We start from the raw sequence: 144,179 nt of genomic DNA, 5'->3' as shown, positions 1-144,179 counted from the left end.
CGGACACGATGGGCCAAAGGGCCTCTTTCTGTGCTGTATAACTCTATGGGCTAGATTTTCAGTCGCTTGCGCCAGCAGTTAGCGCCTAAAGAGAAGTGATTTTTGGGCGCTATGCGTGTAGCGCCCGGGCGCAGCGCAGTTTGCGCCCCGCCCCAAATTAAGTTGCCCGTTAGCGCCGGCGCAAAGTTTAGCGCCCGCCCGGATGCGCGCGCAGAAAATGACGTCACATCCTCGTGCAACGCCCTTTGGCCGCCCCGATTCCAAACTTCAGTCGGACTGCCCCATTGTGCGGAGGGCGGCCGGATCGTTTGGAAAAAGGAACGCAACACAACCAGCGCGGGCCCCGGGGGGCGCTAATTAAAGGGAACGTCCTCTCCAGTATAAAGGCCAGCCTTTTTTCAGAAAACAGTCTTGTGCGACGCATTTCTGGAGACACAACAAGGAGGATAGCTAACTGGTTTCAAGCAAGAGCCAGTTACTTTTGGACTCAGGCCATAGCGCTGCAAGTGGCCATTTGGAAATTAGACTGTTTGCCAGGATTTGATGGGGCCTGCATGTGGGTGCCAACGCGGAGCTGCAGCGCCATGTCCGTAGGGCTCGCAGACGCATTGTGAGAGGGGCAGCCCTGGCTAGAGGCAGAGGGGGCTACAGGCGTCGGCCACGTAGGCCTTACCCAGTCAGGCACCGCCAGCAGCGCTCCTACCTAAACATGAGTGCCGCGCGATGTGTTAAAAGGCTCCGATTCCGAAAGGAGGTGATTGCAGAGATCTGCCACCTGCTTCGCCGAGATCTGCGGCCAAAGCTCAGGTGCAGGACGTCTCTGTCGGTGGAAGTGAAGGTGACGGTGGCATTGAACTTCTATGCCACCGGCTCCTTCCAATACGCTGCTGGGGACATAGCAAACATCTCCCAGTATGGCGCGCATCGCTGCATCCGCCAGGTGACCGAAGCACTGTTCAGAAGGAGAAGCCAATTCATCTCCTTCCCCATGGCCCTCGAGAGCCAGCATCAGCGCGCATTGGGATTTGCCAGACTCGGGGAATTCCCCTTGGTGCAGGGCGCCATTGACTGTACGCATGTGGCTTTGCGGGCCCCTCTGGAGCATGGCGAGCAGTATCGCAACAGGAAGGGCTACCATTCTCTGAATGTGCAGCTGGTATGTGACCACAAGCAGCGCATCATGGCAGTCAATGCCAGCTTCCCAGGCAGCAGCCACGATGCCTTTATCCTGCGGCAGAGTACTGTGCATGACATGTTCCAGGCACAGCCTCCCCCAAGAGGATGGCTCATCGGGGACAAAGGCTATCCTTTGTGCACCTGGCTCATGACCCCGCACCGCGCGCCCAGGACCGCTGCTGAAGAGGCCTACAACGAGAGCCATCAAACCACCCGCAACATCATCGAGCTAACTATTGGGGTCCTCAAGCAGCGGTTCCGCTGCCTTGATCGCTCCGGAGGAGCTCTCCAGTATTCGCCGGACCGGGTCTCCCAATTTGTGGTGGTTTGCTGCATGCTACACAACCTGGCTATCCGCAGGACTCAGGCACTGCCACCTGACGTTGGACCTGCACCTCAGGAGGAGGAGCAGGAGGAGCATGAGGAGGAGGAGGAGGCGGAGGAGGAGCAGGAGTACGTTCCCAGGAGGGAGCGACCAGGGCCAAGGGCCGCACGACGCCACCTTATTACACGGTACTTCTAAGCCCCCTGTCAGGGAATGGCCAGGGGCCATGAGGGAAGATGAATGCAGCCGCTCCGCAAGCCCTCAGCCGGCGAAGCCAACAAACACTAAGAAGAACAACCATGGAGACTGCATGAATAAAGATAATTTTTTATTGCACAAAAATGAAAAGCCCTTCCCACATGAATCCCCAAAAACAATAAACGGGCCCCACAAAAAGCCCAACAAACGACTCACTCCCACAAACTGGGGAGGAGTCACTCCACCTTTCTTCAAACCGGGCCTCAACGTCGGCCTAACGCAAAAAATAAGCCCTCCAACAACACAACCATGGGCAAAATAAAGATGGCCACCGCCATATTAAAGGAAAGCTGCCCACACCCTCTACTGAGTGGCCCGCGAGGGCGAGACCTTGGCCAGCCTTTTGCCTCCCCTGCCCGGCCTGCTGCTCCTTCGCAAGCTCTGCCCAGTGGCTGCTGCGAGGCTGGGGGAAGGCGCCTGAGGCTCAGATGCCCTTCCGCCAGATGCCGCTGGGGGGCGGCCTACACGGCGTTTGGGCCTCGAGGGGCCGTCTGCTGAGTGGCGCACCTGAGCCTGGCCACCATCAGCTGCAGCCGCTTGCCCTTGACGCCCCAGTGGGGGAATGGCGACGACGGATGGCGCAATGTGGGCCAGCTGGCGTCTGGGATGCGCTGGCTGGTGCTGTGGCGCGGTGGCACTCGGCCGGGCCTGCACTGCAGGATCCGCAGCAATCAGCCGAGGGGCGGCTTGCTGGGATGGTCCAGCGCGGCGGCTGCCCTGGCGATGCCTGCCTGAGACAGCGCGTGTGGCAGCAGTGAGTGCCCCTGTGGTCCTGGTGTGCGCGCGCATCACAGCCGCCAGGGTCTTGACGGCATCAGTCAGCATGCGGCCACTCGCGGCAGTTGCTGCCCCGAACTCGCGCACACTGGTCGCCAGCGACTCGATGGCCTTAGGCATGCGCCCCACCACGCTCATGAGCTCCGTGTGGCGCCGGTCCGAGTCCTCGGCCATCTTATCCAGCTTCCGCACCTCCTCCGAAGTGAAGGTGTCCGGACTGGAGTCGCGACTCTCCCGCTGGGGAGGAGGGGGCCGAACTAGGGGACCCTTGCCGCGTTGGTGGCGGCGAGTGTGCCGAGCAGCAGCACTCCCCTCTGATCCTTCCCCCCTTTGGGGGGAAGGCCGCGGGCCACGCGCACGGCTGCTGGGTGGCTGGACGCCACTGGTCCCAGAAGCTGCATTGCCCTGCGACAGTTCCTCCAGGCACTCGTCCAGTGAGGAGGTGTCAAGCATTTCCTCCTCTCCTGCGGGACGTGACTGTTCCCCCGAAGGTCCGGCTTGCTCCTCCTCCTCCTCCTGGTCGGAGGTGCTGTCACTGGCAGCTTCAGGGTCCTGGTCGTCACCAGCTGAAAGCAGGAATGCACAAGAGTAGCTTCAGAGTGAGGAGACGGCGTCAGCGAGGGAGTTAGGACTGGTGGCATTCAGCGCATTGGTGGGACAGTGGCAAAGGAGGTAGCTCGGATGGGCCAGTGCGACGCGAGAGGGCCAAAAGGCGAGGTCCTTACCATTGCCGGGCAGTGGAGGGTCGGATACACCGCACGCTGTGGGGACAATCACACGGGCTCCCATGAGCACATACACGCGCTCCTCCAGCCGAGTGAGCTTCTGCAGCTTGGCGCGGCCACCCCTGGCACGGGCCTGGTGATTAAACGCTACTTTAGCCTGCAAGAGAAAGGACGGGCTGTAAGTGCGCAGTGAAGCCCTGATGTAGTGTGCACTGCCTCCCATGGTGGAATAGCTTGGACAGAGTGAAGCCCTGATGTAGAGTGCACTGCCTCCCATGGTGGAATAGCTTGGACAGAGTGAAGCCCTGATGTAGAGTGCACTGCCTCCCATGGTGGAATAGCTTGGACAGAGTGAAGCCCTGATGTAGAGTGCACTGCCTCCCATGGTGGAATAGCTTGGACAGAGTGAAGCCCTGATGTAGAGTGCACTGCCTCCCATGGTGGAATAGCTTGGACAGAGTGAAGCCCTGATGTAGAGTGCACTGCCTCCCATGGTGGAATAGCTTGGACAGAGTGAAGCCCTGATGTAGTGTGCACTGCCTCCCATGGTGGAATAGCTTGGACAGAGTGAAGCCCTGATGTAGTGTGCACTGCCTCCCATGGTGGAATAGCTTGGCCAAAGTGTAGAGTGCCGAATGGCCATTTGATGCTCATGACTGTCCCAATGCTGCTGGCTGAGGGCTGGCCAATAGGACTTTCAGCTCCCTTTGCCCATCATGTCAGGTGTACATGCAAGAATGAGGAGGAGACTGGAAAGGCTACTCACCTTCACAATCCTGGTCAGATCGTTGTATTTTTTACGACATTGTTTGTGGGTCCTGGGGGCATCGCCAGTGAACGTCACCCTCTGGGTGATCTGCTTCCAGGCTTTGGTGTAGTCATGGTGGGTTGGATTCCTCCCACTCTCTGGAAACAAGATCTTGCGCCTCACCTCCAGAGCTGTGATCATTATGTCCAGATCACCCTCTGAGAAGCGCAGGGCACGCTGACGGGCCTTCTCTGGCGTTGCCATGACTCCCTGGGGCTGAGCAGCAGTGTTGAGGCCTCTTTGCAAGGCTGCAGTGTGCAGGGCGTGGCAGCAGACCAATTCGTCCCTTCCCCCTTTAACAGCTGGTCGGCACCACGGGGTCTGCTGTCAGTGCAAAAATGACCGCACCCGCGCTGCGCCCCGCCTGGGCGCTATCCCTCTGGACCGCCGGCTTAGCGCCTAAAGGTAGGAGTGGAGCGCCTCTTTTAGCGCTCCACCACTCTCTTAGGGCGAAGCCACTGAATTTCCGGCAACGGGGTGCTACTTTGGGGCGGGCGCTAACTTCGGGCGGGCGCTAAGGTTAGCGCCCCAAAACTGTCTGTACTGAAAATCTAGCCCTATGACTCTATGGGAACGTACTCCTGCTCCTCCTCCTCCTCCTCCTCATGCTCCTCCTGCTCCTCCTCCTGAGGTGCTGGTCCAACGTCAGGTGGCAGTGCCTGAGTCCAAAAATACCTGAGCTCTTGCTGCTTGAAACCAGTTAGCTATCCTCCTTGTTGTGTCTCCAGAAATGCGTTGCACAAGAGTGTTTTCTGAAAAAAGGCTGGCCTTTATACTGGAGAGCATGTCCCCTTTAATTTGCACCCCCCGGGGCCTGCGCTGGTTGTGTTGCGTTCCTTTTTCCAAACGCTCCGGCCGCCAGCCGCACAATGGGGCGGTCCGACTGAAGTTTGGAATCGGGGCGGCCAAAGGGCGTTGCACGAGGATGTGACGTCATTTTCTGCGCGCGCATCCGGGCCGGCGCTAAACTTTGCGCCGGCGCTAACGGGCAACTTAATTTGGGGCGGGGCGCAAACTGTGCTGCGCACGGGCGCTACACGCATAGCGCCCGAAAATCACTTCTCTTAAGGCGCTAACTGCTGGCGCTAGCAACTGAAAATCTAGCCCTATGACTCTAAAGCCTCCAACTCCCCTTCTGAGCGGAGCAATGTTGGAGGTGCCATTTTTCCAATAAGATATTAACCGAGGCCCTGTCTGCCCCCTCAGGTGGATGTAAAAGATCCCAAGGCATTATTCAAAGAAAAGCAGGGGAGTTCTCCCATGTCCTGGCCAATATTTATTACTCAATGAACCTCAATAAACCGATTATCTTGTCATTATCTCATTGCTGTTTATGGAACCTTGATGTGCGCTGGACTTTCCTACAGTACAACAGTGGCTACACTTCAACAATATGTCATTCACTGTAAAGCGCGTTGGGACATCCTGAGGATGTGAAAGGGAAGTTCTTTCGAGGTGGGGAGAGAGGAAGCAAGGAGATGAGTTTTAGACAGACAGTTCCAAGGGCTGAAGGCACTGCTGATAGTGGTGCAGTGGAGAGCAGGAGACCAGAGCCAGAACTGCAGAGCGTGCACGCTGTGATGGAGAATTGGAGAAGATTAGAAAGGTGGAGTAGAGCAATACATGATCTGTTGTACCTTCAAATTAACACACACTATTGTCATCCCCTTTCTGCCTTGAACTCTCTGGTTTTGTGCCATTGCCGGCCACAGTCTCTCCCATGGACAAATTATTGAAGCTGCTTCATTGAAGACACAAGAACTGGACAGACCACAGTACATTAAACCCGTGTACGTGATGAGTTTAACAGTGCTTGTCTGCAGGTTGTGGGTAAGTGGTATGAAAGGTTGAAATGAAATTTGATGTGAGGTAGATCACAGGACACCTCTGAAATAAATCTTTGATGGCAGCTGTCTGGAAATCGGTGATTCAGATTTTGATAAAAAGCAAGAAGTAGGCAGCAGAGAGCAGTAATGCAATTTAAAGAAATATGAAAGAACAAGCACCCGATTTAGAAACTTTGGTTGGATTTCTTGGAACGATTGGAATGTAAAATGAAGATATCTGGGACAAAACTCCATGGGGGAGAAATTCGGTTGTTAGCGCCACCGATTAACGCCTAAAGAGGCCGAGAAGTGGGGCGCTAGCCAATTTCCGGGCGGGCGCAGGGCGCCTAGCGCCTCGCCCCATACTGAGCATGCATTTAGCGCCGGCGCTAAATCTTAGCGCCCGCTCATGGGCGCAGGCTGATTATGGCGTCATTTGAGTGTGCAACGCCTTTTGGGCGCCCCGGACCGGAAATTCAGTGGCGCCCCCCTCCGTAGCACCTGGCGCTAATAGTGACAGCTTACCTGGACCTTACCAAGTCACTCTCAGGCTGGAGGAGCGTTATTTAAAGGGGTCTGGTGTGGTTTAAAAGCGGCAGCCATTTTTGGAGCACAACTTCTTCGAGAGCTACAAAGAGTTGCTGAGCTGCACACTGAGAGCCATTTGACCACTGAGCCAGCACAGGCATACGATCTTCAGCCTTCTGACCATCACCTTGCTGTTGGTGAGCCTTGACAACGGGGAACCTTCCTGTGGGCACTTATTATGGGGACTGCATTGGAGGGGAACGTCCTGCTGCTGAATCATCTGGAAAGGGCACTGAGACGCTGGGAGAGGGGGGCGGGCATGGCCAGACGGAGGAGGGCCAGCAGACGTCGCCACAGCAGACCTTACGCTGGCAGGGTTTTCCGACAGCAGTTTTCCTACATGAACATGCCGGAGGAGCAGTGTGTCAGAAGGCTGCGATTTAGAAAGGAGGTGGTAACTGAGCTGTGCCAACTGTTTCAGCCAGATCTGCAGCCTCAGATAAGGTGCAGGACATCTCTGTCGGTGGCTGAGAAGATGCCTGCTGGCCTGAACTTCTACGCGAGCGGCTCTTCTCAGGCTGCGCATCAGAGGCTGATCAGAAGTAGCTTCTAGGCCCCTCTCACGGAATGCTTGCTGCCATTCTAAGAACAGGAATGGAACCGGTCTGATACCCCCAAGCCTGTGAAGGGCAAGATGCATGTAAATAGCAGGCATGGCCATTGTAAATGAAGAAAGTGTTTCATTACACAAAATGTGGTTCCTTCAAACATGAGAAAGCTATGGCAACAGAAAGCAAAACGAATACACTGACACATAACCGACTCTCACACCCGGGAGACTGTCCAAAACATAAATCACATTCCAACCATCTTCCTTGGCCTTGATTCCACTGCGCCAACCAAAGCATCCAATGCCCCATTAGTGAGGCATTCCGCCCTCTGCCTCACCCTTTCCATGTCTTGCTAGGCTGGTGCGCCACAGGTAGGCTCCCACCGCTTTGAAGGCCTACAAGGCAGTGAGTGTGTCTGGTGATGCCAATTGACCTGCCCCTTTAAGAGCTGGCCGGCGCCAGTGCGTCTCAGGGAAAGTGATTATTAACAGCACCCTTGCTGCGCCCCGCCGCCGTGAAATTGGGTTAGCACCTTAAGAGTAGCGTGCAGCGCCTGATTTAGCACCGCAATCACCTTTAGGGGCGCTGCAACCCAATATCGCGCTAGGTGGCGCTAAATTGCGCCTGGCGCTAAACTTTGCGCATCGCCAGGACTAGCGCCCCAAACGCGGCTATACCAAATTTCTAGGCCCATATCTTTCAGGTGCAAGAATCTGACAAGGGCACGAAGTCTGCCAATCACGTGATCAAGTAGAACTTGTATGATGCTGCATCCACCTACCACAGAAATTTCAATCTGGATATGATAAATAACATGAGAGATGTGAGAGCACGCAGACACAAGGATGAAAGGGTTAGCAAACGTTTTAGGAAATGATGTCCAAAGGAAAAGAAAACAGCGCAAATTATTGGACCCACAGTTTCTCAGTGAAAGAAAGTATTGCATAATAACACAAAGTCAAAAGAAATGTTTTAGATGCTGTTAAGAATACTTTCCTTGCAAACAGTTTAAGGATCGCAAAGCTCACCCAGATGCGATTTGCGGATTGTATGAAGAAACACACAGGGAATCTGCACCACGTGAAGTTAACCAGGCAAGTTACAATCTGAAGCACATTAAAGTCCACGGTCTAGCTTCAGGTGGTCAGATAAGCTGAGGGATAGTAAGCAAACCGATGTGGTGGCCCAAAAGAGTAGAAATAAGGAGACTTCTGACCGGCAGCAAAGAAGCTAACATCTTACTACAGTTAACCGACATTACAAAAGGCACTATGCCGCAATAGTGCTTCATTGGCTGTGAAGCACTTTGGCCTCTCTTGAGGTTGCGAAAGGTGTTATATAAATGCACGCTCTTTCTTTCACTGCAGCAACCTTACTCTTAGTGAGCAGAAAAAAGTATTCTGCAGTGCACTAGACTTGGCTTACTTCTAAATGTAATGCCTATTGCTTCTTTTGATTGCTTAATAGACATAACAGCTTGGCGCTTGGCAAAGAACCCAGTAATTACATTTGATAAGAGTGCAAACACAATACTGGCAACAATCTTAACTGTGCTGATGAGATTTTTTAGTCAAGCAGAAGATAAGAAAGGTGTCAGCCAGTCAATCAAAAGTGGCTCATTCTAATATGAACTGTGTCTTGCTGCGAGATGCCGTCTGTAACATTAAAGAAACTTGCAAATGTTCTCCTGTGCGGCTCTTTGTTGTACATTCAAAGTTAAAGTTGGTTCAAGGTATCCCTAGTGGTTATCTAGATTTCATATATGGAAAAACAAGAATAGCTACTGTTCAAAGCTTCACTGTATCTTAATGCCTTGTACACAAATCACTGAAAGTTAACATGCAGGTACAGCAAGCAATTAGGAAAGCAAATGATATGTTGGCCTTTATTACAAGAGGATTTGAGTATAAGAGTAAAGACGTCTTACTGCAATTATATAGGGACCTGGTGAGACCACACCTGGAGCATTGTGTACAGTTTTGGTCTCCTTACCTAAGGAAGTATATACTTGCCTTAGAGGGAGTGCAATGAAGGTTCACCAGACTGGTTCCTGGGATGGGGGGATTGTCCTATGAGGAGAGATTGAGTAGACTAGGCCTATATTCTCTAGAGTTTAGAAGAATGAGAGGTGATCTCATTGAAACATACAAAATTCTCACAGGGCTTGACAGGGTAGATGCAGGGAGGATGTTTCCCCTGGCTGGGGAGTCGAGAACCAAGGGTCACAGTCTCAGAATAAGGGGTCGGCCATTTAGGACTGAGATGAGGAGAAATTTCTTCACTCAGAGGATGGTGAATCTTTGGAATTCTCTACCCCAGAGGGCTGTGAAGGCTCAATCGTTGAGTATATTCAAGAGAGAGCTCAATAGATTTTTGAATATTAAGGGAATCAAGGACTATGGGGATAGTGCAGGAAAGTGGAGATGAGGTAAAAGATCAGCCATGATCTTATTGAATAGCGGAGCAGGCTCGAAGGGCCAAATGGCTTATTCCTGCTCCTATTTCTTATATTTACCATTAATTTTTTAGATTTCATTTGAAAAATTAAAACTCCAAGTGACAACAAAGAAGGAGGGAGGGCAGGATGTAATGGGGTAGAGTTTCCGTTCGGTTGTGCTGGATTTTTTGCTGCAGTTCGCCCAAAATTATCGAACCCAGCACAAAAGATCACAACATTTTTAGCGCAAATTACAGCCAGCACAAATCAGGTTTCCACGATCTTTAGCACTATTGTAAAAACTTTGCGCTAGAATCCGGCTCCGCCCAATTAAAAAAAAAATTATGTTCTAACTCGCTGCCCAAATGCGCCGGTTCATGGCAGCTTTTGCTTGTGGCAATATGCAAATAAGTTTGAGAGGAAACTCGAGGGAAAAAAGCACTTCTCAAAACTAGCACAATTTTGGGCGCAATTTGCGCCCGGATTGATGATTGCGCTCAGAGCGGAAGCACTGCCCCTATGTTTTTAGTTATTAATTTTGTGAGGGGGAAATTTATTACTGAAAAAAACTTTGCTAAAATGTTTGCATATTAATTTACTTCGGGCTATTTTCATGAATTTTAGTGAAGTACAGACATGATTATATAATAGCATTCCTTCATTCATACGTATACCTGCATTTTTTTACTGGTCTCTCTTTTCTCAAAGGTACGTGTTTCTAATTTTCTTTTACAGCATCTTTGTAATAGAAATGCAAAAAGAGAGAGATAGTGCTAATCGCACCAGGTGCTATCTCCATATAGAGAGATAGTGTTGATCAAACCAGGTGTTATCTCTATGTGCACAGATCACTAAAATGTAGTTGTCAGGTACAAAAAAATAATCAAAAAGGCTAATGGAATGTTAGCCTTTATAACTAGCGGGCTAGAATATAAAGGGGAGGAAGTTTTGCTACAGCTGTACAAAGCCCTGGTTAGACCACATCTGGAGCGCTGTGTACAGTCCTGGGCACCACACCTTAAAAAGGAGATATTGTCCTTGGAAGGAGTGCAGAGCAGATTCACCAGAATGTTACTAGGGCTCCAAGGGTAAGGTTAGGAGGATATATTACAAAAACTAGGCTTGTATTCCCTCAAATATAGGTTAAAGGGAATTTGATTGAGTTTAAAAAAAAAATTGATAAGGTAGATAGAGAGAAACTTTTTCTGCTGGTGGGGGGAGTCTAGGAAAGGGAACATAACCTTAAAATCAGAGCCAGGCCATTCAGGAGTGAAGTTAGGAAACACTTCTACACGCAAAGGGTGGTCGAAGTGTGAAACTCTCTTCCACAAAGAGCAATAGATGCTAGCTCAATTAATCATTTTAAATCTGAGCTCAATAGATTTTTGCTAGTATTAAGCTAATATTTGCTAGTATGAAGCCAAGGCAGACGGATGGAGTTAGGATACTGATCAGCTATGATCTCATTGAATGGGGCAAAAGGCTCGAGGGGCTGAATGGCCTACTCCTGTTCCTATGTTTAAAATTGTCTTTGACAGTGTACTAGGAAGGCTAAGAGAGAGATAGTACTGGTCACACCAGGTGATATCTCCACCTAGGGAGAGAGTCCTTGGCCGGAATCGTTACCTGAGCATCGGGGCGGGTGCGTGCGGGCCGCGTTGCGGGTCACCATCCCAAACTTTTCAACAGTGCGTTCTGCACTACGCGTTTAATTCAATTGCATCAATTGAAACAGTCATGCGGGATTCCCGGCCCAATTAAATGGAACGGGTCAGATGAAGTCACCGATGACTCTTTTTCAGCTTGGATATTTAAAGCAGCCTTGCACACATCTCAGTTGAAGGAGAGATCAAGGTGTTTGGGAGAGCACCTTGCTTCATAATAATGAGATTTATGTGGGTCATGGAGACACACAGACAGAAGGCTGCACCAAGATTCCCTGATGCCTCCCTGGAAGTGCTGGTCTAGGGAATCAGAGCACGCAGGGAGGTCCTCTTCTCTTGGATGGCTGCAAAAGACCATCCAGAGACACTAAGAGGGCATGGCTAAAGATCACAGAGGAGGTCAGCAGCAGGGATGTCGTGAGGTGGAGGTGGATCCAGTGCCGCAAAAGATTTAATGATCTAATGAGGCCAGGAAAGGTGAGTGCAATGCCACATTCAACTACATCCTGATGTGCGTGACACCCCAACCCCATCACTCTGCCTTCCCAAGCCTACTCCTGCACATCACTCCTCACACCAACCTATCTTGCAGGTGCACCCATCCCTCTCTGTCTATGCACCTATTCACATCCCCATCTGACTAACCACCACTGACACTCACCTTCATCCAAATGCAATCATAAGAAGTAACACCACAGAAATGGCCATTTGGCAATGTCATGCCACTCCCTCATAGTCACCTTCTACAGATGTAGCCCATCCATTGCTTACACTCATTCCATCACTCTCACTCAAAGCTCTCTTCTTTCCCTCCTTGCAGAAGAAGAGAGGCAGAGAACAGGAGGTGGCTATCCAATATTCACCAATTTGACTCCAGCAGAGGAGGCACTAGAAATCTTGGAGTAGCAGAGCTGCTGGCGATGGGAGACGGAGAGAGGGGGACCTCCCAGCAACCTGGTGATAGAATTAAATCTCATACAGCCACATGGCAGACAACAGTCACTCATGGTGACTGATGTCAGCAGCCAGTGAAATGCCATCATGTGCATAATGGTAGCGTAACACATTCTTATCATAAGACTTCTAATTCATCTCTTTACTCTCCCACAGGTCCATCAAGTGCCCCCCCACCCCCCGCCCCCCCCCCCACGACCAGCCGGAGGAGGAAGATGACTCCTCACAGGAAGCTCCACTCTCTGAGGGTGCATTGTTACCAGACCCAAGCGCACCCAGCACCAACACAGATACGCGCACCTCGGTGGGACCTGTGAGAGATAGGGTAGTGTTGTCACCTGGTGTCTCTCACATCACAAGTGTTGACAAGGACAGCAGTGGAGCGTCCTCGCCGGAAGGTGCAGGGTGCCCCAAACTCTGCTCAGCTGCTGGCAGATGCTGAACCTCGCGAGAAAAAGGCTTATCTTGGAGGAGCAGCAACAAATGCGCGAGGCTCTGGCAGCTTTTGCAGCCACGATGTGCACGACTGTACAAAGAATGGAGGAGTCCATCTCCAAAATGAGCACCACCATCTCGCAGGCGATGGCGATGATGTGCTGTTCCATGGAAAGGATGGCCACCTGCATGGAGCAGCAAATGCGCTAGTCACATGAGAATATGCTTGCAGTGAACAACAGATTGAAGGCTCTCATTGACCTCATCTTGAAGAGGGATACTAACGTAGACTTGGGCGTTCATGGCCCCACTGCTGCGCAGCAAGGTGCTCTCCAGTTCCTCACTAGAAGGGATGTGTGGGTCGCCTATGAGAGGGATGATGGTGAGAGGGGACATGGAAGTGGGAGCTCCGCTCAAATCGCTCCCACTTCTCATCCATTGCCTCCCCCTCAGTCCGAGCCCCACGTGCTGCCTTGGATCCCAATGGCTGAGTTTGCCCCTGCAGAGTCGCAGGAGGAGCAGTCTTTGGCGGGGCCCTCACAGGCTCCAAAACCCAGAGGACCTCCGCCAAGTGTCAAAGCAGTCGCAGCAGGGAAGTGAGCAACCTGCCTCTACCTCTGCTGAAGCCACAGGGGTTGCAGCTTGTAGAAGCACTCGGAAATGAAAAAAGACACAATCGTTTATGCACATGGGTGTCTGACAAAATGTTAATGTTAAGTTTCAGTTATATTTATGACGCAGATAAATTTATTTATTTGCACAACTTTCCCGTCTTGTCCATTTTTGCCTGCTACCTGGGAAGTGGCTTTGTCACTTGGAGTGAATGGTGAGACATTACTTAACCTCGAGCTATGGGGGTTTGGGTGATTGTAGGACTGCTTTGTGGTGTTGTTGTGCGAGAGGGTGGGGGAAGTTAGTACAGCTTCTTGGAGCCCTATCTGGCCATTATGAGGCCATCCCGGGCCTCCCAGGCAGCAATGTATGAAGCTGCTGGTGCCATCTTCACCTCAGGTTCCTCCCTCTCCTCCTTGTGTTCCGCCAGTTCCTTGCACAGTGGCCACTGACTTCCACCTCCCCTTCACAGGCGATCTTCCCGAGGTACATGAATCCTATGCGCTACAAGTTAAAGCCAAGATCTGAGGTTAAAAAGGCAATTAAGGGTCTGTAAATGAGCAGTTAAGTACCTCAATGAGGTCACCCACCTCTCCCAAGAGGGTCCGTGGGGCGCCTCAAAGTGCGCCCAAGTTAAATGTGGAAGTCGGCGAGATGATGGCGCTGTCAATTTCCGCGCTTTTAACTGCCGACCCACCCTCAAACGTGAAAATTCCGGCCCTTATCTCACCAGGTGATAGCTCCATGGTTTAAAGTTGTCTTTGACAGTGTACAAGAAAGGCTAAGAGGGAGATAGTACTGGTCACACCAAGTGCATTAAAAAGGATGAACAGAATCATAAATGAAGCAACATTTCACAAAATTAAGCTGGTTTGCAGCCTTGACACTGTTTTGGTAAAACAAATGTGAAAACAGGTTACAAATTTTAAAGTCGGGATTTTAATCAATGAAGATCAGTAAAACCCCCAAAAAAAATGATTGGCAATAAGTTCACCTCCAGTTAAGTGGGATTCACACAAACACTGATTAAGTATTTTCTTTTGAACCAGTAATTTAGAATGTTTTCTATTTAAAACTACCAACTGCTCTGTCTGATAAACTTCATAGCAGCTTTGACTCTCCATCTTCCTCCTCCAAGGAATAATTCTCAAGATGTAAGAATGATCTGGAGATGACAGAAATTGCACAGAACAAACACCAACTAGTTTCTGGCCAGTGAATGTTACTTAGTGCTATGTTACAAGATTATTGGAACTGATCCAACTTATTACATAAGAACATAAGAAATAGGAGCAGGTGTAGGCCATTTGGCCCTTCGAGCCAGATCTGCCATTCAATAAGATCATGGCTGATCTTCTACCTCAACTCCACCTTCCCGCACTATCCCCATATTCCCTGATTCTCTTGGTATCCAAAAATCTATAGATCGCTGTCTTGAATATGCGCAACGACTAAGCATCCACAGCTCTTGAGTAGAGAATTTCAAAGATCCACAATTCTTCAGGGAAGAAATTTCTCCTTATCTCAGTTCTAAATGGCCGATCCCTTATTCTGAGACTGTGACCCCTGGTTCGAGACACCCCAGCCAGGGGAAACAACCTCCCTGCATCTACCCTGCCAAGCCCTGTAAGAATTTTGTATGTTTCAATGAGATCACCTCCCATTCTTCTAAACTCTAGAGAATATAGGCCTAGTCTACTCAATAAGCAGAGAGTAAGGGTAAAGGGTAGCTTTGCACAGTGGCAGAAGGTGGGTAGTGCTGTTCCACAAGGATCAGTGCTGGGACCACTGTTGTTCACAATTTATATTAATGATTTAGACTTTGGAATCAAAAACACAATTTCTAAATTTGCAGATGACACCAAATTGGAGGGGATAGTTAATACTGAGAAGGACTGCAACAAATTACAGGAAGACCTTAATAAACTTGCAGAATGGGCATATAATTGGCAAATGAAATTCAACACAGAAAATTGTGAGGTATTACATTTTGGTAGGAAGAATAGAGAGGTCACTTATTACTTGGAGGGTGCGAGTCTGGGTGGAGTAAAGGAGCAAAGTGATCTTGGAGTACAAATACACAAATTACTAAAAGTAGCGACACAGGTTAACATGGCCATAAAAAAAGCAAACCAGGCACTAGGGTTTATTTCTAGAGGGATAGAATTGAAAAGTACTGAAGTTATGCTAACCTTCTAGTTCTAGACTCCTCAGCCAGGGGAAACTTTTACCTATCAAGCCCCTTAAAAATCTTAAATGTTTCAATGAGATCACCTCTCCTTCTAAACTCAATTGAATATAGGCCCAGTCTACCCAATCTCTCCTCATAGGACAATCCCCCCCATCTCAGGGATCAGTCCAGTAAAAATAGATTGCATTGCCCCTAAGGCAAGTATATCCTTCCTTAGGTAAGGAGACCAAAACAGTACACAATACTCCAGGTGTGTTCTCACCAAGGCCCTATATAATAGTAGTAAGACGTGTCTACTCTTATACTCCAATCCCTTTGTAATAAAGGCTAACATTCCATTTGCTTTCCTAATTGCTTGCTGTACCTGCATGTTAACTTTCTGAGATTCATGTACAAGGACACCCAAGTCCCCTTGAATAGCAAGATTTCCCAGTCTCTCACCATTTATAAAATATTCTGCTTTTTTATTTTTCCTACCAAAGTGGATAACTTCACACTTCTCCACATTATATTCCACCTGCCACATCCTTGCCCAATCAATTAGCCTGTCTAAATCCCTTTGCAGCCTCTTTGCGTCCTCCTCACACTCACTTTCCCACCTAACTTTGTATCATCAGCAAACTTTGATACATTACACTCAGTACCCTCATTATTGTCAAGTGTAGGAGAAGACATGTATGCACTCCTATCCCATTGTCTACCTTGATACTATAGACTGTCCTATACAATAATCAAAGACATGTTTTGGTACCTTGGTACAGCTCATCAGTGATGAGCAGGATGATTAACGTTGACTTGCCCCTGTAAGGAGTTCATCTTTACCTCATTCAGTGTGTTGCTGCTTCAGGATTTGCTGAACTCGAACAATATATGTTACAAAAACATTGTTTTAGTGCAAAGGCTATTATATATGATTATCTATGAAAGATCAGAGGGAAAATAATAGACTAGCCTATTCTTAAGGATGACCATTTTGGTTGTGGATTGCCATCACTGAAGATTATGCTTTTGCAAAGTTAAAACCAGAGATCTGAACTGACCTCAGTCTGGTGCATGATGTTAATGTACTGCTAGAAATCCTACAGGTGAGTACATTTGAAGGTAAGATTCAGGCACCCCAGTTTTGTAAATATTGCATGGGGAAATGGATTTCCCTCACTCCTTCCACAGAGACTGTGAAACAAACTGCAAGGAACAGCTATTTACATCTGTGATGTAGTGCCCGCTACCTAACAGCACCATGGGAGTACCACATGGGCTGCAGCGGTTCAAGAAGAAGTCTCACCACCACCTTCTGAAGGACAACGAGGAAATAAATGCTGGCCTTGCTAGCGACACCCATATTCTCAGTATGAATTTAGAAAATTAGATTATGTAAAACAGCTACTTGCACTAACAGCAGGTGAACATAATTCTGCACACGTCTAACAAGATTTGCACACTTGTTAGACGTGCAGGGCCCACGTATCTCAGGGGCGCATGCAGTTCGCAAACGTCCCTGGGATCACGTGGGCCAGGCGAGCCAATGGGAGAAGGGAATCTCCTTTCATACTTTTGACAGATAGACCTGTCAAATATATGAATGGGTATCACTGAAAAAAGACATCAAAACATGAAATACATAAAAAAAAAAATCACATTTTTAAATGAGTTAAAATTACATTAAATTAAATATTTTAAACAAAAATTAAATTTTTTGAAAAAAATAATTAAAGATTTTTATGGGGCTAAAAATAAACTTACCTTTTTAAAAAGTATTTTAAAATTATAAATGAGTGAAAAAAAAATATTTTTTTTACTTTTTAAAACTCTTATGCTGGTAAAAGCAGGCCTTACGCTTTTACCAGGCGTAAGATTTTTACGTGTTTTCAGCGGGCGGAGGTTCTGCAGAAAGCGGAACTCTCTGCCCACAGAGGCCCTTCTCCAGCGCGCCTTCGCATGCCTGAAACCAGCATTTCCGATGTCCGTACGGGTGTGTACACAGCTCGTACACACCCGTAGGCATCGGAAAATATGGGCCATTAACTGGTCAGTCATCTCAGTTGCTGTTGTTGGGACCCTGCTGCGTACTATCTACTTTAGCTGTTGCAACTCACCAAGTTTACTTCAATAGCACCTCACAAACTCTACCACAGAGAAGCAATGTCATGGGAACACCATCACCATTAGGTACCCCACCAAGTCACACACCATCCTATCATAAACATATTGTCGCATGGTAAAAATCCTGGAATTTCCTGCCTGACTGTCAGCTGTGGCTCAGTGGATAGCACTCTCTAGGTGGGAGGGGCTAGGAGTGAGCAGGTGTTACTTGTTGCCTGATTGCAGCAGGGAGTTGGAGTGAGTTTGTAAAAGGTTGGTGGTGGGTTTTTGTTTTCAGGTTTTAGGGCCTTTTTGGCCCATAAACAACAGCCAGATGGCTGCTGAGGGGTCCGGAGTGCCGGGCCCCTCAGAGGACAGTGCTCCCAAGGTTAATTTAATCGGGGGAGAAACTGTGGTTGGAAGGGAAAGAAAAAGGCCAATGGATTTGGGCCGGGACCCCAGGAGGTTTGGAAAAGAAAACACGGTGGTGGTTCAGTGCGAGGATGAGGAGATACGAGCTTGGGATATTATCCAAGTGGTACATGAGGGCTGTGGCGAGGGAAACTGCTTTGCCTGCCGACCAAAGCCGAATATTGGGTTTGAGGTGACGGTCAGTGGCCGAGAGGAGGTGGAAAGACTTTTACTCAGTTTGAAAGTTGGCGATAAGTTCTTGGAGGTATCTCTGCTATATTCAGAAGAGGTGGTGGTCTCATTCTTAAACTTGCCAGTTTATATTGAGGACGATGTGCTAATCAAAAAGTTGGAGTCGTGGGACATTAAAATTTGCTCAGCAATAAAGAGGAGATACTATCCAGGAACACTGGTAGCAGATGGAACCTGTTATGCAAAGGTACGGTTCCCAGAGGGGGTGAAGTCATTACCATACAGCATGAAATTCGAGACAATGGAAGGAGTGCAGTACTTCCGAGTATTGCATGATAACCAAGTGAAGGTTTATTATTGTCTTGGACACAACCATCTTGTAAGAAACTGTCCAAACTTGTCCTGTTATAATTGCGGTGAGTCTAGACACATCGCTCAGAGCTTCAAGGCGGAGAGCTGTGGGGTGTGTCACAAAAGCCCCACCCGCTGTGAGTGTGAGGCAGAAGGAAGCTCTATGAGTGATGAGGAGATGGGAGAAGGAGCAGGAGGTGTGAGTGGAACGGCCGGAGGAGCGGAGCAGTCGGAGGACACAGCTGATAAATTGAAGGAGAAAAGAGCACAGGAAGAGGCAGAAAATTGCGAAGCAGAGAACAGGATGGAGATGGTGGAAAACACACCAAGTACAGTGGAAAAGAACAAAGACAGCAGCGGGCAGCAAGCGTCGAGTGCAGGCTCGAGCCTTAATACGGTTCAGCTCTCCCTAAAGAATCTGGTGTCCACGGGGGGAGAGGAGGCAGGAGCGGGGTGCATGGTAAATGTAAGTACTCCAAAGAAAGACGGGGAATCAGACATTACGGTGAGCAGGAGGGGGCAAGACAAGGAGAGGGTACAAGAGGCAGGAACCTTAAAGGGGCAGCAGGACGGGAGCGGCGAGACAAAGACGCCAGAAGGGAGCAATATAGGTGTGCCATTGTCCCAGAGAGAGAAGGATCAGGGAGCAAGGGTCAGAGGTAGAGATGAGGTCGAAGGGACCGGCACTGTTGGAGAAACCGCGATAGCAGGAAGACTCTTTATGGGAGATGATGTATCTGATGGGGAGCAGGATTATGTATCTGACGGGGAGCAGGCACAGAGGGTTACAGAAGAGCTTGAGAGGGGGACAGAGACATGGAATTGGGGGGTGGGGTGGCATCGTGTGGAAAGGGAAAGGTTAGCGAGGGGCAGAAGGAGGGAGAAAGTGCAGCACCTTGGCCCAAACTTAATGCAAGGAAGAGGCTGAAACAGCAGGGAAGGTTCAAACAGGAGGTGAAAAAGAGTCAGAGGCTGCAGGAAAAAGCAATAGCTGGCCGAAAAGTTGGGAAGGAGCACGAGAGGAGGGAAGGGCTAGAGATTAAATGACGGGGAGATTATCAGGCATACTTCCCTTCTTCGCAGCCATGATTACATTGGTCTCGATTAATGTGAATGGACTGAGGGGTGAGAAGAAATTGCAGCATTTGTTGCAGGGTTTTAAAGGCACAGACTTGTGTTTGCAAGAAACCTTTTGGGATGAGGATATCCTAGAAAGAGTTCAGAAGGTTTGGAAGGGAGAAGTGTTTGCAAGTTGTGCAAACAATAACCGTAGAGGGGTGGCTGTTTTGGTGAGTCCGTCCATAAAAGAGAATGTTGCCTTGGTGGACAAGGACACTGAGGGGAGATTTTTACGGCTAAGGGTAAAAATTGAGGAATTTAATTGCGATCTCTTTAATATCTATGCACCGAACGAACATTGCAAGCATCGCGAGTTTTTTAGGGGGTTATTCACTGAAGTGGCAGAGGTGGAAAGCCTTGTATAGTGGGGGATTTTAATGTATTTTTATCTTGGATGGACATTTCAGCCCAGTTGACCTTTAAGGATGATAACTGCAGAGGGATGATTGTAAAAATGATGGCAAATTTAAATTTGAGAGACTTATGGAGGGACTGGAACCCCATAAAAAGGGAGTTCTCCAGAACAGGTTGGGTGGGTGATGTTTTAAAACTGAGCCGAATAGATTTTGTGTTAATGTGGGAAGGGTTAAGTTCTGAGGTGATGGAGATTTATTATAAAAAAGTATTTTTTAGTGATCACTCGGCTTTGGTTCTTAGAATTAGGAACAGCAGAGTTAAGATTGGTTCAGGGGTGTGGATTTTAAACAATCAATACCTGAAAGAAATTGCTTATAAAGAAGGGATTTTAAATATAATAAAGAATGCTCGGAAGGAACCTTTGTTCTTGAAAGAAAGAAGAGTTTGGTGGGACAATTTCAAATATGAGGTAAAAAGTTTTTTTGGTACGTTATGGGAAAAAGAGAGCGGCAGCTAACTGGCGTCAAGAAGAGAATATAAACAAAAGGTTTATGGATGTCTGTAAAGCAGTTGACGGAGGGGATAAGGGAGCTGAGACTAATTTCCGGGTGCTAACGGAAGAGTGGGAATTATTGCAAGCTGAAAAATGCAAGGGGGCCATTCTCCATGCAAAGGCTAGAGATGCATTGGAGGGCGAAAGATGCACTAGATATTTTCTGGAGCAAGAGAAGCTGCGACAGAGATTATCATTAATTGAAGAGTTGAAGTTTGGGGAGAAGATCATTCATGAAAGTGGGGAGATTTTAGAGGCGGCTAGCAGCTTTTATCAAGAGTTATATACAAAAGAAGACATTTCCAATTTGGCGATGGAGAAGGTTAGTGCTTTTATTGAAGAAGGTTTAAAGGAGGATGAGAGAAGCATGTGTGACAAAGAAGTAGTATTAGTGGAAATAAAAGTAGCAATAAGTGGAATGAAGGGGGGGGGGGAAAGCCCAGGGTCCGATGGACTAAGTGCAGAATTTTATAAAGAATTTTTTGAGATTTTAACTCCATTGCTCTTAGAAGTTTTTAAGGAAATTACAATTGAGGGAAGCTTGGCCCCATCTATGAGGAGAGGTGTCATAAGCTTAGCTTATATAAAAATAAAGGGGATAAAAGGGATCTGAAGAATTGGAGGCCCATCACATTATTAAATGTGGATTATAAGATCTTGGCGAGGGTTATGGCAAATCGTATGAAGGAGGTGTTGCCGCAGATAGTTTTGCCCTCTCAATCCTATGGAGTCATAGGCCGGGACATCGCAGACTCTGTGGTCTCAATCCGAGATTCGATAGAGCTCATGGAAGAGAGTGGGAGGGAGGCTTATGTATTAAAGATAGATCAAGAGAAAGCCTTTGATAGGGTCTCTCATGAGTTTTTATTGAAGGTTTTGGAAGCATTTGGTTTTGGGGAAAATTTCATTGAGTGGATAATGATTTTTTATTCAAACATATTTAGCTGTGTTAAATGTAATGGTTTTTTTTAACCAAGTATTCTCCGATACAGAGATCAGTGAGACAGGGTTGTCCCCTGTCCCCATTGTTGTACACATTGGTAGCAGAACCAATAGGTTACATGATGCGAAAGAAACAAGGTGTAGTTGGGATTGTGGTTCCCAGTTCTGGGCTGGTGTCGGTGATACACCAATATGCAGATGACACAACCTTAACATTGAGAAATGGGGAGTCAGTGAGGAAAGCTATGGATGTAGTGGAGGAATATTGTAGAGCTTCAGGAGCCAGAGTGAATTACAGTAAGTCCCAATGCCTGGTTGCAGGAAGGGGTAGGGGGATGGTTGGGGGAATGTCCCTTTAAGGTGGTGGAGGTTTTGGAAGTTCTGGGGGTGCATATGGGGTGCAAGAAAGACATGGATGAAGTGGATCGATTAAATTGGGAACCGAAGGGTATGAAAATTAAAAAGATTTTGGGAAGATGGGAAAGAAGGTGGTTGAAAATGCAAGGAAGAGCGACAGTGGTGTCTGCTCTCCTGCTATCTAAGCTATAGTACTTATTGACGGTGGAGGATATTCCTGAGTGGGCGGAAAAGTCCATCCGAGAGGCTTGTGTGAAGGGAACCCAGCCTTGGTGGCTTACAATACCATCATTGGATGGAGACATCAAGGAGGACTCAATTTTCCAGATATTGATTTGAAGAAAAATTCCTTTAGAATCAAATGGGTGAAGAGATTTCTTCAGAAGTCAAATACAAGTTTTTTGGAAGAGTTGTTTTGAGCATTTTTTTAAATGAAGTGGGATAGGAGGGCAGGGGATATTGTATATGGAATACAAAAATATGTTTTTGAAATCGATTAAACTTCTCCCTAGGTTTTATAAGGGGGTTGTAGAGACTTGGGCCCAAATTTTAAAAAGTGTGCATTTTATGCCCAAGGGGGCTGAGGAATTTTTGAACAGCCCTTATTTTTGAGCAGGTGACTCAACATCGAAGGAGAGGTTTTATTTAATCAAGCTTTTATAAAAGCTGGGATTATATGTGTGAAAGATGTATTATACAAGGTAATTCCAGGTTGGTTGCCGGAAGCATAGAAACATAGAAGATAGGAGCAGGAGTAGCCCATTCGGGCCCTCGAGCCTGCTCCGCCATTCAATGAGATCATGGCTGATCATCCAAACTCAGTACCCTGTCCCTGCTTTCTCCCCATACCCCTTGATCCCTTTAGCCTCAAGAAATATCCAACTCCTTCTTGAATATATTTAATGTATTGGCCTCTATTGCCTTCTGTGGTAGAATCTTCGCTGAACTCCTTCCATGGCAAGAAAATCCTTCCTCAGATAAGGCGACCAAAACTGCAAACAATACTCAAGATGTGGTCTTACCAAGGCCCTGTACAACTGCAGCAAGACATCCTTGTTCCTGTACTCGAACCCTCTTGCTACGAAGGCCAACATACCATTTGCCTTCTTAACCGCCTGCTGCACCTGCATGCTTACCTTCAGCGACTGGTGCACAAGGACACCCAGGTCTCGTTGCACTTCCCCTTCTCCCAATCTATTGCCATTCAGATAATAATCTGCTTTCCTGTTTTTGCCACCAAAGTGGATAACCTCACATTTATCCACATTATATTGCATCTGCCATGCTTTTGCCCAATCACCCAACCTGTCCAAATCATCCTGGAGTTTCTCGGCATCCTCCTCACAGCACACATGCCCACCCAGTTTTGCATCGTCAGCAAATTTGGAGATATTACATCTAGTTCCCTTGTCTAGATCATTAATATATATTGTGAATAGCTGGGGTCCAAGGACCGATCCCTGCGGTACCCCACTAGTCACTGCCTGCCACTCGGAAAAAGACTTGTTTATTCCAACTCTTTGCTTTCTGTCTGCCAACCAGTTCTCTATCCAAGTCAATACCTTGCCCCCAATCCCATGTGCCTTAACTTTACATGCTAATCTCTTATGCGGGACCTTGTCGAAAGCCTTCTGAAAGTCCAAATACACCACATCCACTGGTTCTCCCTTACCTATTTTACCAGTTACATCCTCAAAAAATTCCAGTAGATTAGTCAAGCACGATTTACCTTTTGTAAATCCATGTTGACTTTGTCCGATCCTGTCACTGTTTTCCAAGTGCTCTGCCATTACATATTTTATAATGGACTCTAGCATTTTCCCCACTACTCATGTCAGGCTTACCGGTCTGTAATTCCCCATTTTCTCTACCACCTTTTTTGAATAGTGGGGTAACATTAGCTACCCTCCAATCCATGGGTACTGTTCCAGATTCCATCGAATGTTGGAAGATGATCAGCAATGCATCTAATATTTCTAGGGCCACTTCCTTAAGTACCCTAGGATGTAGATTATCAGGCCCTGGGGATTTATTGGCCTTCAATTCCATCAATTTCCCGAACACCATTTCCCTACAATTACTGATTTCTTTCAGTTCCTCCCTTTCATCAGACCCTATGTTCCCTGACATCTCTGGGAGGTTATTTGTGTCCTCCTTTGTGAAGACAGAACCAAAATATGTATTTAATTGGTCTGCCATTTCTTTGTTCTCCATTATAAATTCCCCTGATTCTGACTGTAAGGGACCTACGCTTGACTTCACCAATCATTTTCTCTTCACATATCTATAAAAGCTTTTACAGTCAGTTTTTATGTTCCCTGCAAGCTTACTCTCATATTCTATTTTCCCTTTCTTAATTAATCCCTTTGTCCTCCTTTGTTGAATCCTAAACTGCTCCCAATCCTCAGGTTTACTGCTTTTTCTGGCCAATTTATATGTCCTCTCCTTGGATCTTATGCTATCCCTAATTTCCCTTGTTTGCCACGGTTGAGTCACCTTTTTTGTTTTATTTTTATGCCAAACTGGGATGAACAAATTCTGTAGTTCATCCATGTGGTCTTTGAATGTTTGCCTATCCACCGTCAACCCTTTGAGTGACATTCCCCAATCAATCCTACCCAACTCGTGCCTCAGACCACCGTAGTTTCCTTTATTTGAATTTAGGACCCTAGTCTCGGAGTCAACTACTTCATTCTCCATCTTAATGAAGAATTTGATCATATTATGATCGCTCCGACCCAAGGGGCCTCATACAACAAGTTTGCTAATTAATATTTTCTCATTATATAATACCCAGTCTAAGATGGCCTGATCTTTGGTTGGTTCCTCGACATAATGGTCCAGGAAACCATCCTGTAAACACTCCAGGAATTCCTCCTCCACAGTATTGTTACTAATTTGGTTAGCCCAATCTATATGTAGATTAAAGTCACCCATGATGACTACTGTGCCCTTATTGCACGCTTCTCTTATTTCCCTTTTAATGCCATCCCCAACCTCCACATTACTGTTTGGAGGTCTATATACCACTCCCACTAATGTTTTCTGCCCCTTGGTGTTTCTCAGTTCTACCCATACAGATTCCAAATCATCAGAGCTAATATCCTACCTTACAATTGTGTTAATCCCTTCTTTAACCAGCAATGCTACCCCACCTCCCTTTCCTTTTTGCCTATCTTTCCTGAATATTGAATACCACTCGATGTTGAGTTCCCAGCCTTGGCCACCCTGGAGCCATGTTTCCGTAATCCCAATCAAATCATATTCATTTCCCTCTATTTGCGCAGCTAATTCATCCACCTTATTATGAATGCTTCTCACATTAAGGCACAAAGCCTTCAGGCTTGTTTTTTTAACGCTCTTGGACCTAATAGAATTATTATTTACTGTGGCCATGTTTGATTTAAAGCGTTGATTTCTCTGACTGCCAGTTTTGTTTTTCTCCTTCCTATCTTTTGCTTTTATCTTTGTTTCCCTTTCCTCTGTCCCCCTGCTCAGGTTCCCAACCCCCTGCCATTTTAGTTTAAACCCTCCCCCAGAGCACTAGCAAACACTCCCCCTAGGACATCGGTCCCAGCCCTGCCCAGGTGCAAACCGTCCAGTTTGAACTGATCCCACCTCCCCCAGAACCGGTTCCAATGTCCCAGGAATTTGAATCCCTCCCCCTCGCACCATTCCTCTAGCCACGTATTCCGCTGAAATATCCTTCTATGTCTACTCTGACTAGCACATGGCACTGGTAGCAATCCTGAGATTACTACCTTTGAGGTCCTATTTTTTAATTTACCTCCTAACTCCCAATATTCAGCTTTTAGGACCTCATCCCGCTTTTTACCTATATCGTTGGTACCTATATGCACTAAGACAACTGACTGTTCACCCTCCCCTTCCAAGATCTTCTGCAGTTGCTCTGAGACATCCTTGACCCTTTCACCAGGGAGGCAACACACCATCCTGGAGTCTCGTTTGCGGCCGCAGAAATGCCTATCTATTCCCCTTACAATAGAACCCCCTATTACTATAGCTCTCCCACTCTTTTTCCTCCCGTCCTGTGCAGCAGAGCCACCCCTGGTGCCAGGAAGTTGGCTGCTGCTGCCTTCCTCTGATAAGCCACACCCCCGAACAGTACTCAAAGTGGTGTATCTGTTTGAGAGGGGGATGTCCACAGGGGACCCCTGCACTACTGCCTGTGCCGAGAACTCTGTCTGTTGGTCACCCATTCCCTTCCTGCCTGTCCAACCTTTGCCTGCGGTGTGACCAACTGATTAAACGTGACATCCACGACGACCTCAACCTCGCGAATGGTCCAGTATGTATCCAATCGCAGCTCCAGCGCCGCAATGCGGTCTGCAAGTAGCTGCAACTGGATACACTTCCTGCACACATAGTTTTCAGGGACACAGGAAGTGTCCCTGAGTTCCCACATAGCGCAGGAGGAGCATACCACAGCACCGGGCTGTCCTGACATGACTTACCCTTTAATTAATTGCAATTAAATTAAAACAAATCTGTAATGTATATACCTTTAAGGGGGGAACTATCTTTTACAGCTCATGTATACTGCAGTACCGGCAGTGACCGCACCTGTATATAGCACTGAGTAGTAATCTGTACAGATCAGTTCCAGTGTGAGCCACATTGAGTAAACACCTGTTGTACCATTCTCCTGCAGTATGTGTCTTATTATACACGGACACAACATTAGCGACAAGGCAAGTTCGAACTTACCTGCAACTCTGCATCACCTCCCGGGGATTCGTTCCTGGAGATCAGTGGATTGGAGGTCAAGGCCAGAGACTCGGGTGTCGACCACGGGCAACCGCCCAGTCATCCAGCAGAGACTCGAGAATTGCGGGGGAGGCTGTCGAGAGCCAGGCTTGGCTTTCCAGTCGAGGTGGTCCAGCGAAACGTGCTGGCAACAGGTAGTGCGCAGAGCCTTCCCGGACAGCGGCGGGCTAAAGCCCGACCGAGCGGCACAGCAAAGAGCCGAGCAGCATCGACGGGGGAGAGAGAGGGCAGAGTGCACAGGGCGCAGCCGGTGTTCAGGGGCCGAGCAACGTCGAAGAGAGGGAGAGAGAGACGCGCAGAAACACGCGAGGCGCCGCCATTGCCACGAGGATCGCCGAGAGCGGCATTGGCAGCAGCACAGGAGAAGCACGCGAAACCTACAGGGCACCGCCATTGCCACAAGAACCGCCGGGAGTGGCGTTGGCAGCAGCGGGGGAGGAAGGAAAGCGCGGGAGACGCCATTTTAAGCCATTGGGAGACGCCATTTTAAACCACACCCAAAATGCCGAAGAGTGGCAGTATCACCGCATTTGACAATGAAGTCGAAGATTGGACGACATATGTCGAACGAATAGAGGTATACTGCAAGGCAAATGAGGTGTCAGATGACAAGAAAGCATCGGTATTGTTAAATTTAATGGGTGCAAAGACGGATGGTTTATTACAAAATCTATTAACCCCAACGAAGCCAATGGAAAAGAGTTTTGAAGACATAGTAACGATACTACAGGAACATTTAAACCCCACACCGCTGCTGATAGCAGAAAGATTCAAGTTTCACAAACGGAACCAGCATAAGGATGAAAGCAATGCTGATTATTTAACAGAACTGCGCAAACTATCGAAACACTGCCAGTTTGGAGCGGGACTGGCAGATACCTTAAGGGACAAGTTTGTGTGTGGGCTTCAAAGTGAAGGAACCCAGAAACGGCTTTTATCTGAAAAGGACCTTACGCTGGAAAAGGCTTTCAGCATTGCAGTATCATATGAAGCAGCAGCACGGGGCGCTGCAGAGATACAACAGAGACTGCAAGAATATGGCACAAACAAAATGTCATATAGAACAGAGAAGTGCTATCGCTGTGGCAGAACAACACACGACCAGAATGATTGCTGGTTCAAAGACAAAGTGTGCAGACAGTGTGGAAATGTAGGACACATAGCACAAGTCTGCAGGTCGGGAAAGAAAACCAGCAATAAGAAACCTACCAAAGAAAAGTACAAGAAGGTACATAAGATGACGGAGAATGGTTCAGATGAACAAAAGAGTGATAACGACTCCGAAAGCAGGGAACTGAGTTGTCTGAAATTACATAATGTGATCACAACGGAGGATAACTGAGCCATTTGGGTCACTCTCAAGATAGCAGGAGTCCAGGTAAAGATGGAATTGGACACAGGATCAGCCCTAACAGTCATAAACCGACGGGACTACGAGCGGCTATTCTCACACATACCCTTGAGAGACACAAAAATTATTTTGAAGACGTACACGGGGCAAAAAGTCTACCCCAAAGGAAAAATAAGGGTGACCGTTATATATAATGGTAAGGAAACACCAAAACTAGACCTGTATGTATTGCAAGATGGAGGACCACCATTACTGGGACGTGAATGGATCCGGAAAATACAACTGGATTGGCATTCCATACAGGCACTGACTGTGGCTGACAAAAAGGATGACGACGTCACACCTGGGCGACTGTCAAAGATCCTAACTGACGTGAAAGAAGTGTTCCAGCAAGGACTCGGAACACTAAAAGGCATGACAGCAACGATTAAAATTGAAGAAAACGCAAGCCCAAAATTTTTTAAGGCCAGACCGGTACCTTATGCGATCCGCCCTGCCGTCGAAGCAGAGCTGGAGAGTATGGAACATTCAGGTGTACTGTCCAAGGTGGACTGGAGCGAGTGGGCTACACCCATCGTCCCTGTGATGAAAAAGTCATTGAGCAGCGCGCCTGGGGAACCAAGGAAGGTTCGCATCTGTGGGGACTTTAAGGTAACAGTGAACCAGATCATTCACACCGTACAATATCCACTTCCGCGGATTGAAGATATTTTCACCTCGCTATCTGGAGGGAAATGCTTCACTAAGATTGATCTGGCCCAGGCGTATCTGCAAATGGAGGTAGAAGAAGCATCAAAAAAACACCTCACAACACCCATAAAGTCTCTACCAATAGAACCGGCTGGTATTTGGGGTAGCATCAGTTCCGGCTATTTGGCAGAGGGCAATGGAACAAGTCCTGCAAGGGGTCCCAGGGACCCAGTGTTATTTGGATGACATCCTGGTCACGGGCGAAAATGACAGTGATCACCTTGCCAACCTGGAGCAGGTGCTCACTAGATTGCAGGAATATGGGCTCCGAGCTAACCGCCCCAAATGCGAGTTTTTTAGAAAACAGATCTCGTATTGTGGCCACGTTATCGATAAAGAGGGGTTACATAAGTCCCTAGAGAAGATTGAGGCAGTAGTCAAGGCTCCAGCACCGGAAAATGTGTCACAACTGAGGTCGTTCCTCGGGCTGGTAAACTACTACCATAAGTTCTTGCCAAATTTGTCTACAATACTACACCCACTGAACACCCTACTGCAAACTGGGGTGCCATGGAAGTGGAGTGACGAATGTAGACGAGCTTTCCAGAAGAGCAAAACACTAATCACATCGAAAGAGGTATTGGCCCATTACAACCCAGCATTACCAATTCGGTTGGCATGTGATGCGTCACCCTACGGCATTGGAGCGGTGCTGTCGCACAAATTCTCGGACGGCTCAGAGAGGCCAATAGCCTTTGCGTCACGATCACTAACCTCAGCCGAGCGTAACCATGCCCAGATTGACAGGGAGGCCCTCAGCCTAGTGTGGGGAGTGAAAAAGTTCAATCACTATCTGCACGGGCAGAAATTCACCTTGCTGACTGACCACCAGCCTCTTGTCTCCATTTTTAATCCGAAGAAGGGCGTTCCGGTGATGACTGCGCAACGACTACAAAGATGGTCACTTTTTCTAGGGGCGCACCACTATGAGATTGAATATAAGGGCATGAAACAGCATGGAAATGCTGATGGGCTATCATGCCTGCCACTGCCTACTGTGGAGGAAGCACCAGCAGTGGATCCTGTCGAAATATTCCATTCGACTATAGTTGAATACCTACTAGTAACTAACGCTTGTATCGAAAAGGAACCCGAAATGACCCGACACTCTCTCGGGTATATGATTTGACGGTGAAGGGATGGCCAGCAGATGGCGACTCACTGTTGCCAGCATTCTCGACAAGGAGAGAACAGCTGTCAGTGTGCCGGGGGACCTTGATGTGTGGATCCCGAGTGGTAATTCCACCCAAGTTAAGGGATAGAGTGCTCAATGAGCTTCATGAGGGTCATCTGGGAGGGGTAAAAATGAAAAGCCTAGCCAGGGCTTATGTGTGGTGGCCGGGAATCGATAAACAAATCGAGGACCTGACCAAGAGCTGCTCAGGATGCCAGAAAGTCCAAAATGCACCACCACAGGCCCCTCTACACCCATGGGAGTGGCCCTCATCTCCATGGCAATGGGTGCATATTGATTTTGCTGGTCCATTCATGGACTCAATATTTTTAATAGCCGTGGATGCGCACTCGAAATGGCCTGAGGTCATCAAAATGTCCTCCACCACCACGGAGAAAACTATTGCAGTCCTACGGACCATTTTTGCCAGGAATGGCTTGCCAGAACAGATTTGCTCCGACAACGGACCACAGTTTGTGCCCAAAGAGTTCCGGAGGTTCTTGAAAAAGAATAGAATGGGGTAAGGCATTACACATCCGCTGTTCTGGACCGATGGACATTTTTACATGCAATAGCACCCTCTGGTGGCGGTTATTGTGTTCACAGTTTGTAAGCTGGAAAGGTCATCTGTTCCTTTCTTCCTTTGTGAGGTCATTTGACCTTTGTTCCTTTCTTCCTGTGAGAGGTCATTTGACCTTTGTACCTTTCTTCCTGTGAGAGGTCATTTGACCTTTGTACCTTTCTTCCTGTTGACCCCAGGAAGCAGTTTTGCCAGGAAGAACCTGACTTGAGTAATGGAGAATTTGCTATGAGAGGTTCCATTTACAATCTAATGTAATCTGACTTCATATGTTAGGCCAAACGCAATATCTGTGAGTATCTTTAGTTCTTAGCATAATAGCAATGTTGTCAGAGTAATATTTTGATAATACTATGTTTATAAAAGGTTAATATTTAATAGTTACAGAAGTTAGTTCAAATGTTAGTTAGTTATACAATTAGTCTATTCTACTGTTGTAAATATGTTTGTATCTTGTGTAATATCGAATGTGTAGTACTCAGTTTATGTACAAAACATACTTTGTCTTTGTTTACAGTTTCACAAATTTGTTCACGTAAAAGCTTCAAAACAGCAACCGCTTCAGGAAGAATTATTATGAATGAGTGTTTAACTTGCTGGATCGCTAGATAGAAGCACGTCTAGCACGGCCAGTACATCCGCCCCGTATCATCCAGCCACAAATGGATTGGCTGAGAGGTTCATACAAACCTTTAAGAAGGCAATAAAGGCTATGTACAATGACAACATTCCGCTGCAGCACAAGGTGGACAATTTCCTGTTCGCCTACCGGAATGCGACACATGCAGTCACCAACCAGGCCCCAGCCATGATGTTCTTTAACCGAAGGTTAAGATCTCGCCTGGATTTGCTCAGACCAAACGTATGAAGAGATGTTGAGAGTAAGCAATTCCAGCACATCCATGAGAAGCCAACAAGGAGCTTCAATGTAGGGCAACCAGTCTTGGCCCGCGACTACCGAACAGAAAGATGGCAGCCAGGAACGATATGCACACGGCAGGGCCCACTAATGTACACAGTGGACGTTGGGGAGAGCATCGTGAGACGCCATGCTGACCAGATCCTAGAGTCACAGGAACAAGTCAACCCCATGCCTCGCCCATACGTACCTGGTGATGAACCCGATGTACAGGTCGCATCTACCCCAGAAACAGTAGCATCGGAAGCTGATGAACCAACCGACGACAAGGGGCCAGAATCGCCTCCACACTAAGAGCAAGACACTCGGGAAAGGTGCTATCCAGAAAGGATCAGGAAGCCTCCCCAAAGACTGAATATATAAATAGACTATTTTCAGCTAATGTTGCATGTTACAAGTGTTAATTGTAATTAGTTTGATATTTAATTGTTAAATGAGTGTTGTGGTACTGTTAATCTAAAAGGGGGGGAATTGTAATGTATATACCTTTAAGGGGGGAACTATCTTTTACAGCTCATGTATACTGCAGTACCGGCAGTGACCACACCTGTATATAGCACTGAGTAGTAATCTGTACAGACCAGTTCCAGTGTGAGCCACGTTGAGTAAACAGCTGTTGTACCGTTCTCCTGCAGTCTGTGTCTTATTATACACGGACACAGCAAAATCAATCCCACCAATTACACTACAGTTAAATGGTATATTTAAGGGCCCTGGTTTATAAACAGTCCCCGCTACACCACAGAGACTTTAGAAACTATAAACCACAGAGTTAAAGTTTATAAAGAGAGAAATACTCACCAGCCAATCACTTACCTGCTTTCTGGTGATGTCACACTTCGATTACTTTTTACTTCTCTCCCTCTCTGAGATTGGAGATTAGTACGCTATGAGGCTTACCTGGTCTCTGGCGCCTTTTTATAACACCGCTCCACCACCGAGATTCCTCCCGCCACCGCCGCTGACGCTATGAGGCCTACCTGGTCTCTGGCGCCTTTTTATAACACCGCTCCGCCGCCGAAATTCCTCCCGCCGCCGGCGCTGACGCGATAGTGAGGGACATGGTGTGGGAGGAGGATCAGGAGGTAGAGGAAAAAGCAATAGGGATCATGTATGAGAAGATTGTGAGGGCACTGCCACAGGATTAGATGGAAGAAATAAATGCAGAAATCTTCAAAGGAAGTAAAATGCATCCTGCTTTTCCAAGCTTTCTGCTGTTTGACAATTTGACAACTGTAATACTCGAGATTTCTGTGAGGTATTTAGAGAATGGAGATTCAAGACACGTGCTAGTCAGGAGTTTTGGCAGAGTATATACCCACAGCTGGACTTCAACAGGATTTGGAAGGGAGTGTGGACGAATTTTAAATGTCCAGAGTAGATTGAACTGGATTTCAAATTGGCTCATAACCGGATTTTTACCATGACGGTCTTGTGCAAGATTGGGCGAGTAGAGGGGGCAACATGCCCAGTGTATGGGACACGGGATGAGACTCTGCCCCATTTACTGGTGTTATGTCTGCAGTTAAATGATTTTAAGTACTATGTTCGACAGTTGTGTGAAGTTTTTTTGCTGGGTGGGGACCGAAGAGCGAAAATGGGAATCCCGTGGGACTCAATTTTGAGATGGGGATTGCAGGAGAGTCTGCCCGAGCGGCAATTTATTTAATGTTCAGTTTGGCTAGATTTGTGATTGTGCAAAGAAGGAATGCTCTATTTTTTAAGGGGAGGAGAATCAATCTAAAAGAGTATTTTAAATATAAGCTAAAAGATCATTATAAGGCTCTGTGGATGTTTTATTCAGAAAGGAATTTGAAGATCGTATTTTACAATCAATTTTTAAAGTACAATCGATTAATTTATGTTACAGGAGACAAATTAAACTTTAGGTTTTGATGTTAAAATGTGATGGCGGAATGGCTGTGCAGAGCGGCGGAATTGATTTGTATGATACAATGAAATGATCACAATGTTGTAAGTGTTCTTAATGTCCAATAAAGTATATTAATAATTTTAAAAAATTTAAAAAGTGGGTAGCACACTCGCCTCTGATTCACAAGGTTGTGGGTTAAAGTCCTACTCCAGAGACTTGAGCACACGAAGCTAGGCTGACACTCCAGTGCAGTGCTGAGGGAGTGCTGCACTGTTGGAGGTGGCGTCTTTTGGATGAGATGTTAAACCGAGGCCCCGTCTGCTCTCTCAGGTGGACATAAACGATCCTATGGCACTATTCTGAAGAAGAGCAGGGGAGTTATCCCTGGTGTCCTGGCCAATACTTATCCCTCAACCAACATAACAAAAACAGGTTCTCTGGTCATTATCACATTGCTGTTTGTGGGAGCTTGCTGTGCACAAATTGGCTGCCGCGTTTCCCACATTACAGCAGTGACTACACTCCAAAAAGTACTTCATTGGCTGTAAAGTGCTTTGGGACGTCCGGTGGTCTTGAAAGGCGCTATATAAATGTAAGTCTTTCTTTTTTTAACACGTTCATTGGAGCACCATCACCGCCACAAGGACTACAGCAGTTCAAGGAGAAGGTCCACCTTCTCAGGAGAACTAGAAATGGACAATGAATGCAGTATCGCCAGTGTTGCCCATATTCCAAGAGCAAATAAAAAATGGCTGCCGTGTTGCCTATATAATAACAATGACGACACTTCCAAAATAATTCATTGGCGGTGAAGCACTTTGGACATCCTGAGGGTGTGATAGGTGCTATATAAATGCAAGCTCTTTTTCTTTAGTCTGGATTTTAGTTTTCTACTGATCCCTACCAACTAATGTCCTTGAAAGGACCAAATTAAATCTGACGGTTTTGCTTGTTGCTATGGCTCTCATTACTGATTGTTAGAATAATCTATCAATGGCAATTCAAACTTAGACAATAGCCTGGAAAATTCAAAGGTAAAAAATAAATCAGCAATAAAAGCAAATAAGGTTGGATGTGGAATGTAATGTTCTTCTAAAATCTAAATAGATCTTAATGCAGCATTTTTAAGTCAAAAAGGATTTGCATGCCATGTGTAATGGTTTAAAAAATCCCAACACTGTGCCGAAGAATTTTATAGGCTGGAATACAAATGCCAATTTTGGACATAGAGGTCAAAAAATGGACTTCAAAATCCAAATTAAACAATTGTGTTCAAACTAGGAAGCAGGTAGTGTAGGACTGAGAACCAACTATAACACAAGTGGTGCTTAGCTGTGTGGCAAGTGACAGACCAATTATTATTCTATAAAATGATATGGTGCTGGTTCATACCTGTAATTCTTAAATCTTGTGACTTCCTTGGGGTAGATTTTCCTGCCAGAATGACCTGGTCACCGGGTTTCCAGAGCTGCTCAAAATGCTTTCTGAAACGTGCCATTTTTTCCTTAGCAATCAAAATTTCTAATATCCAAAATAACTGTTTGAAGAAATAAAACACGTTCAACGTGTCCATCCAAATATGGGTGGGTGTATTGAATTTAAGTGCAAATGACGGGGATGTGCCATACGACCTACTTCCTGTCATTTGTGCCATAGCAACATTGGTCGCTCGGAAGGTCATGCACTCCTGGCACAAGTATTGCTATGGTGTCTGGAGGGCAATTTATATTTTAAATCATCCTTCTAACAAAGTGTAATCAATCCATGGACCATCAATTATTTATCCCTCTGGCACGATTTCTTTGAACTATTAACACAAAGACAGTTTTTTGGCAATCTCAGAGGGAATTGGCCAGTCTGTGCTGCTAGAGGCTCCTGAGGCCTTCAGCAGCCTCCCCTAATAAAGGCAGTAATCCACCCAAATGATGAAATGAGCCTGACCCTGGGAAATCAGCGGGAGTCAGGGTTGCAGGCATGGGGCGGCAGAAGGTCAGTGTTGAGCCGACAGAGGGGCTGGGGGCAAAATCAGTCCCCCTTGTTAGGCCATAAAGGGCAGACACAGGATTAAGATCAGGCATTTCATTGGAAGAAAAGAAAATCATTCGGCGAAATCAACATGGGGCGCTCTTGTGCACCACCTAGCGGTCAAGTACCAAGCAGAATTAGAAGAAATAACAGAAAACGCTGGGAAAACTCAGCAGACCAGGACAGCATCCGTGGAGATAGAAACAGAGTTAACGTTTCAGGTCGATGATCTTTCACCTAACAAAAGGTCTTCGACCTGAAACGTTAACTCTGTTTCTCTCTCCACGGATGCTGCCCTGGCCTGCTGAGTTTTTCCAGCGTTTTCTGTTGTTACTTCGGATTTCCAGCATCCGCAGTATTTTGCTATAGAATTAGAAGAAGCCTGGAAGCCGATAGCCTAGGGACTAGCATGTGGGTGAGGAGAACTAAAACATGGTAGAAAATAGCCATAAAGAATAGGCAGAGGACAAGGGAAAAATACCAAAAAATATCTGAGCGAATATCTTGGGCGCTCACTGTCTTAGGTGAGATTGTGTCTCATTTCACGTGTCATATGGTGAAACTCTAATAGACGATCCAGCTCAGGAACATCAGAAACAGCATGTGTGTTCAAGAAGCTTGATGGGATCCTGAAGGAACCCGAAACAAGTTAAACCGTTACAATCTTGTAGTTTACTCTGTAGGGTTCTCAAAATTCCCACATTCCCCAAAGTTATTAATAAAGGGACCCTGAAGGATGAAGTTATAAGGGAACCCTAAACAAAATGGCTTCTGGACCTCATGGCAGAAGCCTGCAAGAGCAGGGCCCTGCAAAAACGGCAGGTCAATTCAAAAGGGCTTTTGAAAACCCTGACACGACTGGGCCCGTGAAAGACCTGTTGGCCTAGATTTTCGGTGTGCCGTGAGGCGGGCTTTTAGGCGGGTGGGGGGCAAAAATCCCGAAATTGGGGATCCCGACACCATCCCACCCAAAACCCGCCTCCAAGTAAGTTTCAGAGGAGGCGGGTACCCGCCCTGCACTGGGACCCGCCGACCCGAGGCGGGAAGGGATTAGTGACAATTAACTGCCTGTTAACAGGTAGTTAACAGGCAGTTTTTAGCCTAATCCCTATTTTGAAGGGGGTCGTGTGGGATTCCCGACGGCTCCAAACCACGCCAGGTTAGAGCAGGTGGGCCGTCGGGTTGAAGGACTTGGAGGGGTCGCGATGTCAGTGTTCAGGTGAGTGATGGGTGCATGAGTGCAAAGGTATGTGTGTTTGGTGTGCCTAAGGTGTGTAAAGAAGTTTAAATTACCTGTACTTACCATAACAGCCTTTCTTCCTGAAGGCGTCAGGAGTCCATCACTCAGCCGGCACTGAAAGCTGAATGGCTGCGATCTGTCAAAAGTGACAGCCTGCAGCTTTTAGTGCTGGTGACAGTTCTAACTGAGTCTGTGTAGAAGGACTCAGGTTAGAAGTCAGACTGTCAGTGTTTGACAGCTTCAAACAGCTGTGAAACACCGATATTTCATCTGTCAACACCTCTTGACAGATGAAATTTCAGTCTGTGACGTCACCTGTTGCCAGGTGGTCCTTAATTGGCCTGCTGAGCCTGCTGGGCAGGCTCAACAAGGTCAATCAAGGGAAAATCGCGTGGATTGGCCGGACGTCGATGTAGGCGGGACTAAAACCCAAAAGTTGTTGTCCCACCTCCTTCCCGACAGCTTAATGAAAATCGACCCCGTTATTTCTGCAAGCCAGACAAGTAGACAATGCAGAATATGCATTCTTAATCAACTCAGGAAAGACTTAATCTTGAACCCATTAAACCTTTGCATAAATAATTGCTTACAGTTTAAACTGGCTACTGAGCCAGGAAGATACCGATTCACATTATGAATAACAATCACCGAGACATTAAAGAGCATTTAGCAAAGGGGCAACCACCCAAAAAGCAGTTAAGGTGAACAACTATAATCACTTTACTGAGCCCGCCAAAAATCGGACAAAGAACTAATCCTGACTTGGCGTGCAGATAACAACCTCCAAAGTAGTATAATTGTAGGCCCACCGGTAACCAAAGCTGATGAACGAAGCAGGGGTAGAAGAAAAGGAAGCAGACGAAGGCGGGCCGACGAAAGGCAGAGAAGGGCAGTGTGGAGAAGTGTTGGGGGACGAGCAGGCACAAGCTCAGGTACAGAGATACTCGAAACTTGAAGAAGCAGATGACCACGAGCACCGCAGTAACAAAGGACCGGGTAAACCATACCTTCGGATCATTACCACTGCACAGGTGGTGATCTAGGCCACCGCGACCAAGCCAACACCGAAGACCGCAACAAAACTTCGACGACCAGACCGCCACCAGAGGAACAAAACCCGAAGTTTTCCACTCTACAAGGTAAAGTACCCAACAAAGACTTTACTCCCTATCTCTAATGGAGGAAAAGAGGGTACTTTACTCAGACGACTCCACCGCTGCACCCTGGGACCACGTGACGACGACGAGCCCCAAAGGACACAAAGAGCGAACCCCAAAACCGCAACCGGCTTGATTGACAGGATTCGGCCTGTCCAGAAACCCTTATTGGTGAGCATAATCCCTGGCCCCTCACAGCACAATTTAGTTAGATATTGGGGGTGGGACAAGGGTAGGGGGATTATTACTGTGATTTTTCCCTCGATGTGCCGTGTGTTCCCAATTCCTAATTAAGTGTACTCTTGTAAGCCTGTAACTATTCCAGTAATTTTCAGTGTTGTAACTTTTATTGTGCCTTTTAATAAAAATACAGTTTTTTTGCACCAAACCAGTTGTCTACTCCAATTCTATATCGCCGCCTGTACCTGAGTCCGGTGTCTAGAACCCAGGGGTGTGGGAGTGATTTGAACCGCTCAAAAGCCAGTCAGGGGCAAAGCTGACGGCGCACACGCCACCCCCTACAACTCTATTACTGCAATGTGATCACGTATAAATCAATAAGGGAGCAAACACTTTTGAGTGATTTGTGGGTTGACTTCCCCCCATGCCATTTACAATCAAAATGATACTTGGAATCCCTATATAAATGCTACTGTGGAAAGCTGGTCAGGAGAACAGATTAGGTGCACAAAACCTCAGAAAAAATGGTCTGTATTAATTATACACAGCGAGCAATAATGTAGTCACATCGAGCAATCTGCGGGATCACATAGGCCATAAGTGCACTCAACGTGTGACTTTCAACATTAAGCACCCTGGCCCAATAAAGATTATCATTTTGTCTCCATTAAAGGAGGCAGAAAATATAACCTCAGCCAATGTGGAGATTTTAAAAACATTTTAAACTTCAACCATGAGCAGAAGGATATGAACAGAGAACAGTGGAGCTCCTTTGAGTAACAACTGCTGAAACACACCCAGCCTTTTAGTAACAACAGTGCACTAACCTACACCATGATGTTTTGACTGTTAGCTGAATGCTGTCCTCATGATTCAGACCTTGACCAACTAAAATGGAATTGCCTGTGCCTGAGGCTTGCACAGAAGGAGTGAGAGCTTCCTGATACCACTAGTTAATTCAGAGATATCAGGGCCGAAATTCCTGGCCATTGGGTACACCAGAGGAGGAAGCTGGGCAGGGGTTGGGGGGGGTAGAATCTGGTTCTGCTGGGTCTCCACCCCTTTTTTGGCTTGCTGGGGAATTTTGACTTGGGTGGAGGCGAAGGGGTTTCTTCAGTCTGCCCCGCCCATCTGCTGACATCAAAAGAGGAGACAGGACCAGCAGGCTGGCCAAACCTGCCAGAAACCCCACCAGTTCAAACTCCTTTGCCCCTAACGCAAAGCACGCCTGCATGATGCAAGTGCACTTGCGTTCTACTGGCAGAACTGAGGCCCACAATGCGAGTTTCTTAACGGCAATCAATCACAGAGCGATCAGCTGCTGTTAGGAAAGTGAGTGCCCACTAAATGGATACTTCCTTTTTCAAAACCTTCAACGTTTGGGCAGAATGCGAAACATTCTGTGTGTGCCTAACGTTTTCTGGCAAGGCCGCATTTATTGGCCATCCCTATTTTCTGAGAAGATGGTGGGGGCCACTTCAGAGGGCATTAAGAGTCAAAGGCATAGTGTGAGATGAGAGTCATGTGTAGCCCAGGGGTGGCAGGTTTGTGAATCACTTGTTTTGTTTTGACAGTGTGGCAGTTTCTCAGGGCCAGTTTTTCTGGTTTCAGCTTACAAATTACTAGATTTATTGAGAGCCCAATTTCACAACTTGCTATGTTGGGATTTGACCTCATGACCTCTAGGTTGCTTGTCACAGAATTATCATAGAAACGTACAACACAGACGGAGGCCAATCGGCCCGTCGTGCCTGTGCCGGCTCTTTGAAAGAGCAGTCGTGCTTAGTCCAAATCCCCCGCTATTTGTCCGTAACCCGGTAAGTTGCTCGTCCTCAAGTACCCGTCCCACTCTGTTTTAAAATTACTTATGGAATCAGCTGCCACCATCTTTTCAGGTAGAGCGTTCCAGATCCCGACAACTCACTGAGTGAAAAAAATTCTCCTCATTTCCCTTCTAGTACTTTCGCCAATGATTTTGAATCTCTGACCTCCAGTTATTGACCCACTCACAGAGGGAATAATTTTTCTCTATCTACTCTATCAAAACCTCACATAGAAACATAGAAGATAGTGTGGTGTATGTAACCTGTTCCACCTTAAGAGAACTTAAGCCTGTTCCACCTTAAGAGATGTACTACTTTCTCTGGCTGCTGTATACGTAATACTGGTGGTGACCACACCGGTATATAAGCACTGTGTAGTAATATTGTATTCAATATAGTCCCGACCTCCAACCAGTAAAGACCTGTTGAATTTACTCTCTTAGTCTGTGTAGTAATTATCACTATAACACACAGACTTAACAGATAGGAGCAGGAGTAGGCCATTCGGCCCCTCGAGCCATTCAATGCGATCATGGCTGATCATCCAAATTCAGTACCCTGTCCCTGCTTTCTCCCCATATCCCTTGATCCCTTAGCCTTAAGAAATATATCTAACTCCTTCTTGAATAATGTAATGTATACAACATTGAAGGGACTACTTTGTTTTACGGATGTACATCCTTAGTTGCGAGCGTATATAACAGACGCGTATCGATTTGTATAGTCAGTGCCGAAGTTCCAGTTAACCAGTAAAGATCACTTGAAGTTACTCTCAGTCTCTGCTGCTTTATTATTTTATGTAGTTGTGTATAGCGGTACAAACACAACAAATTGGTGACGAGAATTATGAACCTACGTCGTCCTATTCTGGCATCGCATCCAGAGGACACCGAAACTTGGAAGAAAGGAGCGAGAAGGTAGAGAAAACGGAGTATGCTTGCTCAGCTAGGCAGGGGATACGTAAGTCAAGTGAAAAGTGCACAGTGACTTGCATGACGCTAGCTAACTAGTAAAGAAATAAAAACGGGTTTGGAAAAAAAAATGACGATGATTGGCACTATTGCAGCATTTGATAGCAGCATTGAAGACTGGGCAACTTATATTGAAAGAGTAGAGTTGTACTGTGAGGCTAACGGAGTGGAGGTAGAAAAGAAAGCCACTGTTTTGCTGAGTGTTATGGGCGCAAAGACATATGGGCTGCTACGTAGTTTATTAACCCCTGAAAAGCCAGCAAACAAAACATTCAAACAAATAGTGGACACACTCCAAGACCATTTAAGCCCCAAACCACTGCTCATAGCTGAAAGATTTAAATTCTATAAACGGAACCAGAGCAAAAATGAAAGCATTTCTGAATATTTGGTAAAGTTGCGCAAATTATCAGAACATTGCCAATTTGGAGTGGGCTTATCAGACGCATTGAGGGACAGATTTGTGTGTGGCATGCAAAATGAAAGCACACAAAAGAAGCTCCTGTCTGAAAAAGACCTCACATTGGAGAAGGCTCTGAGTATCGCAATATCAATGGAAGCAGCAGCACGTGGCGCTTTAGCAATTCAACAAAAATCCCTGGAATATTCAACTAATAAAATGTCACTGAAACAAGAAAAGAAGTGTTATCGCTGTGGCAAAATGTCACATGACCACAATGACTGTTGGTTTAAAGACAAAGGCCTAGAAATTCATTGTAGCCACTTTTGGGGCGGTAAAGTCGGGCGGCCGCTAAAGTTTGCGCCCGCCGCCAAATCGAGGCCACTTCTCCGATATTCATTAGCTTCGCCCTAAGAGTTTGCTCGAGCGCTAAAACTGGCGCTGGACGCCTCTCTTTAGGCGCTAAGCCGGAGGTGCTGAGCGAGAGCGCCGAGGCCGGGCACAGCGCAGGTGCGGTCATCTCGTGATTGACAGCAGACACCCTGGCGCCGGCCAGCTCTTAAGGGGGAAGGGTGGACTTTGTCTGCTGCCACGCCCTGGATAGTGGAGCCCTCCAGCTAGGCCTGAACACTGCTGCTGGACCCAAATAGCGCCTGAAGCCATGCAGAAGGCCCGTGAACGAGCGCAGCGCTTCTCAGAGTGTGATCTGAGTGTGCTGGTTGGTGGTGTGGAGAAGAGGCGTCATATTTTGTACCCGGACAATGGCAGGAAGGCGCCGGTCCGCGCCTACCGGAGAGCCTGGGGGCATGTCGCCAGCAAGGTGTCAGCCAACAGCGAGGTCCCCAGGACCGGTGTCCAATGCCGCAAAAAGTTTAATGACCTCACGCGGATTGTCAGGGTGAGTACCCTTTCCAGTGACCTCCTCATCCTTGCATGTGCACCTCACATTATGGGCAAAGGGACCTGAAAGCCCTAATGGCCAGCCCTCATCCAGCAGCTATGGGACAGGCATGAACATCAATTGCACATTCTGCACTTAACACACTGGCCAAGCTATTCCACCATGGGAGGCAGTGCACAAAAGATCAGGGCGACACACTGGCCAGGCTATTCCACCATGGGGGGCAGTGCACACAAGATCAGGGTGACACACTGGCCAGGCTATTCCACCATGGGAGGCAGTGCACACAAGATCAGGGCGACACACTGGCCAGGCTATTCCACCATGGGAGGCACTGCACACAAGATCAGGGCTACACACTGTACTTAGAGGCCGTCCTTTCTCTTGCAGGCCAAGCTGGCCAATAATAGGAAGAGCCGGACTGCGACCGGGGGAGGCCGACCCCAGATCCAGCCGCTCACTGAGCTGCAACATCGCGTGGAGTGCATCATGGGTGGCCGGGTGATTGGCCCTGTTGCATGTGGAGATGCCGACCCTGTTCTGGGCACCAATGGTAAGGACATCAATGTTTGGACCTCTCTCGTCCCACTTGCGCATCAGATCTACATCCTTTGCCACTGTCCGACCAATGCGCTGAATGCCACCACTCATGCATCCCTCGCTGATGCCCTCTCCTCACTCTAAAGCTACTCTTGTGCCTTCCTGCTTCCAGATGGTGAGGAGGAGGTCCCTGAACTTGCCAGTGACAGCCCCTCAGAAGAGGAGGAGGAGGAGGAGCAAGAGGAAGGCGGCCCATCAGGGGAACCCTCAGCCGTGGCAACCCATGCGAATGTAGGGGACACGTCTTCCCTGGAGGGGAGCGTGGCGGAAGTGTCAGAGGGGAGGGGAGCTCATGGGACCTGCGGCCTGCAGAAATGCGGGAGGGGGGTGCCAGCTCGGCGGCCTTCTCCCCAGAGGGGGGAAGGGTCGGAGGGGAGTCCAATTGCTGGGCCCAGTGGTGTCCAGCAACGCAGGAAGGGTCGGCCAGCTCAGCGGCCTTCTCCCCAGAGGGAGAGTCCGGCCTCCAGTCCGGAGATGGTCTTCGCCGAGGAGATGGAACGCCTCGAGGACTTGTCCGCGGACTCGGAGCGCCGGCACACGGAGCTCATGGGGGTAGTGGCACGGTTGCCTGAGGCCATCGAGTCCCTCTCTCGGAGTGTCACCGACGTCGGGGCCTCACAGGCCATCAGTTTGGCGGAATTCGGGGCAGAGCAGGCAGCGAGTCAGGCAGCATTCGGGGCAGATCAGGCAGCAAGTTGGGCGGCATTCGGGGCAGCTCAGGCAGCGAGTGGGCTGCTGATCAGTGGTGCCGTGCAGTCACTGGGTGCTCTGATGAGGCCACTGAACAGGTCAACACGGGCACTCACTGCTGCCACACTCGCTGTGTCAGCCAGGCATCGCCAGGGCACCCGGCGCGCTGCAGCAGCACAGCGGTCTGTCCCTCGGCAGATTGGTGCGCATGCTGCAGTGCTGGCCCGGGCGAGTGCCAGTGTCTCAGGTGACCAGCGAGCGCCTGCCATCCGCCAGCTTGCCCCCATTCCTCCAGCCGCCACTGCCACTCCCCCAGTGGAGCTGCCAGGAGCTGCTGCAGCGACTGATGCTGGCCAGCCACAGCTGCAGCATTCAACAGCCGCCCGCTCGACGGCCAGACCTCGACTAGGCCGACCCCCAAGGGCATCTGCCGTCACGACATGTGCCCCTCTGGAGCCTGCCCCCAGCCTTGCAGCAGCCAATGGCCTTACTTTGAGGAGGAGCAGCAGGGCGGGCAGGGGCCACACAAAGATGGCCAAGGCATCGCCCTAGCGGGCCAAAAAGTCAAATGTGTGGCCAGTTGTGTTTGTTTTTTGAGGCCGAGAATAGGATGTTTGTTTTTTGAGGCCGAGAATTGGATGTTTGTTTTTTGAGGCCGAGAATTGGATGTTTGTTTTTTGAGGCCGAGGATGTGATGTTTGTTTTTTATGAAGGCCGAGGATGACGGCCATTTTAGTTGCACTGTTTTGTTAATCCTCTCCAGGTTGTGGGAGTGAGTAATGTGTTTGAGTGTTTTTTGGGGGTTTCGCCTGTTTTTGGTTTTCATGTGGGAAGGGCCCTGAGTTTGTACAATAAAGCATTTTATTTATTAACATTTTCCATGTTTGATCTTTGAAGTGTTTGTTGCCTTAACCGGCTGAGGGCTCGCGGAGCGGCTGCAATCATGTTCTATCATTGGCACAAGCCATTCCCTGACAGGGGGCCTAGAAGTGACGTTCAATAAGCCGCCGACGGGCAGCCCTTGGACCTTCTGCCTCCCTCCTGGGCTGGTACTCCTCGTCCTCCTCCTCCTCATGCTCCTCCTGCTCCTCCTCCTGAGGTGGTGGTCCAACGTGAGGTGGCAGTGCCTGAGTCCTGCGGATAGCCAGGTTGTGCAGCATGCAGCAAACGACGACGAATTGGGAGACTCGCTCCTGCGAATACTGGAGGGCTCCCCCGGAGCGATCGAGACAGCGGAACTGTTGCTTGGGGACGCCGATTGTTTGTTCTATGATGTTCCTAGTCGCTTGATGGCTCTCGTTGTATGCCTCTTCAGCAGGGGTCGTGGGCGCGCGGAGCGGGGTCATGAGCCAGGTACACAAAGGATAGCCTTTGTCCCCGATAAGCCATCCTCTTGGGGGAGGCTGTGCCTGGAACATGTCAGCCACAGTTGTCTGTCGCAGGATAAAGGCATCGTGGCTGCTGCCTGGAAAGCGGGCATTGACAGCTAGGATGCGCTGCCTGTGGTCACACACCAGCTGTACGTTGAGGGAATGGTAGCCCTTCCGGTTGCGGTAATCCTCGGCATGCTCCAGAGGTGCCCGCAAAGCCACATGCGTGCAGTCAATGGCGCCCTGCACCATGGGGAAGCCCGCTATTCTTGCAAATCCCACTGCACGCTGCTGCTGCTTGTCCAGGGTCATGGGGAAGGAGATGAATTGATGTCTCCTTCTGAAAAGGGCTTCGGTCACCTGGCGGATGCAGCAATGCACGGCGAACTGGGAGATGTTAGCGATGTCCCCAGCAGCGGATTGGAAGGAGCCGGTGGCATAGAAGTTGAGAGCCACCGTCACCTTCACTGCCACCGACAGAGACGTCCTGCGCATCAGCTGTGGCTGCAGATCTCTCTGAAGCAGCTGGCAGATGTCTGCAACCACCTCCCTTCTGAATCGCAGCCTCCTTACACACATCGCGGCAGACATGGCCAGATAGGAGGACTGCTGGCGGTATACCCTGGGTGGGTAAGGCCTCAGTTGGCGACGCCTGTTGACCCCTCTGCGTCTAGCCAGGGCTGCCACTCTCTCACGGCGTCTGTAAGCCCTTCTGGCATAAGGCTGAAAGTCAGCGTTGGCACCCAATGCAGCCCCCATTATATGCTGGCAAACACTGAGCTCTCAATGAAGGCAAAGATAATTGCTAAGCTCTGGCCTGAGCCAAAAATACCTGTCCTAGTGTTGGTCCAAACCAGTAAGCTCTCCTCCTTGGTCTCTCTCCAAAAAACCGTTGCACAAGAGTGAATGCTGCAAAATGGCTGCCCTTTATAGTGCAGGGTAAGTGCCCTTTAATTAGCGCTCCCCACGGCCTGCCTCGGCTGTGTACCGTTCCACTTCACAGTCGTTAGGGCCGCCCGGCGCACAATGGCCCGGCGCGAGTGAAGTTCCGGTTCGGGGCGCAAAAAGGGTGTTGCACTAGTAAATGACATCATGATCTGCGCGCGCAGCAGGGCACGCTCAGACTTTGCGCTGGCGCTAAATGTGTACTGAAGTTGGGGCGAGGCGCAGATCGCGCTGCGCCCGGGCGCTAAGCGCCTAGCGCTCGAGATCTACTCCTCCTAAGGCGCTAACGGCTGGCGCGCCCAACTGAATTTCTGGGCCAAAGACTGCAGACAATGTGGCAGACGAGGGCACATTGAAAGAGTCTGCAAAGCAAATAAGAAGCCAAAAACTGATACAATACAGAGTAACAAGAAGGTACATCAAGTGACTGAAAATAAGAAACCTTTCAAAGAAAGATACAAGAAGGTACACCACGTGACTGGAAACAGTTCAGATAAAAAAAAAGTGACACAGACTCAGAAGAAGAGGATTTGGCTTGTCTGAAACTACACAGTGTAAAAGAGACAGAGGATCACAGAATAATATGGATTACTCCAGAAGTGGCAGGAGTTAGGCTGAAAATGGAGTTGGACACAGCTTTAACAGTGATCTCTGTACATGACTACAAACGACTGTTTTCACACATACCGCTAAGGCCAACTAAAGTACTGTTAAAGACATACACAGGACAAAGAGTGTGCCCCAAAGGTAAAATAAAAGTGACAGTGACATACAAAGAAAAAAAAATACCGCAATTGAACCTCTATGTACTGAAAAATGGAGGACCACCATTGCTGGGACGTGAATGGCTCAGGAAAATACAGTTGGATTGGCACACCATCCAAGCACTGTTTGTGTCAGCAAAGGAGGACAGCAACGCCACTCCTGAGAGACTGTCACAAATACTGTCTGACTCTCAGGAAGTGTTCAAGAAGGGAATAGGAACACTTAAGGGCATGAAAGCAAAAATTAAGATTGAGGAGAATGCAAATCCAAAGTTCCACAAGGCCAGACCAGTGCCTTATGCAATTCGCCCTTCAGTAGAAGCAGAGCTGGAGAACTTGGAGCAGTTAGGGGTCCTGTCCAAGGTGTATTGGAGTGAATGGGCCACACCTATAGTTCCAGTGATGAAGAAAACCTCCAGCACAAAACCAGGAAAGCCAAGAAAAGTACGCATCTGCGGAGACTTTAAAGTGACTGTTAACCCAGTCCTCCACACAGTACAGTACCCATTGCCTCGCATTGAGGACATCTTTGCTTCCCTGTCAAGAGGGGAATGCTTCACAAAGATTGACTTGGCCCAGGCCTATCTCCAAATGGAAATTGATGATGCATCAAAGAAGTACCTGACAATAAATACGCACAAAGACCTTTACCAGTACAATCAGCTGGTATTCGGAATAGCTTCAGCTCCTGCAATCTGGCAAAGGGCAATGGACCAAGTCCTGCAGGGGATCCCAGGTACTCAGTGTTATCTTGATGACATCATTATTACTGGCAAGAATGACAACGACCACCTTTCCAACCTCGAACAGGTGCTCATCAGGTTATGGGAGTATGGGCTCCGAGCGAACCGAGACAAGTGTGAGTTTTTCAAAAAGGAAATCTCATACTGTGGACATGTGATTGACAAGGACGGTTTACACAAGTCTCCAGACAAGATTGAAGCTGTGATTAATGCACCAACACCTGAAAATGTGTCTCAGTTGAGATCATATCTTGGACTGGTGAACTACTATCACAAGTTATTGCCCAACCTATCCACAGTGTTACATCCACTAAATGCACTGCTACAGACGGGGTCACAATAGAAGTGGAGTGACAGCTGTGAACAAGCTTTTCAAGAGTGTAAAAGACTCATTACTTCAGAAGAGGTGCTAGCTCACTTTGACCCATCCTTACCTATTCAACTGGCATGTGATGCTTCACCCCATGGCATTGGTGCCGTGTTGTCACATAAGTTCCCAGATGGCTCAGAAAGACCAATAACCTTTGCCTCAAGATCATTGACTACAGCTGAACGCAATTATGCACAGATTGACCGAGAGGCCCTCAGCCTTGTGTGGGGAGTCAAGAAATTCAACCACTACTTGTATGGTCAACAGTTTACACCGTTAACTGACCACCAGCCTCTCGTTTCAATCTTCAACCCAAGGAAGGGCGTTCCAGTGATGACGGCACAACAGCTGCAGCGATGGTCACTCTTCCTAGGGGCTCACCTGTATGACATTGAATACAAGGGGACCAAGCAACATGGCAACGCCGATGGTTTGTCACGTTTACCACTGCCGACCTCAGAGAGAACTACAACAGTTGACTCAGCAAAGGTATTTCACACAACAATAGTTGAGCAGCTACCAGTGACAAACTCCCTCATTGAAAGAGAAACACGCAATGACCCTACATTGTCAAAAGTTTATGACATCACTGTGAAGGGATGGCCAGTGCTTGGTGACTTATTGTTTCCAGCATTCTCAGCTAGGAGGGAGCAGTTATCAGTGTGTCGGGGAACACTGATGTGCGGCTCACAAGTTGTGATTCCTCCCAAGCTTTGTAACCGAGTGCTAGATGAACTGCATGAAGGCCACTTAGGTATGGTAAAGATGAAAAGCCTTGCCCATGGATACGTGTGGTGGCCGGGAATTGACAAACAGATCGAGGACCTGACAAAGAGCTGCTCAGGATGTCAAAAGGTCCAGAACGCACCACCACAAGTCCCTCTCCATCCATGGGAATGGCCCTCATCACCATGGCAACATGTGCACATCGACTTTGCTGGACCGTTCATGGACTCCATGTTCTTGATTGCAGTCGATGCACATTCCAAATGGCCCGAGGTCATTAAAATGAAATTAACCACATCTGAAAAGACCATTTCAGTTCTGAGGACCATGTTCGCTAGAAATGGCCTACCAGCACAAATCTGCACAGACAATGGACGACAATTTGTCTCTGACGAATTCCAAGGTTTCATGAGGAAAAATGGAATCAAGTACTACACATCTGCCCTGTACCATCCAGCTACAAATGGCTTGGCAGAAAGATTCGTACAGACTTTCAAGAAGGCCATCAAAGCAATGTACAGCGAGAATCTACCACTGCAACACAAGATAGACAATTTCCTCTTTGCTTATCGGAACGCAGTACACGCAGCCACTAATCAGACTCCAGCGATGATGTTTCTGAACAGGAACCTGAGATCTCGCATGGACCTTCTTAAACCGAATGTACGTCGTGATGTAGAGAACAAACAGTTCAAACATTTGAATGCTAAGCCAACAAGAAGCTTCAGTGTGGGACAGTCAGTTCTTGCTCGTGATTTCCGGATGGAAAAGTGGCAACCAGGGACAATATCCACAAGAGAGGGACCACTGATGTATACTGTGGATGTGGGAGAGAACGTTTTGAGACATCATGTGGACCAAATTCTGGATGTTCAGGTGGAAAACACCCCTATACCTCGCCCAGACTCACCTGACATGGAAACAGACACTCCTGATTCATCAGCATCAGCACCAGCCTCATCCACAGCTAAGAGCTCTACCTGTGCTGATAGCTCACCTGATGCACCTGTACCTGTACAATCTCATTCCCCAAAGCAAAATAGTCTGGAGAGACATTACCCAGAGAGGCAGAGGAGGCCTCCCCAGAGACTTGACTTGTAAAAGGGCTGTTGAAAAAAAAAATGTTATGTTGGAATTTGAATTTTGTTACTTTTAAGAAAACAAAAAGGTTACTGTAAAGACAGGTTCTGTATGTTAATTATAGAAATTTTGCGTTAATATACTATTAAACTAAAGGGGGAGGAAGTGTAATGTATACAACATTGAAGGGAATACTTTGTTTTGCGGATGTACATCCTTAGTTACGAGCGTATATAACAGACGCGTATCGATTTGTATAGTCAGTGCCGAAGTTCCAGTTAACCAGTAAAGATCACTTGAAGTTACTCTCAGTCTCTGCTGCTTTATTATTTTATGTAGTTGTGTATAGCGGTACAAACACAACAAATATATTTAATGAATTGGCCTCAACTGCCTTCTGTGTTAGACAATTCCACAGGTTCACCACTCTCTGGGTGAAGAAATTCCTCTCATCTCAGTCTTAAATGGCTTACCCCTTATCCTTAGTGAAAAACTCTATTTGGTCACCTCTTAACCTTCTCTGTTCCAAGGTGAACAGTCCTAACTTTTCCAACCTCTACTCATAACTGAAGTCACTCATCCCTGGTAACATGTTGGTAAACCTTCTCTATAGCCTTTCCAAGACCTTTGTCGTTTCAGTATCATAACCATTAGGCTACTGTACCCACTAAGGGCTTCCTCTTAATGACAGTATGTGATCTTAATGCTAGCCTTGTGCTTCTTCTAAGTGTTACCTCAATGGCAAGAATGCACAAGGCACCTAGATTCTGAATGTGAAAAGGAGCCAATTAGCACTGATGTGGTCCATGCCATCTGGCAACTGAGTCCTGACATGTGCCCCTTCCACCACTGCAGAGGTAGACTGCACCAGTGTGCTTTGTGCCACGTGTGCAGATATCAGAGGGAACTGCTGGATATCCCCTTGGCTTTTTCTCTTGGGAACCTGGGATACTCAATGCTGAATAAGGACAGCCTCTTCTGCATCATCTCCTTGAGAAGAATCTCCATAGCCCCATTGGAGAACTGGGTGGATCAGAAACACAGCATAGATGTTGAGCCGAACGGCTGTAAAATTCTATCTAAGCTTGCTCTTTGCCAAATTGAAACGCTTGCCCCTTTAAGCCGCTGCAGACTCTTAGAGCTGGATTTTGTCAATGGGGGCACATTGGGGGCGGGTTTGCTGGTTGTCAAAAAGATTTTGACAGATGAATTGTCAGCGTTTGACAGCTTAGAGAAGCTGTCAAACACTGACAATCTCTGTTCTATGGTGAGCCCTTGTACTGAAGGCTCACCAAAACCTATTTCCTTAGCAGAAAACAGATGGCTCCTGCATCTGAGAATGCAGCAGCCATTCTGTCATCTCTGCCGTTGAGATGAGGCACCTCCGGATCCCCAAGGGTTGAAGCCTGCAGGAAGAAGAAAAGGTAGGTAAACTTTTTCTAACACTTTTCACTCACCTCTCATACTTACCTCTCCACACTTGCACGCATCACTCACCTCCACTGTGGACTTTTTGACCCCTCTCGCCCCCGCAGACCCACTGCTCACCTCGCTGACCCTGGCGGGGTATCCCGACATCGGGAAGCCCGCACTTGCAGGGGTAAAATGGGGATAAGCCTCAAAACTGCCTGTTTACTACCTGTTAACAGGCAGTTAATTGGCTGTAATCCCCTTCCCGCCTTGAGGAGACGGGTCCCTGTGCAAGTCGGGGACCTGCTTCCCAGGAAGATGGCATGGAGATGGGTTGGGAGCGGGTTTGGGTCCCGCTCCCAATTTCTGCCATTTTCCCGGCAGTCCCGCCTCCATACCCGCTTCCCCAGGGCTGGCAAAATTCCTCCTGCTAATCCTATTGCAGGACACAATTTTCTGCAACTCTCAAGGGGTGAGCTCCACACTCAATCAGGAAATCTAGGTGGCTTAGCAGGTAAGTGTCCAAAATGTGAAAAGCATGGGAATTAATTAACTTCAAACCAATTACGATTCGAAGACTGATGTTAAATGACAACATCCGATTCAGAATATCGGGTATTGGTTATCTATTACTTAACATCCGAGTTTGTTCACCCAGCTAGGTTTTAAAGTGGCAAGTGAAATAAACAACAAAGCAGCGCATGGGAACTCAGAAGAAATAACTTGTATTTATATAGCATTTCATCACGTGAAGGATGTCTCAAAGTACTATGAATTACTTTTGACACGCAGTCACTGTTGTTACATTGGAGGCGAAGTGCAATAAACTTCTTTTGAACTGTTTACAATGCACAATTATTCCTAATCAAAGCCACCACATTAGCATGATTTTATACAGTATTTTGAAAACATTTCATATATTGAGATTGAGGTGTCTGCAAATCTTGGCCAGACGTCACATAATCTACAGTCGTATTCAACTGAATGTGATTGGGGTTGCTGCAGGAACTGCCCTCGAGGTGTCGCAGAATGCTAGGGTCCATGTTTATAAAATGTTACAGTTACAGGGATTACAGCTTGATGTACATGTGGCGTCTACCTTGACAGTCTTTTGAAGGTTGTTATATCATTGAGCAGAGTGAAGGCAATAAAACAAGAGTTACATTAAAAGGCATGTTATGTCATGTAAAGGGAAGGGCCAGTGATACATTAACGCATTTATATTGCTATTATCCTGCTATAAAAAGGAACGTTTCCATACAGCTAACAGAAAGGTTGGAGTGTGCTGAAAAGTAGCAATACATTAATGGGTTGAGGTCATGTCTACAATCACAAGAGTACAGGGGAGAAATTCCCCTAGAGGGCCGTTTGGGATGTAAGGGGTTTTTGCTAGGTCTCTCTCTCTCTGGTGAGACCTCTTTCTCTTTTGCACAGTAATTTACCGAGTGGTTCGACCCACTCACCCCTTAGGTTCTGTACACTGGACTTTGAGGCAGGAACTACAATGCAGAGATTACTCTGTAGACCAAGTTTAATGAAACAAAGTGAAATTTTATTGCATAAAGGAAAAATTGAATGTAAGCCAATAAGATACATGGGAGGGAAAAACAAATCATAATACAGTACTAACCAATATAACCACAGGCATATTATACTTTACAAGGTTCACCATGAAATAGGGACAACAACTCATTGTTAATTATCCCCTAAAATGCCCACCCCCTAAACCTAGCTAAATTAGATTATGAGGGGCCAGAAACATGCTCACCAATCCCAGTTAGAAAATAGAGGTTTTGAAGTCTGCGTTTTGGTCCTCTCAGGCATCCTGTCTCCACGTGGTCAGCGGAACGCAGCGGGCTGCGACACACTCTTTTCTCCCTCGAGGTAATGGACACAGATAGGCTGGATGTTAGCAGGCCTGGACGTTGGCATGGAGAGAGTCCATCTGTTTGACCATGTTCATAAGGTTTCCTCTTGGAGGGTCGTCGTCTTCTCGTCTCGTCAATGGCCCGGGATTTGTCGATGATCTCCCGATAGCTACCCCGGGTCTGGACGCTGACTCAACCTGAACCACCAATGGCTACTCTGAGTCTTCAACATGTCTCCAATCCCAATCGTCTACCGAATCATCTTCTTCTTCCGAGTCTGAACGGCCTCTCTACCGAACCCGAACTCCTAACCGAACTGCACCTTCTTCGGACCCCCGAACGATCTCTCGAAAATTATCTCTACAATGCTCTTTCTCAATCAACTCTCTCGATCATCTCCCGTTCGCCTAATGGCTACCCCAGGTCTCCAGTTATACTTCTCATGGAGGCCCTTATCTCCCATCATATCAAGGTTAGTCTTTGTTTAAATTTTGGCGGGCTTGTAGCACAGAGGGGTAGTCATTGTGTTTAAAGTACTTTCGGGATGGCCGGTAACTGCCATCTCTGGTCTGGAATGACCTTGTATTGTCTTTAATGGGTCTTGATGTCCCACTTTGAACTTGAGGCTGTTTCCCTTTGTCTGGGTAAACATTTTGATGTCTTTATCTACAGGCCGATCTGATTGGATCTGCATCCAATCCATATGTATGGGGTTCTGTCTGGTTTTGCATTCTCCGAAATTGCATTCCAGAACTTACTGTGGGCTGAATCCACAAAAGCTGTCTGTGGACTGCAGGAACCATTTTAAAATGTCCCAAAAAGCTGGTCACGGGGTCTGGTGGCCATTTTGTGTGGCCCTTTTTCTGGGCTTCTTTTAAAACAGTCTTTAAAAATGAAGGCCTTTTCTGCCAATAGACCCTTATAGGACAATGTTCAATTTTGCGAATCCTACAGGGACGTTAAGTGAAAAATGTTTGGAAAGTTAGCGCCAGGCACTAACCTTTTCAAACATTTGTTAAATTCCCTCTTTTTGCTCCAAGAGGGAAGTGGAGCTAAATCACACGCTCTGCTTGCCTCTTGGAGGGCACGAGACGGGGAATGTCCCGATCCGGGACGATGTGTTCAGCTGCCGCGCTGCAGGGGCCCTTCCCCACATTAAAGGGAAGGGCCCCGCACTGCGAACTCTGCAGGTTCATTGTAGATTTCTGGGCTACCGAGGAGTGGGAGTGCCGGGCTGAGCGATCGCGGCACAGACGCCGCGACCAGTGGCCGAAAATAATTTTTTTTTAAATCGGCTTTTTTTTCAGCCTTGCTGTTCGCGACCCCTGCAGCAGTCAGTAACATCGTCCGGCGCTGCTGCGGGGCACCAGTGCGAATTTTCCTCCCGAGGCACTACTGGGGAGTTGTGCCCGGAGATGATGTCATGATTTCCCGGCGCAGAAGATCGGGGCGAAACCCGGTAGGGTGGCCGCTAACCTCCTGCGGAATTTCGCGGGAGGCGCGGTTATCGCCTCGGGGGGGGGGGACAAAAACCATTTGCACCAGTTAGCGCCTCCCACCGGAGGCGCAAACGAGGGGAATTTTGCCCCATCTTCAGCAACTTAGCAATGTCAACGCAAATCTGTGACCCATTATATCCTTGAAACACAAATCATGGTGTATTATTCTGTATAATCCATAGAGATAAGGTTTGTCAGGAAAGTTTTGTTCGTTTTTAAGACTTTTGTTTATCCATATAGTGACATGGCAGTATCCTGGGAGTAAAATACATGATTTGAACTGTACCATGTGACTTAAAGTGAAATACTATTAGCTGAAATGTTTTAAACTCGTGATAATTGGGTTTTATTTCTTTGCACAGTGTAGGGTAATAGTGTTTCCCTGTAAATACCCCCGTTCAATAAGTACATACAAACGCAACGGCCCGCAATTTCCTCAAATGGCATAATGTAAAGATATGCTGAAGTTTATATTGTTGGCAGGAATTTACACTGAAATTTCCTGAGAACCTCATTAGCTTATGCTGGAACTTAAAAATGGACGTAGAACAAGCAGAAATCAACTTAAACACTCGGGCCCCGAGGGAAGTGTGGAATATTTGCCATTTAAGCTCCTCTTGATCGTTAAAACTCTTCAATTTTTAATGCAAGAAATTTGGATGATATAAAAATTAAAGTTTGAAGCTATCAAAACATCTTTTGTGCACATTAAGCACGACGGGGAGGTGGGTGGGGGTAAATTCACGCTTTCGACACAATCAAGAAATTGGAGGCAAGTTAGGCTTGATATTGCACTAGTTAGGTTCCAGTTCAAGTTTCCACTCAAATTCATTTGCAAAAATCACAAACGTGAAATCTTCCATGTACCAGCGCAATCGATCAGCGTAATAGAGTGTAATCGTTTAATTTTTTTTTGCATTAAAAATTATTCCTTGATGTATTTAAAAGTGGTGAACTGGTGCAGATTTTATTAATACGTGGCTTTATCACAAAAAGTAAGCATTTTAATAAGAGTCTCTAGTCCTCCACCTGTGAGTAATTTGATTTTAAATCACTGAAAATGACTTTAAAAAACTATATAGTCAAGTCTAGAGGTGACCTTTCACCCAGATTGCGCAGATAAAACTAACACAGACTAGCGGAAACTCTACCCCAGCATGATTAAGAAAATGCAATCGTGAAAGCTCGTCAATTTTTAATGCAACAAATTCTGATGCCATACAAAAGCATTTGCAGATATAGAAGGAACAGCGCAGGTCTCAGTGAAGAGAAATAGGAATATGACTTTGGGGTCCTGCTGCGCCTCAAGTTTAGGCGTAAATTTATGCCCGTTCAGAACCGGCGCAAATGCAGGAAACTCGCGTTCTCTGGTCTTTTGCATGCGGGTAGAGCTATGTCAATGAGATAAGTGCCTTCTTGCCGTAGAGTAACTCAGAAGCAGCGCAAATGATTGAGGAAATACCACCTGTTTAGCGATACTGCCCAAGACAAAATTCTACCGCTGTCCCGTGGTAAAGGACAAGAAAGAAAGAAAGACTTTCATTTCTATAGCGCCTTTCACGACCACCGAACATCTCAAAACGCTTTGCAGACAATGAAGTATTTTTGGAGTGTAGTCACTGTTGTAATGTGGGAAACACGGCAGTCAATTTGCGCACAGCAAGCTCCCACAAACAGCAATGTGATAATGACCAGATAATCTGATTTTGTTATGTTGGTTGAGGGATAAATATTGGCCAGGACACCGGGGATAACTCCCCTGCTCTTCTTTGAAATAGTGCCATGGGATCTTTTACGTCCACCTGAGAGAGCAGATGGGGCCTCGGTTTAACGTCTCATCCGAAAGACAAAAGAGGAGCATACGGTGGGAATGAGGTAGGAGGGGTCATGAGTCTGGACCAGCAGAAGGTGCAGCATGAGACCCTGAAGCAGAATGAAAGATGCAGATTTATATTTTCGATAAACACCCTGGTACTACCAAATGCAGATTGTCACATTTCATTCTTTCTTGGTGTCAGTGATAAAACACGGCTGTCACTTTTTGTTTTGAGTGAGTGAATCGAACCTTTTCCCTACATTGACTCATGATTTATGTGCGCAGTTAGCACTCGTTTATTTTGACGGTCCCCTGACACAATGTGATGTCCTTTCCTACTTGTTTTATTTTCTCCTGAACATTCCACTGCTAAACGTCAGTCAGTTTGAAGGATCGTGAGATGTCCTCAGCACACCTGGCTCATACAACTGTGACTCAAAATGGTTCATCTCTGAAACAAGTCGGATGCTATTCGTTCTGTGCACGTACATCCACCCACTCTGTGCCACAGCATCAGGGTCCGAAGAGACAAGAGGAAATTCACTGGTCATCTCAGGACCTATGTCCATGTACCTCAGCAATCATTTGCCTATTTGTTACAGTACGTTTTGACCTTTGAGGGAACTGAACGTGCAGGATGGTATTACAGATAGCACAGGTAGACATGTAATCTTCCTTTGGCTTTTTTTCTGGACTCTCTGACTCTTTCGCCATCTCATGTTTTTCCTTTACCCTTGAAAGATCAACTGTAGTTCTGAAGATGGTTGCCATGTTGGCAGCAGCATGATGACAGATTTCCTGAGGGCAATAATGTAATCATCTCCTCCCACTGAAAGCTCGGCTTAGAAAATGCATTTTAATATCCCAAATGCGTCTTCAATTACCAGTCATGGAACCCGGTGATCTTTATTACATTTACATTTGTGCTTGAGCTGGAGGATTTGGCACCAGAGGTTTAAACCTTGCTTCAGCTGTCAACTATTCATTAATTATGAAGGAAAAAATGCCATTAACACCGCACAACACAGGCATTCACGCTTATCAAACGTCCAGGCACCAGGCCATTCCTTGCCTAGGCCTGACTGTGAGAGAATGATGACAAGCAGGTGCACACATCCACGATGATATTCTTCAACCCATTACAGGTGTAATTATGAACAAGGATACGTTCTCCAGGGCAGAAATTTGATTTAAAATAAATAATTGTGGCAGAGAATTGCTGTTTGTATGAATTAACAAGCAGGAGTTTTTTTTGAAGGACTGAAGATGAAGACTGTGATTTCATTTGTGATTCATGTTCCTTTGACAAAATAATTCTTTGTGCCTTATCTTTGAGGATTATTCTCAATCCCTTATGCTACTTATGGTACCACACTTAGGCATACACAATTTTATGTACAGCAATTTAAAAAAATTGTGTTTCCCTCCAAAATTACTCCCTCCTTCTCCTGAAGGTACTGACATGTGCAGTGTAATTTTAACTGAGGCCTGAGCAGGGAATCCACTTGGAGTTAAATTGGGTCAGTTTAAGGTGAGGAAAACCCCCAGTGATGGAAAGCTTTGAGGTCCAAAATTACCTGTTCCCCCCCAAGCATGCGACACTTACCATATGTCATGTCTCTAATTACGCACATACTGTATCCCAAAATGTTAGTTTCTGAATGAAATCTATCTAATTTGCATTTGAATGAATAATCACTAACTGCTTCCTCCGTCTCCCCAGGCAGCCTGTTCCATGGGTTTTCCACTCGCTCAAATGCAGGCCTGTCTTCTGGTTCTACTTTTCTGGACAGTGTGGAATAGCTTGTCACGGTCTACATTATCTAGTCCCTTTAGAATCCTAAAAGCAGCAATAATGTCAATGCTCAACCTTCTCTTTTCCAGTGAGAACATGTCCAATTTACACAACCGCTCCTTATAATCTGGGCCCTCCATCCCCTCAATCAACCTGGTTGCTATCTTCTCTATCCTTTCAATAGCTGCAAAATCCTTTTTGTACTGTGATGATCAGAACTATAAAAGAAAAAAAGAGAGATTTTCATTTATATAGCACCTTTCATGACCACCGGACATCCCAAAGCATTTTACAGCCAATGAAGTACTTTTTGAAGTGTAGTCACTGTTGTAATGTAGGAAACGCAGCAGCCAATTTTGCGCACAGCAAGCTCCCACAAACAGCAATGTGATAACGACCAGATAATCTGTTTTAGTGATGTTGATTGAGGGATAAATATTGGCCAGGACACCAGGGATAACTCCCCTGCTCTTCTTCGAAATAGTGCCATTGAATCTTTTACGTCCACCTGAGAGAGCAGACTGGGCTTCCGTTTAACATCGCATCCGAAAGACGGCACCTCCGACATTGCAGAACTCCCTCAGCACTGCACTGGAGTGTCAGCCTAGATTTTTGTGCTCAAGTCTCTGGAGTGGGACTTGAAACCCACAGCATTCTGACTCACTGTAGTCACTATTATAATTTAGGAAATGCCATAGCCAATTTGCACACAGCAAGGTCCCACCAACAGCAATTTCATAACAACCAGATACTCTGTTTTCTTATGATGTTGGTTGTGTGATAAATATTCCAACATCCCTAGCATCGAAGCTTTAACCGCACTCGATCAGCTCCGATGGACAGGTCACATCATCCGCATGCCCAGGTGGGCAGAGGAAACGCTTCAAGGACACCCTCAAAGCCTCCTTGAAAAAGTGTAACATCCCCACTGACACCTGGGAATACCTGGCCCAAGACCGCACAAAGTGGAGGAGAAGCAATCGGGAAGGCGCCGAACACCTCGAGTGTCTTCGCCGGGAGCAAGCGGAAGCCAAGCGCAAAGAGCGCACGTCAACCCAAGCACCCCACCCACCCACCCCTTCAACCACCGCCTGCCCCACCTGTGACTGTAGGTCCCGCACTGGACTCATCAGTCACCTGAGAACTCATATGTGGAAGCAAGTCATCCTCGGTTCCGAGGGACTGCCTAAGAAGGAGAAGGAGATTGGCCAGGACACGGGGGAGTGGTGTCGTGGGATCTTTTACATCCACCTGACGCTATATTCACAGTATTCCAAGTGCGGTCGCACCAATGATTTATAAAGTGGCTGGATAACCTCACTATTTTGGCTCAATATTGACCTTTTAATACAACCCAATATCTGGTGTGTTTCACTCGCTGCTATGGAGCATTGTTGCGATAACTTCAATTTATTGTCAGTTACGTGATGTCAAGAAACGGCTGAAGACACTGGATACTGCAAAGGCTATGGGCCCTGACAACATTCCGGCCATAGTACTGAAGACTTGTGCTCCAGAACTAGCTGCATCCCTAGCCAAGCTGTTCCAGTACAGCTAGAACACTGGCATTTACCCGGCAATGTAGAAAATTGCCCAAGTATGTCCTGTCTACAAAAAGCAGGACAAATCCAACCCAGCCAATTACCGTCCCATCAGTCTACTCTCAATCATCAGCAAAGTGATGGAAGGTGTCGTCGACAGTACTATCAAGCGGCACTTACTCAGCAATAACCTGCTAACTGACGCCCAGTTTGGGTTCCGCCAGGGCCACTCAGCTCCTGACCTCATTACAGCCTTGGTCCAAACATGGACAAAAGAGCTGAACTCAAGAGGTGAGGTGAGAGTGACTGCCCTTGACATCAAGGCAGCATTTGATCGAGTGTGGCATCAAGGAGCCAAGGAGCCCTAGCAAAACTGAAGTCAATGGGAATCAAGGGGAAAACTCTCCATTGGTTGGAATCATACCTAGCACAAAGGAAGTTGGCTGTGGTTGTTGGAGGTCATTCATCCCAATCACATGACATCACTGCAGGAGTTCCTCAGGACAGTGTCCTAGGCCCAACCATCTTCAGCTGTTTCATCAATGACCTTCCCTCCATCATAAGGTCAGAAGTATGGATGTTCGCTGATGATTGCACACTGTTCAGCACCATTCGAGACTCGTCAGATACTGACGCAGTCCGTGTCCATATGAAGCAAGACCTGGACAACATTCAGACTTGGGCTGACAAGTGGCAAGTAACATTCGCACCACACAAGTGCCAGGCAATGACCATCTCCAACAAGCGAGACTCTAACCATCTCCCCTTGACATTCAATGGCATTACCATCGCTGAATCCCCCACTATCAACATCCTGGGCGTTACCATTGATCAGAAACTGAACTGGACCAGCCATATAAATACTGTGGCTACAAGAGCAGGCCAGAGGCTGGGAATTCTGTGGCGAGTGTCTCACCTCCTGACTCCCCAAAGCCTTTCCACCATCTGCAAGGCACAAGTCAGGAGTGTGATGGAATACTCTCCACTTGCCTGGATGAGTGCAGCTCCAACAACACTCAAGAAGCTCGACACCATTCAGGATAAAGCAGCCCGCTTGATTGGCACCCATCCACCACCTTCAACATTCACTCCCTCCACCACCGGCGCACTGTGGCTGCAGTGTGTACCATCTACAAGATGCACTGCAGCAACTCGCCAAAGCTCCTTCAACAGCACCTTCCAAACCCGCGACCTCTACCACTTAGAAGGACAAGGGCAGCAGACATATGGGAACATCACCACCTACAAGTTCCCCTCCAAGCCACACACCATCCTGACTTGGACCTGTATCGCCGTTCCTTCACTGTCGCTGGGCCAAAATCCTGGAACTCCCTTCCTAACAGCATTGTGGGTGTACCTACACCATATGGACTGCAGCGGTTCAAGAAGGCGGCTCACCACCATCTTCTCGAGGGCAATTAGGGATGGGCACTAAATGCAGGCCTAGCCGGCCAGCGACGCCCACATCCCATCAATGAATAAAAAAAGTTAGGACCCCCAGATCTCTTTCATTTTCCATATACATAATTATTTTCTTCCTACTTAATAGTCCCATCCTAGATTTTTTGCATTTCCCTACATTTACTTTTATCTGTCACCTGTCTGGCGAATTCCCAAGCATATTAAAACCCTCCTGCAGCTTATCCTGTTCAGGTTTGCAGTCTACCACCTTCATTAGCTTTGTATCATCTGAAAATTTAGCCACTATGCTTGTGACTGTACAGTCATCAATTCTGCTGTGCCCACCATTGCCTGTCTGGGAGCAGCACAGACCATGACTTAGAACTTCAGTGGCGTCATGCCCATTTTCAGGCATGAAATTGGCGACTAAATGTCCAATAGGGCGGGCAAGGTGGGGGGCATGCACTAATTACACACCGGAAATGCGCCACCCATCATATTGAAACCTGCGACTGTATTGAAAGAAAAGAATGAAAGACTTGCACCTTTCACAACATCAGGATGTCCCAAAACGCTTCACAGCCAATTATGTGCTTTTTTGAAGTGTCGTCACTGTTGCAATGTAGGAAACGCAGCAGCCAATTTGCGCACAGCAAGCTCCCACAAATAGTGATGAAATAAATGTCCAGATCAGCTGCATTTTAGTGATGTTTTTGAGGGATAAACATTGGCCAGGACACCGGGGAGATCTCCCCCACTCTCCGTTGAAATAGTGCCATGAGATTTTTTTAACATCTGCCTGAGAGGACAGCCAGGGCTTCGGTTTAACGACGCATTCGAAAGATGGCACCTCCGACAATGCAGCACTCCCTCGGTACTGCACTGGGAGTGTCAGCCTAGATTCTGTGCTCAAGTCTCTGGACTTGAACCCACAACCTTCTGACTCGAAGGCGAGATTGCTACAGCTGAGCCACGGCTGACACCTTGGACTGTTTTGGTCTGTATAGTTCAGTGCACCTACCAGTTGAAATATTGAGGGGCCTTATGTAGCTTTTCTTTAAACAATTTACCACTGACACAATTGCTTTTTCCATATGACTGTCCCAGGTCCAATTAAAATAAATGCGTTTCTTTGAAAACCGACCCTTTATCGTAATGCTAGCGTTGCATTGTATGTTGGTTTTCTCGGAAGACGTTTCTTGTAGACCATTATTTCTGATGCTTCTGATCAAACAACGTGCAATTCAGTAATATATCAGAATGCAGATATAATTACATTCATTTGTCATAAATTTGGAAATTCACAGTTAATACTGGGATCCTGAAAAGTCTGAATTCTTTTTTCGCTGCAAGCAGATTAAATAAAATAACTAAGTACAGTATATTTATATTTTTTTGTGAAACATTATGCAAACGTTTTATTTATTAGCACATGACACCGCCAGAGATTTAGTGAAACAAATCATATTCTGCATCTGTTAGCATATTTGAAGGTCAGAATGACATTTAGAGAAATTTGCAATGTCATTTTTTCATGTAATTCATTGTCACTAACATACCTGAAACAATTCTTTTTTTCACATCGCTTTTAATTCCCTGCTTCTAAATGATTCCATGTCATCTGCAGCCCACAGCAGATCTTAACTGTATTACTGAGATATAAGCACATAAGACATAAGACATAAGACGTAGGAGCAGGAGGAGGTCATTTAGCCCCTCGAGCCTGCTCCGCCATTCAATAAGATCATGGCTGATCTGGTCTTGGCCTCAACTCCACTTCCCTGCCCACTCCCCATAACCCTTGACTCCCTTATCGTTCAAAAATCTGTCTATCTCCACCTTAAATATATTTAATGACCCAGCCTCCACAGCTCTCTGGGGCAGAGAATTCAACAGATTTACGATCCTCTGAGAGAAGAAATTCCTCCTCATTTCCGATTTAAAAGGGTGCCCCCTTATTCTGAAATTATGCCCCCTAGTTCTAGATTCCCCCATGAGGGGAAACATCCTCTCTGCATCTACCCTGTCAAGCCCCTTCAGAATCTTATATGTTTCAATAAGATCACCTCTCATTCTTCTAATAAGAACATATCAAACCGTGTTACATTTACAGAATGAAACAGCACTGTAAAAAAAAAAGTCTATTACAAACAGCTGTTCTCTTTGTACAGTACTTGGTGTAGTTACAATAAGTAGATTAGGAAAGAGTTTAATAAATGAGTTAACGAGCAAGGTAATATCCACTATTATTCGTTTAACAAGGATCAGGTACAAATCGAAGATATGGCCATAGGTACAGGACAGTATAAGGAGCTAATGAAATAACTGAGATGGAATAGGAACATAGGAAGATAGGAACAGGAGTAGGCCATTCAGCCCCTCGAGCCTGTTCTGCCATTCAATGAGATCATGGCTGACCTCGATCTCAACCCCATTTACCCGCCTTGGTTCTATAGAATGCGACGAAGTGTGGAAGAAAGACGTAACGACTGACCAAAAGAAGGTTCCGCAATCTGCCAGAGGTCCTTGAAACTAGAGTTCAGTAAGTGGCAAATGTACAGCCGATTTTGTTGAGCTCTCTGCTTTATTTTAGTTTCGGTTTGACTGATTTTGAAAGAATATAGTTGGGTTGCCGGGAGATCTTTTCCGTTGTTGGATGAATCGACCAGGGATGCATCCTGCATCAGTGTTCTCTTCTCCTGTTGAGAATGATGAGCACACAAGTGCACGTTCTTGTGTCCTCCTGCCTGGGGCAAGGTGTCCTTTATCCTGCTCTCCCTCTCTAATTCCAGTCAGCAGGAGTGCACGGGGGAATATATTAGCATTCCTAACATGTCAGCCAACACACTTCCATTGACTAACAAAGGCAACACATGAAAAAAGGAAAATACAGCTTGCCTTGGGCAGGATGACATTCACGTGCACACACGGCTTCTTATTAATTTTTTAAACAGCAGAAGAAAGCAACAACATGAGCTGCCTCTGCCGTAGAATCGTTGCGCTGATTGCGAGGTTGCAGAATTCAAACATTCTTCCCACTTCTGGAACCCAGAGTCTGAGACTGGAAGCTCTTCCAGTTCAGGTGTAGCATCAAACCTATCTTAACCACAGTCTCAGAAGAGTATTCCCAGTTCACCAGCGTGCGCACCCATCCCTTCAGTTTACTGAGTTAGGCCAGTTTGTGCCACATGAAGGGGTATTTGTTTTGCTGTTGACTCACACGTACTTGGAACTGAAACTGCCCAGAGTGGATTCACATTAGAGCCTTTCAGCTGGAAGAGAGAGGGATTTTTCATCCTAACAATCTGGGCTAAATACTAACCAGCGTTGAAAGACTGTAAGTTGCCTGCGACATAGGATAGTAAGAGTCAGTATAAGGAAAAGCAAAAGGACTGTTTAAATGGCTAAGGGGGAGTATGAACTTAGAACTTAGGAAATTAAGATAATTGACAATTTTTGAAAAATATCGGGGTTTGGTGGGGGGGGAGGGGGAAGAAAAAAATTACGAGAGCATAGGACCACTGACATCTGAACAAGGGTGTGAAGACCAGCGAAGGTGTGGGTGTAGTTGAAAAATTGAGTGAGTTCTTTAGTTTTATTTAAAAAGGGACAGGACAGGACAGACACTGTACCCAAGAGGGTGTTCCAAGATTGTGAACGTGAAAGTAAGGTTTTGTAGCCACACAAAGCTTGAAAAGATGGAGTGATGTTACTAAGCAGATTGTAGTTCCTAAGAGCACAAGACAATGTAAAAGTTCACAAAGTGTTAACTAAATTTTAGAGGAAAAGAAAACGAGCAGCTTTCTTGAGGAGACTAGTGTACTTCTAATAACCATTCCAGATAACAATATGGCAGACAATAATATATTGAATAGGCTATTACACAAGGCGTCCAGATAATGGAGATGCCTGTGGGGCCAAAACACTAATCAAAGATATATTGTTGATGACACTGTGACATCGGAGAGTAGTAAGCTGCAAACTCCTGATCTTGCTCCATCTTCACTATGGTGGACGCTGGGACTATGGGAAGCAAACCAACTTTACAGGGCCTGTCTTGGCAGAGTTTAATTAATAACTGCAGGACATCCTGATGGTATAATTGGATCAAGCTCTATAAAGCTCCTTGATTATTTTCCTTTGCTTTTGAACTCAGTGTTTGCAATTCACAATTTATCTCTTGCTGTTACTAATGTGGAGCCTGATGAAACAGGACTAACTATTACTGAGTTTTATTCCAGCATATTGCAGCTCGTTCTACTGATTAGTAATCTGCTTACTGTCTCTGTACATAGAATTACACAGAGGTTACAGCACAAGAACAGGCCATTCGGCCCAACAAGTCTATGCGCTACATGAGCCTCTTTCCACCTTACTTCACCTCATCCAATTCCTTCTATTTATTTCTGTCTATACTTGACAAGGGAGGGGGGGGAGGTAGAAGAAATTTGACAAGAAAAAGATATGTTGTGAGGCCACAATCTTGTTACCCAACTATCTTGTTGCATCCATATTGAATTGTAACACTACGCCTCATTCTTTAATGTTTATTTGTTTCGTTCAATATCTACATTTCTGGATGACGGGAGAAGATTTGTTCCCTTCCTTGCCTTGCTTCTCCCTGTTCCAAGACTACTGAAAACTATTTCAAGGCTGACTGAAGCTACAGATCTTTTAGAAATTGTTCACTCTTGTGCCGTAGTTAAGGAGGTCAGATGCCATCACTGTAGACGGTAGTTCTGATCAGATCTACTCTATGCATCTGAAAGGACAGTCCTTGGCAGACTGCTGGGCGGAACAGCAGTACTGATGTGAACATAAACCCATTGAATGTGGAATAAGACCACGGTCACAAACTGCCTATTCTATCGAAATCGGTTTAAACACAAAACATTTGTTCAGAACCTCAGCCGTGACAATATTTTACATAAGGAAGAGATTTCAATATAGGGAGGTGGGGTGGTGGGAGGCGGGGGTTGCAGCAAGTTCAGCTGCTGAAACAATAAGTTATTTCAATTTCAATATTTTCAATTTCAATTTTATTGGTCACATAACTAAATACAAGAAGTGTAATCTAGTCAGTGAAATGTTTTTTTCTTGACGAGCCGAGAGCACCAAGCAGCAAGAACACTGAGCTGCCTGGTACGCACGGAGCTCGCAAGGACGGCAGCCATCTTCATCGGCGCCATCACAAAAAAACACATACCGACATATACACGCATACATACTTTAAATATAAATAAAGCAGACATAAAATAAATAAAAGACATAAAAAGACAGCACATAAAATGAACAAGCAATAATGTAAAAAAAAAAGTAATTTCTACAGTAATTACATTGATATTTCTACCCAGGCTTCTATAATAATCTCTGGTTACAGGGTGGCCGCACTGGGAGAGCATCGTGAGGAACTCACAACTTATAATTAAATAAATTAAATTAATTAATTAAATTAAATAAATAAAGTGCCCCCTCAGTCTTTCTCGATGTTTCCATCTTGGTCTCTCTCGATGTTTCCCCTCTCTCTCTCTCGATGTTTCCTCTGTCTTTCTCGATGTTTCCTCTCAGTTTTTCTCGATGTTTCCCCTCGGTTTCTTCCACACACCTGGCCTGCACATTACCCCTGGCTGTCCAACTTCGCGTCCTGGTAACCGGGTTCCGCTCCAGCTCTCGTCCTTCAAACTGTCTCTCCAGCTCTCGACCTTCAAACTGTCTCTCCAGCTCTCGACCTTCAAACTGTCTCTCCAGCTCTCGTCCTTCAAACTGTCTCTCCAGCTCTGATCCTTCAAACTGTCTCTCCAGCTCTCGACCTTCAAACTGTCTCTCCAGCTCTCGACCTTCAAACTGTCTCTCCAGCTCTCGACCTTCAAACTGTCTCTCCAGCTCTCGACCTTCAAACTGTCTCTCCAGCTCTCGACCTTCAAACTGTCTCTCCAGCTCTCGACCTTCAAACTGTCACTCCGGCTCTCGACCTTCAAACTGTCACTCCGGCTCTCGACCTTCAAACTGTCTCTCCAGCTCTCGACCTTCAAACTGTCTCTCCAGCTCTCGACCTTCAAACTGTCTCTCCAGCTCTCGACCTTCAAACTGTCTCTCCAGCTCTCGACCTTCAAACTGTCTCTCCAGCTCTCGTCCTTCAAACTGTCTCTCCAGCTCTGATCCTTCAAACTGTCTCTCCAGCTCTCGACCTTCAAACTGTCTCTCCAGCTCTCGACCTTCAAACTGTCTCTCCAGCTCTCGACCTTCAAACTGTCTCTCCAGCTCTCGACCTTCAAACTGTCTCTCCAGCTCTCGACCTTCAAACTGTCACTCCGGCTCTCGACCTTCAAACTGTCACTCCAGCTCTCGCTTCTTCAGTTACATTTCTGTTCTACAAACATACAACTGCAGACTGCACGTTGGCAGCTACCAATGTGGTTCTTGTATTTGTAACTTCGTACTTACTAAAAATTCAAGGAGAATTGGCGGCTGTGGCACCTGTTCAACTGCAGGGCCTGGGTTTGAATCCAGAGCTGTGTTTGGAGGGAAATTTAAGATCAAAGTCGGCAGCGAGACAGATCTTAAACTCGGATAAAAGTACAAAGCTCTGTTTAATTTTAGGAGTGAGATACATCAAGTTAGGTGCCATACTCAAGCCAAATGACTGACAGTTGATAGATCTGTTCAATCAATCCAGACCCAGGAGGGGAAAATTTCTTCAGGCTATTAGGGTCTGACGTGAAGTGATTATGGGGTAATTTCAGTACAATTCCTTCACATTTTATATTCACATACCTCACAGTCCTGTCAATGATTTAAAGCTGATTAGCAATACATTTACAGTTTCTCTCAGATAGCTCACAATTAGAGCAGGAAATGAATAAACTGCACTAGTAAAGGAGGGAGTTCACGTTTGAGGTGAGGCTTAAGGCACATTGTTGTGATAGTGCGGAGAGAACTTTAAACTGGGGGAGAAATTCGACTTGTGCCCAAAACAGGTGCAAAGATGGCCGGAGCGACCGTTCTGTGCGGTGATCCATGCCAGCCTTAGACCCAAGCCAAGTTTGGCTTCGGAACATAGGACATAAGAACATAGGAACTGTAATAGGCCATTGAGCCCCTCGAGCCTGTTCTGCCATTCAATGAGATCATGGCTGATCTGCGACCTAACTATATATCCCGTAACACCTTTAACCAGCAAGCTGTGGGCACCAAATTAGTGCTCCTGCTTCTCCCGGACACACAAAAATAAAAACGGAACATTTCTTCGGATATTTTTTTTCAGTGGCCTCCATGGTCCTTTTAGGAAACACTGGTCAGGCTGCTCAAGACCTGGTACAACTGGGTGGAGCATGCGCCACGTAAGCTCAGCCCATTTGCACCCAAATTCCGCATTCAGGGTGCTCCAACTGGCGAGGGGCCACCAATTCGCACATTTGAGCAGCCTAACAGCCATGTCCTGGATAACTAAACGTTGCCTGAGCCAATATGGCGGCCAGCGCACGTCCGGTCCAGATCGGGCGCAATAGATCGTAATGCAAAATGTACTGGGTTAACGCCCATTTTACAGGTGCAAAAACAGATGGCCATTAATTGAATTCCTCTTCCACAGTCCCCATTACACATTATACCTGGACATAGGCTATTAGAAATAAAGATATTCTCCATTCCCCAAAATTAGAACCTCGGTGAGGACTTAAAAAAAACAAAATAAATTCATAGCATCAGATGTGCAGCCAGATGGAATGCATTTTTGCGAGGAGCTTTACCACGGGGACACTGCCCCTTTAAACAGCAGGGGCACAACACATGGTATTGCCAGCTCCCGGTGTGAAGGTGCCTCAGCTCGATTCCCACTGAAAATCTCTCTGCTTCTGCTGAATCTGCTGCCTTTCTGGCAATGGCTCCTCAGCGCGCCCCTCTCCCTGCTTTGCGCCGCGCTCTTCCATTCGCTCCTGCAGCTGCGGAAGAGCAAGACCCCAATTGCTCAGAGTGATTACAGGAGCAGCCGTGCGGTTCAGAAAGATATGTGTTCATCAAAAGACGGAGAGGTTAAACCGCCTTTCGAGTTTGCCTGCAAAACGATTCGCCAGTTGCTGCTACGACAGAGGCCGCTGATGTTTTCTTTCGCATGCTGGGATTTCCATTAGGCCGGCCTGACCTACAAGCAGCTCGGTCTCATGACTGACTTTTTGCTGTCGCCGTGAATAGCTTCAGACGATTGACAAAACTCCTTCCCCACAGTCCGCTGGGAGTACGCTCGCCTTCCAAGCTCTGCAGGGCCGTTTCAGCATGAAGAATGACATTCTGCAGGACTGGATTTTGTCAAAATTTAAAAAAAAAGTACCTGTGAATCAATAACGTTCTTCAGTTTTATACATTTCCGTTATTTCATTTTTCTTCTCATTAAAAATTTACAGAAACTTCAGCATTCAAATGAGGATCTTTTTTCCACTCAATTTTCTCCCCTCCGCTCCTGCAGACACTGGGGTCGATTTTCAGTGTGCCGTGAGGCGGGCTTTTAGGCGTGCGGGGGGCTAAAATCCCGAATTCGGGGATCCCGACACCATCCCGCCCAAAACCTACCTCCACGTAAGTTTCAAAGGAGGCGGGTACCCGCCCCGCACTGGGACCCGCCGACCCGAGACGGGAGGGGATTAGTGCCAATTAACTGCCTGTTAACAGGCAGTTTTTAGCCTAATCCCTATTTTGAAGGGTGTGGTGTGGGATTCCCGATGGCTCCAAACCACGCCAGGTTAGAGGAGTCGGGCCGTCGGGTTGAAGGACTTGGAGGGGTCGAGATGTCGGTGTTCAGGTGAGTGATCGGTGCATGAGTGCAAAGATATGTGTGTTTGGTGTGTCTAAAGTGTGTAAAGAAGTTTAAATTACCCGTACTTACCTTTAAAGCCTTCCTCTAGGCTTCGGGAGTCCATCATTCAGCCGGCACAGAAAGCAGAACGACTGCGATCTGTCAAAAGTGACAGCCTGCAGCTTTCAGTGCCGGTGAGACTTCTAACTGAGTCTGCGTTGAAGGACTCAGGTTAGAAGTAAGACTGTCAGTGTTTGACAGCTTCAAACAGCTGTGAAACACCGATATTTCATCTGTCAACACGTCCTGACAGATGAAATTTCAGTCTGTGACGTCACCTGTTGCTGGGTGGCCCTTAAATGGCCTGCTGAGCCCGCTGAGCGGGCTCAACAAGGTCAATCAAGTGAAAATCGCGTGATTGGCCGCATCTCGATGGAGGCGGGACTAAAACCTGAAAGTTGTAGTCCCACCTCCTTCCTGACTTCTGAATGAAAATCCAGCCCACTGTCTCACGTTGGGTATGCTTTAACAGGCACTTGCTGCCTTCAAGTACCTTGCACAGCTGGGCCTACAGGCTATTCGACTGTAGGGGGAGGAAGAGCATTACGATTGAGCCTTTATCCTGTCCTCACCAGTTGTGGGTTCAAGTCCCACTCCAGAGACTTGAGCACAAAATCTAGGCTGACACTCCAGTGCAGTGCTGAGAGAGTGCTGCACTGTCGGAGGTGCCATCTTTCGGATGAGACGTTAAACTGAGGCCACTTCTGCACCGTCAGGTGAATGTAAAAGATCCTATGGCAATGTTTCGAAGAAGAGCAGGGGAGTTCCCCCCAGTGCCCTTGCCAATGTTTATCTCTCAACCAACACGCTGAAGCAGATTATTTGGTCATTATTTCATTACTATTTGTGGGACCTTGCTGTGTGCAAATTGGCTGCCACGTTTCCTACAGAACAACAGTGACTACACTTCAAAAAAGTACTTCATTGGCTGTAAAGCACTTTGGGATGTCCAGAGGTCATGAAAGGCGCTATAGAAATGCTAGTTCTTTCTTTTCACTTGAAGCTTATGCACATGTACTTGCCAGCAGGGAGTTACTGGACACCAGGTTTGCTAGTACTGTTGTGGGGGGTTTAAACTAACTTGGCAGAGGGATGGGATACGGAGCGGAGCTATAGTAGGGGGTGATGCGCAGCCAGATATAGAGGAAAAAACAAGTCAGCCTGGAAGGCAGAGCAAATATATAATGGCACAAGGGAGTATGGCAAGGCTGGATGGCATTTATTTTAATGCAAGGTGTCTTGCGAGTAAGGCAGATGAATTGAAGGTGTTGATGAACACATGGGAGTATGATATTGTTGCTATCACAGAGACATGGTTGAGGGAGGGGCAGGACTGGTAGCTCAATATTCCGGGGTATAGAATCTTCAGGCGAGACAGAGGGGGGTGTAAAAGAGGAGGGGGTGTCGCAATATTAATCAAGGAGTCAATTACTGCTGTAAGGAGGGATGATATCTTAGCAGGTTCCTCTAATGAGGCCATATGGGTAGAACTTAAAAACAAAAAGGGGGCAAGCGCTTTGCTGGGAGTGTACTATAGGCCCCCAAACAGTCAGGGGGAGATAGAGGAACAGATATGTAGGCAAATCTCAGAGAAGTGTGCAAATAATAGGGTAATTATAGTGGGGGATTTCAACTTCCTCAATATCAACTGGGATAGTCAGAGTGTGAAAGGCTTAGAGGGTGCGGAATCCTTAAAGTGCATCCAGGAGAGCTTTTTGAGCCAGCATGTAGAAAGTCCTACAAGAGAGGGGGTGGTACTGGACCTAATTCTAGGGAATGTAGCCGGGCAAGTGGTAGAAGTGTCGGTAGGAGAGCATTTTGGTGACTGACCATAATTCGGTGAGATTTAAGGTAGTCATGGAAAAGGACAAAGATGGACCGGAAATAAAGGTTCTAAATTGGGAGAAGGCCGATTTTAATATGATAAGGCAGGATCTGGCCAAAGTGGACTGGGATCAGCTACTTGTAGGAAAATCCACATCAGAGCAGTGGGAGTCTTTCAGAAAGGAAATAGAGAGAGTACAAAACCAACATGTTCCCGCAAAGGTCAAAGGTGGGACCAACAAGCCCAGGGAACCCTGGATATCAAGGGATATACAAGAATGGATTAGGAAAAAAAGGGAGGCGTTTGGCAGATACAAAGGACTAAAAACAGTGGAAACCCTAGAAGAATATAGAAAGTGCAGGGGGTACTTAAAAAAGAAATTAGGAGAGCGAAGAGGGGATATGAAAAAACACTGGCGGGCAAAATAAAGGAAAATCCCAAGGTGTATATTAAGGGCAAGAGGATAATCAGGGAAAGAGTAGGGCCCATTAGGGACCAAAGTGGCAATCTGTGTATAGAGTCGGAAGATGTAGGTGAGGGTTTAAATGAATATTTTGCATCTGTGTTCATTATGGAGCAGGACGATGTAGGCATAGAAATCAGGCTGGGGGATTGTGATATACAGGAAACTCTCGATTTACCAGCACCCAAACAACCGGAAATCTCGGTTAACTGGCAAAATTCAGGAGTAGGTTCAGTTAAGTTTTTCTTCATATTGTGGCCGTTTCTTGATTCTTGGCTGTGTAACCGGGGGTTCCTGCACTTGTTGGTAAGCAACAGGGATGCTTGGTCTGTGGCCGGGCTTCTTGCCTCTGTTGCTAAGCAACAGGGAAGCCTGGATTTGTTGCTGTGTACGGAGCTCTCATACCTTTTAACTATACCTCTCTGTAATCTGGACTTTTTGATAAACCGGCACCACGCCTGTCCCGTCGGTGCCGGATAAAAAAGAGTTTCCTGTACTTGAACAAATTAGTATTGAGAGGGAGAAGGTAGTAGCAGTTTTAGCGGGCTTAAATGTGGATAAATCCCCAGGCCCTGACGAGATGTATCCCAGGCTGCTGTGTGAGGCAAGGGAGGAGATTGCAGGGGCTCTGGCACAAATTTTCAGAACCTCTCTGGCCACAGGGGAGGTGCCAGAGGACTGGAGAACAGCTAACATAGTATCATTATTCAAGAAGGGTAGTAGGGATATACCAGGGAATTACAGGCCAGTGAGCCTAACATCAGTGGTAGGGAAATTATTGAAAAAAAATTCTGAGGGACAGAATTCCTCTCCACTTGGAGAGGCAAGGATTAATCAAGGATAGTCAGCTTGGCTTTGTCGGGGGAGATCATGTCTAACCAATTTGATTGAATTTTTCAAGGGGGTGACTAGGTGTGTGGATGAGGGTAGTGCAGTTGATGTAGTCTACGTGGACTTCAGTAAGGCTTTTGACAAAGTCCCACACGGGAGACTGGTCAAGAAGGTAAGAGCCCATGGGATCCAGGCCAATTTGGCACATTGGATCCAAAATTGGCTTAGTGGCAGGAGGCAGAGGGTGATGGCTGAAGGTTGTTTTTGTGACTGGAAGCCTGTGTCCAGTGGTGTACCGCGGGGATCGGTGCTGGGTCCTTTGCTGTTTGTAGTGTACATTAATGATTTAGATATGAATGTAGGAGGTATGATCAGTAAGTTCGCAGATGACATGAAAATTGGTGCAGTGGTAAATAGCGAGGAGGAAAGCCTCAGGCTAGAGCACAATAAAACGGGTTGGTTAGATGGGCAGAACAGTGGCAAATGGAATTTAACCCTGAAAAGTGTGAGGTGATGCATTTTGGGGGGACTAACAAGGCAAGGGAATACACAATGAATGGTAGGACACTAGGAAGGACAGAGGATCAGAGGGACCTTGGTGTGCATGTACATAGATTCCTGAAGGCAGCAGGACAGGTAGATAAGGTGGTTAAGAAGGCATATGGGATACTTGCCTTCATTAGCCGAGGCATAGAATATAAGAGCAGGGAGGTTATGATGGAGCTGTACAAAATGCTAGTTAGGCCACAGCTGGAATACTGTGTGCAGTTCTGGTCGCCACACTATAGGAAGGATGTGAGGGTGCAGAGGAGATTCACCAGGATGTTACCTGGGTTGGAGCACTTCAGCTATGAGGAGAGACTGGACAGGCTGGGTTTGTTTTCCTTAGAGCAGAGAAGGCTGAGGGGGGACCTGATTGAGGTGTACAAAATTATGAGGGGCATAGATAGGGTAGATAGAAAGGAACTTTTCCCCTTAGTAGAGGGGTCAATAACCAGGGGGCATAGTTTCAAGGTAAGGGGCAGGAAGTTCAGAGGGGATTTGAGGAAAAACTTTTTCACCCAGAGGATGTTTGGAATCTGGAACTCACTGACTGAAAGGGTGGTAAAGGCAGGAACCCTCACAACATTCAAGAAGCATTTAGATGGGCCCTTGAAACGCCATAGCATACAAGGCTACGGACCAAGTGCTGGAAAATGGGATTATAATAGACAGGGCTTGATGGCCAGTGAGGACACGATGGGTCGAAGGGCCTCTTTCTGTGCTGTATAACTCTATGACTCTATGGGCTGGATTTTGATACTGGAGGCATGTAGGAGGTGGGACTACAACTTTCGGGGTTGTAGTCCTGCCTCCATCGAGTTGTGGCCAACCCACGCGATTTTCACTTGATTGACCTTGTTGAGCCCGCCCAGCAGGCTCAGCAGGCCAATTAAGGGCCACCCGGCAACAGGTGACATCACAGATTGACATTTCATCTGTCAAGAGCTTTTGACAGATGAAATATCAGCGTTTGACAGCTCTTTGAAGCTGTCAACCACTGACAATCTGTACCCCGAGTAAATTCCTTCCTCTCAGGCTGATTTAGAGATCTCTCCAGAACAGAAAGCTGAATGCTACAACTTTTGACAGCTCGTGGCCATTCTGCTTTCTATGCCGGTGAGATGAGGGACTCCCGAGACCTGAAGGAAGGAAGGCTGTAAAGGTAAGTAAAGGTAATTAAGCTTCTTTAAACACTTTACACACACCAAACATACTTACCTCTGCACTCATGCACCCATCACTCACCTGAACACCGGACATCTCGAACCCTCCAAGCCCTTCAGCCCGACGGTCCGCCTCGCTAACTTGGCGTGGTTTGGAGCTGTCGGGAATCCCACACTTCAGCAATAAAAATAGGGATTAGGCTAAAAACTGCCTGTTAACTACCTGTTAACAGGCAGTTAATTGGTACTAATCCCATTCCCGCCTCAGGGAGGCGGGTCCCAGCACAGGTCGAGTATCCACCTCCTTTGAAATTGGCATGGAGGCGGGTTGGGGGTGGGATGGGTTCGTGCCCCTTGATTTCGAGATTTTAACCCCCCACATGGCTCCAATCCCGCCTCCACGGCCCAATGGAAATCCTGCCCTATGACTCTATAACCCTGACTGATTATTCCGTCGCCCTAGCTCAGGGAAAAAGTGTTTATTTGTAGTACTGTTAACCTGGTTAAGATCAGGCAACTCAGGACCAACCAGGGATTGAATGTGGGACAGTCCTGGCTTGTGTTAATCAGTACCACACTTTATGGTGCATTTACCCACTGAGATTAGCAAGGGTAGAGGGTATATAATTTGAAAGCCCTAAAAGAGGTCATTAACCTTGAGACGAAATGGAATGAACAGCGATTTTGTTCACATTTACTTACAAGGCCAGCCAAAGCTCAGAGAACAAGAAGGCACACGTCCTGTGATATTTGGCATCATATTAGAGGTCAAATATATTCGGAGGGCAAATGCTTTATTGCAGAGGACAGGGAACGCCTGATTACCTGTCCTGTGGACCTAGGGGTTATGTGATGTTAAAGACTCTGATCAAATGCTGACTGGAGGTTGAAAGCTCAATATTTTGCTCCTTACAATCTGAATCTGAGCTTTGTATCATTTTGATTAAAAATAGCATAAAACAATTGTCCAGTCAGCACTCCATCAGGCTGCCATGAGAATATATTGGAGTAGTAGCCGGTGGCACACAATATATATTGTCTCGCAAGAGTGCAGTTGTGCCTTACGTATTACTTAATACAAAGCCTATAAAAGTAACAATACCCCCATTTGGCCTGAATTCATTGGGCACAGATTATATCCTGAAGCTACAATGTAAATTGTTTGCAATGGAAGATTTCATTTTCCTGGTTGCTTTCATCAAAGCAATAATGTATGATTGACGTCTGATGATAATCTTTGGTGGACAATTACTATCTGAGGTTCGGTTGCACAAATATGTGTGATATGACTTACCAACTGTACTAACTTGTGACCCAAATGTGCACTTTTCTCACGGGTGAACCAGAATATTCACCAATAAAGTCTTCAAAACGGATGTCGCACAGACTTACAAATGTGGCGTTGCTTGCATTTCTCGGGCATTTTAGACCATCAAACACACGTGAGTTAGAATCCTGAACATGATCGCATAAATTGTAGTTTCATGGCAGTCTTGTAAGGCTAATGCTTAAAGTAAAGCAGACAAATAGTCTGATCAATGGTGCCCAGAAAGAGCTTCCCCACAAGATCATCTAGTGATGGCTGAAATATGCAGACCAGGCAGGTCCCAGCTTTGATCCCTGAATTAACTGATTTCAACATGTACGGCTGCTACAACTGGCCTCAGTACCTCTGTGCTGTGGAGGAAAGGGTCAGCCAGGGCTACCAAGGGTCCCTACTGGAAAATGCATTTGTGGACCTCAAAGGAGAAGATGATTAGACCAAGCCTTTAGTCACCTCTCCTAATATCTCCTTCTTTAGATTGGTATCAATTTTTGTCTCGTGGAGTGTCTTGACTGAGACTCTGTCTTCGACGCGAGTGTCCTCAACTCCATCCCGCAGCATGCTCCCCGCCACCACCTCAGCACAACCCAGCCCGGCATGAGGTTGAAAAGGCCAGCCGACAACTGAAGAACAACAAGGCCTCAGGAGCAGATGGAATCCCCGCCGAGGCACTAAAGCATGGCGGAGAAGCACTATTGGCGCGAATACATGACCTCATTTCTCTTATTTGGAAGGAGGAGAGCATGCCAGGAGATCTCAGAGACATCGCAATTGTGACCATCTTCAAGAAAGGCGACAAGTCCGATTGCGGCAATTACAGAGAAGTTTCCCCGCTGTCTGCCACAGGGAAAGTCATCGCAACAATCCTCCTCAATCGCCTTCTCCCAATGGCTAAAGAGCTCCTCCCAGAGTCGCAATGCGGATTCCGCCCACTAAGGAGCACAATGGACATGATCTTCACCGCGCGTCAAATACAAGAGAAATGCAGGGAACAGCACCAACCACTGTACATGGCCTTCTTCGACACTGTCAACCGTGAGGGATTATGGAGTGTCCTCCTCAAATTTGGCTGCCCTCAAAAGTTTGTCACCATCCTCCGCCTGCTTCACGACGACATGCAAGCAATGATCCTGACCAAAGGATCCACCACAGACCCAATTCACATACGGACCGGGGTCAAGCAAGGCTGTGTCATCGCACCAACGCTCTTCTCGATCTTCCTTGCTGCAATGCTCCATCTCACCCTCAGTAAGCTCCCCGCTGGAGTGGAGCTAACCTACAGAACAAATGGGAAACTGTTCAACCTCCAGCGCCTCCAGCCCAGATCCAAGGTCGTCCCATTCTCTGTCATCGAATTACAGTATGCAGACGATGCTTGCATTTACGCACACTCGGAGGTCAAACTCCAAACCATTGGCAACACCTTCACTGAAGTGTACGAGAGCATAGGCCTTACACTAAACATCCGTAAGACAAAGGTCCTCTACCAACCAGCCCCCGCCACACAGTACTGCACTCTGATTTTCAAAATCCACGACGAGGCCTTGGACAACGTGGACCACTTTCCATACCACTGGAGCCTACTGTCAACAAGGGCAGATGTCGATAACAATGCCCAACACCGTCTTCAGTGTGCCAGTGCAGCCTTCGATCACCTGAGGAAGAGAGTGTTTGAAGACCAGGACCTCAAACCCGGCACTAAGCTCATGGTTTACAGAGCAGTAGTGATACCTGTGATGTTGGTTGCATGATAAATATTCCAACATCCCCAGCATCGAAGCTTTTGTAGGGTTCTCAAAATTCCCACATTCCCCGAAAGATATGAATAAAGGGACCCTGCATGGACAAGTTGCTAAAAAGGGGTACCCAAAATGGCTTCTGCAACCTCGTGACCAAAAGTACAGGATTTTAAAAGCAAGGCCCTGCAAACAGGCAGGCACCTTTTTCAAACCTGAAATGAAACTTAAGATGCATAAATCTGTGAAGAGACTTTGTGGAGCCAGACAGCTAAAGCAAACACAGAATATGTATTCATTCGCCTTGAAACAGATCAAGTTAGAATGGGCCTACATCGAGGCCATTAGGTTTCTGCATATTTAATCGGTAACAGCTCACAGGTAGCTGACAAGTTAGGAAACCCGATTAAGCTTCATAAATAACAAACAGCTAGGACATCGAAACCATTAAACACGGAGACACCCACTCCAGAAGTCATTAAAGTAAATGGCTGTAATCATTTTAAACGAGCCCGCCAAAAGTTAGACAAAGGACTGACCTGATTTGGCGCGCAGATAAGGAATGAAGAATCGGGTATAATTTTAGGCCCATCAGTAGTGATCGGTGTCTTATCTCTCTTACCTCTCTTGACTCTTGCTCTGGCCTGCTGCCTCTTGTTCTCATGCCCTGGTCTCGTGGCGGGCTCTCTTCTTGCTCCCCGCACCGCTAAACACCAAGGACGCCCATTACTACACCGAGGGCCCAACGCAGGAGGAGAACGAGACCCGAGTTCAAAACCACACAGGTCACACAAGCCACAAACGGGCAGACGAGACGAGACGGGATGAAGAATAAACCGGTAAAGGCAGAGAAGGGCAGCGGAAAGCCGCGTTGGGGGACAAACACCTAGTTATAAGCTGGCGTTTTGGTGAATAAGTTGGCATTACATGCATGGTCAGTGAAACCCCAATTTAGGAATATGCTGGCGTTCAAAGAATGGGTAGCAAAATCAAGGCAAACGGCCTAGTTATAAGCTGGCGTTTGTCACATGGACAGTAATAGCCCAGTTGAAGAATAAGCTAGTATTCGAAGCTTGGGTAGGAGAATCATTAAACGGTAAAGACCGCCAACCGACCCCCAACCGCAACAATACCGTCGGCGACCACCCGAGGAAGAAGAAGGCCCATCGCGACTCGACGACGACATTAGCTGAGGAAAAGGAGGGTGATTCGCACAAACAACTTCAGCGCCACGCCCTGTGACCACGTGGCGATGAGATACCCCAAAGGACAGAAAGAACGGACCTCAAAACCCCACCAGCTAAAGCAACAGGTTTTGAATTGGTGAGCATGAATTCCTGGCCCCTCATAGCTTAATCTAGTTAGGTATAGGGGGTGGGATAAGGATAAGGGGATTTTTTAATGTATTTGTTTCCCTCGCTGTGCTGTGTGTTCCCCATTCCCATATAAGTGTATTAATTGTTTATGCCTGTAACTATACCAGTAATTCTCAGTAGTATTGTGTTTTATTCAGCCTTTTAATAAAATGTTGGTTTTCTTGCACCAAACCACTTGTCTACTCGATTTTCTGTATCGCCGCCTGTACTTAAGTCCGGTGTCTAGAACCCAGGGGTGTGGGAGCGATTCGAACCGCTCAGAGACAGTCAGAGGTGAAGCTGACTGGGCACACGCCACACAGCCACCCCCTACAATTTGACCACACTCGATCAGCTCTGTTGGACAGGTCACATCATCCGCATGCCCAGGTGGGCAGAGGAAATGCTTCAAGGACACCCTCAAAGCCTCCTTGAAAAAGTGCAACATCCCCACTGATACCTGGGAATACCTGGCCCAAGACCGCACAAAGTGGAGGAGAAGCATCCGGGAAGGCACTGAACACCTCGAGTGTCTTCGCCGGGAGCAAGCTGAAGCCAAGCGCAAGGAGCGCACGTCAACTCTAGCACCCCACCCACCCGCCCCTTCAACCACCGCCTGCCCCACCTGTGACAGAGACTGTAGGTCCCGCATTGGACTTATCAGTCACCTGAGAACTAATTTCTAGTGTGGAAGCAAGTCATCCTCGTTTCCGAGTGACTGCCCAAGAAGAAGGAGAAGGGATGTTTTCCTACATTAAAGGTGCTTTATAACTGCACCAGCCATGAAGGCACCTCTACTATGAGGCCCGTCACATTGCTGATGCTGAATATAAATTCTAGCTGACAAAGTCTCGCTTGAAAAATCAAGATTCCCAACCTGGTATATCTGGGACCCACTGTTCCATCTAGGAATGCTCATTCCGACACTCATCAGTCATCAAAGAACTCACTGAGATGAGATGATATTCTGGTTGTCTTCTTCGATATTGAAGGACGAAGGAACGAACAATGTAAAGGCATGTTGTTGTAATCATTCACCAGAACCAATAGTACTGGAGCTGCTGTGCATTTCCAACATCTCTTCATATATTAGTTGATTAAAGTTACAGTAATCATTGTTTAATGGGTTTAAATAGATCAGTGTTTGGATGGTGCATGATTGCAAAGTACTGTGGACAATGGATGATGAATCACTGTGTAGTTGTTGCTCGAAGACGAATTACTCATATTACAGGCAGTACAATTTATTGTATACTTTTTAAGCTCCGGCTTTTAAATAAAGACTTTAGTACTTTAACTGTTTGAGGCCTCTCATAGCACTACTCCAAAATAAGCAAGTTAGTTAAGAACCAGTTATATAGTGAAATTGCTCATTTGAAAGGCATTGCCATAATATCATTTATTGTTGCTACCAGTTGATGACAATGTTGTTTGCTCTATGTTACTCAGAAATTATGGTACAGTAGCTCCATTCTGATTTTGTTTTTGTGTTGAATCAATAATGCCATATTACAATCTATAAATCTATTGGAGGAGAAATGCCCTAAGAATTGCCCTAAATGAATCCTCAAAATGAAGTTTTTCATCAGACTGAATACTAGGAAAGGAAAAGGCTAACGTTAATGCTAGTTAAACCACGAAGGCTTATACACATGAAACATTCCTGACCAAGGATAGCAAAAAAGCCATTGAGACCACAGGACTGGATGATCGCTTGTTAAATGGGACATAAAGGTGTTGGTTGTTTATTTGGACCTGCACGCAATCTTTTTGTTAGTAAAGACCTAAGAAGCTAGGCAGTAAACCAGTGAACTGGCATGGCTAGGTGCTGAGGCTTCATTAAGCTGGAGGTTATCAGGGTTACCAACAGGGATGTGTGAGGTGATTGACAGAAATGAAGAGCTGAACTCTTCCAACGCACACATCCCTCAGATAGATCAATATTAGAATCATAGAATAAAATAGAATCATAGAATAATTCAGTACAGAAGGAGGCCATTCGGCCCATTGTGCCTGTGCCAGCTCTTTGGTAGAGCTATCCAATTATTCCCCTGTAAATATTTTCCCTTCAAGTATTTATCCAGTTCCTTTTTGAGCCTGCTTCCACCACCCTTTCAGGCAGCGCATTCCAGATCTCAATAATTCGCTGTGTAAAAAAATGTTTCCTCATGTCGCCTCTGGTACTTTTGCCAATCACCTTAAATCTGGGTCCTCTGGTTACCAACTCTTCTGCCAACGGAAACAGTTTCTCCTTACTTACTCTGTCAAAATCATTCATGAGGGATGTATAAGCTGGTGTTTTTGAGACTACAGTCCTCAGTTTTCAGTCCTTAGTCCTTAATTTAGTTCTAGTTTTTTTAGTAGTTCTTGCACTAGTCTTTGTAATAGCAGGTGTAGGAGTTCCTTGTCTAGTACATGTAGAAGGGCGTCTCTGTAAAATTGAAAAGAGCGAGAGAGAAAGATTACAGAAGTTAAGATTGTAGAGCTGTACCAGCCAGATACAGGTAAATATAAGTGTGTCTCTTAGATGTACAACATTCCCCAAGGGAGGTGAGATTTAAACTAACTCGGCCAGATAGAGCTACCAGTGCAGAAGGTGCATTTACCCAGGAGCAAAGGATCCAGCAGGAGTGGATAGCATTTTTACAGATGGAGGTTTATCAGTCTGATGCTGTAGAAGGCGAACACCATCCTGAATTGAATGGAAGTTGTTGCATTTTTCCTGCACGTCTGCAAGTGTGTGCGGTGGCAGCTGGAGCTCAGTGATACGAACTTCACATTGTCTACTGAAACGATATAGTCGTGGCTTTGGCCTCTCTTCCAGCAAGAGACTTTATCAACACTGTCCTTTTAATTTCCATTATGGAAACAGAGTCAACTCCAGGGGTTGATTTCCCTTTAAACACTTTCACACTCTGACACTCTCAGCTCACCGTGCTCATTCACATTTACAAAGCACACTTGTAAAATCTGTATAATTTTTCAGCTTTGGAGATGTTTGACTAAAATGCAAATGTGAAACAAAATAGTTTCGTCATCGATCTGAAACGTTAACTCTGTTTCTCTCTTTACAGATGCTGCCTGACCTGCTGAGTATTTCCAGCATTTTCTGTTTTTATTTTAGTTTCCTCATTGCCTGGAAAATAAGTTTCCAAAGGCCAATCATCCTTAGTGAACAACATAAATGAACAAGAGAATGGCCCAGAAATTCCAGAACGGGGCTTGCAGCGCGTGCAAGCCCCGTATTTACACTTACCCCGCGCTACTGCCGATCAGCTACAGGGACGCCTGGAATTGGTGTTTCCAGAAGAAGAATCCCGGGCAGCGTATGACGTCACACCGCCCAGGAGTGCAGCCAGCGCGAAGCCAGGAGCGTGCAGTGCAAGTGAGACACGCCCCTTGAGGTCTCAGTTTCACTGGACACGCCCCCAATGGTTCTGTCAAGCTGCTAACCATTTTTACATGCAAAGCAGCAGTTTAAATAGGTTTTTGGAAGTTTTTTGAAGATTTTGGTCACTTTTATAAACTTTTTAAAATGTTTACATTATTTTGAGTAATCTGAAGTAGTTTTAAACAGAATTAAAGCAATTTAAAGACTTTTAAAAGCCCTAAAAGAATTTTTTAACTTCCATTTATTTATTTAGCAATGTCGTCGTCATACGTGTCTTCACACTGTTCCCTTTGGGGAACTGTATGAAGTGGTGGAAGGATTTATGGCCATGATTAACGCTCATTCCGTGACCGTAACCATCTTTGAACCAGGCATTAGGGCGGTTAGTCCTATGGCGGGAGGGTTTTACGGGCTCCCACAAGCTATACAAGGAGGGGGGGCCACCCACACCCACGGACGCAAATATCCCACTGGATGTCAACCCAGAATTTAGAGCCGGAGCTCTGACTCCACTTGCCGGGACTGTCTGGAGCAGGGTTCGAAACCCTACCCTGATCTGGCCCAGCGGCGGGGATCCTACCGCTATGACAAAGGCCCAATCCGATTAGCAACGTGAAATGGCAGCATAGGGCTCCAGTCACGGGGAGGGAAAAGGCGCAGGAAACGTATGGGTGTCACCTTTTGTGCGGAGTGGGCCTTTTGCGTAGCAGTAAGCATCCCCGCCGCTGGGCCAGAAGGAGTAGGGTTTTGAACCCCACTCCAGACAGTCCCGGCAAGTGGAGTCGGAGTTCCAACTTTAAATTCTGGGTGGACATCCAGCGGGATACTTGCGTCCGTGGGTGTTGGTGGCCCCCCCCCCTCAGATGGGTTGTGGGAGCCCGTAAAACCCTCCCGCCATAGGACTAACCACCCTAATGGCTGGTTCAAAGATGGTTACGGTCACGGAATGAGCGTTAATCACGGCCATAAATCCTTCCACCACTTCATACAGTTCCCCAAAGGGAACAGTGTGAGGATACGTACGATGATGACCTCTTGCGCAATGCACCTCCTTGGACCCTCAGTCGCAGATGCGAGGGGGCAAGTCGTGCAATTGTTAAATTTTTCATTTTATTGACATGTAAAATGTTGGCCCAGTAATTCCCTTCCAAATGCGCGAGTACGGTCGGGGTACTTACGCATCTGGCTGGATGAAATGCCGGTTTTCAGCATGCACAGTGCATGTGGGGAAAACCGGCATTTCCTGTCCTCTGAACGAAGGGGTTCAGAGGCAGAACGCGTGCGACTGCACAGGCAGCGCGTGCGCAGTATAATTCGCCGCTTTCATTAATGCTTTCAGTGAGGTCAAGTCATTACAACTTACACATGAAAAAAGCATGGGTACAGTTGCTCCAGAGGCTGCGGAGGAAGATATTTCTTATCGTGGAGCTTCTGAAAGTATGTATGTCTGTATATATTCCTTTGCGTGTTATGTATATATTCCTTTACTTATGTGTATGAATGTATTATTTAATTATGACTTTCAGAGAAAGTAACTTATTGGAAAATCATAATTAAAAACATACATTCATACACATTAGTAAAGGAATATAAAACATACATACATATACGTAAAGGAATATATGTGGACATACATACATAACTCATTCTCACATTCCATTCACACAGCCACAATTGCTCCTTCTACCTACCGTTCTGAAAACCCTTTTAAAAATTTTTTTTTTTAACTTTAAAACTTACTTAAAATTTCTTAAAATAACTTCCCTCCCTTTCCCAAACAAAAATATTGCATTTCAGAAGCTCCACGATAAAATGTTTCTTCCTCCGCAGCCAATGAACCACTTTACACTTGCTTTTTTCAAGTGTAAATTCTGAGGACTTACCCTCACGGATTTCATGAATGAAATCCACGAAGTTCACTGCGCAAGCGCTGCCTGTGCAGTCGCACATGCTCGAGGTCTGGAAATGCCGGCGTTCCCCGCATGCGCTGTTCATGCTGAACGCCGGCATTTCCAACGGCCAGATGCGTGAGTACCCCGAGCGCACTCACGCCTTTGGCCGCGAATTTCTGGCCCAATAATGGCGTTCTGACGAAGGGTCATTGACCTGAAACGTTAACTCTGTTTCTCTCTCCACTGATGCTGCCTGACCTGCTGAGTATTTCCAGCATTTTCTGTTTTCATTTCAGATTTCCAGCATCCGCAGTATTTTGCTTTTGTAAGAGAATAATGGCCCTGTTCCCTGATGCCACAATGCTAGGGCTATTTCTGCTGAAGTGACAGAAAGACTTACATTTCTATAGCACCTTTCACAACCACCAGACATCTCAAAGTGCTTTACAGCCAATGAAGTACTTTTGGTGTGTAGTCACTGTTGTAATGTGATTAAAATAATAGTTATTAATGAGCTGCCAGCTACAACACTGCTTAAATATTCACTCTAACAGTACAAAGGCATTCTGTTCTTTACTAGAACCAGTCAGCTCTGTAAACCCACAGCCATTATTGTAGTGCTGTTGTCCACAAAACAGTCACTGCTGGTAAAAAGCAAAGAAAGAAAGGACTTGCAGTCATACAGCATCTTTCACCTTTGGATGTCCCAAAGTGCTTTACAGCCAATTAAGTACTTTTGTGGTACAGTCACTGTTGTGAAATAGGAAACGTAGCTTCTGTCCATCAAAAGGTCAGAAGTGGGGATGTTCACTGATGATTGCTCAGTGTTCAGTTCCATTCGCAACTCCTCAGATAATGAAGCAGTCTGTGCCCGCATGCAGCAAGACCTGGCTTGGGGTGATATTTGGCAAGTAATATTCGCGCCACACAAGTGCCAGACATTGAGATAGAGAATCAGCCATGATCATATTGAATGGCGGAGCAGGCTCGAAGGGCTGAATGGCCTACTCCTGCTCCTATTTTTCTATGTTTCTATGACTATCTCCAACAAGCGAGAGTCTAACCACCTTCCCTTGACATTCAACGGCATTACCATTGTTGAATCCCCCACCATCAACATCCTGGGGGGGGGTGCAGTTGGGTGGGGGGCAGCTCACCATTGACTAGAAACTTAACTGGACCAGGCAAATAAATACTGTGGCTACAAGAGCAGGTCAGAGGCCGGGTATTCTGCGGCGAGTGGCTCACCTCCTGACTCCCCAAAGCCTTTCCACCATCTACAAGGCACAAGCCAGGAGTGTGATGGAATACTCTGCACTTGCCTGGATGAGTGCAGCTCCAATAACACTCAAGAAGCTTGACAGCATCTAGGACAAAGCAGCCCGCTTGATTGGCACCCCATCCACCGCCTTAATCATTCAATCCCCCCATCATCGGCGTACCGTGGCTGCAGTGTGTACCATCTACAAGATGCACTGCAGCAACTCACCAAGGCTTCTTCAGCAGCACCTCCCAAACCCGCGACCTCTAGTACCTAGAAGGACAAGGGAAGCGGGCACATGGGAACACCACCACCTCCAAGTTCCCCTCCAAGTCACACACCATCCTGACTTGGAAATATATTGCCGTTCCTTCATCGTCGCTGGGTCAAAATCCTGGAACTCCCTCCTTAACAGCACTGTGGGAGCACCTTCACCACACGGACTGCAGCGGTTCAAGAAGGCGGCTCACCCTCACCTTCTCAAGGGCAATTAGGGAAGGGCAACAAATTCTGGCTTTGCCAGCCATGCCCACATCCCATGAATGAATATAAAGAAAAAAATGTGCGCACATCAAGGTTCCACAAACAGATAATCTGTGTTAGTGATGTTGATTGAGTGATAAATATTGACCAGGACAGCAGGAGAACTTCCCTGCTCTTGTTCAAGTAGTACCATGGGATTTTTGCGTTCACTTGAGAAGGTTGACAGGTGCTCAGTTTAATATCTTATCTGAAAGACGGCAGCACTGACAGTGCAGCATTCCTTCAGTACTGCACTGAAGTGAATGCCTGTGCTCAAGTCTCTGGAGTGGGACTCGAACCCACAACCTTCTGACTCGGGGGGGCAAAAGGGTTATCAACTGAGCCACAGCTGACACTTAAAATAAGTACAGTATAAGTCTCTTTTTTTATCATCCCCAAAATATCATTCTCTGTTTAAAGAGTATAATTCCCATAGAGGCTGGGCAAAGTTGTGGAAACGTCTAAGTGGGAAAGGGCTGTGAGATTCCCTACCGAGTTACACAGCAGGTCTCAACAGGCTGGAACAGCGCAGCCAGCAGTCTGCCCAGAGACAACAGAACTCACTGCAGTTTGAACGCTGGTTACATTTTTTAATGTTGGAAGAGAGCTGATGGGAGTGGTTCGTCTGCTAACATTAAAAAACACTGAAAACGCATTTCTAAAATGTTGCTAGGCAGTCCAACAGAGCACCTGCAAACAGTTCAATGAAATGTCGGCCCCAACGTGCGTTTCAGACACACAAGATATTCTGTTCCTGTTATTTCCGTTGTTGTTTTCATTTTCATGCTTTCATTCAGTTTTGGGCTGTATCTTTGCTGATGGCAGATGTCTTGTGTTGGGACAAATGCCACTGGCCACACACAGCACCTCAGTGATGTGCGATGATGACCTGATAGCAACCCCATTGATTCCCATATCAGTCACATGCTTTCACACACACACAGGAGTTCAGGAAATATTCCAAATTCTTACACAGTATGAATTCTTGCCAAACAGTAAAAATTGTTCTTTCTCTTCTCGCAGTAATGCACTGCCATTTAAAGCAATAAACTTGTTTCAGGGTTGGCATTATAGTTGTAGTTAGGACACAGATTTAAAATAATTGGCAAACAAGCCAGGGGGCGATGAGCAATATTCCCTGTAATTTTTCTTTGGCGCCGCGCAGCCCCTTCAGAATACCGCACTTGCGCGGTTTTTGCATTGAAAAGCCGGCAAGCCGGCTGTGTGGGATCCCTGGAGTGCTGCATGGCCGCACAGCTTAAGAGGAACATTGGAGATGAGGAGATTTTTTTTTACTCAGCGAGTTGTTATGATCTTGAATGCACTGCCTGAAAGGGCGGTGGAAGCAGCTTCATTAGTAACTTTCAAAAGGGAATTAGATAAATATTTGAAAAAGGAAAAAAAAGTATTGCAGGGATATGGGGAAAGAGCAGGGGAGTGGGAGCAATTGGTAGCTTTTTTCAGCGAGCCTGCACAGGCAAGATGGACCGAATGACCTCCTTCTGTGCTGTATGAATCGGTGATTCTCTAAACTGCTCAGACTGGGTTATATCATCTCAAATTCTTGATGAGAACGCTATTTTATAACCACTCGCATTATACTCAAATTAATTATCGTCTATTTTCATTTATTTTTAATCCCCCTCGTCAGGTCTCTCTATACTGTGAGCTATTCCTTAACTGAGAGGGAAGATACAGAACCTTCTACTAATGCCCTTGCAATACCATTTTTGAGGTATGAGCAGATATGTTGAGCGCAGTCTGAAGTGAACCTATGGCCAATTTTCCTTTGTTCCCTTTGGGATTTATCCAGTCTCTTGCCTGACTCATCTAATTCTTGGTAACACAGTCAATGCATTGTGTCATTACACCCCTGTCAGGAGAACAGGGTTGCCATCATATTGCATCGCATGTCCACAACAGGACAGGGGAGAGGACAACGGTGGTAAAGACAGAATAATGGGTTCAATTCTCGGGTTACTGTTCTAATAAAAACTCACTGCAAACCACAACCGACATGAGCAATGATAAGAAGCAAAAAACAATGGGCTTTTATTTTGGAAAAACAAAATTTGAGTGTTAAATTTCTAGCTCAGACATTTCTGGACAGCCCGACAGAAAATTGGATCCCCGGTTGAAAGCTGAATGGATTGACTACTTTACAACAGAGCAATTTTTGTTCAGAAAAGAATTAGATTTGTATAGTTTGAATAAAGTGACCACAATTATTGTGCAGTGGAAAAACAGGACATTTTTAAAACCAGATGTAATTACAATCTTGAAAAAAAAAGTGTTTCTTACACAGATTTGCTGTGAGAGTATAATGAGAGAACTTGCCATGCCATTCCCGAGGGGATTTTTCCAAAGTAATGAGCATTATACTACTTAATTTCTCCTGCAAGTGCTTCCCCAGACTATTCTCAATTCTGTTTTTATGCAAATGACAACGTTAATTTTGAAATGGCAAACATTTGACTTATGTAAAAAGGGCAACAGAATTCAACTTGGTCTCACTGGAGAAGAGGGGATTTGGAAGATTAGAAGACCCTTAAAATTTCAAGGGGCCCGAGTAATGTGGAGCTGAGTAAGTTACCTGAAACTGCCTACTGCCCTTGTTCTTCTTAGTGTCAGCTGTGGCTCAGTTAATAGCACACTTGCCTCTGAGTCATGAAGGTTGTGGGTTCATAGTCCCACTCCAGGGACTTGAGCACATAAAGCTAGGCTGACACTCCCAGTGCAGTGCTGAGGGAGTGCTGCACTGTCGGAGGTGCCGTCTTTCAGATGAGACGTTAAACCGAGGCCCCGTCTGCTCTCTCAGGTGGACGTAAAAGATCCCAAGGCACTATTTCGAAGAAGAGCAGGGGAGTTATTCCTGGTATCCTGGCTGATACTTATCCCACAATCCGCATAACATAAAACAGATTATCTGGTCATTATCCCATTGCTGTTTGTGGGAGCTTGCTGTGCACTACTTGGCTGCTGCGTGTCCCACATTACAACAGTAACTGCACTTCAGAAAGTACTTCATTGGCTGTAAAGCGCTTTGAGACAGCCTCTGGTCATGAAAGGCGCTATATAAATGCAAGTCTTTCTTTCTTATCAATAGTCCAAAATGAAATACCAGGGAATGGTGGCAAGTGGTATTGTGCTTGTTGGTGAAAAATAGATTCACTTGAGTCTGTCTCAAAGTAGAAGCTCACAGTTAATTGGTCAGAGCGCTCTGGGAGAAGAGCCATAGACCCTGCGGTCTGGTGATCACCTTCTCACCATTCAGTGGTATCGAAACTTCTTTTATACAGGCAAAACACTACACACAAATGTGTTCACCCAATCATGTTCCCCCAGCAACAAGGTATTGAAACTTTACACACAAATGTGTTCATCCAAATATGTTCCCCACTGTAGGATTCCCACATTCAATAACTGTTCAACAATAATGTCAAGCACAATGGTTTTAATGGGAGCAGACACAAACAGTTAATTCCTGCCCCGCCTTAAGCTGAGTTTGTTTTGCCTTGTGCCCATGTTTCTTATTTACAAGTTCACTTCTTACAATACATTCTTTAACTCTTTATGTTGCTGCTTTAAGCTGTATAATTTTCACCCTAACAGTGCTTGATCTACCGATGACACTGAATTAATGCTGTGGGAATGCAAACCAAAAACCAGGCAATTGCCTGTAAAAAGAGAAAAAAATGGAGAGAGCACCTCTCTGGTTGGTTCTTGTGCACCTTTCAGTGGTAGAGGCTTAGGCCTATAATCACTCGCCTTCTTTGCTAGAGATGGTACATGGCAGAGGGCGACCAAGAGGGAGACCAAGATGGGGATAGAGGAAAAATAACATGAAAAAAGGGAGTCTGTAGCCCTGATTTTCACCTTACCCGCCCAGCAGGAATGGAGCAGGTTCAGTCGGATGCCCGTTTTACATTCCATTGAAGTCAATGGAGCATTAAATGGGTTGGCACGAGGTGTAAAATGGGCAACTGAACTGATTTAGTTTTCTTGTTTTGTTTTAGTTTTCCAGTATTGTGCAGGTGGTTATTGCTTTTTTCTTTATCATTTAACCTATTTCTTTATCATGGATATATGCTTGAAAAAGGGGAAAAAAATTGTCAGGCTCTGGGGAAAGAGCAAGGGAGTGGGACCACTTGGATAGCTCATTCAAACAGCCAGCACAGGCACGATGGGCAGAATGGTCTCCGTCTGTGCTGTGATTCCGATTCAGCTTTCAACTAGCTGAAAAACAGCTTTTGGAGCTAGTTTTCAGCCAGCAACTCATTTTTTTTTTTTAGAAGGGGTGCCCAACTCCATGCAGTGGGAGTCAGGAGAATTAAGGCAAGAGATAAGAAAAATGCTGGGAGCTAGGAAAACGGCTTATAAACCAATGGATTACATGAGCGAATGTTAAAGAAGCGGAATAGGACAAGGGAAGCAATGAGTTAATTCAAAGTAATAAGGGAGAAAAATTTGTTACCTTAGCGCCTCCCATTAGTGCCAGCAGATGGTGGTAACGGGGTGCTGATGCAGTAACGCTGGAGCAAGGTGAATACAGTGACGCACGGCAAATCCAGCCCCCCAATTGTGCCGCCGGTCTTCAAAGCCAGGCAGATCATGACATCATGGAGTTGGCCAAAGCAAAGGGGATGATATGTCTCATTAGCCCCAAAATCGGCCAGGCCGAATTTAACGGCAACCCAGTCAGGGCAGTCCCGCAGGCAGCCCCTAGAACTAAACGGGTTAGGGAACCTGAGGTTGCACAGCCACCACCCCTAGCCCCTAGTTTTCCAGAGGTCTGGGAACAGGAGCAGGTGGGGGATGAAGAACCCCAGGTAGACCAGGCTAGCCCAAGAGAGAGTCAGGGACCGGGACCGGTGTACCCCGTTATACAGCGGAGGTACGGACCACCCGGTAACGACGGGGAAACTGGGGACATCCAGAACCAATTCCAGATTCCACACGGTACGCAACAATTGCGTTCCATGGTGAGCTACATCCCCAAGCTCACCATGAGGGGGGACCCTTCCCTGCACTTTAGGGAGATAGAGCAGGCGGCCTGTGTGAATGACTGCGACGAGGTAGAAAAGGCCAAAATGATGCTGTTCTCCCTGGGTAGCGATCTCCTCCAGACGCTACCCGATGAGTGTAAGCGGGGTCAGGAGAATTATGGCAAGCTCAAGGAAGAGATCCTGGAGGCCATGGGGATGAACGAGGGGTGTCCGTTCTCCAGGGTAGAGAGAACAGTCCAGCTCCTCGGGGAATTCCTGCAGGCGTTCGCGGACAGGCTGTGGCCAGTCTACCAGGATGCGTGCCCGGGAATGCCGGCGCGAGCGCACCTGGACGGGGAACCGTTAGTTCACTGGCTAAGGTGCCTTATGAATAACTCCCTGCCCCGCGTTCGAATGCAGTCAATGGCTTGGTTCGACCCACGAAACCCTCTGACCACGGAGACGACGGTAATCCGTCAACTCACAGTCACTTTTAGAAATGGTAGAGATAGTGAAACCCCCCCGAAAAATGGGAAGGTTTGTGAGGTCAGGCCTGGTGACCAGCCCCGTAAGGAGTGGCGCCAGGAAGGGAGCCATCCCAACCAAAGCAGGCAAACTTGCTACGGTTGCGGAAAGGAAGGCCATTGGCGCAGGGACTGCAAAAATCCTTGGAAGGATAATAGGGAGAAGGTCCCAACAGCCCCAGCCCAAGCCCCGGCTACAACCCCGACCTCTGCCCCAGGAAAAGAAACGGAGCCAAATGCTCCTCAAGAGCTGCTGGACATGCTGCTAGCTTCAGTGAGATCATTGGTCCTCACAAAGGGTAAGATAGCAGCCACCACCGGTCCAGCGGTTCCCCCAACCCCTTCCCAAGGTGGCCCACAATGACTGGAACCTGCGCAGCCCGTCTATCTGTGTGCGCTCCGGTATGACGGATGGAAGAGACCGCTCGTGCAGATGGAGGTAGAGAAGGGTACGGGGACTTATCTGTTGGATACGGGGGCTTCCTGCACCGTGATTCATACGGAGAATCCCACCGCCTCACCTCTGTCTAGCGGGGTTCCATACGTCTTATCGGGGTTCACAGGGGCAGAGCAGATGGGTGCGTTCTCCAGGCCGCTCTCGATCCGCTTGGGCACACTACACACAAAGTGGACATGTGTCCTGGCGAGATGGGACGCGGAGGGAGGTAATGGGATCCTAGGGGCCGGCTTCATCGTGGGCCATGGGATCCTCGTAGACCTCAGGAACCATTGCCTTTGGGGGGCCAATACCGGGAAGGAAAGTAGAGTAGTAGTAATCCTGGGAAAGGATGGGAAGGGAACCCTGTGTACCATGAAGCCGAAAGGGAGTTACGACCTCGGTGAAATGATGGAGGGTATCCCGGTAGTATTTAGGGCCGAAGTGCAGGCTCAGTTAGGTGCGTTCACCACGCACAAACACGACTGTGGGAGAGTCGTCAGCTTTGAGGTCAGGGTAGATGGGGATCCCATGGCCCGGCCCCAAAAGCAGTACAACTTCCCAAAGGAGGCAGAGGCTGATATGGAGGTGGCCATATCAGCGCTGGTACAGCAGGGGGTGCTAAGGCCTATAGCCACTCATGTGAACTCTCCGCTTTGGCCAGTTAAGAAACCGGACAATTCCTGGAGAGCCACGGTGGACTATCGGGTGTTGAACAGCAACATCCCCGCATGTGCCCCTACAGTGGCAGCAGTGGCCGACCTCATTGGGAGTATTCCCGCATCCGCGACCACGTTCACGGTGCTGGATATTTCCAATGGGTTCTGGTCAATCCCTGTGCGGAGGGAGGACCAGTATAAATTTGCCTTTACTTTTAAGGGGCAACAGTATACTTGGAACTGCTTGCCACAAGGCTTCCACAATAGTCCCAGCATTTTCCACCAATGCATGGCGGACAGCCTGAAGGAGTTCAGTCAGCCCCTTCAGTTAGTGCAGTATGTGGACGACCTGCTCCTGTTTACCGACACGGTCGGAGAGCACGGCCCACTGCTGGCTGAATTGTTGGAGCTGCTGACCCGAAAGGGGTTTAAGGTTAACCCAAAGAAGGCGCAGATTGGTCAGAAGGAAGTCAACTTCCTGGGGCTGACCATCCGCGCCGGAGAAAGGGCCATCGATAGGGCTAGGAGGGAGGCGGTACAGGAGTTACCGGTCCCCGTCACTATAAAGGGTGTGAGGTCGTTTCTAGGGCTAACCGGGTATTGCCGAGACTTCATGGAGGACTATGCGGCCATGGCAGCCCCGCTACTCCGACTCCTGCATAAGAGAGTGGAGTGGTCGTGGGATGAAGGATGCCAGGCCGCGTTCGAGCTCCTAAAAAGGAAGCTGCAGACCGCACCGGCCCTGGGAGCGATAGATGGGGGAAGGGAGTTCTTCCTGGAGGTGGCGGCCAGTGGGGACAGCCTCAGCGCTGTGTTGCTCCAGGAGCGGCATGGTAGGCTGAGACCCGTGGTTTACTCCTCCAGGGTGCTCACCGATGTGGAGAGGAGCTACTCGGTCTGCGAGCGGCACCTCTTGGCCACACACTGGGCCGTGAAGAGACCCGCAATCTTCACGGGCACCTCCCCCATCACCCTCCTCACACACCACACGCCTACCAAGATGCTGTTGGATGGGAGGATCAAGGATGGGACCGCGAGCAGTGCCCACATTGCGCACTGGACCCTACTCCTCTCCCAAATGGATCTGCGGGTAAAAGGCCTGTGTGAGCCCAGATTAGCCGCCAACCTGGCTTACCCTGGGACAGCCCATCAGTGTTCTGTAGAAGGGGTATGGGAGGTCGACGTGGGTCTCCGGGCTGGGATACATCCCACCGGCCGTGAGATCTACGTGGATGGTTCCAGCATGGTATCTGCTGGAAAACGGCTCATGGGGTGTGGAGTTTATGACCCGATGGCAAACATTGCGTTGGCAATTAAACTCCCCAGCACCATGAGCGCCCAGCAGGCAGAACTGTCCGCTGTGGCGTATGTGGTCACCCACCCCGAAGTCTTCCCTACCCCGTACACGATTTGCGCGGACAGCATGTTCACATGCAATTTGTGTACTGAGTACCTGGCCATCTGGTCCCGTCGTGGATTCACTTCTGCGGATGGGAGACCCTTGGTGGTCAAGCCCCTGCTGGAAAAGATCCTGGCAGCCGTGGGGGAGAAGGGTGAGGTCTTCATCCACAAAGTGAAGGCTCACTCCTCCAAAGAACTTCGCGGTCAGGGAAACCAGCGAGCTGACGCACTGGCGAGAGAGGGTGCCATGTCCGGCATTCTCTGGGACCCCTACGGGCCTGGACCAGTGGCAGCTGTAAAAGGCACGGATGGGATTCAGAAGAGTGTAGGGGTAGCACTAGCCCCGGACCTCAAATCGGTCCAATCTCAGGACCCTGCCCTGAGAGGGGTATTTAACGCGGTTAGCGAGGGGAAGAAAATAGAAGGCCCGTATGGTGCAGCATCCCTGTCCATAAGAGAGGGAATGCTGTTTAGAGAAGAGCAGTGGGTGGTGCCTCAGCAGCACCGGAGGGAATTCCTTCAACTGGCCCATGAGGGGCCGGGAGCAGGGCACCCCGGGCCTGAGGTCACTTGGCAGCAGGTAGAGCAGGCAGGATGGTGGCCAGGACTCCGGGAGGACGTCCGGGAGTTTTGCGCGAACTGTCTTGTGTGCGCGGCAAATAACCCCGACCCTCACAGGAGGAAGGTGCCAATGGGACACGTTAGGAGGGTAGAGGGGCCATGGCAGTCAATCCAAATTGACTATATCGGACCCTTACCTGCCACCCAGGGAGGCTATAAGTATTGCCTCGTACTGGTGGACGTGTTCTCTAAATGGGTTGAAGCCTTCCCCTGCCGAACAGCCACAGCGTTAGGAACTGCAAGAATCTTGGTGCGGGAGGTGTTCTCGAGATGGGGACTGCCCCAGTTCATGGAATGCGATCAGGGAAGCCAGTTCACCGGCCAAGTCATGCAGAATACCCTGATGCTGCTGGGCATTCAAGGGAAATGGCACGTCGCCTACAATCCCCAGTCATCTGGGATTGTGGAGCGGATGAACCGCACCTTAAAAGAGAAAATAAGGAAGGAGATAATGGGTTCGCCCCAAAGGTGGGCAGAAGTCCTGCCTCTTATCCTCATGGGGGTCCGCGCCAGCCAATCAAAGAGTACGGGGTACTCTGCGCATGAGCTCATGACCGGCAGGGTCATGAGAACCCCCACTCATGTCCTGGCCCCAGTCCTAATGGAGGGGCAGCTAAGGGAGGTGAATCGGGACAAATTTGCCCGCACGCTCCTTGAACGCCTCCAAAGGATTTATGAGGGAGCCGCAGGTAACATGGGGAGGCAGCATCAGGGAAATAAAATGCTGCTCGAGCCCAGTAAAACCCATCGCTGGGAGGTAGGGGACCTAGTAATGGTAAGAAACTTCGCCCGTGTGGGGAGTTTCGAGCCACTTTACATGGGTCCCTACAGTATTGTAGATCAGGCCAGCCCCATGGTGTATGCTGTGAAACTGCCCCGGCGCACTAAATGGTTTCACATTAACCAATGTAAACTGTTTAAACCGGAGGCAGGGAAACAGGCAGCGGGGGCTGAAAAGGCCAGTAAAGAATCAAACGCTGTAGGTGAGCTGCAGCCACAGGTCACACAGGCTGGACATGCAGCCTGCATGAGGGGAGGAGTTGTCCCATCTAAGCGGGAGACTCCCCCATTGTTCTGGGACCCAGGAGGGGAGGGGCCGGAGGCCCTAGGTCCTGTCCCTGGCCAAAGTGAAGCCGAGTCGGAGGACGAAGGTCCCGCCCCCGACAGCGGTGAAGGGGAGGAGCCAGAGGTCTTAGGTCTTGCCCCTCAGTGTAGCATTGAAAAGGTCTGGTCGCCGGTTATTGTAAAAAGATACCCCCGTAGGAAAGCTGTGGGAATTTTAAACAGTTCACAGCCAGCAGCTACAGGCTGCTAGGGACCAGCAGCTGAAACTGAGGTGGGAACGCCGCAGGGGGAGGCCTGCGACAGTCCCCACAGATTTTAAGCTGGCCGTCGGAGACGCACGGCACATGTACATACACCATAGTTTGCTAAGTAAGGTTTAGTTATTTGTAAATTTAGTATGTAATAAGGTTTTTCTGAGGTATGGTGGCATTTTGGAACGGTACAGAGTGGCAAGTTAAGTGAGCTAGGGTCGCGGGACCCACTCACCCCACACCCAAGCCGAGGAGCCCAAGGAGTCCGGCTCGAACATTCTCTTTTATCTCTCCAACAGATATTAATCCAATGATGCTACTAAGAGGCATCATCCTCGCGGCCCTGGTGGGCCTCAACATCACGTGGCGAGGGGAGACGGAGGATCACCACATCTTCGGATGTACCGGGGAAACGGCGCCCCTGGCCCACGATGGGCAGGGCCTGCGCAAGGCAGAGGAAGTCGCTGGATATACCCACGAGGGCAACTGGCCGGGTTGGCTGGGATCGAACGCCACTAAATACTCTAATGACATTGGTTTCAATTATGGAGAAGTTTCACTATCGTGTCCGCGGGTCACGATCAAGGCCACGTGGATCAGTGTTACTGCGGGAAAACAAATTTGTTTAACGTGCAGGGGGAACGTCCCCCTGGATAGGTGGTGGTGGCTCAGGAAACTGAGCAAGGACATGGGGAACCCCAGAGGACAGTGGGAAAGGTTAGGGAACAACACTCACCGGACCATCACAGGGACCCAGGGAGGGCTGACAGTGTGCTGGGATAAATGGTGGGAACCCGATCAAGGGATTTACGTATGTATGTGGGGTTCAGGAAAAGTCTGCCCCGCAGGTGTTTCCATCATTTTCCACAGCCAGTGGCAAGATAACGGGTGGGGGATGGACTGGGAATCGCGCTTGGACGCCTGCGCAGTCCCCTACTCCCCAATCGCAGTTAATGCCACTGAGTTAGTGACCCGCCCCCGACAGCCCCTGCCCACGACCCAGACACCACGGACGGTAACAGAGCGGTGCCCCACCACCACCAAGGGACCGGGGAACGGTTTAGTTTTAGTTCCGACTGATCAAATGGCTTACCAGGGGGTCCATTACGCGGTGGCCTCGGTCATCCTCAACCTGACCGAGGTGCACCTGCCGGAATGGTGCCCCGTAGAAACAGGAAGGCTATATCAGGCCTTGCTAAAAGAGACCCTGCAGAAGTTCTTTGAATTTGACTTCGCAAGGGTCAACAGAACCAAGCTGTATACCGAAAGCCACAAGCAATGGGAGCAAGCAGGGAGACTAAAAAGGGGCACCGTGAACGACTGGTTCACAGGGTTTAACACTGGGTCGTCCATCATAAATAGTATGGACGACATCGAATTGCAACGGCAGGTTAACGGGTTAAAGACCCAGTTGAGGGGGGTCCTCACGGACGAAAATCGGGTGGTGGGTTCGGAGCTCCATGAGGATCAGGCTATGACTCTCCACTTAAAAGAGATCATAGCAGAGCTGGAGAAGCAGGCTCAGATGGTCAACGCTCTCATTAGGGAGGACAGGAACGCCTCAGATCAGGCTGCACAGAATGAGGTGTGCGTGCTGTACGGGGCATGGTTGCTGGTCGAGGGCCGCAGCAATCTGGAGGACTTGAAACAGGGTTTGGTCCCCTCCTGGATCAGTAACAAACACCTCGCAGCCCTCCACCCTTTTGAGAACGCGTTGAGTCCCTGCCAGCTCCGGCTCGCTTCTGAGGCCTATCCAGTCCCGGTGGACTGTGGCCGCTCCAACCATACCATCATGGGGGTCGTTGTGCGGATCCCCATAATGAGCAGGACAGCCCGACCTGCACCAGTGTATAGGGTGGTGAACATTGGAGTCATTCGGGGGGGAGCTCATGTCCGTTTTGCAGAGGTCCCACCCTACGTCATTAAGTGGGAGCATGCTATGACGGGGACTTACTTCTCGGGGTGCCGTAGCCGGGGAGCACGCATAATCCTGTGTCCCCAGCACTTGAATGCCTATTCAATACCACAATGCGGGTTCAGGTCTGCTGACACTAAGCCTATCAATTGCACTATGGAAGCCATGGCACAGGGCCATGTTCCCCCACAGGTGGCATACATAGGAGGTGGGACATATTGTGTCACCACCGCAGCGTCTCACTACCGGCATGGACAGCACGGCTGGTGCGCGGTCAGTGACAGCAGCTTCTGTTTTAAACCCGAGGCAATAGTTCAAGTGGCACAGCTGCAGATTATCCCGATCCCCGAACCATCCACTGTTCACCTCACCGTTAAGGAGAATTTCACTGATCTCCAAAAGTATGTAGCACATTTTGGTTTTACGATTCCCCCTCTCCCAGAACACCTAACCGCGCTGCTCAAAGCGGTCGCCATCTCGCAGAAACACTTTTTCACTTTGGAACAAAAGACCGTTGATATAGGGGCAGAAATTCAGGATATCGTGGTTCCACCGTGGCGGGACCTTTTTGATAATATAGAGGTCCCATCATGGATCCGACTGGCTTCCCACATTTTGGTGGTGTGCCAACTGGGGATAGTTTTGCACCTGGTCTGTGTACAGTGCAGAAGGAAGGGACACAGCAGGGAATTCCCTAGTCAGCTGAATTGGCGGGGCCACTATGTCAGTATAAACGGGGAGTCGCCCGTGTAATTACTGTTGTTTTAATATTTTGGATTGTTCTGTACCTTGTTTGATTTCGCATTATATTGTATTATGATTATTCTGTTATGACTCTAGGTGAGTCTGTATATTGTTTAAAGGTTTGTCTCCAATAGGAAATGTTTTCTCAAACTTCGTTGTTCGGAATGAGGAAAGTGCGGGCGAGGTACACTCCGTAGCAAGGTAAATTATGGGGAAGGTCAGTTGGGGAGGGAACGGATTTGTGCTCACCCAAAGACATTTTATGATACAAAGACGATTGAAGATGCTCATTGTATCACAGGGGGGATTGTAGGATTCGCAAAAATCCATGAAATACAGAATATGGGTAGGGCCCCTGAAGTGGCTACATTGTGAGAACACAGAATGGAGTTGGCAGTTCTCATGGCCCAGTTCAAAAGGACACACACACAGTACCTAACAGCAGTCTGAGTCATCATCGATTAGAAGAATCCAGAACCTTACTGTTTTTGATATTGTAATGTGGTTACAGCAGTAAACAAAACTATTAGCACCTGAAGGTGCGCTAATCGCTGGCAGAGCGGTAACCGATCTCAGAAACCGCTGAGCACACACAAACGGAGGGACACTAAATGGATTCCCATTATGGCAAAGCGGTAACCGATCTCAGAAACTGCTGAGCACACACAAACGAAGGGACACTAATCGGATTCTCATTAGTTCGATTTGCGAGCAGTTAAAATTAATGTGCTTGCCTTTGTTAAAGCAACCTTAACAAAGGAAAACGGTTGATTTGGCGCCAAGATTAGGGCCAGAAAAGAGTATAACCGTTCAGGTAAATCGTCAGCAAGTCAGTCTAAGATTCGACCAGAGTAAGGAAGACTCCTCCGGAGACGGTTCACACCGTGAAGTCCAAGTCCAGTTACCATCAGGAGTTCGAGGACCGTGCGGAACAGAAAACGGCTTGAGGATTTCGGAGGACTTCCAAAGTTTGTACAGGAGAGCGAGTCCAGGAGCCGGTCCCATAAGGAAGGGCGGAGGTCCCGGACGACACCAAGTAACAGGGTCCAGGAGCCGGTCCCATAAGGAAGATCGGAAATTCCAGACGTAACAAGAAGTACCAAGGCCCAGAAGGGTTTTGAAATTCTGGTGAGCATAAAGGCCCAACTCTACCTAACTGACATAATTGAGGTATATTCAGTAACGGGAGGGTTTGTAACGTTAAGGGTATTTGTAAGTCAGGAGTGTGATTTATCCCTCGATGTGTCCGTGCGCTTCCCTCACCCCCGCTTTTAGCTTATTGCTATTTTAGAACTGTTTATATGCTTTAAAGTTATTTTTCTCAGTGTATAATTTAGTCCTCTGTGAGAAACGTTATTTTTCGTCTGCATTTATTCTTGCCATTTTTCTCTGTGTACATTCTCTTTCAAAAATAAAGATCGTTTTGATTCAAAACTCAATCTGTCTCATCTGACCATTTGTCTTCCGAGTCACGAGTTGGGCCAACACACAAAGGTTGTCTGGCAATATGCCCAGTGTCTAGAATCGTGAGGGGGGAGCACTTCGAAACCGCTCACGAGTAGTGCGAAAATCAAAACCGATTTAGCACACCATAAGCTCGTTAAAACGACCCCTTACAGAATGGTGACCGCGGTAGGACACTGGCTATAGAAACCTTGTGTGGTGGACAAAGACTCGGGTGAGACAGATGTGATGGAAGATAAGTTAGCTTCCTACTTGTGTGGGAAAGTCAATGTAGCGAAAAAATGGGTGTATGACATGTTAGGAGCCGAGCGTCCCCTAAAGGCAGCCGCTCAGTGGACGGCTAGTAAAAAGCACCGCAAGGGCATTGAGAAAGCGGTATGGCTCATGTGTTATAAAAAGCAGGTTCTGGTACTGGACCACGTGGTGGCCAGTAAGGAATCTAAGATTAGGCATTTGTCCCAAGAGCTGCAGGAATAGGTTGCAGCAGAAGGGAAAGTGCTAGTGGCCCTGGAGGCAATAAGCCAAGAGAGGGCAGCGATGGTCCGGGATCATCGGGGGAAAGTAGAGCACATGGAAAGCCAGGCCGCTGAAGTACAGCGTGAGCACCAAGCCAGGGTAGAAAGGCTAAAGGGCAAGATAGCTGAGTTAGAGGGGAGTGCTAGTTTTAGGGTAGAACATGTTGAGTACCAAGCAAGAGAATCTAGGGAAAGAGAAAGGAAGTTAAAGGCGGAAATTAGCAGTCTCACGGGGGAACTTAAGGCACAGGAGGAGAAAGTAGCCGAGGTAAAAGCAGCTTATAAGGTGGCTTGCGCTCAGGGGTTTGAGGAAGCAGACCACGGCCCCTGTAGGCAGGAAATTGAAAGCCTACGTATGGAGTTGGCCAAAGCAAAGGGGATGATATGTCTCATTAGCCCAAAAATCGGCCAGGCCGAATTTAATGGCAACCCAATCACGTTCCACCAGCAACAAGGTATTGAAACTTCTTTTATACATTATAGCAAAATATTACACACAGGTGTCTTCAACCAATCACACTCCCCCAGCAACAACTCCCCTGTCCTCACAGGAATGATATGGAACCTTCCAGAACTTTGGGCGCTTTTTAATAGTTAACTACAAAATGGGCAGTTTTGCAGCTACCAATTACTGTAACTCATCAATACACACAATTTTGATTCATCGACTTTGCATTATAGAATAGTAGAATTACATTAATACATCCAGAGGGCTTCCAGCAAATAGTTTGCAGAAGGCTGCACCACTGAATAATTGTGGCGTTGCGCCCACTTTTCGCCCAAAGAGGGCTTTTGCGCCACTTGATGAGGTTGCGCCGATATTCAGCGCTGCGGTAATGGCGGCGTTAGGCAGTAGCGCTGCGCTGCCGCCGATGACGTCAGCGGCGTGCGCAGTGCCCCGCTACCGCCCCGATACCAGCCCGACCGCCATATTGAGTAGCGGCCGCCTCTTCCGTAGCGGCCGCAAACAACGTTCAGAGACCGGGGCCGTACTGCAGCCTTAGTGGGGTGAGTTAAGGTGGAGGTGCGGCCGGCCGCTTTTTCGGCGGCCGCCTGCCCGCACCTCCTTCCCCGGCCTCCTCCACCCCCCCCCCGTGGCATTGCCGGCTGTTTTCCGGGAACCCGGCACTTCTCCGTGGTGCCTGGCTCATTTGCCGGCACTAGCGAGCGGCGATCTCGCTGTTGCAGGCACCTCCCCCTTAAGAGAGGGAGGAAGGCCTGCAGTACCGCAGCCTGCCGCTCCGCAGCGGGTGGCGCTGCGGCAACTAGTGCGCCGAAATTCAGTTTCAGCGCCCCAAGCGGGGGCGGCCACACCCTTGAACAGCGGCCGTCTTCGACTTGGGGCGCTGAAACTGAATATCTGACGGGCGCGAGTGGCTCCGCGCCCAGCAGTAACTTCTGGGCGCAAGCGAGCTGGCGGGGCCTAACTGAATTTCTGGCCCTTAGTGTTTCCCACATTCAACAACTGTTCAACAATAATGTCAAGCACAATGGTTTTAATGGGAGCAGACACAAACAGTTAATTCCTGCCCCGCCTTAAGCCGAGTTTGTTTTGTCTTGTGCCCATGTTTCTTATTTACAAGTTCACTTCTTACAATACATTCTTTAACTCTTTATGTTGCTGCTTTAAGCTATATAATTTTCACCCTAACAGTGCTTGATCTACCGATGACACTGAATTAATGCTGTGGGAATGCAAACCAAAAACCAGGCAATTGCCTGTAAAAAGAGAAAAAAATGGAGAGAGCACCTCTCTGGTTGGTTCTTGTGCACCTTTCAGTGGTAGAGGCTTAGGCCTATAATCACTCGCCTTCTTTGCTAGAGATGGTACATGGCAGAGGGTGACCAAGAGGGAGACCAAGATGGGGATAGAGGAAAAATAACATGAAAAAAGGGAGTCTGTAGCCCTGATTTTCACCTTACCCGCCCAGCAGGAATGGAGCAGGTTCAGTCGGATGCCCGTTTTACATTCCATTGAAGTCAATGGAGCATTAAATGGGTTGGCACGAGGTGTAAAATGGGCAACTGAACTGATTTAGTTTTCTTGTTTTGTTTTAGTTTTCCAGTATTGTGCAGGTGGTTATTGCTTTTTTCTTTATCATTTAACCTATTTCTTTATCATGGATATATGCTTGAAAAAGGGGGAAAAAATTGTCAGGCTCTGGGGAAAGAGCAAGGGAGTGGGACCACTTGGATAGCTCATTCAAACAGCCAGCACAGGCACGATGGGCAGAATGGTCTCCGTCTGTGCTGTGATTCCGATTCAGCTTTCAACTAGCTGAAAAACAGCCTTTGGAGCTAGTTTTCAGCCAGCAACTCATTTTTTTTTTAGAAGGGGTGCCCAACTCCATGCAGTGGGAGTCAGGAGAATTAAGGCAAGAGATAAGAAAAATGCTGGGAGCTAGGAAAACGGCTTATAAACCAATGGATTACATGAGCGAATGTTAAAGAATCGGAATAGGACAAGGGAAGCAATGAGTTAATTCAAAATAATAAGGGAGAAAAATTTGTTACCTTAGCGCCTCCCATTAGTGCCAGCAGATGGTGGTAACGGGGTGCTGATGCAGTAACGCTGGAGCAAGGTGAATACAGTGACGCACGGCAAATCCAGCCCCCCAATTGTGCCGCCGGTCTTCAAAGCCAGGCAGATCATGACATCAGTGAATGTGCAATGCTCACTGGCCACCCAATCTGGAAAATTCATTGTCACCACTTACCTTAGCGACTCGACCAGCGACAGGGAGAGCTGGTGTGCAGCTCCAGGAAGCCGGCTCCAGCGATGTTATTTAAATGCATCAGCATTAGTCACTCCCAGCTGTCAGGGCAGGTAAGTTTCAATGTTTTTTTTGTCAGTTTCGCCCACTAGAACAGTTCCTATGAGTAATTTCAAGCTTCCTTTGTATCAGCCGTCTTCTGGCAACTACAATGTAGCTACATTTATAGTACAAAGTAGCTACATTTATTGTTCAAAGATTCAAACTGCTACACTTGGTAACGTTAACACCCTCCAGGATCTATGGTGGAGGGAGTGTAGGCAGCGAGAAATAAGGGAACATATGCGCAGAGGGATGAGGAAGGACATCAGGGCTCTCACCAGGAGGCCATACACTCCGAGGGTATAGTGACAGCTCTTCTCCTACTTTCAATTAAGTGATGAGCCGTGTATTAGACGGCTCCGCATCACCAAGGTGGTGGTCACAGAACTCTGCTACCTCCTCCAAACAGACCTCCAGCCTCACACCAAGTGACTTAAACCCCAGATCTCTTTTGCTCACCACATCCCCATCATACCATCCGTGTGTCATGCAACATCACAGCGTCCTCCTGGGTGCAAAGGTGAAATGAGAAAGACCAGAAAATATTGCAGACTCCATTCATCAATTTGTGCCTAAACATATCGCACATATCACATTCATTCTAATAACTAATGACCCTTGTGCCTGCCTGTAGGGGGTGGTGTGGGGTGGCGCGTGCGCCCAGTCAGCTATGCCTCTGACTGTTTATGAGCGGTTCGAATCGCTCCCACGCCCCTGGGTTCTAGACACCGGACTTAGGTACAAGGCGGCGATACAGAAAAGACTCGAGTAGACAGGTGGTTGGATGTAACTAAAACCAAGATTTTTATTGAAGAGGAAATTAATACAATCTTATGAAAAAGTTACTAGTATACACTTTTACAGGCAAAATACAGAATAACTATACTTATACAGGGAATGGGGAACACACGGCACATCGAGGAAAAAAAAATATCTTAACAATCCCCTTATCCTTATCCAACCCCCTATACCTAACTAGATTAAGCTATGAGGGGCCAAAACTTCATGCTCACCAATCAAAGGGGGTCTGCTGAACTCAAAACAGCGGTGGGGTTCGGGGTTCGCTCTTGGTGCTCTCTGGAGCCTGCCGTCGCCACGTGGTCTCCGGGTGCTGCAAGGGCGTGGTCCAGGTACAAGTACCCCAAATTTAAAGTCTCTGCTTGGGTACTTTACCTTGCAGGGATGGCGGTTTCTCTTCCTCGGCCGACAGTTTGAGTTTGCATGAAGATAGTCACAGGTCAGCTGAGACTGAAGGCCTGATGATTCGAAGCCTGTCTTCAGTCGCCTTCCTCAGTTCGTCTTCTCCGTCATCTTCCTCACTTCGTCTCCTCCTCGCTTCGTCGCATCTCGCCTCGCCTGGCCTGAATTGTCCGTGTCCGCCCGATGCAGTGCCTGGGTGATTCCAGATGGAGTGGGTAAAGGCACGGGCAAAGGCCAGGGGGTAAGCGCGGGACGGGGGGAAGAGCAGCAGCCATGAGGGCGAGGGGCCGGAGCCGGAGCAAGGCTGAGAGCAGAGCGAGCAGGTTGCCGGTGGACCTACAATTATACTTCATTGGATGGCCCTTAGCTGCGTGCCAAATCAGGTTAGTTCTTTGTCTTAATTTTGGCGGGCTATTTTAAATAACGGTGGCAATCTACTCTAACTGTTTTTAGATGGCCGGTAATCGCATCTACCGGCCCAATAATTGACTTGTTTTGTCATGAATGCACCTCGACGGGTCTGTCCAGCCTCGATGGCTTCCTTAATCTGTTGCCAATTATATGTGCAAACTGCTTGATGGCCTTAACTATAGGCCTAACTGGGTTTAGATTTGTCTCCAATTTGATCTAATACATAATTCAAAGTCCTGTTTGGTTTTAAAAAATGCAAAGTCTCTCTTCACAGAAACTGCAGCTTTGGTTTCGATTTCTCCACGAGCTGCCTGTGCCGCAGAGTCCAAGTTTTAAAAATCTCACAGGCTTTCTGCCACGAGGCGTGGACGCCATTTTGGGTACCCCTTTGTTTTCATTAAAATGTCCATGCAGGGTCCCTTTTCTTGTTAATGACCTTTGGGGAAATGTAGAAATTTTGCAAATCTTACATGCCATAGTTGAATAGCTGTCATTGTGTGCAAGGTGTGAGATGTGGGTGTGAGTGTTGGTAGGTAGAGATTGTTGGTGGGTGAGTGCTGTGGGTGTGGTGCTTTGGGCAGTGTGTGAAGCTTGTGGTACAGATGGTGGTATGTAGCATTTGTTGAAGCATTCACTCACCCTGACCACCCGACTGAGGTGGATCTGCCATGAGCACACCTGCTTCAGTCGTCCGGCTCCTTCTCCTTGTTGTGCTTCTTCTTGCTGAGGTTGTTGCACAGCCAGCAACGCTGAGAATGCGGTGCTGCAGTATCAATGAACCTCCCCTTTAAGTACTGGGAAAAGCCTGTGGCAATGATGAGTTGCAATTAGACTGCACCTGATATTAGTTCACCTTTTAAGTGTAACGCCAATGAGCTGGCCTTTAAGACTTGAATTAGCACCCCAATCATTTCTTTGAGCAGTGTGCACCAATTTTGTGTGCAATCTAAAGCATTAGTGCCTGCTGATATCTCTCAAATTTTTCTAATGATACCGTCCATTCCTGGACTATAATGAATTTCTAGCCCTTAGTGTTTAATTTTGCAGTTTAAGATGAATATATTACGGTAATGTAACAACTCAATTCAATGGAACCTCAATTGTTCATTCTGCCATTATTCACATTTTCAGTTATCCCGGAGAAGTTTATTGGTAAATGAGAGACCACAGCTGATGTGGATATTTTGTTTAGTTTTATTACAAGAGTCTCTTGCCAGTGAGATGAGCTGCCACCGCAACAGCTAATCCATCACAGCCAGCACACACTTCCCCGCATATCTATTTGTGTCTCCAGCCATGGATCTGCTGTAGATACGAGAGACGAGCCAAAAATGCTCCTCAAGTCCCAGCCAGAGGCCCTGCCAACTATAGACGTAAACACTAAAGAGGTCACATACACAACTCCAGTGATCCTACTGTCAGCCCTGCATTGCAGATCGCAACGGAGCTCCCAGTTTTAAAATCAATACATGGAGTGTGGCTGTTTAGACTTGCTCCTCACCAATACAGGGGCATATTTAAACAGGCAGGCTTTGTGCTAATTTTAAAGTTGGCAGCTCCACTGAAATCAATGCTACGGAGGCTGCTGATAGCATTGCTGGAGGTGAATACATACTGGCCAGAATTTTCTGTACCTGGGTGGGTCGGGTGTGGGCGGTCACCGTGGTGGTTCGTGACCCCGTTCTTCATTCCACCCCACTCCTGAGATCGACTTTACTTTAATGGTGCCTATTAAGGCCGCCCTGCACATTACCCGGCCCTATTAAATGGCGCGGGTCTGATGACGTCATCGATGACGCATTTTCAGCCGGGATATTTAAGGGAGCCATGGCCACATTGCATTTGAAGGTTCATCCAGGATTGTGCAGCCACTACACTGGACCATTGGAGTGTTCCAAACAGTGCCAGACATGACAGCACAGAGACAGAGGGCTGCACCCAGGTTCTCCCATGACTCCCTGCTTGTGGAGGGAGCCAGAGCACGCAGGGAGGTCCTCTTCCCTTCCGATGGGCAGAAGAGACCTCCCCAACAGACCAAAGGAGCCTGGCTCCAAATAGCAGAGGAGGTCAACAGCAGGGATGTGGTCAGGAGGACCTGGATGCAGTGCCGCAAACGTTTCAATTATCTCATTAGATCAGGGAACATTAGTACAAAGGAACACTCAACTTCATCCTGCTGTGCCTCTCATCACATCCCCAGCACTCTGCCTTCCCAACCCTACTCCTGCACATCATTCCTCACACCAACACGTCCACCCATCCCTCTCTCTCTATCTACATTATCACATCCCCATCTGACTAACTACCCCTCACACTCACCCTCATCCTAGTGCAATAATACCAACTAACAACACACAAGGAGGCCACTTGGCATTGCCACCACACTCACTCATAGTCACACTCTAAAGATGTAACCCATCCATTCCTTACACTCATGCCATCACTCTCACTCAAAGTTCTCTTCTTTCCCTCCTTGCAGGAAAAGAGAGCCCACAATGAGAGGGAGAGGGAGAGCACTGGAAGTGGCCCTCCATCCTTCGCCACCTTCACAGCAGCAGAGGAGGCTGCCTTGGAAGCGTCAGGAGTCACAGAGCAGCTGGAGGTGGGAGACGGAGAGAGGGGGACATCTCAGCAACCTGGTGACAGAATTACACCTCATACAGCAACATGGCATACAGCAGTCACTCATATGGGGACTGACGTCAGCAACCAGTGAATGTTCATCATGTGCATAATGGTATCTGTACCCATTCTTGATATGACATCTCTAACTCATCTCGTTACTGTCCCACAGGTCCATCAAGAGACCCCACCCCCCCACTGTCCAGGAGGAAGAGGAGGATGACTCCTCAGAGCAGCCTCCAGCCTCTGAGGGCGCACCGTCACCAGACATAAGCGCACCCAGCACCAGCGCAGATATGCACACCTCAGTGAGTCCCATGTGAGATAGAGTAATGTTGTCACCTGGTGTCTCACAAGTCACAAGTGAGCAAGAGCAGATGGTGGAGACAAGGATAGCAGTGGAGACTCCTCGCCAGAGGGCGCAGGATGCTCCCAGCTCTGCTCAACTGCGTCCAGACGCTGAGCTTCGGGGGCCATCCAGAAAGAGGGTGATCCTGGAGGTGCAGCAAGAAGTGCAGAGAGCTCTGACAGGTTTTGCGACTGCGATGTCTATAAATGTACAGAGAATGGAGAAGTCCATCTCCAATATGCGCACCAATGGCGACTGTAGGCTCTTCCATGGATAGGATGGCCACCTGCATGGAGCAGCTAATGCGCCACTTACAGGAACACATGGTTTCTATGGAGCAGAGATGGCTATCTATGGAGAATAGATGGCAGACGCTCATAGACCTCCTGTCTAGGAGGGATGTCAACATAGACATGGGACTTCATGGCTCTACTGCTGTGCAGCAAGGTGCTCTCCAGCTCCTTGTTAACAGGGAAGTGCAGGTGGCCCATGAGAAAGATGATGGTGAGAGAGGACATGGAAGAGGGAGCTCCTCTCAAAGCGCTCACACTTTTCCCCCATTGCCCCTCCCTCAGTCAAAGCCCCAGATGGCTCCTTGGATCGCGATGGCTGAATCTGCCACTGCACAGTCGCAGGAGGAGCAGACATTATCAGGGCCATCACAGGCTCCAAAACCCAGAGGACATCCACCAAAAGTGTTTATGCAGTTGCAGCAGGGAACTGAGCAGGCAGCCTCTACCTCTGCTGAAGTCACAGGGGTAGCACCTCGTAGAAGCACATGTAAGAGAAAGCAGAAACACAATTAGATGCACAAGGGTAGCTATTTGGTTGTTTTAATAAATGTTTGTGTAAAGTTTCCGTTACTGTGATTTCACAGATAAAAATACTTATTTTCACCACTCTTGACAAATTTGTGTGCTGCGTTGGAAGTGGCTTAGCAAGTTGTAGTGAATGGTGAGACAAAACATTACCTCCAGCAATGGTGGTTAGTGTGAAAGGAATGGCTTGGTCATTGTAGGGATGCTTTATGGTGTTGCTGTGGGGTGGTGGGAACCTGGCGCAGCATATGGCAGCCATATGGATGTAATGCCTGAAGTTAAGTAAATCTGGCCATGATGAGGCCATGTCTGGTCTCCCAGGCAACAATGTTCTTGGGTGCTGGTGGGATCTGGACCGCAGGTTCCTCCTTCTGCTCCTCCTCCTCCTCTGAAGGGGCTGTGCATCCAGTGCATGGTTCCTCATGCAGCGCTAATCTTCGCTGCTGCGTTATGTTGCGCAGGGCGCAGCAGACGACACCGATTCTGGAGACTCTGGCTGGTGCATACTGAAGGTCTCCTCCAGATCTGTAAAAGCATCTGAAGCGCATTGTCAGCATGCTTATTGTCTGCTCTATGACACATCTGGTGGAAATATGGCTTTCATTATATCTCTCCTCGGCCTCAGTACTTGGCCTCCTCAAGGGTGTCATGAGCCATGTCTTCAGTGGTTAGCCCTTGTCTCCAAGCAGCCAGCCGGAAAGTCTGTTTGGAGGAGCGAAGAGCTGAGGGAGTGTGGACTGGCGAGGGATGAAAGAGTCATGGCAGCTGCCAGGGAATTTTGCACACACATGCATGATGATCTTCCTATGGTTGCAGACGAGCTGCACATTGAGGGCGTGGAAGCCCTTCTGGTTGACCAAGATTCCTGGGTGATGATACGGTGCCCTGATGGCCACATGTGTACTGTCGATGACGCCTTGCAACCCTGGGAAGCCAGCCAGTGCGGCAAAGGCCAGCGTTCGGTCACTAACATTGGCTTCATCAGTGGCAAAGTTGATATAATTGGCTGACTTGTCAAAGAGGGCATCCGTGACCTGTGTGATGCATCTGTGGGCAGCCAACTGCGAGATGTCACAAATGTCTGCTGCAGATCCCTGGAAGGAGCCTGAGGCAAAGAAGTTGAGGGCGGTGGTGACTTTGATAGCCACTGGTAAGGCGTGTCCACCTGCTCCTCTGGGTTGCAGGTCTTGCTCCAGCATTATGCAAATGTCTGTGACGACCTGGCAAGATAGCTTGAGCCTCCTTTGGCACTGCTGCTCAGTCATGTTGAGGAAGCTCATCCTCTGCCTGTATGCCCTGTGTTGTGGGTATCGCCTCCAGCGCGGTGATGCCCTCTGTACTGTGGAGCATCAGGTGGTTGAGGAGAAGGTTGGTGGTGTTGTTGTTGGTGCTGCTGGTGTGCCTGGTGCTGCTGATGTTGGGGCTTATCGTGTTCCATTTCTGAGGACCAAGGTGAGACAGTATAAATGGCACCCATGTTGTTGTAATAGATGGCAATTCAAGTAGAGATGAGAGAAGCAATCTGTCAATTGCGTGATAGGTTGTACCAATGAGGTGGCAGTGGACCCCGACTTTGCTGAAAAGACTTGCAACCTCTAGAAAGCTAAATCTGTGCTGACAATGCACTCAGCAACAGCATCTGCCTTAGGAAAGTGACCAAGTGTCAGGTGATCATTTTTATTGTACTTTTCATGCTGTGCGCTAATGAGCTAGCTCAATGGCCACTCAACTTCTGCCTCAGGTTCACAGACACGATTCCCGAGCTGCGTGATTCCCGAGCTCACCCACGGAAATTTAAAAGGTCGGGTTACAAAGAGTCTTAAGGGTCTGTCAAGTATCTCATAATGAGCTAAATTACCTCAGCCGCCTCTGCCATTCAGGTCGCTGCCGCACTCGAGGGAAAGGCGAGTGGGTCAGGATGACAGTGGGTTCCTGACCTGCTCCAACTTATTCAAATTACCCACCCAACCCACCCGCACGGACGTCAGAAAATTCCGGCCGCTGTCTTTTTCAGTCACCCCCTGCAGCTGTGGGGGAGGGGAGGAGGACCACGGCTTATGTTAGGGGGCAATGAATTCCGACAGCTCCCTCAAGTCTATGGCAGATTGACAGTTGGCATCACGGGCAGGTGTGCGAGAGAGCAACGAGCCAGCGGATCAACTGGAGTAACGGAACTGAGTGATACCGAAGAGGACCGAAGCAGGAGGGTGGGTAAAATAAGAGCAATCACTAGTGTACAGTAATCGAGGGACTCGTTATCCATCAGTCGTATATCTACAGAGAGGAAGGGGAGGAAAGGCTTCCCCTCCATTATAGCAGATAACCAAAGTTCGACTGTAGCTTCAATACTGTAATATTAATGTGTATTTCAGTGTGCAATAAGCTGTTTTCAAAAACTGGCTGACATAGAGAACCTACTGTTTCCCTGAACTCGCTGGCAATCTAAAGGTTAATGAATATACCTTGTTATCACTCATGCCGGTCTACCAAGCAGGATCTCATTGAATGGCGGAGCAGACTCGAAGGGCCGAATGGCCTACTCCTGCTCCTATCTTCTATGACAGGTGGAATATGACACATTTGACACTAGAGAGAGACCGATCAAGCTCTACTGCCTTCAGAATATAAATATCAAGGGTGGACTTTAAGTATTGAAGAGTGACCTCTCGCGCTTTCTTTCCTGCAATCCCCGAGGCCACAGCCACATCTACTCAGGAGTCAGGGTTTGTAGGAGACTTTGTAGCAGACCTTATCTGAAGAGGGATGTTCTTGCCATGGAGGGATGCAGCGAAGATTCACCAGGCTGATACCTGGGATGGCAGGAATGACGTATCAGGAAAGATTGGGTCGATTGGGCTTATACTCGCTGGAGTTTAGAAGAATGAGAGGGGATCTCATTCAAACTTATAAAATTCTAACAGGACTAGACAGACTAGATGCAGGAAGGATGTTCCCGATGGCCGGGGAGTCCATAACCAGGGGTCACAGTCTAAGGATAAGGGGTAAGCCATTTAGGACAGAGATGAGGAGAAATTTCTTCACCCAGAGAGTGGTGAACCTGTGGAATTCTCTACCACAGAAGGCAGTAGAGGCCAATTCATTAAATATATTCATGAAGGAGTTAGATATATTTCTTAAGGCTAAAGGGATCAAGGGATATGGAGAGAAGGCAGGGACAGGGTACTGAATTTGGATGATCAGCCATGATCTCATTGAATGGCGGAGCAGGCTCGAGGGGCCAAATGGCCTACTCCTGCTCCTATCTTCTATGTTTCTATGTTTGACGGATTGCAAGTCGAATGGACACTGTGGCACCTGCGCCAAAGTACGTCTCATCACATAAAATGTGCAACACTCTTAATTAACACAATATACTGCTTGCTACGAAATGGACTTCGGAGGATGCACAATGCATAGCAATGATGCTGTTTCCATTCAGTGAGCAGTGCTACTCAATAAAGTGCCTGCTGTAGCATATTAGGAAAATGGATCTTGGAGTTATAAAATCACAGGTATGCACTTTCGATTCAAGACAATTACACACATTTCCATAGATCATGAAAACCAAGTGATACAGTTTTTAGTGCTTCCCATTCTAACTTATGTTGCTCAGAATGTACAGCTGTTTAAACAGTAATTAAGCACTAATAAATCTCCTCTCAGGTCTTGACAGTTTTAAGCCTCCTTGTGATGATATAAATACACAAACAGCTCTTCCTTACGTGCTCATTGTAGGAGACTTTCAGAATGGATTGATGCGGCCTCTCAGTGGGAGAGGAATCTTTGTGCACATCAAGGTGATGGTGATGGTGCTGGAGATAACATTTTCTCCACTGTGTTTGCCCAGTACCAGCACCAAGCATTCTCAGGTCCGGTTGGATGCTGTGTAAAGCTCCTGTACAATGCTCCAACAATGCTCCAACAAAGTGCTCTAGTCCCAACGATCATCTTCCAGTATACCAGTGTGTGACATTCCCAATTTCCACAACACTCATCCATGTGCATTCTCCAACTAAGATTACAGTCTTCTGCTGTCTAGGCCCATGCTCTGGAATTCCCTCCTTGAACCTCTCCACCTCTGTCCTTCTTGAAGACGCTCCTTAAAACCTACCTCTTTCACCAAGCTTTTGGTCGCCTGTCCTAATATCTCCTTCTTTGCCTCAGTGTCAATTCTTGTGTCTGATTACACTCCTGTGAAGCACCTTGGGATGCTTTACTATGTTAAAGGCACGATGTAAATACAAGTTGTTGTTGTCTTACATGAAAGTTTGTGCTGTTGACCCATGCTATCTAGGAAAAAGTACTGTGGGTAAAAATTCCACTCCACCACTCCTGGCACATGCCGGGAGGGCATATTTGGGAAATTGGGCACTGCCAGCCAGTCCCGGGTTGGAAGTGCACAACAATTGATATGCGCTCTCGATGTGCACCAGGAGTGGCGCAGTGGAAGGTTTACCAACTAGCTGTTCAAACTCACTTCACTTATAACTCTGACAGCCAGCAGAAAATGGTGACTCTATTCCATCAGGCGGATTGGAGCCTTGGTTCTTGAGGTAAAACAGACAGCAACATGTAGTCCCACTGGAACTAATAATTGTCATTGGGATGATCATCACACTCCTGTGGAATGCATGAGCTGTTGATATTTTGTATACGTAATGGAAGAAGAACAAATCTAATACATAAGCAGCTCTGTGAACTATAGTCTTACCGGCAGATGATTGCCTGTCACTTCGAGTGGCTCCTTAACATTTTCCATGTTTCTGGGTGCCTTCAAGTAATAAAATAATCAGGAATTACTATGCTGCATTATTCCATTTATTCAAACTTTTGCTATATCCATTTGATTCTTTAAGTCTCCTTGGATGCAGCAATTTCAAGTTCCTCAGAGCAGTGTCCTAGGCCCAGCCATCTTCAACTGCTTCATCAATGACCGTCCCTCCATCATAAGGTCAGAAGTGGGGATGTTCACTGATGACTGCACAATGTTCAGTGCCATTCGCAACTCCGCAGATAATGAAGCAGTCTATGCCCACATGCAGCAAGACCTGGACGACATTCAGGCTTCGGCTGATAAGTGGCAGGTAACATTCGCGACACATAAGTGCCAGGCAATGTCTATCTCCAACAAGCGAGCATCTAAGCACTGCCCCTTGACATTCAACGGCCATCGCCAAATCCCCCACCATCAATATCCTGGGGGTCACCATTGACTAGAAACTTAACTGGACCAGCCACATAAATACTGTGGCAACTAGAGCAGGTCAGAGGCTGGGTATTCTGTGGTGAGTGTCTCACCTCTTGACTCCCCAAAGCCTTTCCACCATCTACAAGTCAGGAGTGTGAGGGAATACTCTCCACTTGCCTGGATGAGTGCAGCTCCAACAACACTCAAGAAGCTTGACACCATCCAAGACAAATCAGCCCGTTTGATTGGCACCCCATCCACCACCTTAAACATTCACTCCCTCCACCACCAGTGTACCGTGGCTGCAGTGTGTACCATCTACAAGATGCACTGCAGCAACTTGTCAAGGCTTCTTCAGCAGCACCTCCCAAACCCGCAACCTCTACCACCTAGAAGGACATGGGCAGCAGGTGCATGGGAACACCACCACCTCCAAGTTGCCCTCCAAGTCACACACCATCCTGACTTGGAAGTATATCACTGTTCCTTCATCGTCGCTGGGTCAAAATCGTGGAACTCCCTCCCTAACAGCACTGTGGGAGTACCTTCACCACATGGACTGCAGAGGTTCAAGAAGCTGGCTCACCACCACCTTCTCTAGAACAACAATGGATGGACAATAAATGCTGGCCTTGGCAGCGACACCCACATCGCATGAACGAATAAAAAAAAAAGTGGGTCAAAATATAAAGCTTTTTATTTTTATCTAATATGCCTCCAAATATGATTACTCTTCCTCACATGACTTGCCATGGTTCATAGAGAAGGATTCTTCAGTTCCATTAGCCACTACAGACAGCCTCAATGGTGCTGGTGCTTTATTCTGGTCACTGTTGCTATTATCAAATGCTAGTCCATGGAGAGAGTGGGAGAAAATCACCAGACCTGCTAGCAAGGGCAGCAATATTACTATATGCAAGAGGACTTACCATTGTACTGCTCAAGACGTTGTACATCCCCACGGAATGAATTTGGGGAAAAGTTTGTAAGAGACTTTCCCAGAGACTGTGAAGTAAATGCTTTTGGCTGACTGTTAAAAATAAATGGTGTTTGCCTTATCCACTGCAAGTATATATAAATAAATTGGTCCTCAACTTCTGTACTTGCATAAGTGAATCAGTCTCTGCACAGAAACTGGGGGAGCAGCTTTTTACCTTTATTGCCAACCTTAGGGTATGGCTAAGAAATATATGCCACCATAGAAAAAATTTAACTCATTTGCATCGTTCCTTCAGGAAATATCACTGCAACAGCATTTGGTGTTGCAAAAAGGTTTTGCTTAGAGAGGCATGTTTAAATCTGAACTTTCATTCAGAAACTCCCTCCAAACTTGAATAATGGTACAATACTTCCAGAACTTGTCACTGTTGATATCAATATTTTGCTTTACTTGTGCTTTTTAAACTCTGAGATAAACATAATAAAAGAAATGCAGGTAGACGCCATTACAAAATCAGATAAATCTGCTCCAAGTCGTTTGCACCTGAGTCCTTCCCCCACTTGCCAGTTTTCTCACCAGCTGTATCTGTGTTCAGCTTTCTTAACGTACCTGTGGATTTTCATTGCAAGAGATCAGCTAGTGTATAATAGGGCTGATTCCACAATTGGCTCTCCCAGCAAGCAGTGACAGTTTGGAAATTGTGGGCCCCTTGCTTTCCATCCATTTAAATTAGTAGATGGACAACCATGTGCCGCAGGCATATGATTCCTCCCTTCAAGAACTAATCAGCTCAATTGGGGAATCTGCCCTACTATACATTGTCCTTGCTTTTAAAGTACCTTAGAAAAAGATGCAGAGTTCATATTTTATCTTGTTTTTGACATTTGTATGAAAACAAAATCTGGCTACTTCCCTTGTTCCGAACATTGGCTTCCATATCGGCTTTCATCTGCAGTCGCTTTTCATCGATGCGTAGGAATGCAAACAGCAGCAGGGGAAACACACAGCAAGTCCTGGCATGCTTCATGAACAGCTGATCATATCATTAAAAAAAAACTGACCGTGGGAGGCAGTCTGGGTGTATGTTGTGAGCCTGAGTCACGTAGGTTGCCAGGAAAGGGGGCGGGACAACTTGATACCTCTCAAGTGGTAGGTTATACCTCTACATTACCTGCTCTGATTGGCATAAGTTCTACAGATGTTTCACCTATATATTTCTTCTGGGAAGGGTTGTGCTTCAGTACACTGGCAAGATGCATCTCCTTGCAGCTAGCAGTGACGGTTACTTTACTCTGTGTGTTGCAGGTGGCGCTCATTCTCCAGTAGGTACAGGTTTGGGTCTGTGGAGATTATGAGGCACATTATGCTCTCTGTAATTTCCCAGACTGCTTCGCAGAACAGTTGATTGTGGAGATATGAACAGGATGTCTGTAGTAATGTGCCCTTCCGGCCATAGTCCCTCCCACATTCATCCCCTAGAGAGGGTGGAATGGGTGACACTCCTGTGGGGTGCAGCATGCTTTATGTATTATTTGAGCCAGTCCCCATGCTTGTTGCTGCGGTTACCAGTTATGAGGGTCTGCTTCCATATGTCTCAAGAAAATGCAATCATGAACACAAATGCATTTTTGGAATGATAGACAGTGACCTTGTTCAACCGCTTCAACTGAGGGTTGAATGGTCTGGGAACCCTCATATACTCGAGACTTAGGGCACGAAATTCGGTAGCGCCCGGTTTCGGGGCAGTAATGCTGGCGGGGCGGGACATCCTGCGCCCGGCAAGGAAGTCCTGCCCCGGCACAAAATTTGCCTTACTGCCCCGCCCAGGAAGTGGAGCGCCATGTCAGGTACTCCACTTCCTGGTGGGGCGGTAACTGAGGCGATGTCGGGGCGCAATCGGCAGCGCTCTGCGGAGGCTCCGTGGAGCGCTGCTGCGTTTCAACGCCCCTCCCCTTCAGTTAAAGGGGAGGGTCACTGTGCACTCTGCAGGGCCTCCGATGGCCCACATTAGACTACCAGGGTGGCATGGTGCCATGGCAGCAGCCCGGCGCCGAGACGCAGTGGCGGGTTGCGTGATGGCGGCCAGGTCCAAGCCATGACACACCATGGAGGGCCGACCTGGAGCTCAACCAAAAAAGATAAAGTGGCGGCGAGGGTCGAAGCCCACGGCTGCACCTCCCCCTTAATTACTGCCCCGCAAGCGGAGGTCAGCCCGGCTCGCGCCCCCCGAGGCTGGTGCTGACGACGCCTGCGGCTGCCTCGTGGAGCGGAGTGAAATTTCTGCTGTGGGGCACTAAGGGGTTGTCGCGCACGGCAATAACATCATCGCTGGAGGTGCGGCAGCCCGGGGCGCTACCGATGGGCATTATGGGGTAGCGCCTCAGCAACACTCCACTGAATTTCGCAGGAGGCGCTTTTTTCGCCCCCGGGCGATAACCCCTTTGCGCCCCATTAGCAACCCCCCGGAGGTACTAACGGCAGGCGCAAAGGAGCTGAATTTCGTCCCCTAATTCATGGAGAGGCACAGGCTTCTGACAGAAACCATGGTTGGAGCATTTTGAACATTGTATAGGTACGTTTAATCACTTTGTTGTAAATATTGCAACTTTTTAAAGCCTTTAATGTGTTACCAATCTTATTTCTAGTCAGGAGTGCTCAGTTTAATGGAGAAAGCAAGATGGAGGCTGAAGAGAGTTTCTAAAAATATTAGGAGCAGTTTTATTGGCTGCCCTTCAGCTCGTCACTATTGTTATCTGCTATTTTTTGATTGGAATTTTGAAATTTCTTATTGTGTTAAATCCCATTTACTACGTTAATGCACTAATAGGGATTGTACCAATCATGACCTACAGCTGTTTTATGAATCTGAAATTTCAGCTAATCAGTTGCAAGTGTGATGCAAAATTTGCACATAGAAAAAAATGTGGTGCAGGAAGTATGATGTGCACAGTGGACCCCAGGCACTGTATTATGTAGATAGGGTCATTTTCACTTGGCTAAAATTTTGTGAGCAAGAGCTTAATTAAATGTTTGCATGGCTTTTATTGCTGATCATTATCAAACTATTTTGTAATAAACCTGGCAGAAACATTGTGATTTTTGTTCCAAAATGTTAAATTCAAAATCCATGAAAACAACGCTCATGCAAAACTTATCGGAGTTACTGTCCATTTTAATGGGAATGCATTTCTCCGTTGATGATCCACAAGGAATATTATATATCTGTAAATGTCCTTTTATATCTTTGACCGCTTTAAGGCTTTGCGAACTGGGTTCAAGTCTTTACTGACTTATCTTTGCGAGCTGTAATTGTGAGTTATTTTGAAAATAGCGTGTATAAAAGGACTGGATGGTGGGTGAGCAATATTACCTTCTTACGACAGATCCACATGAGACTGTGATAGTCAGTTGTAAGGGTCCTTTGTGAAATGAGTTTGGGTAATCTCAGCGTGACTCCTAATGAGCATAGAACTCACCGGACCAACCGATGGCATCACTGAGCAAGCCCCGGGCAATCTGATAACGTCACCCAGCATGCACCGGGCAATCTGATAACATCACCCAGCATGCACCTGGCAGCCTGATAACTGTTATGTATTGTGTGTTCTCCTCCCACCTGTGGTGGCGCTGTCACAGCAGATAAATGGTTGGGGTTGTTCTCTTGGTTAAGTTTTAGTTCTCTTTGTTTGGTTCTCTCCAGAACCTTTTTTTTGAATAAAGCACTTCATGTTTGAATCTCTGAGTTCTGAGTTCTTATTGTGTCTAGGTAGAAAGGTACAGACACAACAAAGTGGCGACGAGGATCGGATGAATCTGCGTTGTGGGAACTTTCTTGTTTTTGACTACAAAACACTCGGAACAGAGATTGCAGCATCACATTAACGTTACGGGTGCAGTGAGTAAACAGAAATTAAAATTTGAAATGTGAGATGGCTACTATATTAGGAAACATCGGTGATTTTGATGAAAATGTGGAGCAATGGAGCGCTTATATGGAACGTTTTGACTACTTTGTTTTGGCAAATGCGGTGGCAAACGAAAAGGTCGTGCCTACCATTTTGAGTATAATGGGGGCAAAGACATTCAATTTACTTCGCAGCCTTGTACAGCCAGATAAGCCAGGAACTAAAACATATAAACAACTGGTGGAAATTCTTGGAGCACATTTTTCACCAAAACCTCTGGTTATTGCTGAGAGATTTAGATTTCACAAACGGAATCAAGAGGAAGGGGAATCAGTGACGATGTTTATTGCTGCTTTAAAAAGGTTGTCAGAACACTGCGAGTTCAAGGAGGTGCTAAATGACACCATTAGAGACAGACTTGTGTGTAGTCTGCTAAGTGCAGCCACACAGAAGCGCCTTCTTACTGAGGACAACCTTACTCTTGAAAAGGCCATTGAAGTTAGTGTCTCCATGGAGATGGCGGAAAAGGAGGCTCACCAGTTGAGTTCAACAGGGAGAGTTCACAAGGTGTCGTCTGAGCCTAAAAGGGCGCGGAACGGCACATGTTACAGTTGTGAGAAAATGGGCCATCACGCTAATGACTGCTGGTGTACGGAGCTGGAATGCCGAAATTGTGGCAAAAAAGATCACATTGAACATGCCTGTAGAGGTAAAAAAAGAACAGACAGAGCTGGGAAGCATGAAAGCAAATTGTCTGTATTTGGACAAGAGAAGAAAAAGAGTGTTCATTCAGTGCAGTATGATGGAACAAGCAAAATAGAGAGGAGCGACACCTCTGAGGAGGAAGAGGTGCATATACTGACGGTTGCAGTTGGTCTAAATGGCTACTGGGTGTCACCACTGGTGGAGGGACAATCAATGCGGATGGAGGTGGACACAGGCGCGGCTGTGTCCCTTGTTTCAGACACTGTCTACAACAAAATGCAAAAGCATCTTAACCTTCAGCCAACAAACATTGTGCTAAAGACGTATACAGGCGAACTTGTGGCCATGAGAGGCGCCATTGAGGTGACAGTTAAATTGAACGGACAGACTGCGAAACTGCCACTATATGTGGTAAAGGGAAATTACCCATCTCTACTGGGATGTGCGTGGCTAGAGAAAATCACGCTGGACTGGCCTGCAGTCCGCATGATGTCAAAAGGGGAGTCAGGTCTGACTGCAGTTTTAAACAAACATGCAGAACTCTTCAATGGTGAACTTGGGAGCATGAAAAAGATCAGCGTGAGACTGGACATTAAACCTGACAGCAAGCCGAAGTTTCACAAAGCCCGACCTGTACCCTATGCAATTAGGCCAAAAGTTGAGGCTAACTTGGAGGCCTTAGTCGAGAATGGAGTCCTGGAACCTGTGAGCGTGAGCAAATGGGCCACACCCATTGTTCCTGTCCTGAAAAAGGATGGATCTGTTCGAATCTGTGGGGATTTTAAAGTGAATATTAACCCGGTGCTGTCTGCGGAACAGTACCCTCTTCCCCTCATTGGTGATCTGTTTACGGGCCTGGCCGGAGGGCAAAAGTTCAGCAAAATAGACATGCCAGGCTTATCTACAAATGCATGTCGATGACAAATCAAAGGAGCTGCTGACAATTGTGACACACAAGGGGCTATACCGGTACTGCCGCCTTCCATTTGGAATTACGTCGGCCCCTGCTCTATTCCAAAGGGCAATGGATCAGATTTTGAGTGGTCTGCCAGGAGTCCAGTGCTACCTGGATGACATCCTTGTCACTGGGACAAATGAGGAGGATCATCTTCTGAACTTGGATGCGACATTACAGCGACTGAAAGAGTACGGACTCAGAGCTCGTAAGGACAAATGTGAATTCTTTCAGTCTTCAGTTGAGTACCTGGGGCATGTGATTGACGCTACTGGCCTGCATAAGGCGCCGTCAAAGGTCAAGGCGATCCTGGAGGCCCCAGCACCCCAGAATGTGAGCCAGTTACGTTCATTTCTGGGGCTACTTAACTACTATGGGAAGTTTATTCCAGACTTAGCAACATTGCTGAAGCCGTTACTGTAAAGTCCGCGCCTCAATAATACATGGACTTCGGGAGAACAATTAAACAGGTATTTTACTGAACAGAGGGTAACGTCAGACTGAAGTACAGAAGCCTGCTAGGGACTTTTATGCAGGGGTAGTCACTGCCGGTACTGCAGTATAAAATCAGTTCTTCTCTTAAAGGTACATACACAACAGTTACATCGGTTGCTATGTCAAGGCAAAACATGGAAATGGACTGAACTGTGCAACAAAGCTTTCGCCCAAGCAAAGAAAGCATTGCTGAAGTCGGAGGTCCTGACACACTTCGACCCAAAGCTACCCGTGCAGCTAGCATGTGATGTGTAATGTATGTACCTTTAAGGGGAGAACTACTTTTTACAGCTCCTGTATACTGTAGTACTGGCAGTGACCACACCTGTATATAAACCCTGAGTAGGGATCTGTACACTTAGTTCTAGAGTAACCCTCATTTAGTAAACACCTGTTGATCGTTCCCTGCAGTCTCTTGTCTAATTAATGAAGGACACAACATCAAGATACACGGATCTAACATTGGCCACGTTATTGATAAAGAGGGGTTACATAAGTCCCCTGAAAAGATTGAGGCAGTAGTCAAGGCTCCAGCACCGGAAAATGTGTCACAACTGAAGTCGTTCCTCGGGCTGGTGAACTACTACCATAAGTTCTTGCCGAATTTGTCTACCGTACTACACCCACTGAACACCCTACTGCAAACGGGGGTACCATGGGAGTGGAATGAGGAATGTAAACGAGCTTTCCAGAAGAGCAAAGAATTCATCACATCAAAAGAGGTGTTGGCTCATTTCAACCCAGCACTACTAATTCGGTTGGCGTGTGATGCATCACCCTATGGCATTGGAGCAGTGCTGTCGCACAAATTCCCAGACGGCTCGGGGAGTCCAGTAGCCTTTGCGTCTCGGTCACTAACCTCAGCCGAGCGTAACTATACCCAGATTGACAGGGAGGCCCTCAGCCTAGTGTGGGGAGTGAAAAAGTTCAACCACTATCTGCACGGGCAGAAGTTCACCTTGCTGACTGACCACCAACCACTTGTCTCCATCTTTAATCCAAAGAAGGGCGTTCCAGTGATGACTGCGCAACGGATACAAAGATGGTCCCTTTTTCTAGGGGCGCACCAATATGAAATCGAGTATAAGGGCACGAAACAGCATGGAAACGCTGATGGGCTATCACGCCTGCCACTGCCTACTGCGGAGGAAGCACCAGCAGTGGATCCTGTCAAAATATTTCATTCGACTATAATTGAATGCTTGCCAGTAACTAACGCTGGTATAGAGAAGGAGACCCGAAATGACCCGACACTGTCTCGGGTATATGATTTGACGGTGAAGGGATGGCCAACACATGGCGACTCACTGTTGCCAGCATTCTCATCCGGAAGAGAACAGCTGTCAGTATGCCAGGGGACCTTGATGTGTGGATCCCGAGTGGTAATTCCACCCAAGTTAAGGGAGAGAGTGCTCAATGAGCTTCACGAAGGTCATCTGGGAGGGGTGAAAATGAAAAGCCTTGCTAGGGCTTATGTGTGGTGGCCGGGGATCGATCAGCAAATCGAGGACCTGACAAAGAGCTGCTCAGGATGCCAGAAGGTCCAAAATGCACCACCACATGCCCCTGTACACCCATGGGAGTGGCCCTCATCTCCATGGCAACGGGTGCATATTGATTTTGCTGGTCCATTCATGGACTCAATGTTTTTAATAGCTGTGGATGCGCACTCGAAATGGCCTGAGGTGATCAAAATGTCCTCCACCACCACGGAGAAAACTATTGCAGTCCTACGGACCATTTTTGCCAGGAACGGCTTGCCAGAGCAGATTTGCTCTGATAACAGACCACAGTTTGTGTCCGAAGAGTTTTGAAGATTTATGAAAAGGAATGGGGTAAGGCATTACACATCCGCCCCGTATCATCCAGCTGCAAATGGATTGGCTGAGAGGTTCGTACAAACCTTTAAAAAAGCAGTAAAGGCCATGTGCGATGACGACATTCCACTGCAGCATAAGGTGGACAATTTCCTGTTAGCCTACAGAAATGCGACACATGCAGTCACCAACCAGACCCTGGCCATGATGTTCTTTAACCGAAGGTTGAGATCTCGTCTGGATTTGCTCAGACCAAATGTACAAAGAGATGTTGAGAATAAGCAATTCCAGCACATCAATGAGAAGCCGACAAGGAGCTTCAATGTAGGGCAACCAGTCTTGGCCCACGACTACCGAACAGAAAAATGGCAACCAGGAACGATATGCACACGGCAAGGGCCACTAATGTACACAGTGGATGTTGGGGAGAACATTGTGAGATGCCATGTTGACCAGATCCTAGAGTCACAGGAACGAGTCAACCCCATGTCTTGCCCATACGTACCTGGTGATGAACCCGACGTACAGGTAGCATCAACCCCAGAAACAGTAGCATCGGAAGCGGATGAGCCAACCGACGACAGGGGGCCAGAACCGCCTCCGCACCAAGAGCAAGACACTCGGGAAAGGCGCTATCCAGAAAGGATCAGGAAGCCTCCCCAAAGGCTGAATTTATAAATAGACTATTTTCAGTTAATGTTGCATGTTAAAAGTGTTAATTGTAATTAGTTTGATATTTAATTGTTAAATGAGTGTTATGGTACTGTTAATCTAAAAGGGGAGGATTTGTAATGTATGTACCTTTAAGGGGAGAACTACTTTTTACAGCTCCTGTATATTGTAGTACCGGCAGTGACCACACCTGTATATAAACCTTGAGTAGGGATCTGTACAGTTAGTTCTAGAGTAACCCTCATTCAGTAAACACCGGTTGATCGTTCCCTGCAGTCTCTTGTCTAATTATTGAAGGACACAACATCAAGATACACGGATGTAACATGATGCATCACCATATGGTGTGGGAGCAGTCATATCCCACATCATGCCTTCTGGGGAAGAGAAACCTATTGCCTTCGCATCACGCACCTTGAACAAGGCCGCGAGTAACTATGCGCAGATTGAGTGTGAGGCCTTGGGAATCGTTTTTGGAATTCGAAAATGTCATCAGTACCTGTTTGGGAGAAGGTTCACACTCCTGACGGACCACCGTTCATTGACTTCAATCTTCGGGCCCCACACCGGAATTCCGACTCTTGCTGCAAGCAGGATGCAAAGGTGGGCTTTACTGTTGTCAGTACACACATACGACATCAAATATCGCAAATCAGACTTGCACGGCAACACAGACGGTCTCTCGAGGCTGCCCTTGCCTTTTACTCCCCCAGAGCCTCGTCAGATAGACATCTTCTACTTTAGACAAGTGGAGGGAGCACCTGTCACTGCAGTTCATGTGCGAAGGTACACCAGCAACGATCCAGTCCTGTCTGAGGTATTGGACGATGTCATTCGAGGGAGAGCTATAGGAGATTCTCCTAGTTTGAAACCTTACGTTTCAAAAAGAAATGAGCTCTCCGTCCAGGCAGGTTGTCTTCTTTGGGGACGCCGTATCATCATTCCGCCACCTCTGAGGGACCCTATACTGCAACAACTTCATACAGGCCACAGTGGGATGGTTCGGATGAAGGAAATGGCAAGAAGCTACTTCTGGTGGCCAGGTCTCGATGGAAATATTGAGGAGAAAGCCAAAACATGTTCCCCATGTCAAAGGGTCCGGAATGTTCCACAGCTGGCAACCCTACACCCCTGGGATTGGCCTGAAGAAGTGTGGCAGCGAGTACATGTGGACTTCGCCGGTCCTTTCGAAGAGAAGATGTTTATGGTGGTTGTGGACGCTCGTAGCAAGTGGCCGGAGGTCGCTGTGCTGAGGTCTACCACAGCAGAGAAAACAATTGAGAAACTTGGTGAGATGTTCAGCCGTTATGGCTCACCGGAACAACTCGTAAGTGACAACGGTCCACAATTTGTATCACAGGAGTTTGCAACCTTCCTGCATGTGAATGGTGTCCAACACATCAGGCCTGCGCCCTATCAACCCTCTACTAACGGCCTGGCAGAAAGGTTCATGCAAACTTTGAAGCACTCCTTGAAGGCATCGCAAGGTCAGGGCTCAATCCACCAACGTCCGAACAGTTTCCTGTTGTCCTACAGGAACGAGCCGCATGCCACAACCAAAACTTCCCCCGCTTCGCTCATGATGAAGAGGCAGTTGCGGACAAGTTTTGACTTACTTAACCCTCCAAGGGCAGAGCAGGTTGTCCATCGTCAACAACAAGCTCAAGTTGAAAAGAGAGAGAAAAGAGCCAAGGAGAGACGGTTTCACCCTGAAGAGCACGTCCTAGCTCGAAACTACAACACTGGACCAAAATGGGTTCCTGCTACGGTGATTGCACAGACGGGCCCTGTGCTGAGGACGTCGTCTGGAGAAGACACACAGATCAACTGTTGCTAGGAGCAGAGACAGCCACAGAGGCTCCAACGGCTGGTTGGCCTGAACTGTTTCCGGATGGTACCGCAAACCAACATCCTTTGCCACAGTGCTCTTCTCCAACACAGGAAGTCAAAGTGACTGTTCCACCTGTGCAAACTCCTGACTTTCGACTAACCCAGGCACCTTCTCTATCTAGGCCTGTGTCAATGCCTACTGCTGTGGAAGCCAGCGATGACCGCCGGTATCCTGTCAGAGAGCGGCGGCCTCCAAGACGCTTGGATCTGTAGGCTTAGTGACTTACCCACAAGACTGGGGCAGAATAAACCCCAGGGTAAAGTCAGGGTTTGAGGCAGTCTACCTCTACCCTAGGTTAGTTGAGTGCATTGAAAGTAACTTACCTGTTGAGGAATAATGTGGACCTTTCATTTAAGAGGGGAGGATTATGTTATGTATTGTGTGTTCTCCTCCCACCTGCAGTGGCGCTGTCACAGCAGATAAATGGTTGATTTGTTCTCTTGGTTAAGTTTTAGTTCTCTTTGTTCGGTTCTCTCCAGAACCTTTTTTTTGAATAAAGCACTTCATGTTTAAACCTCTGAGTTCTGAGTTCTTATTGTGTCTGTTAGATCCATGGTTCAGTGGATAAATAATCACACGGATGCTGTACATTAACAAATAACAGGTCTTTACTGGAGGAGGGTAATCTCTAGATTGGGGTACAGAGGCATGCGCAAACCTTATATACCGGTGTGGTCACTGCCGGTACTACAGTATACAGGAGCTGTAAAAAGTAGTTCTGACTTAAAGGCACATACACTACAATTCCTCCCCTTTTAGATTAATAATACCCCCTTAATATTCAAATAACAATTACATTTTTACATGTACATTAAATAACAAAAGTCCATTTATAGATTCAGTCTTTGGGGCGGCTTCCTGACCCTTTCGGGATAGCTCCTTTCCAGAGGTTCTTGTTCCTGGTGCCGAGGCGATTCTGACCCCTTTTCATCGGGTAGTTCATCGGGTTCCACTGCTACTGGGTCTGAAGTAGATGCTACCGGTATGTCGGGTTCATCCCCAGGTACTCGAGACATGGGGTTGACACGTTCCTGTGACGCTAAGATCTGATCGACGTGGCATCTCACAATGTTCTCCCCGACATCCACTGTGTACATTAATGGCCCCTGCCTTGTACATATCGTTCCGGGTTGCCACTTCTCTGTTCGATAGTCACGGGCCAAGACTGGTTGCCCTACATTGAAGCTCCTTGTCGGCTTCTCATTGATGTGCTGGAATTGTTTGTCCTCAACATTTCTTCGCACATTTGGTCTGAGCAAGTCCAGACGATATCTCAACCTTCGGTTAAAGAACATCATGGCCGGGGTCTGGTTGGTAACTGCATGTGTCGCGTTTCGGTAGGCTAATAAGAAATTGTCCATCTTATGCTGTAGTGGAATTTCCTCATCGCACATGGCCTTTATCGCCTTCTTAAAGGTTTGTACGAACCTCTCAGCCAATCCATTGGTGGCTGGATGATACAGGGCGGATGTGTAATGCCTTACCCCATTCCTTTTCATGAATTTTTGGAACTCGTTGGACACAAACTGTGGTCCATTATCAGAGCAGATCTGCTCTGGCAAACGGTTTCTGGCAAATATGGTCTGTAGGACTGCAATCATTTTCTCTGTAGTGGTTGAAGACATCTTTATCACCTCAGGCCACTTTGAATGAGTATCCACTGATATTAAGAATATTGAGTCCATGAATGGACCAGCGAAATCAATGTGCACCCGTTGCTATGGAGAGGAGGGCCACTTCCATGGGTGTAGAGGGGCATGTGGTGGTGCATTTTGGACCTTCTGGCATCCTAAGCAGCTCTTAGTTAGCTCTTCGATTTGTTGATCGATTCCCGGCCACCACACATAAGCCCTAGCAAGGCTTTTCATTTTCACTCCCCCCAGATGACCTTCATGTAGCTCATTTAGCACTCTCTCCCTTAACTTGGGTGGAATCACCACTCTGGATCCACACATCACTGTCCCCTGGCATACTGACAGCTGTTCTCTTACATAAGAACATAAGAACATAAGAAATAGGAGCAGGAGTAGGCCAATCGGTGCTGGCAACAGTGAGTCGCCATGTGTTGGCCATCCCCTCACCGTCAATTCATATACCCGTGACAGCGTCGGATCATTGCGGGTCTCCTTCTCTATATCCGCTGTTGTTACTGGCAATCGTTCAATTATCGACGAATAAAATATCTCGATAGGGTCCACTGCTGGGGCTTCCTCCACAGTAGGCAGTGGCAGGCGCGATAGCCCATCAGCGTTCCCATGCTGTTTCGTGCCTTTATATTCTATTTCATATTGATTCGCCCCTAGAAACAGGGACCATCTTTGTAACCGCTGTGCAGTCATTACTGGCACGCCCTTCTTAGGATTAAAGATGGAGACAAGTGGTTGGTGGTCAGTCAGCAAGGTGAACTTCTGCCCATGCAGATAGTGGTTGAACTTTTTTACTCCCCATACTAGGCTGAGGGCCTCCCTGTCAATCTGGGTGTAGTTGCGCTCGGCTGAGGTTAGTGACCGAGACGCAAAGGCTACTGGCCTCTCCAACCCGTCTGGGAATTTGTGCGACAGCACCGCTCCAATGCCGTAGGGTGATGCATCACATGCCAAACGAATTGGTAGTGCTGGATTGAAATGGGCCAACACCTCTTTTGATGTGATCAATTCTTTACACTTCTGGAAAGCTCGTCTATGTTCGTCATCCCACTCCCATGGTACCCCTGTTTGCAGTAGGGTGTTCAGCGGGTGTAATACTGTAGACAAATTTGGTAAGAACTTGTGGTAATAGTTTACCAGCCCGAGGAACGACCTCAGTTGTGACACATTTTCCGGTGCTGGAGCCTTGACTACTGCCTCAATCTTTTCAGGGGACTTATGTAACCCCTCTTCATCGATGACGTGGCCACAATACGAGATCTGTTTCTGGAAAAACTCGCACTTGTGGCGATTAGCTCGTAGCCCATACTCCTTTAATCTGGGGAGCACCTTCTCCAAGTTAGCGAGGTGATCACCGTCATTTTCGCCCGTGAACAAGATGTCGTCCAAATAACACTGGGTCCCTGGAATCCCTTGCAGGACCTGATCCCTCGCCCTTTGCCAGATAGCCGGAGCCGAGGCTACTCCAAACACCAGCCGGTTGTATTGATAGAGACATTTATGAGTGTTGATCGTAAGGTAATGTTTCGAAGCTTCTTCTACCTCCATTTGCAAGTACGCCTGGGCTAGATCAATTTTGGTGAAGCGTTTACCACCAGATAGCGAGGCGAAAATATACTCAATTCGTGGAAGCGGATATTGCACCGTGTGAAGGACTGGGTTCACTGTCACCTTAAAATCCCCACAGATGCGGACCTTCTTTGGTTCCCCAGGCATATTACTCAACGACCTCTTCATTACAGGAACGATGGGTGTAGCCCACTCGCTCCAGTCCACTTTGGACTGTACTCCTGAACGTTCCAACCCTTCCAGCTCTGCTTCAACAGCTGGTCTGATCGCATAAGGCACTGGTCTGGCCTTCAGAAACTTTGGGCTTGCATTTTCCTCTATTTCAATCATTGCTGTTATTCCTTTTAGTGTTCCTAGTCCCTCCTGGAACACTTCTTTTGCGTCAGTTAGCATTTCTGACAGTCGTCCAGGTGTGACGTCATCATCCTTTTTGGCCTCAACGTTCAGTGCCTGTATGGAATGCCAATCTAATTGTATCTTCTGGATCCATTCACGTCCTAGCAGTGGTGGTCCTCCATTTGGCAATACATATATATCCATTTTAGGTATTTCCTGGCTTTTATATGTCACTTTCACCCTTATTTTTCCTTTGGGGTAGACTTTTTGCCCCGTATACATCTTCAAGACAATCTCTGTAGCTTTCAAGGGTATGTGTGAAAATAGCCGCTTGTAGACTCTTTGATTTATAACTGTTAGAGCTGACCCTGTGTCCAATTCCATTTCCACTTGGACTCCGTCTATCTTGAGTGTAACCCAGATAGTCTGGTGATCCTCCATTTCAGTTACATTATGTAGTTTCAGACAACCCAACTCCTTGCTTTCGGAGTCTGTCTTACTTTTCTGTTCGTCTGAACCACTGTCCATCACCTGGTGTACCTTTTTGTACTTCTGTGGAGATTTCTTACTGTTGGTTTTCTTCCCAGACCTGCAGACTCTTGCTATGTGTTCTGCTTTCCCACACTGTCTGCACACTTGGTCCTTGAACCAACAATCTTTCTGGTCATGTGTTGTTCTGCCACAGCGATAGCACTTCCCTGTTCCATAGGTCATTTCGCTGGTGCCATATTCTTGCGGTCTCCATTGTATCTCTGCAGCGCCCCTTGCGGCTGCTTCGTGTGATACTGCCATACTGAAAGCTTTGTCCAGCATAAGGTCCTTTTCTGATAGAAGCCGTTTCTGGGTTCCTTCACTTTGTAGCCCACACACAAACTTGTCCCTTAACGTGTCTGATAGTCCCGCTCCAAACTGGCAGTATTTCGATAGCAAGCGCAGTTCCGTTAGGTACTCAGCATTGCTTTCGCCTTTGTGTTGGTTCCTTTTATGGAACTTAAATCGTTCTGCTATCAGCAGCGGTGTGGGGTTTAAGTGGTCCTGTAGGATTTCTACTATGCTTTCAAAATTCTTGTTTACCGGCTTCTCTGGGGTTATTAGATTTTGCAGTAACCCATAAGTTTTTGCACCCATGGAATTTAACAGAACCAGTGCTTTATTAGCATCTGGCACTTCATTCGTCCTGCAGTACACCTCAATACGTTCCACATATGTCACCCAATCTTCGACTTCATTGTCGAACGTAGAGATACTGCCACTCTTCGGCATCCTTGGTTGTGCGTTAACTATCACCAATGGTGCCTCCCGCGCTTCCCCTTCTTCTCCGCTGGCACAAAATGGCGTCTCCCGCACTTTCCTTCCTTCCCGTGCTCGCCCTTCTTCTCCACTGCTGCTTCTCAAAATGGCGTCTCCTGCGCTCTTCCTTCTTCTCCGCGGCTCAATGGCGTCTCCCGCGCTCTCCCTGCTTCTCCGCAGCTCAATGGCGTCTCCCGCGCTCCCCCTGCTTCTCCGCGGCTCAATGGCACCTCCCGCGCTCTTCCTTCTTGTCCGCGGCTCAATGGTGTCTCCCCTTGGTTCACCCCGCGGACCCTGATCAGCCCGTGATCCCTGGCTGTGCTCTGCGCGTTCTTCTTTTGATATTTTTCGATGCCGCTCAGTCTAGAACCCGGCTGTTTCTTACCCTCTCTCTCTCCGGTTTGCTTTATTTTTCCTCGACGCCGCTCGGTGTTCAACCCCCAGCTGCGCCCTGCGCTCTTCACCCTCTGTCTCACCCCGTCGACGCTGCTCGGCTCTCTCTCTGCCGTCGGTCGGCTCCAGCCGCCGCTGCTCGGGAAGGGTCTGCTCTGGACCTGTTGTCGGTCTCTTACTGCTTGTTGTGGCTGGGGAACCAAGCCCGGCTCTCCACAGCCTCCCCAGCGAAGTTGGATCTCTGCCTGACTGCTGGGCGGTTGCTCGCGGTCGACGCCCGTGTTCCTGGCCTCGACTATTTTTATAAGAACATAAGAACATAAGAACATAAGAAATAGGAGCAGGCGTAGGCCAATCGGCCCCTCGAGCCTGCTCCGCCATTCAATAAGATCATGGCTGATCTGATCCTAACCACCAATCCACTATCACAGGACTATCTCCTGAATCTAACAGAATTAGACACACGAAACAGGAGCAGGATCAGGCTACACGGCCCCTGGGCCCGCTCCGCTACCCACAGGGCCATGACCGATCCGACCCTAGACTCATGTCCAAATTCCTGCCCGCTCCCCGTAACCCTTAATTCCCTTTTCTTCTAGGAAACTGTCTATTTCTGTTTTAAATTTATGTAATGATGTAGCTTCGACAGCTTTTTGGGGCAGCATATTCCATGGACCTACCACCCTCTGAGTGAAGTAGTTCCTCCTCATCTCAGTTTTGAAAGAGCAGCCCCTTATTCTAAGACTATGCCCCCTAGTTCTAGTTTCACCCATCATCGGGAACATCCTCCCCACATCCACCCGATCCAACCCCTTCACAATCTTATATGTTTCAATAAGATCGCCTCTCATTCTTCTGAACTCCAATGAGTAGAGTCACAATCTACTCAACCTCTCCTCATATGTCCATCCCCTCATCCCCGGGATTAACCGAGTGAACCTTCTTTGTACTGACTCGAGAGCAAGTATGTCTTTTCTTAAGTATGGACACCAAAACTGTATGCAGTATTCCAGGTGCGGTCTCACCAATACCTTGTACAACTGAAGCAATACCTCCCTATTTTTATATTCTATCCCCCTAGCAATGAAAGCCAACATTCCATTGGCCTTCTTAATCACTTGCTGCACCTGCATACTAACCTTTTGAGTTTCGTGCACCAGGACCCCCGGATCCCTTTGTACTTCAGTACTTTCCAGTTTCTTGCCATTAAGATAATAACTTGCTCTACGATTTTTCCTGCCAAAGTGCATAACCTCACACTTTCCAGTATTGTATTCCATCTGCCAAATCTCTGCCCACTTACTTAGCCTGTCTATGTCCCTTTGCAGGTTTTTTATGTCCTCCTCACTCAGTACTTTCCCTCCCATCTTAGTATCATCTGCAAACTTTGATATGTTACACTCGGTCCCCTCCTCCAAATCATTAATATAGATTGTAAAGAGTTGGGGACCCAGCACCGACCCCTGCGGAACACCACTGGTTACTGATTGCCAGTCTGAGAATGAACCATTTATCCCAACTCTCTGCCTTCTGTTAGATAGCCAATCCTCTATCCATGCCAGAATATTACCCCCAATCCCGTGATTTTTTATCTTAAGCAATAATCTTTTGTGTGGCACCTTGTCAAATGCTTTTTGGAAGTCTAAATGCACTACGTCCACTGGTTCCCCTTTATCCACCCTATATGTTACTTCCTCAAAGAACTCCAGCAAATTTGTCAAACATGACTTCCCCTTCATAAAACCATGCTGACTTTGTCCTATTAAATTATGATTATCCAAATGTCCTGTTACTGTCTCCTTAATAATGGACTCCAAAATGTTACCTACCACAGATGTTAGGCTAACCGGTCTATAGTTTCCAGCCTTCTGTCTACTGCCCTTTTTAAATAAGGGTGTTACATTAGCAGTTTTCCAGTCTGCCGGGACCTTTGCTGAGTCCAGGGAGTTTTGGAAGATTATTACCAATGTATCCACAATCCCTACCGCCACTTCCCTCAAGACCCTAGGATGTAAGCCATCAGGTCCAGGTGATTTATCTGCCTTGAGTCCCATTATTTTACCAAGTACCACTTCCTTAGTGATTTTGATCGTGTTTATCTCCTCCCCCCCTATAGCCCCCTGCTTGTCCAGTGTTGGGATATTCTTAGTGTCCTCTACTGTAAAGACTGATACAAAATATTCTTTCAGTGTTTTTGCCATCTCCATATTTCCCACCATTAATTTCCCGGTCTCATCCTCTAAGGGACCAACATTTACTTTAGCCACCCTTTTTCTTTTTATATAACTATAAAAACTCTTACTATCTTTTTTTTATATTTTTTGCTAATTTACTTTCATAATCTATAATCCCTTTCTTAATCAATCTTTTTGTTATTTTTTGCTGTCTTTTAAAGTTTCCCCAATCCTCTATCCTCCCACTAGATTTGGCTACCTTATATGCCCTTGTTTTTAGTCGAATACTATCCTTAATTTCTTTACTTAGCCACGGATGGCTGTCTTTTCTTTTACACCCTTTTCTTCTCAGTGGAATATATTTTTTTTGGAAGTTGTAAAATAACTCCTTAAATGTACACCACTGATCATGTATCGTCTTACCCTTTAATCTATTTTCCCAATCTTCTTTACTCAATTCTGCTCTCATACCTTCATAGTCTCCTTTATTCAAGTTTAGCACGCTTGTTTGAGATCCAACCTCCTCACCCTCTAATTGAATATGGAATTCAACCATGTTATGGTCACTCATTCCAAAGGGATCCTTTACTAGGACATTTTTAATTAATCCTGTCTCATTACACAGGACCAGATCTAAGGTTGCTTGCCCCCTGGTCGGTTCAGTTACATACTGCTCAAGAAACCCATCCCTAATACACTCAATGAACTCATCCTCAAGGCAGCCCTGCCCAATTTGATTTGTCCAATTAATATGATAGTTAAAATCCCCCATAATTATAGATGTTCCCTTATTACAAGCCTCAACTATTTTCTGATTGATACTCCGTCCAACCGAGTTGCAACTGTTCGGAGGCCTATAGACTACACCCACTAGTGTTTTTTTCCCCTTATTATTCCTTATCTCCACCCAAACTGTTTCATTATCCTGATCTTTTGACCCAATATCATTTCTCTGTATTACAGTGATTCCTTCCTTTATTAACATAGCCACCCCACCTCCCCTTCCTTCCTGCCTGTCCTTCCTGATCGTTAAATAACCTGGTATGTTTAATTCCCAGGCATTGTCACCCTGCAGCCATGTTTCTGTAATGGCCACAAGATCATACCCATATGTAGCTATTTGTGCCATTAACTCGCCTATTTTGTTACGAATGCTACGTGCATTCAGATAGAGAACTTTCAAATGTGTTTTGTGACACTTAGTTCCTGCTTTTGCCCTTTTTATTACTTTACCTTTTACTCCATACCTTCTGCCCCTTCCTGACATGCTCTGGTTTTTAATTTCCCCACTGCTACCTAAGTCTATGACCTTCTCTGTTGTCATTTTTATTATTTGCTCTCGAGGAACCTCCCCCCGACTTGTTAGTTTAAAGCCCTCTCTACAGCCCTAGTTATATGATCCGCCAGGACTCTAGTCCCAGCACTGGCCAAGTGAAGCCCGTCCCAACGGAACAGCTCTCTCCTGCCCTTTTTTTTTTTCTCTTGCAGGTAGATTCGAATCGACACTCGTCGCGACTGTTAGACCTGTGGTTCAGTGGATAAATAATCACACGGACGCTGTACATTAACAAATAACAGGTCTTTACTGGAGGAGGGTAATCTCTAGACTGGGGTACAGAGGCATGCGCAAAGCTTATATACCGATGTGGTCACTGCCGGTACTACAGTATACAGGAGCTGTAAAAAGTAGTTCTGACTTAAAGGCACATACACTACAGTGTCTAGGTAGAAAGGTACAGACAAAACAATAACATCACCCAGCATGCACCGGGCAGCCTGATTATGTCACCCAGCATGCACCGGGCAGCCTGATAACGTCACCCAGCATGCACCGGGCAATCTGATAACGTCACCCAGCATGCACCGGGCAATCTGATAACGTCACCCAGCATGCACCGGGCAATCTCATAATGTCACCCAGCATGCACCGGGCAATCTGATAATGTCACCCAGCGTGCACCCGGCAGCCTGATAACAGCACCCAGCATGCACCGGGCAATCTGATAACGTCACCCAGCATGCACCGGGCAATCTGATAACAGCACCCAGCATGCACCCGGCAGCCTGATAACGTCACCCAGCATGCACCGGGCAATCTGATAACATCACCCAGCATGCACCGGGCAATCTGATAATGTCACCCAGCATGCCCCGGGCAGCCTGATAATGTCACCCAGCATGCACCGGGCAATCTGATAACGTCACCCAGCATGCCCCGGGCAGCCTGATAACGTCACCCAGCATGCACCGGGCAATCTGATAACGTCACCCAGCATGCACCGGGCAATCTGATAACGTCACCCAGCATGCCCCGGGCAGCCTGATAATGTCACCCAGCATGCACCAGGCAGCCTTATAACAGCACCCAGCATGCACCGGGCAATCTGATAACGTCACCCAGCATGCACCGGGCAGCCTGATAACGTCACCCAGCATGCACCGGGCAATCTGATAACGTCACCCAGCATGCCCCAGGCAGCCTGATAACGTCACCCAGCATGCCCCGGGCAATCTGATAACGTCACCCAGCATGCCCCGGGCAGCCTGATAATGTCACCCAGCATGCACCGGGCAGCCTGATAACGTCACCCAGCATGCACCGGGCAGCTTGATAACGTCACCCAGCATGCACCAGGCAGCCTGATTACGTCACCCAGCATGCACCGGGCAGCCTGATAACGTCACCCAGCATGCACCCGGCAGCCTGATAACAGCACCCAGCATGCACCGGGCAATCTGATAACGTCACCCAGCATGCACCGGGCAATCTGATAACAGCACCCAGCATGCCCCAGGCAGCCTGATAACAGCACCCAGCATGCCCCAGGCAGCCTGATAATGTCAACCAGCATGCACCGGGACACCCGATGACGACTATTAAACATAGGTGATAGCACAATACTAGCCATAATTTGGCATTTAATTGCCACATGGTCAATGTTACATAGAATTACATAAATTGTACAGCACAGAAACAGGCCATTAAGTCATACTGGTTCATATTGGTGTTTAAGCTCCATACAAGCCTCCTCCCACCCCTCTTTATGTAACCCTATCAGCATAACCTTCTATTCCTTTCTCATGTGTTTACCTAGCTTCCCCTTAAATGCATCTTACACAGTGCAGCACTCCCTCAGTACTGCACGAGAGTGTCAGTTTAGACTAAGTGCTTACGTCTCTGGAGTGGGACATGAACCCATGACCTTCTGACTCAAGAGGTGGGAAATGTAGTAAATGTTTCACTGGTGCAGCAGGAGGCTCTCTTTTGTGGTCGGGACTAAGGCACAAGGTTTGACAATTTGTGCTGGAGTTTATGCAGCTGACCAGTAATAATTAGGCTGGAGTTTTGTTTTTGACTTGAGCTACTCTCTCCTCTTGACTCATTATCCGCAATAAGTAGCGAACACTGCAGGGAGCAAAGGTATAAATTTGGCTCCAGTTGCTTTTCTTAGCTGCACAGAAATTGCAGTCCGTTGAAACATGTGTTTCTTGTTGGGTTTGATTTCCAACATGGCACACGGCCTTTCCCTCTCCTTCAATAAACTGCCTTTATTTTTCAGTGTCTAGCACTTCGTCTGAGCTGATAATGAAGATGGGGGCAATGGGAGAGGCGGTGGGGGCTTGTCGTTATCAAACTGTACCTTTGTTACTCAGGAATTATAAATAACAATTTGTAATATTGGAAACTATTACAGAGAGTATTATATTGAGGGGCTAGTGATGTGTGTTATGGGACAAGAAGTACATTAGTGTTTGTACTCCAGTAAAGAGAAAGACCACAGCTGATCTCCTATTAATTATGGTAGACACGTTGGGGGAGAAATTCGTTTCAGCCAGTAAGGTTTCCAGTGTCACCGGCAACTGGAGTTAATGGCCGCTGAAAAAGGCAGCAATGCTGATGGAGCAAAATTGAACTGGGTGGATGGAGATTGTTGGCGCAGTGCTTATCTGCCATGTAACGCCATCCTAGTGGTGTTACTGGAGGCATCTGACCCAAAGTTCCTGTCCAGGTGCAGCGTTGCAGCTTCCACAGCCTCTGGAAGCGAGGCTGTGAAGCTTGCAAGGAATTGTGGGCAATGAAGAGGTCTGGGAATTAAAGGGGCCACGCACACTGAAGCAATACAAATTAAAATGAAGTGAAACAATACAGTTTTCAGCCCTTTCTGCCTTTAAAAAAAATATTTAACATTAAAAAGAAGTCCGAAATGTGAATATTCAGCTCTGAAAGCTGAATTACCTTCATAACCTCAAAAAATGGGAAAAATGCCTCAGCTCTAACACAAATAGCTCAGCAAGCCAGGGAAGGGACACCCAGGGTCTCACACGCAGCACTCCAGCTTTGTGCAAGGGGGTCAACACTGCAAGACAGGCTCTCTATCCACAGGGGCCAGGAGGCCCTCCAGAAAGAACGATGTGGGTCTACATCACCGAGGTCGTCACTGCCAACAGTGTCGACCCCACCAGCTGGCTCCAGTGCCCAAAGAAGCTTCATGACCACTGGTCAAGGTCAGTGAATGCATCTTCAAAAGTTGTCTTCTACCAACTGCAGCACTAGCCTCACATACTGCTCAATGCATGGCCCCCACCCCCAATCACTCACCTACCAACAATCTACACCAATCATGAGACACATCTCCCATTCCTAGCCTCACCTCACCCCCTTGGAGGAGATGGTGCAGGCCATTCTTGGCAGGGGCATGGCTAAGCCCTTGGCCAGCGACGGGGCTGAAACGATACAAGGTGCTGGTATCCTCATACGTTATCCAATTTCTGACAAGCACCTCATGCTTTCCTGCCCTCCCCTCACCACAACTCCACCCTTGTGCCTTCCTCATTTCACACACCCAAGAAATTCAGCCTTCCCAGCCAATGGGTGACCAAAAAGAGGGAGAGGAGAGTGAAGAAGAAGAAGAAGAAGAGGAAGATTGATTTGACACTCCCAGCCAACAGCTCCTCAAAGTCAACCAGCAAGGACATTTGCAGTGTCCCCCAGTGAGCCAGCAGCCTTCCACCAGCCATGCTGCAGCCACTGGGGTAACACTGCACTGTAGGATAGGCAAAGACACACACAAGACAGTCACTAAGAGAGTGCATACGGGTGATGAGTTGATTTTTTGATGTCACTTTGGATGGATAGACGTATATAGGTGGATTGGAAAGTTTGCTTTGTGGTGGCTTTTATTTCAGCATCGTGGCCAAGAGGATGTTGTGATGGTCAGTAACAGATGGGAGGTAAAGTCTGGGATGAATGTTGAAAGGGGAATTGGGTTGTGGTCACTGGAGGTGGATGATTCCATCCCAGATATCCCGGCCACAAAGGGGCTGTCTGGGTTCCATCCTTCCTTCTGCTTTCTCCTCTTCTGTGTCTTCCTCTTCCCTCTGCAAGCAGATTCCGTAAATGTGAAATAATAGCATAAAATGCTGTAAATACTCAGCTGGTCATGCAGCATCTCGACCTGAGATGTGAACTCTGTTTTTCTCTCCATGGATGTTACCTGACCTGCTGAGCATTTGTTGCATGTTCTGTCTTCTCAAAGGTCTTCATTTACCATTTGAACCCATGCAAGCATCCAGCAGTAATCCCTACACACTTATAAAGCTTCTCACATCTATTGCAGCAAGCCACTACTTCAATAAAATAAAAATAGTCCAAAACCTTAAATCCAAACTTACCTGAATGATGTGTGTGTCCCTTTAAGAGCTGCAGACATCGCTACTGTCAGCCTCCTTATGACCCAGCACTGCATTTAGCGTTAGAGTAGAAGTTCGCGCTTGTGACGTAAAGTCGGTGTTGCACGGCAATTTACAGCACAACGCCACCATTTTGTCCAGCATGGCGCTGCCAGTTACCAGCAGCGCAAAGTTAATTATGAAAACGGCAGCAACCACGGAAACACCAGCATTTAATGGCGCTACGGAGTGGTGCTAAGGCCATGAATTTCTAGCCTGTTGCATCAAGGCAAGGCAGCATCCAAAGTCAAACTAGATTTTTCCAACGCAAAGGGCTAAAAGGGTTAAATTATGAGGACAAGTTGCATAGCAAAGGCTTGTGGTCCCTTGAGTATAGAACATACAGTGATCTAATTGAGGTGTTTAAGATGATTCAAGGATTTGATAGGGTTGATAGAGAGAAACGATTTCCTCTGGTGGCGGCGGAGTCCAGAACAGAGGGGCATAAACCTTAAAATTAGAGCCAGGCAGTTCAGGGGTGATGTCAGAAAGCACTTCTTCACACAAAGGGTAGTGGAAATCTAGCACTCTCCACCCGAAAAGCTTGTTGAGGCTGGGAGTCAATTGAAAATTTAAAAAAACTGAGAGTGATAGATTTTTGTTAGGCAAGAGTATTAAGGGTAACAGAACCAAAGTGGGTAGATGGACTTCAGATACAGATCAGCCATGTTCTAATTGAATGGCAGAGCAGGTTCGTGGCCTACTCCTGTTCCTATGTTCCTATGTAACGGTGTCCAAAATCTGCACACTGTGAGATGGCATAAATGTCACTCTCACTTGAGTAAGCTCCCGCTATGATTATAACAGCTGATGTACAGTCACAAACCCTCGCAGGCCTCCCAATCAACTGACACAAGGCGAGGATGTTTGATTGGCTTATATGGAAAGATAATTGTCCAGTATTTACTTGCCCTCATCAACCAGCATTTATTAAATGAGCCAGCATGGCAATTGTTAGCTGAAATTACTAGCTGTGAAAGCATATATATTGCAATTGGAAAATGTTAAAACTAACTGCTAGTGTTTTCTGTACATGTGGTAAAGGTTAATAGGGAGCACCGTCAATTCTCTAAGTACTTTCACACTGATCCCAATAATTGAGTATGAAAATTGCCTTCAGATAAATACTTTATAACATTTAACACAAAATATATATCATCTGCTAGATGCATCTTGGTTTAAGAACTAGGGGAGAATACCTCCCAGCATAACACTTGAGCCCAACCATCACAGAGTAACATATTTAATCATAGCTCAAGCTGCACAGAATAATATACTGATTCACATTGAACTTTCTTATAGTAATATACTCAGTCACAACCCAATCTGTACAGTATAATTTACTCAGTCACAACCCAATCTGTACAGTATAATTTACTCAGTTAAATTAATCTGTACAGTATAATTTACTCAGTCATATTAACTTGTACAGAATAATACTCATTCATACCGATCGTGTTTAGAGTAATAGATTCAGCTGCACCCACCATTCACAGAAGAATATACTCAGTCACAACTAACTTGCATGGAGTAATATGCTTGGTCATAGGGACAGGAGTAGCCATTCAGACCCTCAAAACTGTTCCACCATTCAATTACTTCATGGCTGATCTGTACCGTAACCCCATTTTTCTACCTTTATCCATATCCCTTGATACCCTTAAACAAAAGTATATTGATCTCAGTCTTGTAAGCTTCAATTGACCTAGCATGGACAGCCTTTTAGGGGAAAGAGTTCCTGATTTCCACTACCCTTTGTGTGAAGAGGTGCATCCCGATTTAACTCCTGACTGGCCTGGCTCTCATTTTAAGATAATACCCCCTTGTTCCGAATTCCCCCGCCAGAGGAATTCATTTCTCTTTAACTACTCTTTTGAATCCTCTTATAATTTTAAACACATTGAATAGATCACCCCTCCATCTTCTAAACTCAAGGGAATAAAAGCTAAGTTTATTCAACCTGTTCTCAGACTTTAATCCTTTAAACCCCGGTATCATTCAGGAACACCCGACAGAATAATATAGTCATTCACACCGACTCTGCATAGAGTAATATACCTGACCGCCTCTTAACCATTTACCTTAGTTCCAGGAGCGATTCACTTGGGTTGCTGATTGCAGACTCCTGCCACCCAAAATTCCGCTCCCACACGCAACCCACCTTGTGACTCCCATCGGGTTCAGGCGAGAGTCTGACCTCTGACAAAGAAATGAGACTCGGGAGTTGAAATATCTTTGGCCCTCATGTGGCATCATGATGCGAGCTTGCCGTTGACCCATGCATATTATGTTCGTATATATATGTATATGCATGTGTTGTGAAGGAATAGCCATATTCAAAAAAATACACCATCCTATGCACAGAATTTTGACTTTATTAAAACATGACATACTGGGTCTGGAAATCTGGAAGCCTTAACAATCAAAAGCTGTAAACAGCATACAGGCTTTTGAGATAAGATAAGTTGTTGACACTGAGACAATAGCCCTATTGAAGTAGAAAGTTAAAGGTTCCTAAAAGCCTGAAGCCTTGGAAAGAACACAATAGCCATACCCAGTTTAAGTGTTATAAACCAACACTTTGGAAAGAAACACAGAAAGATTAAAGAAACATATGCCATTGTAAAAATGACATCAAGTAAAAGAAACACCTGACATCAAATGAAACACGGGAGGCACCAGCCATCACATTGTTTTTGTGTTGAACTTGGGACACCTAGGAGACACAAAGTCTGTGTTGCAACCAGTTGAGGTGTTCTAAATGCAAAAGATACAAACAGGAGACTTTGAAAAAAATGACATCAAATAGAACCACTGCTGTCACATTGTTTTAATGATAAGCTTTGAACACCTAAAGGAGGAGACATAATTCTTAATGCTACAGCTGAACTTACAGTAAGAATAGCAGAAGTCAACAGAAAAATGACTAGAGATAATTAGCTTACATCAGCAGAAAACTTCAAAGGGTATACCACTGAGAAACGGTATAAATATAGAACTTTCAAATGGGAAGACAGATTTGCTGAAAGGGGCAAAGTGATTCTCAGGCTTCAGAGGCAGGTTCTGTAAGTTTTCAACTCAATGAGTCTCGGGTATCAAGGGTATTTGATTTTGGTGGATATCCTGGAAAAGACTAAGAAATGTAAAAATGTAACAAATTAAGATTTGAGAATAAGGGTCTCTGATGATAAGAATTGTAAGATTTCTGTTTTTGGAACTGTTAAAGTTGCGATTGAATCACCAGCTGTAAACTACATGTCGGTTCTTTAATAAATCTATATTTTTTTAGAATTGTCTCACATAGTACTTCTGTATCAAACTCGCAAACTCAATCTCTGTACACTGGTGAGGAGTTGCAGAATTCTGGGGGAGTTTTCCAGACCCTCATAATATCCGGAACGTTACAGTCTAGTTAAACTTATTAAAAGTACTATCTGGAGGACAGTAACATCTTCAGGTCATTCCTTTCCTTTAGGGAGAGATAGTCTGGACCTTTAGACCCAATTAAGTGTCTTTAGGATTCGGCTACCTCTAACTTTAGTTGAAGGTGAACGTCTGGGGAATATGCCTGACCTGGGGTAGCCCGAAAGGGGTTAGGGCTAGTAATTGTCCCTTCAGTGTCTGCTGTGGTTCAGTTGGTAGCAATCTCACTTTTGAGTCAGAAGGTTGTAGATTCAAGTCATACTCCAGAGACTTGAGCACAAAATCTAGGCTGACACTCCAGTGCAGTACTGAGGTAGTACTACACTGTCAGAGGTGCTGTCCTTTGGATGAGATGCTAAAGTGAGCTCTCCTCTGCCCTCTCAGGTGGATGTAACAGATCCCGTGGCACTATTTCAAAGAAGAGCTGGCACTTCTCCCTGGTGTTCCAACCAATATTTATCCCACAACCAACATCACTAAACTGGATCATCTGGTCACTATCTGGACCTTTGTGTGTGCAAATTGGCGGCCACGTTTCATGACTTCAAAAAGTATTTCATTGGCCATAAAGCACTTTGGGACGCGTTCTTTCTTTATATTCCTGATCCAAGCACAAATTTCACTTCAGAATCTAATTGCCTTGTTTCTTCTTCCTCTTTATGGCTTCCACCTTTCATTTTAAAGGCAATTACAAATTTAAAAATGGCCCAGAAATTCGGGTCGGGGGCTTCCCGCGGGTGTAAGCCCCCGACCTGCACTTACCTTGCGCGCCGGCAGTTGAGCTGTAGGGCCCCGTGGAATTCCGCTCCGGGACCTGGCCCAGCTGCCGGCGCGCAGTGCTTGCGTGTCCAAGGGGCGTCGTTAGTGCGATGCGTCCCCTGGGATCACGTGAGCCATGGGCAGCCAATCAGAGGAGGGAAAAGCCCATTCATAAGATTGACAGGAAGACCTGTCAAAACTTATAAATACTATGGGCCCCAAAATAGCAGTAAACCTTCAAATACATTTTTTTTTAAGTCACACTTTTTAAATAAACTATAAATTACATTAAATAACTATTTTAAACAATAATTTAAATTTTTGAAAAAAATAATTTTATATTCTAACGGGGCTAAAAATAAACTTACCTTGCTTTAAAGTATTTAAAAATAATAAACCTGTGGAAAAAATGTTTTAATTTTAATTAATTGACCACTTACCTTGCAAAAAGCAGGCCTTACACCTGCTTTTTAAATGTGTAAATCCTGCAGGCTTACCCTCCCGTGAAAACCTGTAAAAAAAAACTAAGTTCAAAGCACACGCGCAGCCTCCCCTGCGCATGCGTTCGACCTCTGAACCCCTTCGTTCAGAGGATCGGTAGTGCCGGTTTCCTGCGCATGCGCAGTGCATGCAGGAAACCGACACTTCAATTGGGCTTACGGGTGAGTACCCTGTGCGTACTTACCCGTGGAGACCCGAATGTTTAAAATTGCCGCCCGGGTGTACAACTGGGCTTGCAGACCAGCCGGTTGATTGTAGAAGCAGTCTGGTTTTCGCTTCCATTGATTTAGATGTTAAATCATGGAAGAAACTTTCAAAGAAGGGTGGGTGGACCCCAGAGTCTGATGGTGCTCGGGGACGAGTGAACAGATTCATGACTCAAGGCCTTTAAGTTACAGAAATAATGAAGATATATTTATAGATGAATATTGGAGATTAAAGCCATACCATTTAATATTCCTTTAAGTTCTCAGTGTTGCTTTGTGCAGAAAGTATGCTGTTTGAATTGTGGACTGTAGCACAAAGTTTTGTCGAAGGAATAATGTTGTTTGTAGTTAACAGAAACCCTACTCAAAGCAGAACATTTCTACTGGTAGCATTCTCGCTTGTGAGTCAGAAGGATGTAGATTCAAGTCACACTCCAGAGACTTGAGCACAAAATCTAGGCTGACACTCCAGTGCAGTGCTGAGGTAGTACTACACTGTCAGAGGTGCCTACTCCCTACTCAAAGCAGAACATGTCCTGGCCAATACTTATCCCTCAACCAACATAACAAAAACAGATTATCTGGTCATTATCACATTGCTGTTTGTGGGACCTTGCTGTGCACAAATTGGCTGCCATGTTTCCCACATTACAACAGTGACTCCACTTCAAAAAGTACTTCATTGGCTGTAAAGCGCTTTGAGATGTCCGGTGGTCGTGAAAGGCACTACATAAATGCAAATCTTTCTTTTACACAAATTAGCTATATGCTATTTCTCGGGATTCAACTATAGGGAAGATAATGTAGTTGGTTCTCAGGTGCTAATTGGGTAAGGCCTGCACTGACCTGAGCTGACCCCACACCACAGTGTGAGGTCAGCTTTGTTAGATAATCTCGCACCACTCCCGGTGCACACGGGACGATGGACTGGGAATGGGTGGGGCATCGGGGGCACAATGTAGGGCATGATGAAGCTGCCCCGGGTTAAAGGGGTGGCACAAGTTACCGAGGTCGAACTATTCCTTTCACTATTGCTGCTAGTGCATGGGGTCCTAGAAAGAAAGGTGGCCCTTTCTGTATATTGGGGGCAACCTGCAGTCTAGGTCAGCACCACAACAGCCCGGATGGAGATGCTAAAAGAATCAACGCAGTCTCAACCAGTGCACCAAACCTGGAAGCAGGTGAAGAAGAAA

The sequence above is a fragment of the Somniosus microcephalus genome, chromosome 20 (assembly GCF_052327205.1).
Source record: "Somniosus microcephalus isolate GS21.2 chromosome 20, FLI_Smic_1.0, whole genome shotgun sequence".
Lineage (NCBI taxonomy): Eukaryota > Metazoa > Chordata > Chondrichthyes > Squaliformes > Somniosidae > Somniosus > Somniosus microcephalus.
This window is presented reverse-complemented; position numbering follows the sequence as displayed.